Source organism: Coenobita brevimanus, chromosome 7 (genome assembly GCF_032717465.1).
Source record: "Coenobita brevimanus isolate Jiangsu-jjx chromosome 7, ASM3271746v2, whole genome shotgun sequence".
Taxonomy (NCBI): Eukaryota; Metazoa; Arthropoda; class Malacostraca; order Decapoda; family Coenobitidae; genus Coenobita; species Coenobita brevimanus.
The window spans coordinates 37651235-37795413 of record NC_136960.1 but is presented as its reverse complement, the minus strand read 5'-3'; the positions used below and the strand labels follow the sequence as shown (position 1 = coordinate 37795413).

General features: G+C 42.6%; 2 protein-coding genes across 2 annotated transcripts; one reads left to right on the top strand and one right to left on the bottom strand.

Moving 5' to 3' along the window:
• The first annotated feature begins 1256 nt into the window (after positions 1-1256).
• LOC145404398 (uncharacterized) lies at positions 1257-2381 on the top strand. The gene is made up of 2 exons (XM_080275915.1): positions 1257-1838; positions 1926-2381. Exons 1-2 carry the CDS (start codon positions 1257-1259, stop codon positions 2379-2381), a joined length of 1038 nt encoding a protein of 345 aa, XP_080132041.1.
• A 27492-nt stretch (positions 2382-29873) lies between these two features.
• LOC145405309 (DCC-interacting protein 13-alpha-like) lies at positions 29874-90026 on the bottom strand. The gene is made up of 14 exons (XM_080276731.1): positions 89967-90026; positions 86456-86614; positions 85251-85325; positions 83017-83133; positions 77440-77562; positions 75422-75600; positions 71220-71384; positions 68060-68245; positions 67433-67574; positions 62278-62462; positions 59762-59865; positions 38917-39112; positions 30708-30888; positions 29874-30163 (listed from the first exon to the last, which is right to left on the bottom strand). Exons 1-14 carry the CDS (start codon positions 90024-90026, stop codon positions 29948-29950), a joined length of 2088 nt encoding a protein of 695 aa, XP_080132857.1. The 3' UTR covers positions 29874-29947.
• Positions 90027-144179: the final 54153 nt, after the last annotated feature.

Below are 144179 nucleotides of genomic sequence, written 5' to 3'. Positions count from 1 at the left end.
ACATTTCAAGGACTATTGGTATTATAATGACAGAGTCAAAGAGCTAAACCATCGAGCTAACAGTGCCAGAAAAATATACAAAGTCCACCCCACCCCCCAAAGCAGACAATATCTTAAGGCAGTCGTCCAGCATACAATAAAAAAAAAAATAAAAAAAAAATAAGAGAAAAGAAATGGCTGGAGTGGTGCAGATCCTTAAGCGCCAACATCAACCTAGGCCACATTTGGAAAACACTCAGAGCCGTCTTAAACCCCCACAACCCCGTCCCACAAAACATCCCAACCCTCAGGAAGAGGCCGAAAGAATAGTGTCACTTTTCGTCCATCAAATCTCTCCGTTCTGCACCCTACGACACATACAAAACCGCCTCAACACCCTACACGCCGAGTGCGATGCAAGAATACACCTCGCTAAAAACACCCCTGCCCAAACAGACCAAACCTTTACTATCCAAGAATTCCATCGTTCACTCAAAACCAGCAGCGACACAGCCCCCGGTATTGACCAAATCACCTACTCCATGCTATCTCACGCTGGACCGAATGCCACCACTGCCATTCTCAACCTCGTAAATCACTTCTGGACTTTAGCCAAACTTCCCTCTGCAAAGGAAAAGGCTGCCATTCAACCAATCCCTAAACCCAAAGACCTTGGTAACTACAGACCTATATCCTTCCTCATCTGCCTCGGAAAAACCATGGAAAGGATGGTCCACCAACGTCTGCAACGGAACACACCCACGCCACACCAATATCTGTTTGCATACACCAGAGGAAGGGGGACAGCAGAATGCCTCACCACATTCATGGCAGAAGTACGCAACGGGAAGAGTCTAGTCATCTTTCTCGATCTCGATAAAGTCTTCGAGCTCGCCTGTCCCGAGGCAACCCTCTCTACCTTTGCCAGCAAGAGAATTGGGGGTCGCGTCCTCGGCTGGCTCGAGGACTTCTTCAGAGATCGAGAAGCTCTCGCACCCTTCCAAGGACGCTCTTCCACTTTCCACAGACACATTAACGGCACTCCACAGGGCAGTATAATCAGCCCAACTCTCTACAACACCCTCATGGACAGTCTCCTACAAACAAACATCGGCCCAGACATATGCGTCCTCTGCTATGCCGACGATCTAGCTCTAATAGTAAACCGAGGTCCCCTCTATGACAAAGCTCAATGAACCCTTTCCCAACTCCACCAAGGATGTATAGATCTCGGTCTATCTATAAACACCCAAAACACCCAAGCACTAGCACTAGGCATGCAACCCCCCTCCTCACGTCCTCTACATCTCGGCTACAACCCGATCGAATATGTAAACTCTCACCTTTATCTCGGAGTGTGGATCGACTCCAATTTATCCTTCAGAACCGAAATCAGTTTCCTAAAAGAGAGAACAAACCTTAGACTCAGCACCCTCAGATCCCTTACAGACAAGAGCAATGGGGCCTCATATAAAGTCCTCAGACTATTTGACATCCAAGCTATTCGCTCCGTCATCGACTATTGTGCCCCTATACCCGTCGGCGCAAACCCCACCCTAATCCAAAAACTCGAAACCACCCAAAACGAGGCACTCCTTATCATGACCAACTCACCCAGATGGACTCGCCTCTGCAATCTCCGCATGGAGTGCAAGATCGAAGCCATTCAACACCGAATAAAAGCTAGAGCTGCAGGAATCATAGCGAAAATAACTCACAGTGCGACACCTCTCCCACCCCTAACACGAGTCCCAGCCAGCATCAACCTTCACCCTGATCTGCTGAAACAAAGTTGGACCCATTGCACTGTGAAAGCCATCCGACTTTTCAACCTCGACACCGTCATACAACAAGAACCAGTTGCTCCCGACCCAGAATACCGGCAGCCACCCCCCCCTGAGCTTCACCCCCTTTCAAACTAATAACTCCACACTCCTCCGCCAAAGCCAACACCCCCACTCAGCCTAGAATTCATCGCTCACCTCACTCCCCCCAACTTCATCACATACTACACCGACGGATCTGTTAATCCACCCAAAGCAGGAGCCGCCTTCATCTGCGGGACCAAGACAGCAGCCTGGCGAATCACAGACGGAGCATCAACCCTCCTCACTGAACTCGTAGCTATCCGTGAAGCCCTAATAGACGCCAAAAACACCACTGTATCGCCAGCCATCATTATACACACTGACTCCCTCTCTGCAATACAAGTACTACGCCAACCAGACCGCTACGACAATATCAACATCTGCAGCACCATTGTCAACACGGCATACCAAATATTAGCAAGAAAAACTATAATCATACACGTAGGCATAAGCGGAAATGAAAGAGCAGACAACGCCGCCAAACAAGCCACAAACTGCCCCCACAGCGATATCGAAGTCACACTTAGCCACTGACAAATCAAAAAGAAAATATTAAACAAAGCATCAGCCCACAACCAAGCATATCCCAGACAAGAAAACAACTACACTCATTCACTGATGAGAAGGTTACAGCTAAGACATCGCCCCCTTCCCAATATAATCGACGAACAATACCAAAACTGCAAACACTGTAAAGCAAACTTTCCTTTTCCCCTACTACATTATCTACTAAAATGCCCTGCAACCGAACTACTCAGAGCGGCAGAATCTACCCCAACCCAAACATCCCACCCACTGAACCCTCGCCCCCCCCCCCTTCATGTCCTAGATGCTGCAGGAGCTGCCCCAATTAGACAAAACCCACCCAACACCCTCATCCGCCTCGTGCAAACCGCCACTCCACCCAAATAACGCTCTCTCTCTCTCTCTCTCTCTCTCTCTCTCTCTCTCTCATCAGTGCCACCACGAGAAGGCGTGTCTATAGTGTTTGTGGTAAAAGTTTACGGACATACCAGCCACGGTTCAGAGGAAAAGTCTACGGATGAAGCGACCTAAGTTTCACTGCCGAAATTTTTCTCTGAGGAGTGTCAGACTCGGGGGGTGGGGGAGTATGGGGCTGCTTGTTTGGGTGTATTAGGTGTATGTATGGAGAGTACCTGGGTTGTGTTTGGGGTGTGTGTGTTTGGGGTGTGTATGGAGTGAATCTGGGATGTATAGTCTACACCCCAAGTACACCTCAAATACACCCCCAAAACACCCCAAACACATCCCAAACACACTCCAAACACACCTCAAACACACCCAAAATACACCCAAAATACACCCCAAAAGACTCAAAATATACCCCAAACACACCCCATTCAAACCCCATACACACCCTAAAAAAAAAACACACACAACCCCTCAAAACACTCCCTAAACACACCCCAAACAGAACCTACAGAATCCCCAAAAACAAACCCCCAAAACACCCCAAAGACACCCCAAACAGAACCCACACAACCTACCAAACACACCCCAAACAGAACCCACACAACCTACCAAACACACCCCAAACAGAAACCACACAACCTCCCAAACACACCCCAAACAGAAACCACACAACCCCCCCAAACACACAACAAACATACCTCAAACAGAACCCACACAACCCACCAAACACACCCCAACCAGAACTCACACAGCTCGTCAGGACACACCCCAACCACACTCGAAACAGAACCCACACACCCGAAACACACCCCAAATCTCCCCCCCCATTCTCTCTCTCTCTCTCTCTCTCTCTCTCTCTCTCTCTCTCTCTCTCTCTCTCTCTCTCTCATCAGTGCCACCACGTGAAGGCGTGTCAATAGTGTTAGTGGTAAAAATATACGGACATCCCAGCTAAGGTTCATGAGAAAAGTCTACGGGTAAAGCCACCCAAGTTTCACTACCGAAATATTATTCAAAGGGGTGTGTCGGACTCAGGGGAGGGGGGGGTATTGGGCTGTTTATTATGTGTATTAGGTGTATGTATGGAGTGTATCTGGGGTGTGTTTGGTATGTGTGTATGGGGCGTGTATGGAGTGTATATGGGTTGTGTCTGGGGTGTGTGTTTGGTGTGTCTATGGAGTGTATCTGGGATGTATAGAGTACATACTATATAAACCTCAAATACACCTCCCTAAACACACCCCAAAAAGAACCCACATGACCTCCCAAAACACATCCCAAAAAGAACCCACATGACCTCCCAAAACACACCCCAAAAACACCCCAAACAGAACCCACACAACTCCCCCAAACACACCCAAAACAGAACCAACACAACTCCCCCAAACAAAACCCACACAACTCCCCCAAACACACCCAAAACAGAACCCACACAACTCCCCCAAACAACCCCCAAAACAGAACCCACACAATCCATCCAAACACACCCCAAACAGAACCCACACAATTCCCCAAATACATCCCAGAAAGAACCCACAGAACCTCCCCAAACACACAACAAAAAGAACCCACATGACCTCCCAAAACACACCCCGAAAACACCCCAAACAGAACCCATACAAACCCCCCAAACACACCACAGGTAGAACTCAAACAACCCCCCCAAACACACCCCAAACAGAACCCACAAAACCCCAGCAAACACACCAGAAACAAAACCCACACAACCCCTCAAAACACACCCCAGATAGAACCAATGCAACCCCCCAAACACACCCCAAACACACATCAAACACACGCCAAACAGAACCCACATAATCCCCCAAAACACATCCGAAACAAACTACAAACAGAACCCACAAAGCCCCCCAAACACACCATAAAAAGAACCCACACAACCCCCCTCAAACACACCCAAACACACGCTAAACAAAACCCACAGAACCCCCCAGACACACCCCAAACAGAACCCACACAACCCCCGGAACACACCCCAAACAGAACCCACACAACCCCCAAAACACACTCCAAACAGAACCCACACAACCCCCAAAACACACTCCAAACAGAACCCACACAACCCCCAAAACACACCCCAAACAGAACCCACACAACCCCCAAAACACACTCCAAACAGAACCCACACAACCCCCAAAACACACTCCAAACAGAACCCACACAACCCCCCCAAACGCACCCCAAAAAGAACCCGCACAACCCCCCAAACACACCCTAAAAAGAGCCCGCACAACCCCCCAAACACACCCCAAAACGAACCCACACAACACCCTCAAACACACCCCAAACAGAACCCACACAACCCCCCAAACACACCCCAAACAGAACCCACACAACCCCCCAAACACACCCCAAACTGAGCCCACACAAACCCATAACACCAGCAGGGTCTTCTGTGTCGTACTCCACTGCATGTGACTGGAAACTTCGTGGCGACGTGGCTGTGTGTGTGGGACGGGGGTGTATTGGTGTGGCTGGGTGTGTGGACATGTGGCTGTGTGTGAATGCTAGACTGGCTACGTCACTGTGTGTTTATAGATAGATAGATAGATAGATAGATTGATAGATAGATAGATATAGATGTGTGTGTGTGTGTGTGTGTGTGTGCGTGTGTGTTTTCATGAAGCCTATCCTCGTGTATGGATGTGTAAATGAATGACTATGTATGTACCGTATATATATCGCTTTATCTACATGTATAAAAATTGATGATTGTCTGAGTACATACGGTATGTATGTAAAAATGCCTTCGTCTGATTGCGTACGAAAAATACACTTACGTCAGACTGCGTAGCAAAAATACCTTCGTCAGACTGCGTCAGAAACACACTTACGTCAGATTGCGTAGGAAAAATTCTTACGTCAGGTTGCGTCGGAAAAATACATTTACGTCAGATTTTGTCAGAGAAATACGTCAGTTTGCGTCGGAATAATAAACTTAAGTCAATTTCGTCGGAAAAATACACTTACGTCAGATTGTGTCGGAAAAACACTTACGTCAGATTGCGTCAGAATAATACCTTTGTCAGATTGCGTGGGAAAAATACACTTACGTCAGATTGCGTAGGAAAAAAAACCTTCGTCAGATTGCATCGGAATAATAAACTTACGTCAGACTGCGTCGGAAAAATACACTTACGTCAGATTGCATCGGAAAAATACCTTCGTCAGGTTGCGTCGGAATAATAAACTTAAGTCAGATTGCGTCGGAAAAATTCCTACGTCAGACTGTGTCAGAAAAATACACTTACGTCAGATTTCGTCGGAGAATTTCGTCAGTTTGCCTCAGAATAATACACTTACGTCAGATTCAGTAGGAATAATAAACTTTCGTCAGACTGTGTAGGAAATATAAACTTACGTCAGATTGCCCTATTCTAGTCGGGGACTGAATATCTTACTTAGGCTTTTTTGGCTGTTTCTCTTCTCTCTCTCTCTCTCTCCCAAAAAATAAAATATGGAATGCAGGATACATCGCTAGAGAACAGGCGTAATGAAGCCTTTCAGTAGAGGTCATGTTGGCAATACGAGTGGTTTTAGCTTGGCTGGTGCAGTGAGTCTGTCTTACCATGGCAACCCCCCCACCTCACCACATCATAGCAGACATACACATATTTCCCTGCACTAGGCCCCATAACAGAATTAGTGTGTGTGTGTGTGTGTGTGTGTGTGTGTGTGTGTGTGTGCGTGGGAGGGTGGGTGGATGTGTTGTGTGTGTGAGTGGGTGGGTGGGTGGATGAGAGGGTGGGTGGATGTGTTGTGTGTGCTGGGGGGTGGGGAGATGGGGAATGTATGGTTTGATGTGGTTGCCGTGTGTGTGTGTGTGTGTGTGTGTGTGTGTGTGTATGTGTGTGTGTGTGTGTGTGTGTGTGTGTGTGTGTGTGTGTGTGTGTGTGTGTGTGTGTGTGTGTGTGTGTGTGTGTGTGTGTGTGTGTGTGTGTGTTAGCTCACAACTTGTCAAAGGACCTCGATCATACATAAGAAGATATGCTATTAAAGTTAGGGCACAAATATATTGTAATGTACTATGAAGTCAGCTACTCTCATTAATACGCCACGCTTCTTCCCGCCTCTCCTGCCTCCTTAACCTTCGTCTATCTGTCTTCTATATGTCTGTCTCACTGTCTGCCTGTCCCTCTGTTGTAAGCGACAATCACCTCTCATCCTTCCACAACGTCCTAGATTATCATACCATCATGCAGTATACAAATTTTCTCATCTTAACTTGGCCCAGATTTTCCTCATTTTGCCGCTTAATTCACATGGGTCATTGCCAGAAAAGGACAACGCTGCGGCTACCTTTCCACAGCCCTTTCTTGTGACTTATATATTCTTGTATTAATCTATTGCTACATCTCAACATTCAGATTGGAGAGATGGAATTTGGGCCAAGTTAGAGTAAAACGAGTACAGAAGTAGTAAAAGCCAAATGGCATACCTTTTGAGGGTGCAGCGGGAAACAAGGTGAGATCACAGGCAAGAGGACAATGGCGGGAAAATCCAGCAAAATCTAACCACCAGCTTATGAAGTGACGCCAACAACACCCGTGCCTCACAATCGGGTCAAACACCAGTCCACTTTATCACTAAACACCTCTGATGTTAGAGTATGGTAACAGAAAATTAAATAATCGTGTAGACGTGATGTACCGACGCACTCTCTCCACGGAGTCTACCTCTGACCTACTGTTTATTGCAGGTTCGTCACAATGCTTCGAAACTGATGAGTCTCTGTCTCGGACAAGATGGGTGGCCGAATCTTTATCCTTGTAGCTCTGACCTTTTACTGAATGCTGTAAATATCGATTTACTTCATCCTAACCTAATTCAAAGTGTAATGACAGTGATGATCTGCTCGCATGACTTCCCCGCGCACCTTTTGTGACGCCACGGACTAAGTCGGGGTGGGCTTTCTGTTCAGAGAAAAGCAGTAAAATGGATGGGTAACTGCGAAAAATTAGTCACTGTCCGCTGACTCTTCCTGCTTGGCTTCCAACGACAACGTTCCCCAGATTGTAAGGGCTTGTTCGGAATGGCTTATTCAAAACCTAAATAAAAAAATAGGATAATCTGCTAACTTTTTCCTATAATCTTGCTAACAGACAGGCAAGAAGACAAAGGCAGACGGATAGGCAGGCAGACAGGGAGACAGACTGATAGACAGATATATAAACCTGGCCAAACACATAGCTTCATCGGGCCTTGTCCGTTGGCTGTAATTGTAGAAAAACACGATTATTTTTTCAAGTCGTTTTTCTCATAACACATTTTGTTTTCAGCCATACTCGTACCAGATCACGTCATTCAACAATGATGTGCGTATTTGGGGATTAATAAAGCTTTAGTTTCATTTTCTATATGAGAGAAAAAGGCAGTGAAAACATCGATAGTACCCCCAACAGTCTGATACAACAGCCTTCTCCCGTTCGCCTCTGCCTGGATTTTTCCCTTTAACCATTATTTCCCCTAATGGAGAGTTGTGGCAGACTCCTGTATTCCATAAACTAACATTTTATTCATTTGACGTACAGTGTTATTAAACGTGAACTGATTTTGTCCTATTGTGCGATAACATTGCACTTCATTGGCCACGAGCCTTTAGGTAAGGAGATTTTGGAGTTATATATGTGCTGGGATCCCTCTGTATCTTGACTGCTTTTGGGCTGGGAATTTATTATTATTATTATTTTCATCATCATCACTAGTAGTAGTAGTAGTAGTAGAACCATTAGTTTGAGGGATCAGCATTCCAGATTAAATTGACGAATACAGTGGATAGCGCTGTCCGGTGGAGTTAGGGCATCTGGGCAGTGTCTCACTTGATCAATTTCTTTTAATGCAATAGACGACATTTTGAGCATTATTTCAGCTCTTGGTATCTCTGCACTTCTAAGTTTTCAAAGTTTTCCAACCAGATTTTCATATAGTAGTTTGTCTTCAGGGTACTACTGAGCCTCCATGACTAACACAGATAGTGGAGTACCAACATATCCAGTACTCCAATGCTAGGGAGGCCATGTGGGGTGCTTTTGGTCATGCCTGAGTTCGCTGGCTTTTCTTTGGTTTGTTCTTAAATTCTGGCGTCCTTAATTAACCCATTATGAACTCAGAGCATTTTTACAGAATGCATACTTAATTATGCTTGTTATTTACGGCTAATATTTAAGCCTGTTAACATTTCAAAAGGGTAATTACACAAGATACCAGTTATTTATTTGATGACATGCTCAGGTTAGGAGAGAAACTCAGACATAATTGTATTTCACGTTTATTTGTATCAACATCTAAGAGTATGCATGCTAGTTTGTGTGTGTGTGTGTGTGCTGTGAGGGTACTGAATTAATAAGTGCCAATATACGCGCGTGTGATGATTAACTCCATATTTAATTAATAGGTATACATGCTTATTTCCTCTGTCTCTCATTTCAGCACGCTCACTGCCATCCCCACGCCCAAACCAGCAGCCTTAGCCGTCTCCGCAAAACACAGGGACCTACAGGTGAGTTGGCAGTCTATTAAAGGCACACACCTAATTCATTTCCTAATCCTGCAGCATCACAAACACTCCATCACTTCATTCCTCAAAAACGCAAGAATTTTTACTCTTTCCTACATACACTTCCAGATTTCGTCTCTCTCTCTCTCTCTCTCTCTCTCACACACACACACACACACACACACACACACACACACACACACACACACACACACACACACACACACACACACACACACACACACACACACACACACACACACACACACACATTAACCCATGGGGATGACGTAAGGACCAGACGGAAAGAATATTTTGAAAGCCTGATGAATGGGAATTGAGAGAGCTGAGCCACTGTAAACATGATTGGTTTTGGGGATGTGCAGAGAAGGAAAGCAGTGCCAGGCAACGTGACACTCGCACAGGTGAAGAACGCTGTGAAGTGGCTGAAAAATGGGAATGCAGCTGAGGCCGATGAGATGTACGCAGAGGTGCCTAAGCGTAGTGGAGAGAGTGGAATGAAGTGCTTGGTGGAGATATGTAAGAAGGCATGGATGAGTGAAACTGTGCAAGCAGTGGAAAAAGGCAGTGAGTGTACCGCGGTACAAATATAAAAGTGGGGAAAGTGTGTGCAAGAATTATCATGGCATACGATTATTCAATGTGTAGGGATGGTATATGGAAGAATTATTGCAGAGAAAGTAAGACAGATATCATATGTCCTAGTGACTGAAGAACAGGGTAGCTTTAGGAGTGGCAGAGGATGTACCGGTATGGATAAAATATTTGCAGTAAGACAGATAGTGGAAAAGGCTTGTGAGAAGTACTATAAGGTGTTTATGGCACTCATGGATCTGGCAAAAGCATACAAAAAAGTAGACAGAGAAGGATGGTGGAAGGTTTCGTGCATGTATGGTGTAGGTGGTAAGCTGCTAGGTGCTGTCAAGAGTTTTTATGATGGTAGTGAAGCATGTGTAAGGGTAAATGGGCATCTATATGAATGGTTCATGATCGGTGTGGGCAAGGTTGTGTGATGTCCCCAAGGTTGTTCAATATATATATAGATGGAGTGCAAAGAAAAGTAAAAACACGAGTAATGGAGAGAGAGATGACATTGGTAATGAATGGTGATGGATGAAATATCTCAAATATGTTGTACGTTGATGATGTAGTACTACTTGCAGATACTGGACAAGAACTTGGTAGACTAGTGCAGAGTTTTGCTGATATGTGAGCATCGTGCCCTAAGAGTAAATGTAGAAAAGAGTAAAGTGGTGGTTATTGAGAGAGAGAAGGTGGCTCCCAGTGTGATGTTACAGTGAATGGAGAGAGACTGGAATTGGTGAGAGAGTTCAAATACCTGGGTAAAGTGACAGAAAAGAGAGGAAAATGTGCAAAAGACGTGGAAAGTAGAGTGACACAAGGAGGGAACGTAGCTGGTGCTATAAAGGCCTTGATAAGAAACTGAGGCTTGAGTGTTGCAGCTGCACGAGGCTTACATGAAGGAGTGTTAGTGCCAAGTTTATCATATAGATGTGAGACAATATTGTGGCATGAAAATGAAAAGTCAAGAGTGAGAGCAGTGGAGATGAGACTGCTAAGGAATGTATGTGTAGTACAGAGAGTGGATAGGATGTGGAATGAGGAAGTCTGTGGACATCAGAATTGAAGAGAGTGTACTGAGATGGTATGGTCATGTGGAGAGAATGGATAACAACAGAGTGGTGAAAAAGGTATGTGTAAATGAATCCGAATGAGGAAGGAGGCGAGATAGGCCAAAGAGACGGTGGAGGGATATTGTGGGTGAGTGTGAGGAAGAGAGGTCTGGAAGTCGGTGAGGCTGGGGGACTGACGAGATCAAGCTGGCTGGATGAATGTTGTGAGAAGTGAATGATCTGGGATTTGGCACCCTTTTTTAACGTGATAGCGTCTGGATTTACACTATCGGATACGTTTATAAGAAGCTACAGAATTTTAATATTCTTATGTAAGAAGGAACCAAAGGCTAGGAGCCCGCAAACAATTCCTTCCAAGAAAAAACAAAAACAATACAAAAGAGAGCCAAATTCAAGATCTGTTAATTTCGAGACGCCTGGACACACTACATTTGAAAGACTGGAGATCCTAGGAAGTAGGAAATACAGAGGGAGACAGTTCCAGAGTTGACCTGTTGCATAAATGAAGGACTGGGAGTAACAGTTAACTCTTGCATTAGAAAGCTGGACACAAAAGGGATGAGAGTTTATTGCTAGACGGGTGTTTCGCGTCCGTCGTAGAGGTGGAGGGATGCAAGCAGACAGTTTAGAGAAGCATTGACCGTGGAAGTAGCGATAGAAAAGAGATAAAGAGGCAACTGTGCAACAAAGAGACAGAGGTTGTAGGGAGCCAATAAGGGGAGGAGAGTCAATGAGACGAAAAGCCTTTGACTTCACCCTATTGAGAAGAGCCGTATGTGGGGAGTCTCCCCACACGAGTTGTACTCTACACAGGGGCGAATAAAGCTCGTGATAAAGTCAACAACTGTGCAGGGGTAAAGAAGGTACGGAGTCGGTTTAGCACACCTAATCTCTTGGAGGCTGATTTTGCAAGAGATGTAATATGATCTTTCCAAGATAAATCCTGAGTGAATGAAACCCCAAGCATGTTCAAGGATGATGCAGGCTTGAGCTGGATATTATTAAACATTAGTGGGTACTCCTGTGGAAGATTCTGTCGGGTTGATGGGTGTAAAACCTGAGTCTTTGACACATTAAAAACAAGATTATTTTTACCCCAGTCAGAGATGTGAACCAAGTCAGACATAGGTGTGCAATAGCCTCATCCCTTGTTTGTTAAAGTAACTGCTGGGATGGACGTTGTGGGTACCGAATGGAAAGGTGAAGGGTGGAGTCATCAGCGTATGAGTGGATAGGGTTAGATGTACAGCTTAAAGGTCATTGATGAATAAAAGGATCGAAGAGAGTTGGTGATAGGAGAGAGCCCTGAGGAACACCACTGTTGATCGATCTAGAAGAACGATGGCCGTCTACAACAGCGGCTGTAGAATGACCCGAAAGGAAGCTGTAGATGAGGGCACAGATAGAAGGACAGAAACCGTAAGAGGGCAGGGGTGAACGTTTTTGGCGTATCAGACAGAGCCAGGATTCTCGGGGTTTGACTGATGAGTGAATAGAAGCGTGGCCCGGCGTCTGGACGTTGCCACTCCTCACCCTACCCTATGGTGGAAAAGGAGGTCCAGATGATGATGATGATGATGATGATGAATGATAATTCATATCAATAAGTTCAATATTTCCACAAAACAGCATGATTAGAGCACTGCCTCAATTTACAACCTTACCCACCCACTGACCTGGGGAGCAAACTTAAATCATGTGTTAGCTGTTCTTGCCTGCCCAACTGAATAATCACTATGGCCATGTCCAAAACAAATGTTTGATGGCATGGGGAAGTGCAGGCAGGTTTTGCATTACAGTTATCCATAAGAGTGGCCTCACTGGACATGGCCAGGTGTGGGCAGGAATTCTGCATCATTGCAACCATCAAAGTGTCCCCACTGGATGTGGGTGGATGTGGGAGGGAGCTTTGCACAACTGTAACCTATACAGGTGGCCCCAATGGACAAGAGCAGGTACAGACAATAACTTCTATGAGTAACAGTGTTGGAGAACTCTCGCCCATGCCAGCAAGCATTTGACATGGATGTGGTTTGAGGAAGAGGCCCTTAGGACATTCTCAAAGCCCCATTGAATATGATTCATACTGCTGTCTTAATTCATCAGACAACATGCCATCAACTGTAAAGTAAGGTACAAGGAAACAGTCAATCTCATATCACCCAGTCGTTGTTACCCAAGGCTACGATAGCCAACTTTGTCCAGAATATTTGAGGACAGATAACCAGGCACTTCCCTTGGTGGCATTACACAACCAAAAATCCTTCAATCACCTCCAGAGGATCAAACTTGTGCAAGGCCATCACTCCAAAAGGGGCATTTTAACCCACTAGACTACCAGGCACCACCTCAGTTGTATAATATAATATTTGTGACCCCCCAAAACTTAGAAAGTCAAGGGTTGCTGTTGTGGCCCCAGGATCATCTGGATGTGAACCCAGTCAAATGCAGGCTGAAGCCACCCTTCTCTTGCAGTCCACCATCCTTCTTTTGGTGGATAGGGAGAGATTTGAAGGACATTTGTTTTACCAGGCAGTGGTGCTGCCCTGCTACATCAGTGCCACCATGTAAAGGTGTTCCTCTCCATCAAAAGACTCACTGGTAAATATGTTTTTGAATCCCAAACATCGACTGTTAAGTTTATCACACTCTAGCTCACAAGTCAGTTTGTTTTCATTTGACAAAGATCCCTAGCACCCTTTCAATTCAGCTGATGGCAAGGTATAGCCAGATTGGAGGGCTGATTTGACTGTTAACCAAGAAGACTCGTTCCTACCCCATAAACTAAAGTTCACAGAATTTCATGCAACTGCAGCATTGTATTCAAGCTGTGAGAGAGACCCAGTTCTGTCCCAGAAAAACAAACCAACAATACCAAAGGCCATAATAGTCTGCAAAAAGAAGTTAGATGAAGCATAGTTCAACAGATCTTAAGCATGTCTGTTCAAACCTGACAAAGACCTCTAACCCTTTTCAGATCAGTTGATGATAAGTTTAGTCAGACTGGAGGATCACTCCCCCTGAAGTTCTTTCCCCTAAACTTACCATCATTTTTCCTTTGCAGCTTAGTTCACAATGTACCATGGTAGAAAAAGACAATGCTATTTTCCATAATACCTGTTTGTGAATAGCATCTTAATCTAATGTTAATCTATTCTTAGAACTATGCATTCAAGATCAAGAGATGGCAACTTCAGGACAAATTAAAATAAAAAGAGTATAGTAACCAAGAATTCATACCTCACAATTAGTGTAAAATGAGCATGGCATTGTGATCAAGGAAAATCATTCCCAACACATAATTAACGGTCACAAATTTGATGCAACTCTGACACAGTATTTAAGGTGCAGGACTGGCCTGGTTGTGTCAGGTTAAAACAAACACTGCTATAATATCATTGCCATTTCCCAAAACTGCAACTAATAATGCAAACACAGCAACATATTACACATTATATTATCTTCACAACTACTGAACATAAGTTAAGGTGTGTGTGTGTGTGTGTGTGTGTGTGTGTGTGTGTGTGTATTATGTACCCTCGACAGAAAAAGTATCGGCACCCTGGGGTCGGATAATATGTGAAATGCTACGTCTCTGGTTCCATCGGTTGTGTTGGCTTGCCTGTTTAGTTCACAAAAATGGTTGAGTTGCCATGTAATACAATGTTACTATAACGAATCCAGCTATAAATCTGTAAAATATAAGATAACAACAAAAATGAAGGATACAAAGTGACATAACTGTGTCATTTCCTGTAAATCATAGCCCGCGTATCATACTGTCTCACGCTGAAATGGTGCTGATACTTTTTTTATCAAGGGTACAGTCATATCTTCTAAGATGCACATAATTGGTATGTGCACATCAAACAAATTGCAGATCTTAAAAATAATGTAACTTATGAGAAAAATTATAATTGGTTCTGGGTTTAACAGTCCTAGGCAGCTCTTTCTTCCATACTCGTAAATTTTCACCCGCAAAACAAGTATGTAACATTAAATGATATCCATCCATCCATCCATCATCCAATCTTACATTGCCCCATGAGGAGCGTAGGAGCCCAGGGCGAGGCAGTTGGTCCCGACATTTAAGGTGAGTGACCAGCCTCACTCATCCCTGAGTGGCATTACATGAGCAATCAACCCCAACCTTCCCTTGGATATAAACCTTCACCAGTTTAATCCGATTGGAGCGCAATAATTACCCACTAAACCACCAGGCGCCAAAGTTTGGTTATGTGGTTACCACCTGGGAAACCATTTGGCTTGTCACTCAGTGTAGAGTCACCCACAGGCAGAAGGAAGAGGAAAGAATGAAGGAAAGAAAGACGAAGAGGGAGTGTAAAGTCACCCATAGGCAGAAGGACAAGGAAAGAATGAAGGAAAGAAAGACAGAGGAGGATGGAAGGAAATAAGGATGGAGGAGAGGAAACGGCTGACACCCGACAGCAGCACTATATCGAGTGAGTGGATGGTGAGGGGCCCCCACCTATGATATATATATATATATATATATATATATATATATATATATATATATATATATATATATATATATATATTATTTACTTAATGTTACATGCTTGTCTTACATGTTTATTTTAAATGAAAATGAAACAAACTAGTTTTAATTAATTCACCCAAAATAAATGGTTGAAAATGCTGGGTCTCAGAGGCTATATGATGGCTGAGGAGGGTTCTAAACATCACACGGTCACTCACTTCCACTGCTGCCACCACCATCATTCAGGATTGCCTCATCATCAAATCCTTCAAAGTCCATAGTGGAAACAGTTGACATAACAGCATCTACTTCATCATCCACTTCATAGTCTGTCTCTGGCTGACATCGGAAATAATCTACAGTAGCTTTTTTTTTTTTTCAATATTATTGTCATTTATTAAAGTCAAGCCCGTCAGGTATTCCAGCCTTTTCTATTACATAAACTCCAAATTAGGGGGGTCTTCTCTATGATATTTCCTTCATTAATGTGACTTAGGTTAGGGGTTAAGTTTGATTATGTTAGGTCAGGTCAGGTTAGGTTAGATTGTTTATCTAATAGAAAAAAAAAGTTTTTTGGAAGAAATTGTCTTAAAATAATTCAAAATATGGGTAAATCCTTCCTCTAATGAAAAAATGAAAAAAGAAAAATGCATATTTCAGTCGATTTCGAAGATTTTATTTCATATTTGACATCAACCTCAAATAGGGGTTAGGGATCATTTGCGGTGGAAATTAATTTCTAAATCATTCGAAATAGGAATAAATCCTACCCCTAGTGAAAGAAAAAAATTAAAATACCCCAACTTTAATAAGTGACAAAAATTCCCCCTTTTTCTAGCTACTGTGCAAACGTAAATGCATTTTTCTTGGCTTTCGCTCCTCCCTTGGGTCATAAGAGGTCTGTTGCAGAGCTTGTTCAGGGGCCTGGGGGCAGTTATAGCGCTGTGAAAAAAGCACAGCCAACGTGTAAGGAATGTGATGCAAGACTGAGGGGTACTGTGATGAACTAGGAATAAGCTCCACGCATGAGAAATGAGCTCTAGTGCTCAACCAGTGAGAAACAAGCTAACAAATGAGTTGTAATGCTCCACCACTGAGAAATTAGTCAATAAGAAACGAGCTCCAGCACTCCACAAATGAGAAACGAACTAATAAGAAACTACTTCCACCATTGAGAAACGAGTTTTATCGTGTAGCCAATGATGATGTCAAACAGTGAGGGGCACGAAGCGTTTCTTTTTTTTTCTTTTTTTTTTTCGGTGGTTAGTCCATGAATTACGAAATTTGATGCGTGAAATATGATAGTCCGCCACTTATTGAGCTTTTTAGAAACGTGCAGCATAGAATTGCGTATCTTAAAATATATGACTGTACTATCGCTCAAAAAAGGATCCCTACTCATGTGAACGCAGGACTCTACAACGAGTAGAGCGATTAGAACTGTGTCGGTATTCCATATTTCATCGTCCATTGTGTCAAAATGACGAGAGTCACTTTAGTAAGGATACTTTTTGGGCTGACAATACAGCATAGACAAAAGAATATATAAATAAATAACACTGAGGCATGTACAGTCAGCTGAGAAAACTTACTTGCACTTCTTTCAAGACCGTTCTAGGCTCATTTGATCATACACCCAGCAGATTGCAGACTGAAACTGACCTTTCCAGCAGTCCAAAATCCTCCTTTCTAGGGATAGGGAGAGCTAAGGGACATTTGTATAACCAGGCAGTGGTGCCAACCAGTTGCATCGGTACCACAAATGAAGGCATCCCTCTCTCACACCAACTCTTCCTTCAAGCAATCAGTGGGTCAGTCAAATGCTGCCAAGCTTCTTTAGGAATCCCCATTATTATGTTGCCCATGGAACAGCTGATGTTTTCTAGAGACTGGAAGCTATACCATTTGCCAAAACCAGCTAATTACTTCCCCGGGTAGGCCGCCCAGTCCTGGCATTTAGGGCAAGGGTGACCAGCCTCAACTATCCCTCAAGTGATATTATGTGGGCAATAAACACCAAAAATCCCTTATATAGAAACCCTTACAGGCTCCATCCTGGTGGAGCATCTTTACCTGTTAGACCACCAGACTTAACAGTTACTGAAAATAAAAAATCTTGAGGTGTATGAAAAGATATGTAACAATATAAGAATTTTAACTTGGACTTTGATTACTGTGGGTGTTTCCTGTCTAAAAGTGAAGACTGTGTGACAAGTGAATAACTCTGCCTGTTCTACCTTTGTAATATCTTCTGTACCTTTGAGATATAGAGTGGTTCATATATAATGCCCTGCTTTTATTCCACTGGCCATTTTCTCGTGTGTTACTGGGATAGCTCAATCAGCATTCTCAGTGCCTATCCTGCATCATTATTTCCTACTCTCACTGCCACATCCCCATCAAAAAAGCTGTCCCCGCAACACGTTAGACACCACCAGGTGAGTTTCTAGAGGTGTGCTATTTATGGACCACCCTGCATTTTTATGACCAGCACAGATGGCGTAAGAAAAAAAAAAAAAAGTATTAACCAGCTGCATGCAAGTGTACATAGTAATGCGGTGTTGGAAAAGGATGCCTTCATGTGGTGGCACCAATATCATTGGGAAGGGCTTTACTGCCTGGTCAATACAAATGTCTCAACTATCTCTCTACCCCCCCAAGAGGAGGGTGGTGCACTGCAAGACAAGGGCAATTTCAGCCTGCCTCCCTATACTCTGAATGGAGGATGGTAGACTGTAGGGCACATTCAGCCTGCAGTCCACTGGGTTTCCATTTACACAAGCTGGGGCCACAACAACAACAACTAGTAAGGAAGAAAGGACCGGAAGTCTACTTGGCTGACAAGACTTCTGGGTGTGAATGAACAGGTATATAAGTTCCTTCAATCCAATGATATTTTTAATTTACAGAATTTTATTTTTGTTTAAATACATTCATTTTAACTATACTATTTTTACTTTAACTTGTCATAACACTGCCATCTATCATGACTGTTGAGTTGAAACAGTAGATTACCACGAGAATACAGTGTGATGCTAGTTATGAGGATGTGCTATGGAAAGAATGTACAGTAGAACCATAATATCTTTTTCTGCCACTGAGGTACATGAAATAAGGTACAAAAACACACAAATCTGGGCCAAGTTGGAGTAAAACTGTATAGCTGGACATTTTTGTCCTTTTGCAGCTTCGTTTCTCAGAATGAGACAGTACTATTGTTATACATCCTTTCCATAGAACTTCTTCATGACTAGCACCATGTTCTTGAGTTCATCTCTTGCTACAGCTCTGCATTCAATATGGAGAGATGGCAGGTTTGTATCTGGTTGAAGTGAACATGGTATAGTTTGAGACAATTTTATTCACCTTAGGATACATGATAAATAGGAGGGGTTATAGTTCTTTTACCTTAACTTGGCCCAGAATTTTTGTTCTTTTTTTAAGCTTATTTCACACAGTTCTGAGGCAGAAAAATAAAGACAATACTATGTTTCTGAATAATTTCTTTAGCACTTCTTCATGACTAGCACCACAATCCAGTGTTAATCTGTTGTTACAACTCAGCATTTAAATTGGAAAGATGGCAATTTTAGGCCAAGTTAGAGTCCCACGGGTACAGATACAGTCTTCATTAACCCCTTCACTACCACAAGGATCTCCTAAATTTAATAATATCATCTGGGATATTCAGTCTACTTTCATATGACAGAGATCCCTAACCACTTCTGGCTCAGTTGATGGCCAGGTATAGTCAGATTGGAAGGTGAATTTGACACACAACCAAGGAGACTCTTTCCTACATCAATACCACAACCATGACTGAGTATTCCAGCTGTGAGAGTAGTCCAAATCCTTCAGATGAAAATAAACCAACTACAGCAGCAAGAAAAAAAGTTAAAAACATATCATCAGAGTGAAAGAGTTAAACAACAAAATTCAATATCTATAATATCACCAGAGAAAATAAAAGTCCTATTGTGTTCCTATACATAGCAATAAAAGCAACAACAGCCAACCCCATATTTTACCTGCTTTGAGGTGTAGGGTCTGAGGCTAGGCTAATGCAGTGCAATACATTTATGGGCAAATGGTCTGCCAACTTTCCTTAACGGCATCACATCTGAGAGAGAGAGAGAGAGACTAAAGAGATGAGAATAGTGAGATGGATGTGTAGTGCATCCTTGAATGACAGGCCTGGAGGGTAAGAACTGTGAATGTGACATGAATACATTAGCGTTGTGATGAGAATGGGTAGATTGAGATGGTTTGGGTATGCGGAGAGGACGGGGGATGACAACTAGGGTGTGGAGGGTGAGAGGTGTGAAAGTTAAGGACAGAAATGCAAGAGGTACTCTGAGAATTGAAACATAATCACAGTGTGTGACTTCAAGGATGAGGACTGAAAAAAGGCTGCTAGAGATAAGCAGAGTGAAGAGTCACCATTAGGGGACCATAGCTGACACAAGCAAGTATGATGGGGCCTTTATAAATGAACACCTTACAATGTCTCTTGGGGATCAAACTTATGCACAGCTGTAGCTTCAACTACAACCTATTTGATCTGATCTGAGAGATGAGCCTTAATCTTTTGAACACTGGCAGCTGACTGGTTGTCCGAGTGCATTCATGGATTGCGAGCCACAGCTCAGGCCGTGCTGGGCATGCATCACCGTAAACAACTCGACCCCAACGCAAACTTATGCATGGAGCTACGCAGAGACGGAGAGAGAGAGAGAGATTTTTTTCTTTTCACCAAATGATGCCCAGGATGTTTATCATCAAGTTTATAAAAAAAAAAAAAATGATTTTTTTTTCACTACCGTGTGTAAACTTACGCATGGCCCTATGCAAAGACGGAGAGAAAGATATTTTTTTCTTTTCACCAGATGATGCCCTGGATGTTTATCTTCAAGTTTATAATAAACAAAACAAAAAAAAGTAGTTTCTGATTTATATTTTCATTTTTTCACTACTCCCATATGTAAACTTATGCATGGCCCTACACAATGATGGATAAAGATTTTTTTCTTTTCACCAGATGATGCCCTGGATGTTTATCTTCATGTTTATAATAAACAAAAACTAAAAGAAAAAAAAATCCTTCATTTTTTGCACACCACGGCGTGGGATAAAAAAGGTAGTTGCACAATCCATGGGTTAGTGACGTATTTTAAATTATTTTTTATATGTGAGTTTCAATAACCGTTTGATGATATGAATGCCCAAACAAAATATTATATATAGTTACTTGCATACATTAATTTAAAAATGGGGCCTTACTAAGTTTATCAGTAGGCCTAGATGTTCTGGTGCCGGACATCATTTCCATAATGAGTTGGAGTCTCACTAATTTTACATATTACATACAGAAATGTTTATTCATAATTAAAGAGTGTGTAGTATAGTGTGAAGATAATCAACCAAACACAACTACACTGTATGTGTGGCATGGGAATAGGATGGGCACCCAGACCTGCAAAGCCAGCATTTTTCTGACGTAAACAATGAAGGTGAAGGAAGGCGGTAGAAGTATATGAAAGTGCGTATGTTTAAGTCTTGGGGAAACATATATCTATACTAATGTATCTAATGTACTTGAGCCTGCCTTATTGAGATGTATAATGTGCATGGTAGGGTGTAATACACACCTACTCATGTATATTCTCTCGTTGTCTTGAGAGAGATATGGCATCTCTAAATATGCTGACTTAAACCCGCTCCCAGTGTGGAGGGGTAGATTGGAAGCAGCAGATTACACTCAGCCTTCATAAGAGAGAGACGTACTACTCTGAAAATACTCTCTTGTCGCAGTTGTATCTTTCTGTGGCGAATAAATGAGATTAAAAACATCTGCTCCAGTTTCTGTTCACCTGCACACTACCATTCTTCTTATTACAGGATCTACACCAATATTCCCGTCACCTGCTGTAACAGAGAGACATTGCGGGCAGTGCCAGCTGGGAAGTGACTTCCATACCAGCCGGAACATAATATAAATTATTGGCCTGCTGTGGAACTAAGTGGAGTCATGCCCAAGTGGAACACAGATACATGTGAAATTTTGAATTTTAGGGACAAAACAAAACAAGTCCATGTAAAGATTCATGAGTACCTTGATTTTTTTCCCCCATGTTCAGGCAAATTAAGCTAAATTATGTCACTACTGCAGCATTACGTAAAATCTAACCTAGTAAAACATCAGAATTCCAGTGAAAAATTACTGGTAAATATGGGTGAAGAAGCTGTATATCACTGTCACTTTTAAATATCCCACAGCCCACAACTTGTCACAGCTCTGTTGTATGTTGCAACTAGATATTTGAAACTAAAAAGACAGAAAACTTACTGATGATCTAAATGTAAAGAGCATAATGCAAACTGATGCGATAGCAATACACTCTCAAGTAAATATGAATATTCATCTGCTTAATAAAGTGTGACACCCTATGGCGGTCCACCCTATTCCCTCTTGTCTATCATTCATCAAAATTCAGGGAATACCGTATTTGCCAGTGTATGGGGTGACTCATGAACCTCTTTAAAAAAATGCCAAAAATCGGAGGTCGTCCTAAACACTGGGTATAAAATACTAACCCCTACATCCTGTGGTTATGGAATCCATAGGTGTGATAGTGATCATTGCCAAACACTCATCTTGACCCTTGTTTCCCTGAATATAGTACATATACTGTCAAAAACTGCTAAAATTACTAACATCATCATCAACAACTTGTTTTCTATACGAAGGCAAATTTTTATATTACAAAAATATCTCCAAGGATATGGCCATGAGGACATAAAAAAAGATGGGTAACCTGCTGAGCCCATGCCATGAACACCATCGTGTGTCTCAGCAGCGACTGGCTGGGTTGTTTACAACTTACCACCAAGTGCAGGGTTGCCAGATCTGAAGCAGGGCTCATTATCAAGTGATAAACAACAGTGACATTGCTGCTAATCCCAGTGGATTAGCTTCAGCCCTACAACCACTTGATGTCTGTCTTAATAGACCATTCAAAGACCACATCCTTGAGCAACGGAATGAGTGGATGATCAATAGTAAAAAGTCGTATACAAGTGGTGGGAATATGTGTGCTCCAGGTCTGGGAGCGTTGCGTGATTTTATTATCAAGGCATGGAATGATATTTGTGTGGAAACAGTCATCAACTCTTTCGAGAAATGTGGAATATCCAATTCAGCGGATGGCATAGAAGATGACATTTTGTGGGCAGATAAGGAAGACGAAGCAGCTGCCGAAGCTATACCTTTGAATTCAGAGTCTGATCCTTACGACGAAAAACTGCAAACTTTAACCCAAAATAAAGATGATGAACTGATGTCAGATGTGGGTGATACTGATGTTGAAAGTTTTTAATCACTGACAGTTGATGTGGTGACTTTAATAAAATGTAACTTTCCTTTAACCTATTGTATAAAATTCACGGTAACATGATTTTAAGTTTTTAATACAGTATGAATTTATACTCGAGTATTAAGAGTATAATCCATTTTGATATTGGAGGTGGCACGTGCAGCCTAGTTAGCCTGTAAAACCCATAGAAGAAGCTGGTTTAAAGTAAAACCTAACCAAAGGCTGTGCTGCTTAGTAACATGTTATTAGTATCACTTCAGTGGTCAGTGGGAAGAGTGATAAAGGACTGTGGTTACTGGGGTCGCAGGATGCCAGTGTCTAAAGAGCTGGGACTTGTCTTATGCACAGATTGTACCTCTAAACCCACATTTTGTAAGAAAATATTGGGAGTAGTCTTATACACAGGTCAGCCTAATACACCGGCAAATATGATATGTTATAGTTCACTCCAATTCCAATGTTTTACTAGGTTATATTTTGCAAACTATCACAGTAATGACAATTTACCTTAATCTGCCTCAACATGAGAAAAAAAAATCATGGTACTCAAAAATCTATACCTGGACGTGTTGTGATCTGTTAACGCGTTAACTGCGCATGGCGGTTTTTTGGAGGTGTCCGTGGTGCGTAGACATAGGGTTAAAAATTAAATTTCTCAAAGGCCAAATTTTGTGTCAGGAATTGAAAGAACACATGCTAAAGTATATAATAATGAAGTATTAGCTCAATATTTACCTTGGTAAAGCCATGGATGGACATCGAAGTGTCTCATTCCCTACTGGAATGTATGATTTTCATTTTCTTTTTCTTTTTTGGTTTCGGTTTTGAAGGCTCAAACATGCTTACATGGGTCAGCCTTGGTCACCATGGCACTATATTCGAAATTCACCTGCGCAGCCAGGGCTGTATTGAGCAGTCGCACTCGGAACAGCCCAGGCTGTATAGAGCAGTTAACAGGTTAAGAGAATTCAAAATTTCACACATATCTAGGCCATCTGAAAAACTTTGCAAGGCCCCATTTTTAAATTAATGCATGCAAATAACTATATACAATATTTTATTTGGGCAGTCTTATCGTTGAAACCCACATAATAAAAATAATTTTAAATGCGTCGTTAATAATGAATACACTCGGACAACTGATCAGCTACCAGCTTTCAAAAGCTTAAGGCTCTTATCAGATCAAATAGGCTACAGGCAGTCAAACCACTACACCATAACAACAGGTATGTCACAGTATTATGCATCCTCCTGACATTCTCCTGCGAGTCATCATCATCATCATCATCAGGCAGACCTCCTTTCCCACCTTAGGGTAGGGTGAGGAGTAGCAGTGTCCACACAGTCCAAATTTGCCCAATCCAATGGGCTCACCATTCAAGCCCCCGGAATCCTGGCTCTATCTGATATGTCGAAAACATTCACAATATTCTGTAGCTTCACATAAATGTATCCGATAGTCACCTGGGAGTAAAGTAGCTTATTACAGGTTGATGATGGTTTTTTTTTTTTTTTTTTTTTTGCCTTACATTCTGCCTAATACTCTATTTAACCCCTTAACCGCGGGGCGTCACTTTCGTGACGCTCGGGCGCAATGGATCATACCACGGGGCGTCACTTTTGTGATTATGTGTTATTTTGAATTATCCCGGGCTTTCAAGTGGTGGCTTGTATCATCTATCAGTACTGCCAGTGTCCAACACTAGTCAGCACTCCAAATCTCATCTGTACTCCCATCCATTGTTGACATTTTAGCGATTTTCCCCCGTTCCTGACTCCCCTCCCTACCTCCCCTCCATTACCCTGTACTCTCACCTCCCGGCCGCGCTGCGCTAAGCAAATCTCCCCCGGATTTTTCCACAGATTTCATCCATTGAAATAAGCCCTATGCCCTATACTTATACAAAATAATATATACCAAAAAAAATAAGGTAAGTGATAGTGTTATTCACCAGGAATTGGCTAATTATCACCTGACAACACCTCACATGCATTCATTCGCTACATTACCACGGTAATTTCCCCTTTGAATTATGCCTTGTAATTTATGTCTGTAATAAAAATATATATCAGACAGGAAGGGAGAAGCCTAAGTGACACTTACATTCACCTGGAACTACCTATTTCTTTATGTATTGCCGAGATTTTCTACCAATAATTTATTAGCATGTAAGTTAGCAGCTGTCAGCCCCATTGTCACTGTCAACCCTTGCCTTCTCAGATAAGCCGCAGCATTTAGTTCCTTGTCCTCCTCTGTGGTCAAAGCATGTTGCACTCGCACCCCGCCATTTCTGCCGCTTCTGCGCCCATTGCAAAGGGCCCCGTGACCTCTACACCCAGAAAAACTCGTGGGGGAAGCAGGATAGGACTAAGTGACTCTGCAGTGGAACGTGCACTGGCGGAATTATCAATGGTGATGATGGATAGTGATTTTGACCCTTCGGGGGATTCGTGTGATGAGCCGGGTGAGGAAATCGTGCCAGAAACTACTAGTACGAGTGCTTCAGTGTCCCAAGTTATCCCTAGCTCCAAGGGAAAGGAGCTGTTAGTGCAGCAAGGGAAGGAATTTGGGAAGGGAGTGAAAAGGCGGCGGGTTAGCCCCGAAACAATGGCACCGTGTGACCCAGCCCGCCATGAGTCCCGAGTTGATTCACCTCCCTGTTCCCCAAGCCCCACTTCACTCATTTCTTCCTCTTCTGCTGAATTATCTCCAGAGTCTTCGTCGTCAGAGTCACCACCAGCATCAACAGTGAAGGCAGGCCGTAGAGGAAGAGGTAAATCCCTGACCCGTAAAAGTGGAGTTGCTAGTAGAGTGAGGGCTGCTAGTGCTGTACGGCAACCCAGGGTCAGTGCGAGTGACCTTGAACGTGATAAATCTGCCCCACAGCCACCCTCCACCATCACCCACCCTACACCGCCACGACAGGGAATCCTGGACACCTTCGCGTGGACGGAAGGGTCCGATTTTGTCCCTGAACATCTCGATTTTGACGTGAGTTCCTCAGGAGTACAGCCTGCCTTCACTCTTGACGAGGATGCTGAGTGTGTGGACTTCCTTTTGGCTTTCCTCAATGACAAAGTCATGCAGCACATATGTGATGAGACCAACAGGTATGAATCACAACGTGCTGCAAGTGGTACAGGTGCAGCCAAGATGCAACAGTGGTCCATGCTGGGAGTGCAGGAGCTGTATGTGTTCTTTGCCCTCATGCTTCTCATGCCACACTCCAAGAAGCATGAGTTGGAAGAATACTGGTCCATGGACCCCTTACTACCCTCACCCACCTTTAATAAGTACATGGCCAGAGATCGCTTCCGGAACATCATGGGAAACCTGCACTTTGCCGACAACGATGTACCTTCCCAAACCGACCCACTCTGGAAGATCCGGGAGATTCTGAGCAGAATGAAGGATAAGTTTATGACATTCTTCCACCCCTTTCAGAAGGTTGTCATTGACGAATCCTTGGTTTTGTTCAGAGGACGTCTTAGGTTTCTGCAGTACATTCCAAGCAAACGCCATCGCTTTGGAATCAAGTTCTTTGTACTGTGCGACTGTAAGACGGGGTACATCCTTGACTTCGTCATTTATTCAGCCACCACTGTCGATCTGGATAAAACACACCCCCTTGGCTTCTCAGGCTGTGTAGTGAAAGTGCTCCTTGAAAGGTATTTTGGTGGGAATCATGTGCTGTATACAGACAACTATTATACAGCACCGAAACTTGCCAAATACCTTTCAGAGCACGGCATCGGCTCCTGCGGCACTGTGAAGAGTAATCGTGCCCACTTCCCTAAATTCCAAGAGGCATGAACCTCGCAGCGAGGAGACGTGCACCTACGCAAGTCTGAGAAGATGCTGGCAATACGGTGGCATGACAAGGGGGTCGTGCACATGCTCACCACCGTACAGAAGGGGGAAATGACAGACAGTGGGAAGGTCGACCGTAGGACAGGCGAACCTGTGAGGAAACCTGATGCTGTCATAGACTACAACATCAACATGCGGCTGGTGGACAAGTCCGACATGATGATTGGAGAGATCGACTGCCTCAGGAAGAATACTAGGTGGTACAGGAAAGTTTTTCTGCATCTCATAGACATGACGATGCTGAACGCCTTCATCCTGTACAAGATGAAGGTCAAGCCACCCAAGTCCTTCTCCCTGAGGTTGTTCGCCAGGACTTGTGTTCAGCAGCTGCTTGAAAGATATGGTAGGGTGACAGCAGCAACTCCAAGGCGCCATCCAGTAACACTTCTCGACAGACTTGAGCAGAGGGCGTACATGGATCGGCACAGACTAGTGCAAATGCCTGCCACAGGCAAGAGGAAGGCTGCGATCCGCAGGTGTCAGGTGTGTGCACATACCACCCGACACACACCTGAGCACAAACGCACCTCTTGGCAGTGTGCTGAGTGCCAGGTTCCCCTCTGTGTTACCTGCTTCTTTGATTACCACAGCCAGAAGCAGTTCTAAAAGTGCAAGTGGGAAAGGAAAGTAATGTGAAAATAATGTGTAAATAATGTGTAAATAGCAAGTGAAAGCAATGGATGTACAGTACATATGACTGAACAGTGTAATATAGTTTTATGTTACTGAAAGTGACAGTGAATAACATAGTGTAAGTAAAAGTGTAAATATTGAAAATACAATAGAAATGTAAGTAATTAGTAACATAAGAATATGAGTACAAATACTTGATGTTATAACAGTGTAAGTGAATCAGTGGCTCTCTACGTATTTTACTGAATGAAAAATTGAATGACTTCAGTGACAATAAACTAATACTACTGAAGGAAACTTATGGATACAGACTCCAGATATATATAAGTGTTATATAGTAATAGAAATATAAAGTGTGAGGGGTTTTATGAATAATAAATGACAGAATACCAACAGCGAACTAGCGCAAGTGGGATGGTCATACGTGCTTGTAATTTTCATTGCTTTCACAATGGGATTTTTTTGGAGTATGGATCCCAAACTACTTGATAATCATAGAGTAGTGTTTATAGTGTTAATATCTGGCTGTGGTAATCATATTATGGGTTGTCGGGAAGTGTAAAGTGGAGACTTCGTTACCCAACTTCAGAGGTCTCCACAAGTCCTACGGTAATCGACGAAGGCTCAACAAACATCCCAGGAGAAAGCTGAAGGTATGTGCCATATGCATATGTAATTTTAATATTCTAGGACTAATAACTGATTTTTGGCAAATATTTTTTGAGAGTCTGTCGGAGCCCAAATAACCCTGCGGGACACGCAAAACATTGGGAAACATGCCCACGGTGTAAGGGTTAATAGTAATGAAAGCTACAGTCTCTGGATCCAATGCCTCACTGCCTGACTTAGACATGGCAATTCATTTCACCTTAACTTAGCCTAGCTTTTTCTCCTTTTCCACTTAATTTCATGTACCATAGTTTAATGGCAGAATAAGGCAACTCTATGGCTCCACACCCTTTCTACAGCAGTTCTTCATGACTAGCATCGCATTCTAGTGTTAAGCTCTTGTTAAAACTTGGCACTGAAGATGGAGAGATGGCAATTTTCAGCCAAGTTAAAGTAAAACGAGTAAATGCACTGGTTCCCTCCCAGCCATGCAATGTTCTCATTGATGTTCTGCAATGTTCTCACTGATAATTATACAGTAACAAGATTGGTCATGGGGTAATAAAGGACTGGCTGTTCAGATTTCGGCACAGCCAGATCTGATGTGGTATCGAAGAAGTGTGTGGAGAAGTATAATGGTGAGAGAGAAGACAGAGGAAAGGGAGTGCTTGAGAGAAGAGGAACATGAGTGTTTTGGTGAAAAGGAAAAGGAAGATGAGGTTTGAGTGAAACAAGTATGAAATAAATGAGTGGAGCAGCATACTGGTCAGTGAAAAGAAAAAGGAAGAGGAGTCTTTGAAAAGGAAAAGACAAACGAGTGTCTGAGAGATGATGAAGAGGAAGAAGAGGTTTGAATGAGTGACAGAGGCATGGAAGAAGAAAGCAGAGAAGTATATTGGTGTGAGAAAAGGAAAAGGAGTATCTCAGAGAAGGACAGACATGGAAGAAGAGAGTGGAGCAACATGATTGTGAGACAAGAGGAAGAGGTGAGATAAGAAGAGAGGTGTTTGAGAGAGTGATGGTATGGAAGAGAGTGCAGCAGTATATCAGTGTGACAGGACGAAGTGGAAGAGGAAAAAACTGTGTGTGTGTGTGTGTGTGTGTGTGTGTGTGTGTGTGTGTGTGTGTGTGTGTGTGTGTGTGTGTGTGTGTGTGTGTGTGTGTGTGTGTGTGTGTGTGTGTGTGTGTGTGTGTGTGTGTGTGTGTGTGTGTGTGTGTGTGTGTGTGTGTGTGTGTGTGTGTGTGTGTGTGTGTGTGTGTGTGTGTGTGTGTGTGTGTGTGTGTGTGTGTGTGTGTGTGTGTGTGTGTGTGTGTGTGTGTGTGTGTGTGTGTGTGTGTGTGTGTGTGTGTGTGTGTGTGTGTGTGTGTGTGTGTGTGTGTGTGTGTGTGTGTGTGTGTGTGTGTGTGTGTGTGTGTGTGTGTGTGTGTGTGTGTGTGTGTGTGTGTGTGTGTGTGTGTGTGTGTGTGTGTGTGTGTGTGTGTGTGTGTGTGTGTGTGTGTGTGTGTGTGTGTGTGTGTGTGTGTGTGTGTGTGTGTGTGTGTGTGTGTGTGTGTGTGTGTGTGTGTGTGTGTGTGTGTGTGTGTGTGTGTGTGTGTGTGTGTGTGTGTGTGTGTGTGTGTGTGTGTGTGTGTGTGTGTGTGTGTGTGTGTGTGTGTGTGTGTGTGTGTGTGTGTGTGTGTGTGTGTGTGTGTGTGTGTGTGTGTGTGTGTGTGTGTGTGTGTGTGTGTGTGTGTGTGTGTGTGTGTGTGTGTGTGTGTGTGTGTGTGTGTGTGTGTGTGTGTGTGTGTGTGTGTGTGTGTGTGTGTGTGTGTGTGTGTGTGTGTGTGTGTGTGTGTGTGTGTGTGTGTGTGTGTGAGAGAGAGAGAGAGAGAGAGAGAGAGAGAGAGAGAGAGATTCATTAATAATGCAACAGGCGATTTTGTAATGGGCATCTCCTGTCTGTGGGTTCCCAGCGGTGAGCTGGGGTTTGGAGATGATGAGAATGATTCAAGCTTCACTCTCTGGATCCACACCCTCACTCTTATCTTCAGATTTGGGTACATCAGGCGGAGGTTCTCGGCTCACGGTGCGATGCTGGGGAGGGGTGCTGTGTGGGGAGGAGCCAGGAATCTCCCCATCCAGCACCAGGAACTGTCCATCGGCGCTAACTTGCGGAGGATCGTCCTTGTCTGGCAGCTGGGCAATGTTTTGTAGCAGCAGCGTCTGTCATGGAAGGATAAGTATTGATAAATGTTCAATAAATCCTTACATGTTTCAAAATTACTTATTCAATGTTCATTAAATCTTTACTAAATGTTCGCTATAAGCTCACTGTACTGTGTGTATTTCACTTTAACTGAGTCTAAACTACCAACTCTTCCTCTTGAATGCCACGCTGTAACAACAGTTTGGTACTACAATATGATGCTTGTCATGAAAAAGTGCTAAGGAAAAGATGTACAGCCATAACATTATATTGTTCTGCCAATGAGACTGAATACAAAATGAGACAAGAAAGGACATGGATGTGGTCCAAGTTAAGGTGTAACAACAGATTAACACTAGAATATGATGCTTGTCATGAAGAAATGTTATGGAAAAGATGCTAAGATACAGCATTATCTTATTCTGCCATTTAGCTACTCTACATGAAAGAAGCTGTAAAAGAATGCAAATCTGGCCCTAGTTAAGGCGAAAGAGTTCTAGATATTTATGAAATGTTCACAAAAAGAAATAACTGTAGAAAATGAACCACAATGTCCCTAACTGTCTCCTGTTTTCTCTTCTTTTCCATTGTTTTCTTCTCCAAAATTTGTTCATAGGCCATCTTCGCAGCTGCACCCAAAGCACCGCACACCTCCATCCCGCTGCTGTCAGCCTCATACACAAAGCAGGAAAAGCCAGGGTTTTCTCCACTGTCACTCTGACGTACAATGTAGCCCACCAGTCTGTAAGACAGGTTAGCTTGTATTAGGATGGGTTGAGTTGGGTTTGTAGGTGATAAATGACTTCTCTATTAATCCTTCTCATGGTGAAAACAACTCTGGTACTGTATTCTGTTCCAGGTCCTCCACTTACATCTGCCAACAAAAAACGACAGCTTATACATGGCAACTTATATGTTGTATCACTTATGCTGCCCAGTCTCTGGCAGCCTCCTTATTCAGTCTCTTATCCCTGAGATCACACTCTATGGACTCATCCAAAGTCTTTTTTGGTCCACCCTTCACAACCCTACTCCTGACATCCACATCTCTGTCCCAATTTCTGTCCACTCCACATTTCCAAACCATCTCAATCAGTCCATCCTTATCATAACACCAATACACTTCAGTCTCATCCATCCTCTCAACCCTTCAGCTGTAAACCTAGCCCACCCAGATCTCGCATTCAAGGATGCACTACATATCCATCTAATATTTTGTCATTTTGTATGTTTCAGCCTACGAATACCCTCTCCTAGTATATACTGCCCAGGTCTCACTACAAGATGGTCCTTATATAATGCTCCTCTTTCATTCCACTGGCCATTCTTGTGTGTTGTGGGGATGGCTCAGTCAGGCATTATCTGCGTCTACCCTGCAGTTATCCATTTCCTACTCACACTGCCAAACTTACATTGACACCAGAAGAATGAGCCGTACCCACAACACACTACCGCCAGGTGAGTTTCAGATGGAGTGCTACTTATGGACCTCCCTGCACATCCACTCATCATCCAATCCAGTACTATCCCATCATGAGTGTAAGGACCCTAGGCTAGGTTACTAAGTACAGACACTGAAAGAGAGTTACCAGCTGCTTGACTCTAAGCAGCATTACATGATCAATAAACCCCAACCACCCCTTGGAAGCAGACCTCATGAGCTATATCCAACTCTAGGGTCTTAAGTTATGCCCTCCATTCCCATAACAACCTGTGATGTGCTTCATATTCAGCTGGGCTCAGTATGAAGAATAACTTTTTAATGTGTTACTGGTAGCGTTACAATAACAGCAGAGATTCGGGAGACAAGCCCAGAAAGAACCCGTAACGTTACAGTTAGGACAATAAGATTCTATACATTCCCTCTGTGCCCTTATTCCTCCCTGGACTACCACAAATCACTGTTCCACACACTAAGGTTCCAAAACACAAAGATAACTTTCTAACTTTAATATTAGTACTGTGTACACAGTATCAAACAGGTTATTACAGGTCTACCAGGTACTTAGCATATGGGACTACCCCCTGGGGGTAGGGGGTTTTTCAAGAATACTCCCCCAGTATCCCTGCTTGTCGTAAAAGGCGACTAAAAGGGTTGGCGGAGGGTTAGTGCCCCTCCCCGGAAAACAACTAACTAAAAAAACAAACAAGAAGCCTCGGACAAGGACTGACCAAACGATGACGACCCAGGACCGGACAAAGGACTTGGTAATGAGTACATGGAATGTAAGAGGAGCGAATGATGAGGTGAAAGAGAGAGAGATTGTCCAGGTGCTTGAGGGTGCGAAAGTGGATGTATGTGGAATAACTGAAACAAAATGGAGAGGAGAAAGTGTGAGAGAATGGGAGTATGGATGGGGTATATGTGCAGGAGTAGATGAGAATGAGAGGGCAAAGGAAGGAGTGTGTATAGTTGTGAGTAAAAGATGGAAGAAGAGCATAAGACAGTATGGATCAGTTGGGTCAAGGATTGTGTGGGTAAAGTTGAAAGTTGGAATACAAATGTGGGCGATTGTGTGTGTGTATGCGCCAACGCAAGATCGTGCTAGAAGAGTGAGAGAAGAGTTCTGGACAAATGTGGAAATGTGCATGGAAAAGTTTGGAAGGAATGAGAGATTGTTTTTGATTGGTGATATGAATGGTAAAGTTGGTAATGTGAAGGTGGATCGAAAAGTTGGTGAGTGGGGTGTGCCTGCCGAGATAGATGAGAATGGGAGTGCGTTAGTGGACATTTGTGCTGGGAGGGGGTTGGTGATAGCCAATACCCTCTTCAGGCATAAAATGATCCACAGGTATACATGGCGAGTGATGAGAAGGGTGGGTGGTGAACTGAATGAAAGGAAGGCAATGATTGATTATGTGTGTGTGGATGAAAGGATGCGAAGATGTGTAAAGGATGCAAGAGTGTATAGAGGTTGGGGGAGTGGACTTTCTGACCACTACTTGGTGGTGGCCAGAATTAGGATGCAAGTGAGATGGAGGAATAGAAGAAGGGAAAGACGAGAGGAAGGAGTAGTTGCAAGGAGAGTGGAAAGGTTACAAGAGGATGAGAAAAAGGCAGAGTATAAGAGAGAAGTGGAGGAACGATTGGGCAAATATGAATTGGAGCAGATGGGAGACGTGGAAGGTGTGTGTAAGATATTTACAGAAGAAATATGTGCAGCATGTGATGTGGTGTGTGGAAGGAAGAGAAGGCGGAGGGAGGTGCAAGGAACAGCGTGGTGGACTGAAGAGGTGAAACAGGCTGTGGCACAGAAGAAGAAAGCATACAATGAATGGGTGAGAAATAGGGGCGTGGAAGAAGTTGAGAGGCGGAAGAGAGAGTTATATGTGGAAAAGGAAGAGAGAGGTGAAAAGATTAGTAAGAGAGAGTAAGAAGAGAGTGGATGAGGAATTTGGAAGGAATTTGAGTGTAAAGTGGAGGGACTGTAAGAAAATGTTCTGGAGAGAAGCGAAAAGAGCAAGACAGGGTGGAAGTGAAGTTAGCAGAGGAGTGAAAGATAAAAATGGTGGATTACTAGTGGAGAAGGGAGAAAAAGTGAGCAGATGGAGAGAACACTTTAAGGAATTGTTGAACGTAGAGGATGGAAGTAATGCAAGTATAAGTGGCTGGGGAATGGCTGGGAGAAGGAGGGAGGTGAGAAGACAGGAAGAAATCAGTAGGATAGAAGTTGTGGAAGCAATGAAGAAAGTTAAATCAGGGAAAGCCCCAGGAATTGATGGAATGTGTGGTGAAATGCTGAAGCATGGGGGAGAGATAGTAGTAGAATGGATGTGGAAGATGTGCAGATTGGCCTGGGAGGAAGGTAGAGTCCCGGAGGATTGGAAGTCAGGTATAATTATTCCCTTGTACAAAGGAAACGGGGAAAAAGAAGTGTGTGGTAATCATAGGGGCATTTGTCTTCTTAGTATAATAGGAAAAGTGTATGGTAGGATACTTATAGACAGAGTTAGAGAAAGAACAGAGAAATTAGTTGGAGAAGAACAGGGAGGCTTTAGGAAGGGAAGAGGTTGTGTAGATCAGATATTCATTCTTAGATCTTTAGTGGAAAAGTTTCTAGAGAAGGGAAAGAAGTTGTATGCGGCTTTCATGGATTTGGAGAAAGCATATGACAGGGTGGATAGACAAGGATTGTGGAAAGTGTTAAGAATATATGGAGTAGATGGGAAGTTGTTGAATGCTGTGAAGAGTATGTACGATGGTGCAAAGGCTGCAGTGAGTGTGGATGGTGAACTATGTGAATTTTTCTCTTTGAAAGTTGGTTTGAAACAGGGATGTGTCATGTCTCCATGGTTGTTCAATCTGTACATGGATGGGGTAATAAAAGAGGTACAAGGTAGGGTAGTGGATGTTGGAGTGGCCCTGGTGAGAGAGGATAGTGTTTGGAAACTCCCTGTACTGTTGTTTGCAGATGATACTGTGTTGTTGAGTGAAGACAAAGGGGAGCTGCAAGGCTTGGTGGATGAGTTTGAGAGAGTGTGTAAGAAACGGAACCTAAAGGTGAATGTAGGGAAGAGTAAAGTGATGGTCTTTGAGAGAGGTGAAGTAAGTGAATGTACAGCGAGGTTAGATGGTGAGGAATTGGAAAATGTGAGTACGTTTAAGTATTTGGGTAGTGTGATGAGTAAGGATGGAGGTTTGGAGGGTGAAGCGCTTGAAAGGGTACAGCAGGGAAGAAAGGTTGCTGGTTCCTTGAAAGCAGTGATAAGAAACAGGGAAGTGAGCATGGAAGTGAAAAAGTTACTACATGACAGTATTGTGATACCAACTCTAACGTACGGAAGTGAAGCTTGGACATTGTTGGAGGGACACAAGTCAAGAGTGAGAGCAGTGGAAATGAGTTATTTAAGAGGAGCCTGTGGAGTCACGTGGAGAGACAGGCTGACGAATGAGAATATAAAGGAGCGTTGTGGTGTGGATGTGGATGTGATAGGAAGCGTTTTATGAGGAACACACTGAGGTGGTTTGGCCATGTGGAGAGGATGGAGGATGAAAGACTGACGAAGAGAGTGTATGTGAGTGAGGTGGAGGGGGGAAGAGGGAGGGGGAGGCCGAGGATGAGATGGAGGGATGGGGTGGAGAGGTATATGAGAGAGGGGGGTGTGAGTTGGGAGCAGGGCAGTGAAATGGCGGGGGACAGGGTGACTTGGAGGCGATTTGTTTGTGGCCACCCCAAACGGGATTGAGGCGTCTGGCAATAGATAGATAGATAGATAGAATTCGACACAAAGAGGTTTCATTTTCATTTTTGTTTTTGAAGGCTCTAAAATGCTTGCATGCGTCAGCCTTGGTCACCTAATCGAGGTTCTCCATGCTGCTCGATCTCTGGCAGCTTCCCTATTTAGTCCCTTAACCCTGAGGTCATACTCAATGACCTCATCCCGGGTCTTTATCGGTCTACCTCTCACTACCCTATCCCCAACATTTACACTTCTCACTTTCTGCTCCCAATTATCATCCCCAATCCTTTCCACATGCCAAACCATCTCAATCTACCTCTCCTCATCACAACACCAATACACTCCAGTCCCATCCTACCTCTCAACTCTTCCATTATAAACCTAACCCCCCAGGCCTTGCACTCAAGGATGTACTGGACATCCATCTATTATTAACCCCTTAACCATAGGGCGTCACTTTTGTGACGCTTGGGAACAAGGGATCATACCACGGGGCGTCACTTTTGTGATTGTGTGTTATTTTGAATTATCCCGGGCTTTCAAGTGGTGGCTTGTATCATCTATCAGTACTGCCAGTGTCCAACACTAGTCAGCACTCCTAATCTCATCTGTACTCCCATCCATTGTTGACAATTTAGCCATTTCTCCCCGTTCTTGACTCCCCTCCCTACCCCCCCTCCATTACCATACCCTCTCACCTGCCCGGCCGTGCTACGCTATGTAAATCTTCCCTGGAATTTTTCACTGATTTCATCCATTGAAATAAGCCCTATGCCCTATTCTTATACCAAATAATATATACAAAAAGAAATGAGGTAAGTGAGAGTGCCATACACCTAGAATTGGCTAATTATCACCTGACCACACCTCATGTGCACTTGTTCGTTAATTTTCGCTGTTTATTTCCCCTTGAAATATGCTGTATAATCTATTTTCGTAATAAAAATATATATATAAGAAAGGAAGGGAGAAGCCTAAGTGATATTTACATTCACCTGGAACTACCTAATTATTGCAGGCCACCACACTGTATTCTACACTAAGTAAATCTTCCCTGGAATTTTCCACTGATTTCATCCATTGAAATAAGCCCTAGGCCCTATTCTTATACCAAATAATATATACAAAAAAGAAATAAGGTAAGTGATAGTGCCATACACCTCGAATTGGCTAATTATCACCTGACAACACCTCACGTGCACTAGTTCGCTAATTTTCGCTGTTTATTTCCCCTTGAAATATGCCGTATAATCTATTTTCGTAATAAATATACATATAAGGAGGGAAGGGAGAAGCGTCGGGCTATACATAGATAGATAGATAGCTTGGCTTCTTCAGTTTCATTCCCTGTTTTCCTGTTACTCTCCAATCCCATAAAAAAAGATCTTCTTTGTCAATTTTATCTACTCCCACCATGGTCCTGAACACTGCAATCATGTCTCCCCTCTTTCTCTTTTCTTCTAAGGAAGGCAAATCCAGATTTTCCAGCCTCTCTCTGTATGACAGATCTGCCAGACTGGGGACCATTTTGGTTGCTGTTCTTTGTATTCTCTCAATCTTGTTTATATCTTTCTTTTTGTGTGGGAACCACACTACTGCTGCATATTCTAACCTGGGGCGAATCATGGCCACTATCAATTTTTTCATCATCTCATCCATATAATGAAAAGCAACTCTGATATTAGTCAGGAGTTTATATGTCTCTCTAACTGTCTTGTTAATGTGTTTTTCAGGTGACAAACTGTTCTGGACCAGCACTCCCAAATCTTTCTCTTCTCTTGCTTTTGTGATTGGTTCATTACCCATCAAATAATTCAATGATGGCCTCTTGGTACTTTTACCCATTTCCAATACTTTACATTTCTTTGCATTGAATTTAATTTCCCACATCTGGCTCCAATCGTGTATCCTATCCAGATCCTCCTGCAGCATTTTACAATCCTCCTCAACCTCTACCTTTATCAAGATCTTTGCATCATCAGAAAACAGACTTGCATAACTGTTCACTCCATCTACCATATCATTGACATAAATCAGGAACATTACTGGCGCCAACACTGAGCCTTGAGGGACTCCACTTGTTACTTCCTTCCATCCAGACATCCTATCCTTTAGTACTGTCCTCATTTGTCTGTCTTTCAAAAAGTCTCTCATCCATTCCAGGAGTTTCCCCTTCAATCTTCCTATATATTCTAGTTTCCACATTAGTCTCTTATGAGGTACCTTGTCGAAGGCCTTCTCTATGTACACACAATCCACCCAACCATCTCTCTCCAGTACCAAGTCAATTGCTCTTGAGTAAAAGCTCAACAAGTTGGAAACACATGACCTTCCACTTCTGAATCCAAACTGACATTAAGCCAAAATAATCATCTCTTCTAGATATTTTATCCATCTGTTTTTCAGGATTCTCTCACACAATTTTGCGACCATGCTGGTTAGAGACACTGGTCTATAATTCAGGGGTTCTTCTCTGTTTCCTCCCTTATAAACTGGTACCACATTTGCCCTCTTCCATTCTTGTGGCACTTTCCCCTCTTCCAGAGAACACACAATTAAACTGTGAATTTTATCCGCCAGTTGTTCTCTGCATTCCTTCAGTAACCAATTAGATATTCCATCAGGTCCTGGGGGTTTCTTATATCTTGAGTTTCCAGTAATTTATACACTTCCTGTACCTCCACTTTTAGCCTATATCTTTTATCACAGGTACATTTCTAATCACTCCTTCCCCTTCCACAAACTCTTCATTGGTGAAAACTGATTGGAAACATTTGTTCATTATTTCAGCTTGCCTTGCTGCATCTTTATAGACCTCTCCTTTTACTTTCAGTTTGGTGATTCCTACTACTACTACTGCTGCACTACTACTGCACAGTAGAAAGGCTCAGCACTGATCTCCTTCCATGCATCAGACAACTGTCACACAAAGGGGAAAGTACCCAAGTGTGACTGGAGCCTGGAACAAATGACAAAACAGAGAAAAACAACATATTTATGATTCTTACTCTTAGCAGCATAGTACACCAGCTAATCCTAAGTCACCCCTTCCCCTCTCCCCTCCCACTTCAATCATACACACTCTCCTGGTCATTCTCTCAATCTCCATTCTCTCCACAAAGACACATCAACTCAGGGTACTTTTCCTAACACTTCCAAGCACATGCATATCAACACCACACTGCCCCTTAACTTCCTCATTTATCTGTTTGTCTCTCCTCATAACTCCATATTTTCCTCTCAAGTAACTCACTTCCACTCCTCTCACTCTTGAGTCATCACCCAGGCTTTCAGAGCTAACAGCTAAGATCTAGGTTGAGTGGAAACTCAGATGACATTTGCCCTGCTTATAAAATCAGAACCATAACATAACACACATAATGAAGCGGTGCACAACACAAGCCACACTAAGACACAGACATACCATCAACATCATAGGGAACCTACAGAATGACCCAATAGGGACAGTTGCTTTCTTGCAGTCAAAGGGTCTGTTGGGCATGGCATGACTAAGGGTGGGTAAAAACAACTCACATGATTTGAGTTCTTTAGGCAAACAAAAACGAGAGAGAGAGAGAGAGAGACCTACTTGTGATTCTCACTGTGTGCAGCCCAGTATGCCACATCACGAAGGTTATGCTTCAGTCTGACGGCCCTGGTGATGGGGTCAGACAGTATGAGGTGTGAGGTGGTGGTCGAGAGGCTGAGTTCCATTGTTGAGAAAACATTGTGTATTGCACGGGCCGCCAGGATCCGTCGCATGACTTCACACACCAAATGCTGACCTGTTTATAAGATTTTATGAGATCTGATGAGGTTTTATGAGGTGCTAGTGAGGGATGCCTTCAAGTGGCGGCACTGGCATTGACCCCCTCCTTAACCACCAATAGGATAGAGGTCGGCTGCAAGAGGAAGGGCAACTTCAGCCTGCAGTCTACCATGCTCACATTCAGTTGGGCCTGGGACAACAATAACAAATATTAGTGTTTCATAATGTCCATCAAAATTTAGTGGCTTGTCAACCCAAGTCACCTTTTAGGTTTTAACCCTTTCAGTCTGATGATGAATTATTTACTTTATTCTTGCTTCCCCCCACCCCCCTTTGGGCTGAACTTCTAGCAGGGCAGGGGTTAATGAAGGCTATCTTTAACTGCTGTATTTTTTTGAAAAGTCTTTTCCCCATCTGAACAGAAATGGTCTCTTTAATTAGGCAAAGTAGAGGAAACTAAAGGGCAGAAACCCAAGACAAGTTTCCCTATGTGAAAAAAGTAGATAAAAGAGACTCAAATTCAAGATCAGTTCATTTCAAGATGCCTGGACAAATTGCATTTTAAAGACTGGAGGTCACAGTCAGAAGGAAATACATACAGACAGAGGAAGACAGTTCAAAAACTGACCTGCTGCATCATCACTGACTTGGCGTATCAGTTAACTCTTAGATTACAGAATCTGAAGGCAGTACAAGTAAAATGCAATTCATGCCACTGGACTGAGGGAGTTATGCAATAATTTAAATAATTTAATGGACATGCTCTGTTTTCATCAAGAAATTTGTATACAGTACACTTATTATACACATATGTTTCAGGCCTTGATGCACTAACTTTTAGGGGTTATTCTTAAGGTCCTACTACAACCTAAATATGTATCAGATTTTCATAGGTTATGAAGTAAAGGGTACAGCCATGAGTAAAAGTTTGCTGACAATCCTCAGTTAACATTATGTCCTGCCTTCCATATTCTCATTTCTGCTCAAATGATAAAGCATTCTTCCTTTTCATTCTTTCTTGCTGTGTGCTGCACATCACTATAACAGGCGACCCCCACTTTACTAACGATCACGCAATGAAAATTCACTTTAACAAAGATCACGTTTTACTACCCCTCGCTCTCCTAACGAGTGCCAAAATTCGCTTTAACAAATTTTTTTCCAAAGGCAATTTTAAACCAAGCACACTCTTAGGCAGCTGATTCCATCACAGCACCACTAACAGAGAAAATGCACATCATTAACTCTCGCCTTATCATTAAAAACAGTACAGTACTGTACCTCGCTGCCACACGTGCGACATTTATTTCGCCATCATGCAGCCCAAACGCCCTGCTACAAGCCCTGGCAAACAAGTCACCAAGTCCACCAGGGAGAGCCCTACTCTTGAAATGAAATCAGGCATAATGAGGCACAGGAGCAGTAAGACGACAAACAACATGGTTCGACACCAAGTTACTTATGTTTTTTATTGGCCAGTTGCATGTTAAATTGTACATGTAGTTGCAGATTCAGGGTTAGGGAGTTATAAAATACACAAATATTGATTCAGACTGAGCATCATGGGGTTAATACAGGTGGATGGGGGAAAAATCGGGGTCCTGGAACCAAATTCCATTTAACCCATTATAATGGGTTCGCACAACAAAATATCACTTTGCAAACGGTTTTTCAGGAACGTAACCCGTTCGTAAAATGGGGGCCTCCTGTACAGTATATACAAGTATTTCATGTAAAAGCTTCATTTGCCAAAGCCAGCAGAGAAGCACCAGCAAAGGTTTGCTCATGGCTGTATAATTACAAACATACAGAGCAACCCACAAGATTTTTGTGAGCTTCAGGAGATTATTCTTTGCATTCTTTTGTGTATGAAATACTATATCAATATGGGTCCAATTCTCAACTGCTGTGGAGCAGAAATAGCCTCCCACCTACAGCAAATCTCTTGTTTTTGGGACACACTGCAGTAGTGGCAGAACAGCCCCAGTTTGTCTGGCTGAGCACACTCATCCACCAATTGCAAGCTATTGCCTTTGCAGGGCCGTCACATGCAGTGAACTGATGTTCCCTTGGGGAAGACAGCATCTTGCCACAGCAAGACACAGGGAAGAGTGTAGAGATTTGGTTCCTACATGGGTGCTGTATTTGCATCTCTCCACCCAGTTAACAGGGGCACTATAGTCGGCTCCACATCACCCCAATATTTGGTATTATGGTTACACCCAGTGTTGTCAATGGTTTCCTGGTTACAGGAAAGCACTACATAAAATGAGTGGATGATGGTTGCCACACCCTACCACACATTGTACAATATACCTTATTCTTAACAATTACGGAGTAGAGGAAACATTATACACACTATCAGATTCAAGGGCTATTTTAAGCTCTGTGGCTAGGGTAAGGGTACGGAGACATTGGAAGAAGCTCTGGGAGCTGTGTATAAGGAGCTCTGTGGGGTTACAGTAAGTTCAAATGTGCCAAATTTGATCAACAAAATGCAGGTCAATGAATTTCTTACCAAAAGTGCCTTTGGAGTTCCACCATGGTGCAGCATCAATAAAAACAATATGAGGCACTCCATGGAGGAACTCTGCAGGCACCCTGTGTTCAAAATTCCATATTCTATCATCCACATTCTCTATTCTGATTTTGGAACATTCAGAGTTATTACACAGAGCTCCTCATATTATACATGCTGGAGAAGGATATTGTAAAGCACTCCACAGGGTTCTCATTTCAAAAGAACTCTTGGCAATTAATCAGACTGCTATGGTTTAGACATGTTGAGACGAGAGGAGGAGGACTGGCTAAGGTGGGCCACAGATATGAATGTGGAAGAATAAATGCCTATATAGTCACTACTCGTTATACGTTGATCCGGTATACGATAATTCGTTACAACGATAATAGAAAAGTTTTACCCCAAAATCTGATTTACGATGAATTTCCCCCTATAACGATATTGCCCTTGGAAAATTTCATACGAAGCACCAGGCACACGCAAGGCGACCGTTGCTTGTCTCACACAAGATGGTGGCCCCAGCGTGCACAGCACTGTTTTGGTTCAGTTGCGGTCCTGCCACCCATTCAAAGCCCTGTCTTTTCCACTCGTTCACGTGTGCCCCCCCAGCTATTGTCACCTCTCAGCCAAGCATCGCACTGCAGTAGGCCTATACATCGTGTAGCACCACATATTAATATATAATAGTCTAAAAATGAGCATGTTTTATGATGTGATCACAATTCTTATAAATACCCGTCACAGTTGATTCACTGACGTTGTGTTTCTTCCCCACACTTCGCTTGGTCTCACCATTCTCTATAAGTTTCACATTTCCAGTTTATCTGCATAACTTAGGTTCTTCCTCTTCTTTATTTCCCTGCCAGGTGCCACAGCATTATGTTGGGTGATGGTAGGGGGATGGGGAGGGGGTACATTGGCCATGGTCATATCATAAAAAAGGTTATTGTTCTCGTTATCACTGTTCACGGTCTGAAGGCGCGCACTTCAATGGTTTGGCGGGCAGGAGCCTCGGTCGGGCGGCCAATCAGCACTCGGCTGGCGCTGATGTCACATGACCAATCACGGAGTGAAGCTTTTGTTGGCTGGGTGGAGCACTGGAGCCTGGCCTTTTTTAAATTTTCGAACATTTGCGTTGCACAATAGCAGGCATTTAGTGCATGATAAAGGTATTTGGGTAGTTTTTTATATACGCGTGATAGCAAGATACGCTATAGCGGAACCCGTGATAGCCGAGGGTTGAGTGTACATGAATTCCTAGTACGCAACGTCCTCTGCCACCCATATAGGCGCGTACTAGGGGGATGTACTGTATATATATTATATATATATATATATATATATATATACAGTATACAGCATAAATATACATATACAGTACTGTATATATATAAACAGTATATATACAGCTACCGCAAACAGACATAGGACCTCCCCCCCACAAGGTATTAAAAAACACAGAAATCATAGTATATCACAATGTTTGTTCATGAAATGCCATTCATTAATATGAAATCATGCTTCCCTTGTTTTTCAGAACCAGTTGGATGCGTTTGGGCATGGAATCACTTAGATCTCTAAAGCAATCTAAGGACATTTCTTTGCACCAAACATTTGTCAGTTCAGTCTTGAAGTTGTCCAGATTGGTTGTCTTCTTCTTTGGAGTCAGCCTGACAAAAAACCCAGTAAGGTAAGGAGTACTGCTACCTGTATTGAGTATTTTAAACCTCAGGTCAGCGATTTCTCTATGAATTTTCGATTTCTCTATGAATTTTCGATGTTTCTCACCAAAAGCGGAGGTCTGAGCCAAAAAAACTTTTTCCAAAATTGGTTGGGATTGAGGGGAGTCAGTGGTGGAAAATCGGTCGGGACGGGGCGGGTTAACAAAGGTATGTGACGATGATAACAACAGCAACAATGAAGGTGTTCTAAATGCGACCATAAAAAGTTTGAGATTTACTTACATTTTCACTCCCACAGGTTTTCAAATGCAGCCAATATTACTCAAAATGAGCCCCAAAATAACCTCTTGATCCCTGGCGCAAGTCTTCTGGTGTGCTCTGCATACAAGCAGGGCTCTATGATTACTGTCATGGTACTGATTATGCCTTTTGTAACATATCACTCATATCGCCTAAAAAGGCTCCAACATGCCTGCATGCGTCAGCCTTGGTAACCTAATGGTGGCTCTCTGCGTTGCTTGATCCATGGTAGCCCGCTTATTCAGTCCCTTATCCCTTAGGTCACACTCTATGCCCTTGCCCCAGGTCTTTTTGGGTCTGGTCCTACCCCTTGACGTTCACACCTCTCACCCTCTGCACCCAACTGTCATCCTCCATCCTCTCAACAAGCCCAAACCATCTCGAATTACCCCTCCTCATCACAACATCAATACATTCCAGTCCCATCCTTCCCCTCAACTCTTCAACCACAATCCTAGTTCCCCCAGGTCTCCAATTCAAGGATGCACTTCACATCCATCTGACCACTGTCATTTCTGTAAGTCTGAGCCTACAAAAATCCTCTTCAATTATTCCCCAGGTCTCACTACCATATGGCATTAAACTCTTAACACATACTGAATACCAAGATCCCTTAGCACAGAGGGAGAGCCCTCTCATTTTTGGAAGCGGCAGCAACTCTCTGAAATGTCTCCAACCACTCCTTACTGTAGCCATAGGGCTAGCTCCAGCCCCACCTCAGCACATAGCATGTCCCCCAAATAAAAAAACTCCTCCACACACTCAAAGAGACTCCAGCAAGATCAATCCTTTCATGCCTGACAATCTCTACATGCTCTCCTCAATACACTGCAACACACATCTACCTCTAATACCACTATATCTCTTATGCACCCACTTATCAAAAACACTGCACAAGATGGAGTTATTTCCCACACTCTTGTGGCAAATCACACATGGCCATACCCCTCTGCTATAATCTACTGAATCTGATGACTTATTTCATTGGTTTACACCCCAATCAGATTGAGCCAGTGCAGGTTTATATCCAAAGGGATGGTTGGGGTTTACTGCTCACATAATGCCACTCAGGTATGAATGAGGCTGGTCACTCTCATCTTAAATGTTTGGAGCAACTTGCCTAGTCCCAGGCTCCTATGCTCCTCATGGGGCAACACAGGATTGGATGATGGATGGATGGATTCCTCTTTCTACTTCCAGATGATTTTATTCAAGTTAAGAAGGACATCTAGGACTAAATGAGTTAATAAAAGCTACATCTAACTCCTTCATTTTAAAAAGTCTGCCTGAATGTGATTAAAATCGTCTGTGGGTAATAAGACTACACAAGGAAAAGCATCATGATGTTTCATTTCATTCATTCATCATCCAATCCTGTGTTACCCCATGAGGAGCACAGGAACTGGAGACTAGGCAAGTTGGTCCTGACATTTAAGATAAGCATGACCAGCCTCACTCATCCCTGAGTAGCATTACATGAGCAACAAACCCCAACCACCCCTTGGATAATTATAAACATGCACAGGCTCAATCCAACTGAAGCCTCTTAATTACTCATTAGACCACCAAGCACCATAAGTTGGTTATATGGTTACCACCCAGCACTGTAAATGGTTTCCTGTTATTGAAACGGTTAAAAGCAGGTGACATACATGTTATTCCTGTTGCTACTAGATGACTTTATTCTGCTTTGAAGAGACTGTTCAAACTATACAAGTCAGATGTAACTTTCACTAACCCCTTTGCTACTAGACATCTTTCCCAAGTTGAGTTGTTACTGTTGCTGCTTAATCCTGATCTGACAGGCTGGGCAGTTCCATCAACCACAAATAAACAACTGCTTCTGTGGGACAGTCCTACAGGTACAGTGCAGTGCATACACCATGCATGGATCCAGCAAGTCCTTGTGACAGACAGCGCCTCACCACGGTTGGACCAAGGTCCTTCCCATGGTGAGGTGCAGGGAAAATGAGGAGGTTTGGCTCCTACATGGATGCCGCAGCTGCTTCACCAAGGGTGTACAGTGTCACCAGGAGTAGGTCCTGTGTCCATGACACAATCTGGAAGTAGCAAGAATAAACTGGTGCTACAGAAGGATGCCTTCATGCGGTGGCACCAATATACCAAGTCATGGAGATGCTTGGGTACACAAACATCCCTCAACACCCTCCCTATCCTCTGATGGGAGAATGAAGAACTGCAAGAGAGGGGTAATTTCAGCCTGTAGTCCACTGGGTTCACATTCATATGAGCCTACAGTCATGATGAAACAACAGCAACAAGCACCACAATTACTTATGGGGAAAATGCTAACTTACTCAGGGAAAATGCAAATAAAATGCCAAACTACACATACTGCTATCATTAACCCATTGAGTCCAAGTGATGTCCTTTATGGAGTCCTTTCGCCTTAACTAGGTCTTGAATTTCCTCTTTCTGTAGCTTATTTCACACAGCTCAGTGACAGAAAAGAAAATAATACTGCCCCACATCTTTTCCATGGCACTTCTTCATGACTGGCAGTATGGTCTTGTTGAATCTCTTGTTACAGCTCGGCATTCAAGATGGAGAGATGGTAATTTTAGGCCAATTAATAGTAAGAAGAATATAGCTTACTCCTGCCAGGCTTTGGAGAGTACCCAAGAAGTGGAGGTTATTGAAAGTCATATGCAGAATTCCACTGTGTAATTGCAAATGTGCCAAATTCAACAAACTGTAATAATAGAAGTTAGATAACGAACAGTTTTCACCCAAGGCACCTTTGGAGTTCCTCCATGGAGCAGTGCCACAAAAACAGTAAGTGCCACTCCACTGAGGAAATCTGAAGGCAGCATGTGTCAAAAATTCCATATTCCAGCCTCTATTTCCTCAATTATAATTTTGGGGCATTCAAAGTTACTCCATATACCTCCTCACATTTAACCCCTCCCATTCAAAAAGTCTCCCCTAAGCTGAATAAAATCACCAAATGGCAAAAATAAAGTTAAAAAGACATCTGCTCACTCAATGGGTAAATGCAAACACAATCAGTCCTCACTTAAACTCTACAATGTGTGCAAAACAATACTTTAACATTAGGGGTAGGGTTGCAAGTGGCAGACCAAAAAAGACCTGGGACGAGGTCGCTGAGTATGACCTCAGGGATAAGGGAATGAATAGGAAAGCTGCTAGAGACCGAGTCGCATGGAAAGCCGCCATTAGGTGCCCAAGGCCGATGCATGCACGCTTATTGGAGCCTGTAAAAACCAAACAAAATTATGTGCATGTGGTTGAAAGGATTAGGAAAAATACTCTGAGATGGATTAGCCAAATGGAAAGGATAGAGAGACTGGCTAGGTTGTAGGTCAGTGAGGTGGACAGGAAGGGGGAGGGGGGAGACCAAAGATGAGATGGACAGATGGGATAAAGAGGCTGGAGAATGAGTGTCTAACTAGACAAGTGTATGTGAGTGAGGTGGAAGGGAGGGGGGAGGGGAGACCAAGGATGATAGATGGATGAAACAGAGATTTATGAGAGAAGGGGGTGTGAGATGGAGGGAAGGCAGCCTAATGGCAGAGGACAGCATATTATAGAGGTGATATGTGTGTCCACTCCTTGCAAGCTTTGGGCATCTACAGCCAGAGGCATTAATCCAGGATGGAGTGGCCACAAAATGCCTCCATGTTACCCTGCACTCCATCATCAGCTGCCATCCCTCCAACCAACACCATTCTCACTCATACTGTATACCTCTCCACCCCAAGAACAGTGTTAATACTGTAGTTGCAACCCCAGGCTCATCTGAACATGAACTCTGATGTACTGCAGGCTGAAGCAGTCCTCCTCCTGCAGCCCACCATCTGCCTTTTAAAACAGGGACTAAGAGGGTACTGAGGGATATCTATACAACTGGGTAGCTCCACTGCTCAGTTATATCAGTGCCACCATGTAAAGGTACCCTTCTCCAGCATGCACCCCAAGAAAAAATACAAAAACATATCAGGCTGCCCTCCCTCCAACTCATACCACTCAATGACTTAAAAAAAAAATTATGGGACTAAAGAGGTTAACTGAGGACTGACATTACGGCCATCAACAAATGCAAAATACACAATGCTAAATGTAAAGCAAACAAGATTTACATTTTGACTCACCCTCTACAGATTTAGTCATAACTTACCATCAATGAAAGTAACAACTGAAAGGAAGGTGACAGAGTTATGATATACATGTGTGTTTATATAATCTATCATTGCCTGGTAGTCTATATTTTTTCACCTCAACTTGATCTACATTTTCATCCTTTTGCAACTTACATTGCTCAGAGGCAGAATAAGACAAATCCTAGGCTCTAAAATCTTTCCAGAGAACTTTTTCATTACTAGCATAATTTTGCAGGCTATTTCAAGTAGCTCTGAGGCACAGTAGTTTAATATCACAGCTCTAAAGTCTTTTCACAGCACTTCCTTATGACAAGCATAATTTTCTTGTGATAAGGCAGAAATCTCTGCACAGACTTTCTCCTCCAATTCTACCTTAGACGATTCCAGTGCAGTTCCGCCATCACATCCCTCCTCTGACTTCATTATGGATGACATAAAAATGTCTTCAATTGATGTATATTCTGCCATCACTGGCCTCAACACTAAAAAGGAATATAGGCCTCATGGGGTCACTCCTGTTGTCCTCAAGAACTGTGCCTCTGTGCTTATACCCTGCCTAGACAAACTCTTTCACCTTTGTCTGCCAACTTGCACCTTTCCTTCTTGCTGGAAGTTTGCTCTCATTCAGCCTGTGCCAAAGAAGGGTGACCATTCCCAACCCTCTATCGCCCAACTGTTTTAACATCTTTTCAAGTTTTCACGTCTATTCTTAACAAAAATTTTTAAAAGTATCTTTCCTATCTTCACCTTCTTTCTGATCGTCATTATGGGTTCCACCAAGGACTCTCCACTGGCGACCTTCACACCTACCTTTCAGACTCCTGGTCATCCTCCTTTTGGGACTTTGACAAAAGCTTTGTCACTGCACCTGTCACCTAAATGGCTTTCAATTGAGTCTGATATAAATCTTTAATTTCCAAACTGCCCTCTTACAGTTTCTATCCTTCTATCTGTGCCTTCATCTATAGCTTCCTTTCTGGTCGTTCTATAATTGCTGTTGTAGACAGCCACTATTCTTCACCATGAGCTATCAACAGTGATGTCCCTCAGAGCTCTGTCCTAACACAAACTCTCTTCCTATTATTCATCAATGACCCTTTAAGGCTAAGCTGTACATCTAACCCTATCCACTCCTACGACGATGGTGCCATCCTTTACCTTTCCACTAGCATCCCGCAGCGTCCATCTCAGCAGTTACTTCAACAAACAAGGGATGAGGCTATGGCACACCTAATGTCTGACTTAGCTCATATCTTTGATTGGGGTAAAAATAATCTTGTTGTTTTTAATGCATCATAAACTCAGTTCTTACATCTATCAACCCGACAAAATCTTCCACAGGAGTATTCTCTAATTTTTAACAATCTCCAACTCAATCCTGCAACATCTTTAAAATACTTGGGGTTTCAATGTCTCAGGATTTATCTTGTAAACATCATATTACCCCCCTGTATGATCTGCTCTAAAGAGACTGGGTGTACTAGGTCGACTCAATGCCTTCTTTACTCCTGCACAGTTGCTGACTTTTTACACAGGCTTTATTTGCCCCTGTGTAGAGTACAACTCTCATGTGTGGGAAGGCTCCCCACATACAGTTCCACTCAACAAGGTGGAGTCAAAGGCTTCTGTCTCATTAACTCTCCTCTTACTGGCTCCCTTCAACCTCTGCCTCTTCGCCACACTGCTGCATCTTTATCTCTTTTCTATCACTACTTCAATGGTCACTGCTCCTCTGAACCGTCTGCTTGTATCCCTCAACCACTACAGCGGACATATAGCACCAGTCTGGCAACAACTCTCATCCTTTTTCTGTCCAACTCTCTAAAGCAAGAGTTAACCATTACTCCCAGTCTTTCATGTATGCAACAGGTCAACTTTGGAACTGTCTCCCTCTGTCTGTATTTCCTACTGACTATGATCTCCAGTCTTCCAGCTGCAGTGTGTCCAACAATCTTGAAATGAACAGATCTTGAATTTGACTTTCTGTTACCTTGTTTTTTTTTCCTGGAGGGAACAATTTGGAACAATTTGTGGGCTCCTGGCATTTGGGTCCTTGTTCTTTGAATAATATATATCCATCCATCCATCATCCAATCCTATGTCACCCCATGAGGAGCCTAAGAACCCAGGGCTAAGCAAGTTTGTCCTGACCAGCCTCATTCATCCCTAAGTGGCATTATGTGAGCAATAAACCCCAAAAACCCCTTGGATATAAACCTACACCGGCTCAATTCGATTGGAGCGCCTTAATTACCCACTAAACCACCAGGCGCCATAATCTGGTTATATGGTTACCACAGAGTGTGGTAAATGGTTTCCTGGTGTACAGAAAACCATTTGGTTTGCCACTCAGTGTAGAGTCACCCATAGGCAGAAGGAAGATGAAAGACTGAAGTAAAGGAAGACAGAAGAGGGAGAGTAAAGTCAACTGCAGGCTGAACGAAGTGGAAGGAATGAAGGAAAGAAAGACAGAAGAAGAAGGAGGGAAGAGAAGATATATATACAGTACTGTACATCCCCACAGTTGGCCACCCCGCTTCTGGGATACATGGCATCTGGCAATGAATGAAAAAAATGAAAAAACATCCCCACAGTACGCGATCCCCCTTGTACGCGAGGACCTTTTTTTTTTTTTTTTTTTTTTTTTTTTTTAAGTAAACGAATTGAACTCCTTGTAGGCGAGATGGGGGCCAAAGAGTGGCCCAAATCCGGGGTTACCCCGAGTACATGACATTGCCCCCCCAAGAAGCTATAATGGTTACTTATGCTCCACCCACCTTTTGACGTTGATGCTGCTCACTCGTCACGTGATGCCCATATGCGTCGCTTGGAGGGTGGTGATGTGAGAGTCCCAGCAGAGGAAACACACGTGCACAGAGGGTACACTCACTGTTCCAGGTACGCCCCCATGTACTCAGAGGCTATTTTTTCTGTGAGCCAAGATGTCTGCCCCTTCCTCCAGGAAGAAGAAGTGCATCACCCATGCCATGATGATGCAAGTAATTAGGAAGGAGAGTGGGATGGGTAACACGGCCATTGGCAAGGAACTAGGCTTGGCAGAATCGTCCGTGCGAACTATATGGGCTAACAGGGAGGCCATAAAGAAGACTATGAAAACATATGGGACGACGGCATTGGACAGAAGAAGCAGGCTGACCAACCAGGCTATAATTCTTATGGAGCAGTACCTGGCTACATTTATCCTGAGGAAGGAGAAGCAAGGAATTCCACTGAATGGGCACTACATCAGGGACCAGGCCAAGATCTTCTACAAAGCTGCAGCTTTGATGCTTGCCATTAAGAAACCATTTAAAGCCTCCGTGGGATGGCTTTGCCGCTTTCTGAAGAGGAAGGAGCTACGTCACATTCGGCTCACAGGGAAGCATGCATCAGCAGATGAAATGGCGGCCAGGGATTATCCAGCCATCCTAAAGGGGATAATCGACGAGGGCGGCTACAGCAGGGACCAAATTTATAACACTGATGAAACAGCCCTATACTACAAGGCTATGCCAAAGTGTACTTATATTATTATGCACCAGCGCCAGGCCAGGGTCAGACAAGAATCTGGATGACAGCGGGGTATACTGGTACAGCAACTCCAATGGTTGGATGACAAGCAGCATCATTTCCGAGTGGCTGCTGCAGCATTTCATCCCTGATGCCAAGGCAAAATCCCGGGAACTTAGCATCCCCTTCAAGGTGCTGCTCATCCTTGATAATGCCCCAAGTCATCCAACCTGGCTAGCAGACCTTAGCAAGGAATGCAAGATCATTTTTCTGCCCCCAAGAATGACCTCTCTCATCCAACCACTAGACCAGGAGTTGATTGCAACGGTCAAGCAGCTATACCACCAACGCCTGTATGATCACCTCCGCAGCAAGACCGACAACTGTGAGGAACTGCAGGCAATTCTTGACCTGAACACAGTTGAGAAGATGTGATGGACGCCGAGGATGGTTTGGACTTGCCACCCGCTTCACCTTCACCACCCACAGCACCCGCACAACCAACTTCAACTCCCGAGACGACTATTATGGCTATTTGGTGGTCATTCAACCTCAAGGATGCCATCACTCTCTTGTTGTCCTCTTGGGCAGATATAACCACTGCAACAATGAACCATGCTTGGCGCCTCCTTGTACCGCACCTGTGTGAAATCGCACCGGGACGCGGCATTCAGTCCCTGGCCGCTGCCGAGGCAGCCACTCTCACAAGTGCACAAGCTGTGCCCGGGTTTCAGGCCGTCTCACTGGAGGAGATAAGAGGTTTACATTCGGCAGCAGCAGAGCGGGATCCCCAGGAAGTCGTGCAGCGAGTGGACGAGGACGACGCAGAGCAGGAGATCGCAGCAAAGCCAGCAACACCAGTGATAGAGAGTAAAGATCTGTCCATGATGGAGATCAGCAGGGTACTGTGTGTCCCTGATAAATTCAAGGAAGAATTCCAGGACATCGAACGCTCTCAGTTGCGAGTGGAGGAAGTGATGTCTTCATTGGACAAAACCTTCCACTTCTACATTGACAAGTACAACCAGGAAGTAAACAGACGCAAGGAATCACTCATCACCCGTTACCTTCGGCTTGAACAAAGTAAGGAACCGCTCCCTTCAACATCAGAAGAGCCATATACTGAGGAGGATCAGGAGACTGATTCGATGTCTGAGGTGTCAGAAATAGACTTCAAAGAGTTTATGAACGAAGTGAGTGCATTTGCTGGTGCAAGTGTCGAAAGTGCCGGTGACGAAAGTGGTGAGGATGGTGGTGTGTCGGGTGGTGCGGTGGGAGATGCAGGAGATGCACGCTAGGTGCCTCATCCTGCCTCGGATCCCCTTCTTACCTCCATCATGCCTGTTGTCCTCTTGGGTAAAGGTAAACAGCCATATTCTTGTTGGTTAAGCCACATCCTTGTTGATTTACCTAGTAAAGCCATAATCTTGTTGGTTTACTTTATCTTAGGTAATATGTCTTAAATAGTTTCCCTGTATAGTACAATACTTAGGTCTCAAAGGGGTCTCAAGGGTTGCCCATGAAGGGGGGTGCCGCCCATATGTAATTTTTCCCATAGGTTTATGTATTCACAGTACGCGAATTCCTAGTACGAGACGTCCTCTGCCGCCCATATACTCACGTACTGTGGGGATGTACTGTACATATATATATTCATTTCATTTGTTTCATTTTTGAAGATTCCAACATGCCCGCAGGCGTCGGCCTTGGTCACCTAATGGCAGCTCTCCATGCTGCATGATCCATGGCAGCCTCCCTGCTCAATCCCTTGACCCTGAGGTCACACTTAATGACCTCGGCCCACATCTTTCTCAGTCTACACCTCGCAACCCCATCCTCAACATTAAAACTTCTCACCTTCTGCACCTAATTATCATCATATATATATATATATATATATATAGAACTATAGAACTATCGAAAGTATCTATCATCCACTCCTTCACTGTCCTATCAGGGTATAGAAGCCCAAAGCAGGGCTACTCAATACAGATTATTATGACAACAGTAACCTGTCTGCCTCTGAGTGTTATTATGTGAGCAATATACCCCAACCTTCCCTCTGATGCAAACCCTTAGGAGCCACACCCAGCTGAAGTGCCATAACCCACTAGACTACCAGGCAGGCATCTATTTGGTTATATGCTTACCAACAATGTAGTAAACTATTTCCTAGACTTAAAAATAAACTTATATACATATTCATACATATATCATCAATTGCACATATATATATATATATATATATATATATATATATATAAATATATCATCATTTGCACCTCTTACATTCCATGTAAGGGGTGAAAATGATGAGGTAAAAGAGAGAGAGATTGTCCACGTGCTTGAGGGTGCAAAAGTGGATGTATGTGGATTAAGTGAAACTAAATGGAGAGGTGAGAGTGTGGGAGAATGGGAGTATGGATGGGGTATATGCGTGGGAATGGATGAGAATGAAAGGGCAAAAGAAGGAGTGTGTATTGTTGTGTGCCAGAGCTGGATGGAGAATATAAGAGAGTATGGATCAGTTGGATCAAGAATTGTGTGGATAAGATTGACAATTGGAATACAAATGTGGGTCTGTGTGTGTGTATGCGCCAATGCAAGATCGTGCAAGCAGAGTGAAAGAAGAGTTATGGATAAGTGTGGAAGCATGCATGGAAAAGTTTGAAAGGAATAAAAGAGTGTTTTTGATTGGAGATATGAATGGAAAAGTAGCAAAGGTGAAGGTGGATAGAGTACCTGATGAGTGGGGTGTGCCTGCAGAAATGGATGAGAATGGCAGTCTTCTAGTGGACATTTGTGCCGGAAGGGGTTGGTGATAGCCAATACCCTCTTCAGACACAAAATGATCCAAAGGTATACATGGCAAGTGATGAGAAGGGTGCGTGGTGAACTGAATGAACAGAAGGCAATGATTGATTATGTGTGTGTGGACGATACGATGAAAAGGTGTGTTATGGATGCAAGAGCATATAGAGGCTGGGGGAGTGGACTTTCTGACCACCACTTGGTGGTAAATGGAGGAACAGAAGAAGGGAAGGACAGGAGGAAGTAGTTCATATAAGCTGGGTGGAAAGGTTACAAAAGGATGGAAAAAAGACAGAATATAAGAAATACGTGGAGGAGCGATTGGGTAACTATGGATTGGAGCAGATGGGGGACGTGGAAGGTGTGTGCAAGATACCCACAGAAGAAATCTCTGCAGCATGTGAGGTGGTCTGTGGGGTGAAGAGAAGACAAAAGGGGGTGCATGGAACAGCATGGTGGAATGAAGAGGTGAGACAGGCTGTGGCACAAAAGAAAAAAATATATAGTGAGTGGATGAGAAACAGGGATGTGGATGAAACTGAGAGACAGAAGAGAGAGCTATTTGTAGAGAGAAAGAGAGAGGTGAAAAGACAAGTAATAGAGAGTAAGAGGAGAGTGGATGAGGAATTAGGAAGGCATCTGAGTGTAAAGTGGAGGGAATGTAAGAAAATGTTCTGGAATGAGGTAAAGAGAGTTAGACAGGATGTCAAAGAAGTTAGCCAGGGAGTGACAGGTAAAAATGGTAGATTACTAGTGGAGAAGGGAAAAAAGTGAGCAGATGGAGAGAACACTTCAAGGAATTGCTGAACACAGAGAATGAGAGTAATGTGAGTATATGTGGCTGGGGAATAGCTGGGAGATGGAGGGATGTGAGAAGAGGAAGAAATCAGTAGGATGGAATGTATGAAATTTCTAGGATAGAGGGTCGAGACAGACAGCTTAGGGTAGTGACACATGATCCAGCTCAACGCCGAATGGGGGTACCTATGCAATACCCATCATTCTGCAATATCTGGCAGAGGATCCTGCTGAATTATGCCCGCTAACTGAGATTTTACTGTACTCTGCATGTTACAGCTCATTATCCTCTTGTATATTACTGATGCAATGTACAGTATGTCATTAATATCAGTGAATAAATAACACAAAGGAGAGTCTTAGTGTGCAATATGCTGTTATTACTGCCAACCCATCTCTCTGGCTGACCAGATCCATCAACCACAGGTAAGCAACTGCTTCTGTGCGGCCATCCTACAGGTACAGCACAGTACATACACTGTGTAGGTATCTGGCACCCTTTTGTGGCAGACAGTGCCTCACCAGAGCTGGGCCAGGATCCTTCCTCATGGTTAGGTGCAGGGAAATATACGGAATTCTGGCTCTAAAGTGGATGCCACAGCTGCTCCACCCAGGGAGCACAGTGCCACCAAGTGTAAGGTCCTTGTCAGCACCTCCTAACCCTGAGTAAACTCATATGGTGTTAGCAAGAATAATGGAAACCCATCACCTAATTCAAGGGTCAACTCACCACGGGGTGCTGGAGAGGGCTGTCTTCATGTGGTAGCACCAATGTAACCACAGTCTCATCAATTTGGATATCTCAGTAAGCCACGCCCCCTTTCCCCGGCATCTAAGTTATCACATGGCTGGCTGGGCTTAAGGCTATCACTTACCGTCTGACCACAGAGCTGCAAACATCTCATAACAACATTGATCATGTGATATAAGAATGTTTTAATACCTGTAAATTTGCAGTTATTTGAACTAAATTATTTTCCCTTACACCACTATACTTGTGAAACTTTTGTCAATGGATATTAATTTCCAAAAGGTACAGAGCAGTTACAATACTAAAATCAGAGCGAGAACAAGTAGAAGAACGGTTGAAAAATGTTTATACCACTTTTTACTTATCGCTGATTTTTACAGCAATTACTGAACTAATTAGAATAAAATAAGAATTCTAAGAGAGAAAATTATCTTGATTATCATGGTCACTTTAAATTTTATGAAAAAATATGGCAGAGCTGAGGCAGATAATTTTTTTATGTAGCCTCTCTTTACCTTTTGGAAATTAATCTCCATAGACAAAACAGTCACGAATATAGTGGTATAGTGTTGCCACTCCTTGGGTTTTTCTACTAGATCTTGGGTTTTTTGCTTCGACCTTGGAGTCTTGGAGTTTTTTCCTAAGAATCCAATAAATCTTGGAGTTTTTGTTATGTGTATCAAAACAAAATATTTTGATGTGAATACTGTAATAATATAGTGCTGTATATCATTAAACGTAAAAATTTGTATGCTTAATCAATTGGAAACGAAAACAATTATGTTCGGTGACGATAAATATGAGTCATGGACTTGTTTTTCATCACTGAAGTTCAACGAGGTATGGCCGGGAGTGGACACGTACACACGACTGTACTGACTCTGGACAGGTTCAGTTCGCGGCCAGTATCTGGGCAACACTGCATTTTTAACGACAGCCGTTCAGTTTGCTGTAGATCGCGGAGGTGTATACAAGTCGCATGGTAAGGATCAAGCCAATTGAAGAACAATGAGTGACTCGGAGAATCCTAGCTGCAGTGGTGATAAAACTCCACCAAAAAAGAGAAGAAAGTTGTGGTACCACCAACCATTTAATAGTGAGTGGTTAACTGACCCTGAGTTAAAAGACTGGATTAAGCAGGATCCAAATGATAAATATGTAGTACATTGCAAGGTTTGTGATTCGAAGTTGAAGAATTGCAACAGAACTGGGTTAATGAACCACAAAGCTACATCTAAGCATGTGAAAAACTATGAATCAAAGAAAAAATGTGTGAATACTCAACAATTCATGAAGAAACCAGTGGAAGATTCGCAGAATAAAGTGCATAATGCAGAGTTATTGTTGTCTGCATATATGGCAGAACATGGAATGGCATTTTCCCAAGCAGATCATCTAATTGAGGTAATGAAAAGGATGTTTCCCGAATGTGACACTGCCAAGAAAATGACTATGAAAAAAACAAAGGCCTCATATGTGATGCAGGATGGACTAGCATGGGAAGAACGCAAAGAAATTGCAGAAATCTGCAAGAAGAATAAGTTTTCTTTAATCATTGACGAAAGCACCGACGTATCAGTGGCCCAGATCCTTGCAGTCATGGTAAGATACTTTGACAAAAACAAGTGCAAAGTGACAGATGCGTTATTAGACATTCTGGAAGTTGAAGATGCCAGTGCAGAGGGTCTGTACAAGGCTGTAAAAAAACTGTTTCACAGCAAAGACATACCACTTACAAACATTATTGGTTTTGCCAGCGATAATTGCTCTACAAAGATGGGTGTACGCAATGGATTTCAGGCACTTTTGAAGAGAGATATACCATCTGTATTCATTCTTGGTTGTGTATGCCATTCTTTCGCACTGTGTGCTAACCATGCATGTGCGCATTTGCCGTCCTTCCTTGAAACCTTCCTCAAGGACGTTTGCTGTTACTTTTCATGAAGTAGTAAGCGTCAGCATCAATTTGAACTGATTCAAGAGGTCGTTCAGAGTCCCAAGCATAAGATGATAAAACTTTCACAGACTTGGTGGTTATCAAGAGGTCAAGTAATATCACGAGTGCTGGAGCAGTGGGATGCCCTTCTGCTATTTTTTCAATCGGAATCTACTTCAGATCAAGTTGATGGGGCATCACAAATATATAAAACTATGGCAAATCGGGGAACTAGACACATGTTGTTATTCCTGAACTACATTCTTGGAAAAGTGGATAAAATGAACAAAGAATTCCAAGCAGAATACTTTAGGCTTAGCACACTGTACTCTTCGATTGCTGATGAATATCGAAGCATCCTTAGTATGTTTGTTAACCATGAAGTGTTAGAGAGTCAAAAGCTGTCTGTGATTAACCCTCATGATGTATCAATATACCTTGACATGGACAGTATAAATCTTGGTGGAAGATGTCAATCTTTGCTACTGAAAGAACCACTTGGTGAAAGTAAAAAAAGGTTCCTTGTTGACTGTCAGAAAGTTTTAGTAGAACTGTGTGCGCAGATAAAGAAGAGATTTCCCCTAGAAGAAGATGGTGTCCTAGCACAGCTTACTATTATTGATCCAAAAGTTGCTCTATCTCCGCTGCAAAATGCTAAATCAATTGTACAATTGGCTGTTCATTTCCCCACACCCGTGAAAGAGCCAGACCTTGATGACTTACAGGAGCAGTGGCAAGATCTGTTGCATGCCAAGGCTAGTCTTCAAAATTTGAACCTGTCACCAACCTCTTTTTGGCAAGAATTACTTGAAGTAAAAGATGGAAACAATGAAGCAAAGTTTTCTACTATTGCAACATTCATGCGAGATTTATTGGCCTTGCCACATTCATCTGCCGCAGTTGAGCGGATGTTTTCTAAGATAAACATTGTTAAAACCAAGAATTCTAACAGGTTATTAACCGAAACTGTTGCAAACCGTATGCTTGCAAAGCAAGCAGTCGCTCGGCAGGGAGGGTCTTGCTGCAATTGGAATCCATCTAAATCTCTACTAAGTGACATGAAAAGTGGAAAATGTCACCAGCGCTATACAGAGAGGTGTTCCAAGTCAGAAGTGGCAACTCTGCACCCAGAAGATGCCAGCAGTGATTCGGAAGAACTTCCACTACAAGTATACGTGCATTAAATACGTACTGTATAAATCCCAGGTAAGACGTTGAAAGTATATACATATTTTCGAGACTTTAACACAAGGTAAATGTTCGGGTACGGTGAAAATGAACATCGGGTTTTTTAGGTCAATCTTGGAGTTTTCTGAGGTGCAATCTTGGATCTTTTTAAATTCTGGAGTGGCAACACTGGTGGTATAAGGGAAAATAATGTAGTACAAATAACTGCAAATCTATAGGTATTAAAACATTCTTATATTGCACGATCAATGCTGTTATGTAAACAGCTCTGTGGTCAGATGGTACGTGATGGCCTTCAGCCCAGTCAGCCGTACGATAACTTAAGTGCCAGGGAAAGGAGGTGTGGCTTACTGAGATATCTTGATTGAAAAGACTGTAGACAGCTCCACCATCTGGTTAAAATGACGTTCCTCATATCTCTTCCTATCTCTCAAAATGAGAAAGGTGGACTAAAGGAGAAGGACAATATCAGATTGCAGTCCACTGGATTCATGTATAGATAAGGCTGGGGTAAAACCAACAACTCATGTTGATTCACGTTGACTTCCAGTTTGAATATTCTCATCTTACATCAAAAAAATTACCAGATGCTAGCAAGAATCTGGATATAAACCCTGTTAACTACAGGCTGATGCTGCCTTTTCCTCAGTCCACATTCACCATCCTCTTTTCAGGGGATGGGGAGGGAACTCAGAGACACTTCTGTAAGTAAGCAGTGGAGTCACCCACTTATATCAATACCACTGCATGAATGAATCCCTCTCAAGCACCAACCAGGAAAACAATTATAAATACAGGCTGATTTATATACATAATGCTCTCTTCTGCTCTGGCAGGTGATTTCTTCTCTGTTGCAGAGATGCATCATCAATATCTATCCAGCATCATTTATTCATTTCCTACTCCCACACCCACACCAGCAGACTGAACCATTCTGCAACAAACAAGACCCTGCCAGGAGAGTTTCTAGTGGAGTTTTATTTACAGACCAACTTAAATGTTATAAGATTCAAAGCTCCATCTTACCTTGGTCCGTATTTACTCCCATTGAGCCAAGAAAACGAACATTAAAGCTGCTCCCCACTTCACTATTGTCTGGCACTGTGTCTTCATCTCCCTTGTCTCCACCTCTGCAAATCATCATCATCATCATTCCAATCTTAATTCCCATCCACAACATGGGGAGAGGTAATATCAACATCATCATCATCATCATCATCATCATCATCATCATCATCCCAAGCTCTTTTCCTACCCAAGAATGAGGTGAGGTTGGGTCCTGAAAAACATATATATATATATATATATATACACAGAAGTCAAGAGCAGTGGAAATGAGTTATTTAAGAGGAGCCTGTGGAGTCACATGGAGAGACAGGCTGACAAATGAGGATATAAAGGTGCGTTGTGGTGTGGATGTGGATGTCATAGGAAGCGTTAGGAGGAACACACTGAGGTGGTTTGGCCATGTGGAGAGGATGGAGGGTGAAAGACTGATGAAGAGAGTGTATGTGAGTGAGGTGGAGGGGGGAAGAGGGAGGGGGAGGCCGAGGATGAGATGAAGGGATGGGGTGGAGAGGTATATGAGAGAGGGGGGTGTGAGTTGGGAGCAGGGCAGTGAAATGGCGGGGGACAGGGCGACATGGAGGCGATTTGTTTGTGGCCACCCCGAACAGGATTGAGGCGTCTGGCAATAGATAGATAGATAGATAGATATTCTATTGCCAGACGCCTCAATCCCGTTTGGGGTGGCCACAAACAAATCGCCTTATAAAACCCTTTTATAGCGAACTTTGGATATTACGACCCACCATTTCCAGAGCGAACTTCCGCTGAATATAGCGACCTTTGGTCCTATGTCCGGCGGAAGTTCACTATCTGGCATGGTAAGTGTACTGTAACAGTACTACATTACATTATAGGCATTGTATTTATATGTACAACTTCATACAGGATAGTATTTACCATATATGTACTGTATAACTACATAAAACATTGAATTCTCCATGAGAAACTTCATAGAGTAAGTTGTGGTTGCACACACAGGACTGAACGACTCCACGGATATAGCGACCTTGGGTCGGTAATCCCTCGGTTAATAACGACCATCAGATATGGCAAACTTTCAGATATGACAACTCCCCCTACCCCCAATTAGTTTGTTATATTGAGGGTTTACTATATATATATATATATATATATATATATATATATATACAGTAATCCCTCCAATATCCGATGTAATAGAGCCATAGGCAGGTCCGGATAGTGGTCCTGTCCGGATAGTGGGCCCCAGCTTATGGACTTGTACTTATGGACCCTAACTCAGAAAAACACCTATACAACTCCCTCTGGACATGCATAGCACCTATTTAAGACCCAAATCACACCAATAAGGCACATAAAAGACTGAAATAAAGGCAAAAGAAGCATAAAATGAGGTTTTTGAGGTAGGTTCATACAATATTCAACATTCTGGGTACTTACAAGTCCCTGGCTCCTGGACTGGTAGTTATTAACCCTAACCTAGCCTAACTCAGAAAAATACCTTCCTACTGCACATGCATAGCACCTAAGAAACAGCATATTCACACTAATAAGGGACATAAAAGAGTGAAATGAGGTGTTTGAGGTAAGTCTATCTATCTATCTATCTATTGCCAGACGTCTCAATCCCGTTTGGGGTGGCCACAAACAAATCGCCTCCACGTCGTCCTGTCCTTCGCCATTTCACTGCCCTGCTCCCAACTCACACCCCCCCTCTCTCATATACCTCTCCATCCCATCCCTCCATCTCATCCTCAGCCTCCCCCTCCCTCTTCCCCCCTCCACCTCACTCACATACACTCTCTTCGTCAGTCTTTCACCCTCCATCCTCTCCACATGGCCAAACCACCTCAGTGTGTTCCTCATAACACTTCCTATCACATCCACATCCACACCACAACGCTCCTTTATATCCTCATTCGTCAGCCTGTCTCTCCATATGACTCCACAGGCTCCTCTTAAATAACTCATTTCCACTGGTCTCACTCTTGACTTTGGGGTGAGTGGAAAATAAAATAATAACCAAGAGAGTGAGTGTATAAATGTGAGGTGGAAGGGAATGGTGAGACAAAGGATGATATGGAGGGATAAATTGAAGATCTGAGAGAGGGTGGTGTGAGTCTGAGAGACTGCCAACTACTTTCTTCTAATGTGATAAGGTCAAATTTCATGGGTATACCTGAAGATATAGTTGCTTCCATGGATGTACAGGTGCCTGATATGGTGGTTGGTTAAATCAGGTTAATTTAGGCTAACATGAGAGGGGATGAAATAAGTTTGGTTTGCCTAGTTCAGGCCAGGCCAGGCCAGGCCAGGCTAGGCTAGGCTAGGCTAGACTAGACTAGACTAGCCTAGACAAGACTAGGTTAGGTTAGATTATGTTAGGACAGGATAGTACCATATGGAATTGGACAGGATAAGTTTGGTAAGGTAAGATTAGTTTAGGAGCAGAGGAGCTAAGCCAATGTTATGCATATCTCTTTCCCAGCACTGACTTTTCTTGACTGCTTTCCTCTCTTGATGTCAGAAGGTCAAACACAATAGGTGCATCAGGGGAAATGGCCGCCTCTAGAGACGTGTGTGTGGTGGAGGTGGTGGATGTGGTGGTGGGAGGAGCGGCTGTGGTTGGAGTGGAGGGAGTTGAACCCATGGCTGCAGATGCTGCATGGAATTTGTCTGCCTGAAAAAGGAAAATTATCATCATCAGCACTGTAACTGATGTTGTCATCATCATCATCATCATCCTGCTTTTTTTTTCTCCACCTGCAGAAGGAGTGAGCTGGCACACAGAGAACCAGGAGAAGGAAAGAATACAACAGTGGGAAAACTAATCATCAGCATGCCCAATGAAATGGGCTACACATACATTCATTTACCATTCAAGCCCCCAGAATCCTGGATCCATCTGCTTCATTCATTCCTTCACTTATATGGATCTTCTCCACGTGATGTCATGAGTCATGTGACTTTTGTTTACAGCGCCAAATAGGACAGCAAATTGTCGGACGTCTAGAGAGAGAGAACTGCAGAATCCACAATCGTATTCCACTGTTGTGCATTCAGCTGTAAGACAAGGCACAAAACTGGAAGTGGGGTAAGCTTCTACCGGTTTCTAGACTATGAGGAAAGGCGAGAGAAGTGGATAGCTGCCATGAAGAGGGAGAATTGGCAGCCGACAGCCTACTCCCGGCTCTGTTGCAAGCATTTCATATCAGGTGAGCCGATGATTTGCTAGGAGATACGAGCACATTTACCATTCTTAGCAACTGCAGGTGTCGTGGGCTATCCTAATTGTGTTAATGTCAGAGCACAAGACCCACACGGCCATGAGTGTGGGTGGGAAAAGAAGGGGAGGGTTCATGTCACAGGCCTTGTTTTGATATTATTCCAGAGTTTCACCTAAACAAAATCTGACATAGCAGTGATGATTAAGAATGTTAGATGCGTAAGTAAAACCTATTAAATTACAGGTTAGGTCATACTTGAAGTTAGGTTAGGTTAGGTAAGGAGGTTAAGTTATGTTTGGTTAGGTTAAAGCTTATATTTTTACTTTTTCGATGTTTTTCACTGCGATTCATTTGAAACTGATATTGTATTTGTGTCATGGTGGATGATTTTAATAACAGTGCAGTACAGGAATACTGTTTAAGACTTCAGTACAAAACTTATCTACCACTGTTACCATGTGTGCTAAACAATGTTGCAATTAAAACAGAAGCAATATTACTATAATAGTACTACTATTTATAATTTTCTATTTTACTCAGAAAAGAATGTTGCTCCACAGAAAGCAAAACTGTCAATACATGCTCCAATTAAATGTACACTTTCCACTTAGTACAAAAATACAGTACAATACCTTTATCATTCTTTTTCTGTGCCTGCCCTCCTCTCTTCCTATTTCTCCCATCTTTCCTGTCACTTCATATTGCTTTTCTTTCCCTTACAGGTGGCTTTACATCTAGTGACAAGCCAAATGGTTTCATGTAAGCCAAGAAACCATTTACAATGCTGGGTGGTAACCATATAACCAAACCATACGTGCTCCCTACGTGTCAACAAGTGGGTTGGTGGAGGGTTAGTGCCCCTCCCCGTAAAACCAATAACTCAAAGTCAAATGACCATCCCTTATGGGATTATGGCATCTGGCAATAGATAGATAGATAGACTTTAATTGCAAATAAGAGAATAAATAATGTACTTATATCAACAGCCCCCTATATTTTTCTTTTATGAGGTATGTTGCTACTAAGATATTTTTTTTTTTTTTTTTTAAATAAAATGTAAAATCGTAAAAACTATGTTGTTGGTCTTTTAGTTTTATGTTGTAAGTTTTATGTTGTACTCATCAGCATGAAATAAATGCTGCAAGGACACAAGTCAGACCAGCGGATATAAGTTATTTAAGAGGAGCCTGTGGAGTCACATGGAGAGACAGGCTGACAAATGAGGATATAAAGGAGCGTTGTGGCGTGGAAGTGGATGTGATAGGAAGCGTTAGGAGGAATATACTGAGGTGGTTTGGCCATGCGAAGAGGATGGAGGGTGAAAGACTGACGAAGAGACTGTATGTGAGTGAGGTGGAGGGGGGAAGAGGGAAGGGGAGGCAGAGGATGAGATGGAAGGATGGGGTGGAGAGGTATATGAGAGAGGGGGGTGTGAGTTGGAAGCGGGGCAGTGAAATGGCAGGGGACAGGGCGACTTGGAGGAGATTTGTTTGAGGCCACCCCGAACGGGATTGAGGCGTATGGCAATAGATAGATAGATAGACAGACTGCTTGGGATGGTAGTGTCAGGTCATGTAAACATGTGACCTTCGTTCCCTTCTCATTGTTGTTCAGTTTTTTATAGCTTGCAATAACTGCACTGTCATCCTCCCCAGGCAGTACATTCTCCAAACCCTGGGCATGTTGAATAAGGGAGGACAAGAATAATGTTATCAGAGTCTGATGACGTGCATTATCTCTGGTGTTGAAAAGGTCCTTGTAACCATTCAGAAGTTTATCCACCATGCATGTGTTCATTCGCAGCTGGGGCTTGCGAAACTCTCAGTAAAATCACTGAGGAACATTCCAAAATACAACACTGAAATCAATTTGTGAGGTGAGGGTGGGTGACAGACCGTCAGCGCGGGCGAGTTTGTATCAAGTGACACCGACGCACTGAGTCACTGCCAATCCACATGCAATACACTGTTAGCTATTCCTCCAATTTCTCAACGTCTATTAAGTATGTATGGCTTGCACTATATTATGCTGTAATTTGATGGCTTTATGTCCATTAACAACTATGTACTGAATGGTTTTGTGATCATGACCTTTATACTCTGTCGCACTTGGAAAACAGGTGTTTTCTCTTGCACTAATTGGTTTATCTGAAATCTGTTGATATATTCATAATCTGCATCCTTTCCTCTTTACTATGGTTTTTCAACAGAGTCTCTAGCATTATTAATGACAGAGTTATACTTCGTTGAAGTTGTATACTAAAAATCACTGATTTTTTTGCATTTTGAGAAAAACAAAAATTTCATATATTTGCATATATTATTTTCAATGACTAACAATATGGGCATATTCGGCATACCTTACTCTTCATTTTGGTCTTCGAATGAAGTCTCTAGCTTTAAAAACAATGGAGTTATGATCGTTTCAATATTCGCAAAAGTTTAAACACAATTTCTGGCTTTCTAAAAAAATGTTGCTTGGTACAAACTCGCATGTGCGGCCTCATATATATATATATATATATATATATATATATATATATATATATATATAAATATATATATATATATATATATATATATATGTACAGTATAACCTCGTTTTAACGGACTTCAGTACAGCGGAATTAGCTTTTATCGGACTCGAGGAGCCAACTGGACAAATTTCTTATGCATCAGAAAAACTCTGACAAAGCCAGAAGCAGTCTGCCTCTTGGAATAATGAATAAACAAACGAACGGAGGAGATACCATAACATCGTCCCTCCTCTCTCTCTCCTCCTCCAATTCTTCTCTTCCTCCCTGAGATGAGAGAGAGAGAGAGAGAGAGAGAGAGAGAGAGAGAGAGAGGTGAAGGTGAAATTGAAAATGAAAATTAAAGTAATTGTGGAAATGAGTGTAAAGGTGAAGGTGAAAAAGCATGGAAGTGAATGTGAATGTCAGTCAACAGAGAGAGAGAGAGAGAGAGAGAGAGAGAGAGAGAGGGAATAAATACGGGAATGACAAGTGGCGTCCCCTTTCCCATAAACAAATGAGGGAGATAGGCATAACATTGGTCCCACCTCTCTCTCTCTCTCTCTCTCTCTCTCTCTCTCTCTCTCTTCAGGAGAGAGGCGAAAGTGAAATTATAAATGAAGGTCAGTGAAGGTAGTGTGAAGGTGAAAGAAAAAGTGAATATGAAAATGGTGAAGGTGAAGGTGAAAGTGAAGATGAAAATGAAGTCAAAAGTGAAAGTGAAGGTGGAAGGGGAAAGTGATTGTGAAAGTGAAGGTGAAAGTGAAATCAAAGTGAAAGTGAAGGTGAGGTGAAAGTGTGGGTGAAAATGAAGGTGAAAGTGAAGTGTGGGTGAAAATGAAGGTGAAAGTGAAGGTGAATGTGAAAGTGATGGTTAAGATGAAAGTGAAGGTGAAAATGAATGTAAAAGTGAAGGTGAAAGTGAAAGTGAAGATGAAGGTGAAAGTGAAGGTGAAGGTGAAAGAGGTGAAAATGAAAGTGAAGGTGAAAGTGAAGGTGAAGGTGGAAGTGAAGGTGAAGGTGAAAGAGGTGAAAATGAAAGTGAAGGTGAAAGTGAAGGTGAAGGTGAAAGTGAAGGTGAAGGTGAAAGAGGTGAAAATGAAAGTGAAGGTGAAGGTGAAAGTGAAGGTGAAAGTGAAGGTGAAGGTGAAAGTGAAGGTGAAAGTGAAGGTGAAGGTGGAAGTGAAGGTGAAGGTGAAATAAGTGAAAATGAAAGTGAAGGTGAAGGTGAGTAAAGGTGAAGGGGAATGTGAAAGTAAAAGGGAGAGTGAAAGTGAAGGTGAGTGAAAGTAATTCTAAAGGTAAACATGAAAGTAATATTGCAAGTGAAGGTGAAATGGAAATTCAAAATGAGTGATAGTGAAAGTGTTAAGATGATGGTGAAAGTGAGCAAGGAACTGAATATCAAAGTAAATGTGAACGTCAAAGTGAACTGAAAACAAAGACTAAATGAATGGGAAGGTGAAGATGAAGGTGACGAGGAAGACAAAAAATATGTGAAGTAAAATGGAGAGAGAGAGAGAGAGAGAGAGAGAGAGAGAGAGAGAGAGAGAGACTGTAGAATAAATGCATGAATGACAAGGGCTTCTCTTTGCGTAAGGAGGAGGAAGTCCAGGGAGGAGTCCAGATGTCACTTTTATCGGACTTTCGCTTTTTTCGGACTGGCTTGTGCCCCAATTAGTCTGATATAGTGAGGTTTTACTGTATATATATATATATATATATATATATATATATATATATATATATATATATATATATATATATATATATATATATATATATATATATATATATATATATATATATATATATATATATATATATATATATATATATATATATATATATATACATATATATATATATATATATATATATATATATATATATATATATTCGTATACTTACAAAGAATTGGCCAACTCCTGAGAGCAATGAAGGCTGCGTGGCTTTTTGATCCTTGACGTAGCCACCATCACGAGCGATGCTGTTCACCGTCAACATCCATTCGTCTCGTTCTCGGTCATTCAGTGCTTGCAGAGTCACTGATCTTAAGGAGAATCATCATCATCATCTTCATCAACTTCATTGTCATCATCACTATTATTATCATTATTAGCATTAAGATTAATATCATCATTCCTCTTTAATCCTTCACTTCTTTCCTTCTCTGCTCCTCTCTTTCCTCAATCCCTTTGATGCAAGAGAAGACATCTTCACACAGTGGCACCAACACAACTGGGTGGCTCTGCTGCCTAGTTATACAATCATTTTCATTTCCCTCCACTTCCCACCTCCAAAGAGGATGATAATTTCAACCTGCAGTCCACTGGGTTCACAATCAGATGAGCCTGGGGTTGCAGCTATCACTACAACTCTTTCTCTTTCATTCATTCATCTTTTCTTCCACTCTGTCTTCCTTCCCCATCTCCCACCTTCAATCATTCTTCTTTCTCCATATTGTTCTTCTTACCATACAATACTACTTCTTGTTGGTCCCCCCCCCCTCTCTCCCTCTCTCTCTCGTTCACTTACTTCTTGCTTGTGGCCACTTGGAAGACATGAAAACGATCATCCGTATCTGTTGCATGCACCAGCGTCGTTGGGTCTAGTTCAAGCAGCAGGGATCCAGCTGCCTCCCCCTTCACCACACCCATCAAGTTCCCACCTTCCAGGAAAACAAACTGCCTCTCCCAGGAGCTCATCACACCCATGTACTTCCTGTGGTGAGGAGAGACCCATCACCTTCATCATCATCATCATCATATCCATGTACAGTACATCTTATGGCTGGAAGAGAAACATCATCTTCAACATCATCATTATTATTAACATCATTATCCTCATCACACCATGTACTTCCTGCAGTAAAAAGAGAATACCAATAATAATCATCATTAGCATATCATTATCACTATTGCTATTATCATCATCATCATGATCACCATCATCATTATTGAAGTAATACGTTCATCACTATTAACATTATCATCATCATCATCTGACACCCTGCCAACAAACACATTACACCCATGTACTTCCTGAGGTAAAAAGAAAATCATCATCATCATCATCATCATCACCTTTGACATTTTCCTCCCTCCTACAAAATCCCTTACAGGAGATGGTCATAACAGAATGGGGAACTTTTGGTGAGATGTGTCATCCCCAACTCAGTCCTACACCAGTCCTTTTGCTGGTTACCATTTTTTTTTTTTTTTTTTTAATGCAAGGCAGAAGGAATCAAAGGCCAGGAGCCCACACACTGTTCCTTCCAAGAACAAACACAAAAACAATACAAAAGAGAGCAAAATTCAAGATACCTTCATTTCGAGATGCCTGAACACACTGCATTTGAAAGACTGGAGATAATAGAAGGTAGGAAATACAGACAGAGGGAGACAGTTCCAGAGTTTACCTGTTGTATATATGAAGGACTGGGAGTAATGGTTAACTCTTGCATTAGAGAGCTGGACAGAAAAGTGATGACAGTTTGCTGCTAGACAGGTGCTATGCGCCCGTCGTAGAGGTGGAGGGATGCAAGCAGACAGTTCAAAGGAGCACTGACCATTTAAGTAGCAATAAAAAGAGATAAAGATGCAACAGTGCTGCGAAGAGACAGAGGTTGAAGGGAGCCACTAAGAAGAGGAGAGTTAATGAGATGGAAAGCCTTTGACTCCACCCTATTGAGAAGAGCTGTATGTGGGGAGCCTCCCCACATATGAGAGTTGTACTCCACACAGGGGTGGATAAAAATCCGTGCATAGTGTCAACAACTGTGCAGGTATAAAAAAGAAACGGAGTTGGCTTAGCACACCTAATCTCTTGGAAGCTGGTTTTACAAGAGATGTAACATGATCTTTCCAAGATAAGTCCCGAGTGAATAAAACCCCAAGCATGTTCAAGGATGATGCAGGATTAAGCTGATTATTATTAAACATTAGTGGGTACACCAGTGGAAGATTTTGTCAGGTTGATAGGTGTAAGAACTGAGTCTTTGATGCATTAAAAACAACAAGATTATTTTTACCCCAGTCAGAGATACGAGCCAAGTCAGACATTAGGTGTGCCATAGCCTCATCCCTTGTTTGTTGAAGTACCTGCTGAGATGAATGTTACAGGAACCGAAAGGAAAGGAGAAGGGTGGAGTCATCAGTGTATGAGTGGATAGGTTAGATGTACAGCTTAGAAGGTCATTGATGAATAGAAGGAAGAGAGTTGGTGATAGGATAGAACCCTCAGGAACACCACTGTTGACAGATCTAGAAGAAGAACGATGGCCGTCTACAACAGTGGCTATAGAACGACAAGAAAGGAAGTTATAGATGAAGGCACAGAGAGAAGGATAGAAACCATAAGAGGGCAATTTGGAAATTAATGAATGTGTGTGTGTCTGTATTTATCTAACTGTATTCACCTAGTTGTAATACAGTATACAGGAACTGAACTATGGTCGTAGGGTCCCATCTCTGTTTCTCAATATGTCAAATTTGGCTTTGAACTCATTTAAGTTTTTAGACTGGACAATCTCTTTGTCCAGGCTATTCCACAGGTCTATGCATCTACAGTATATGGAAAACTATACTTCTTGATATCCTTCAAGCAACTTGGCTTTTTTAGTTTCATTTCCATGTCTTCTTGTTACTCTCCCATCCCATACAAACATATATTCTCTGTCAATATTTTTTACTCCCATCCTGGCTCTGCCTTCTAAGGAAGGCAGGTCTAGTTTTTCCAGCCTTCCTGTGTGTGTGTGTGTGTGTGTGTGTGTGTGTGTGTGTGTGTGTGTGTGTGTGTGTGTGTGTGTGTGTGTGTGTGTGTGTGTGTGTGTGTGTGTGACTCACAAATTCATGCCAGTCTGCAACAGCTCTAAGACAGAAGACTGCTTTCTAGGTATTTGTGTTGAACTTCATTTCTAACTACAGTGATATCATATTATGGTCCAAATATTTTGTATGTTGGGTCTGGTTAGTACTTGGATGGGTGACCGCCTGGGAACACCAGATGCTGTTGGCATAACGTTCTCCCTACGTGTGAAGTGGGGTTGGTGGAGGATTAGTGCCCCTCCCTGTATAACAATTAACTCTAAGCCCTTGGCCACCCCGTTTGGGATACATGGCATCTGGCAATGAATGAATGAGTTCAAGCATTTTACCATTGAAAAATGACAGTCAATAGAATGTGGGATATGGCGATCTCAAAAAATCTATCTCTATCTATCTATTGCCTGACGCCTCAATCCCGTTTGGGGTGGCCACAAACAAATCGCCTCCAAGTCGCCCTGTCCCCCGCCATTTCACTGCCCTGCTCCCAACTCACACCCCCCTCTCTCATATACCTCTCCACCCCATCCCTCCATCTCATCCTCGGTCTCCCCCTCCCTCTTCCACCCTCCACCTCACTCACATACACTCTCTTTGTCAGTCTTTCACCCTCCATCCTCTCCACATGGCCAAACCACCATTATGACATTAGTTCACCTCTAAAATGGTAGAGAAATAAGTGCTAGAGTCAAGCATCATTGGTTAGAACAAACATTTATTTTTCTTCGTTACTCAGCCAATTCCGATATGATTCTGATTATCGGATAATTTTCCCCTTCTAATACTGATACCGATATTAGTCAGCTTTTGCTTGCCGATTTACAGCACTAAATATAAAGAAAACTGATTGACAGATGGATAAAATAACTTACTTCTGGACATTGAGGTATCCACTCTTGGTAGCAATGGTGGTGTCTGGGGGGAGGCTGGCAATTTCTGATGGTGGTTCTGCATAGTACATGAGCTGACTTTGTGTTATGATTGAGTCAATAAGTTCAAGGCTGTCCTCCCTTTCCTTCACCAGGTCATCATGGACACTGAAAGCAATTATTTTTTCATCCCTCAATCTACAGATACATTCTTGCTGGATTATTGAACACTGACACATGCATCAACACACGCACACACACACACACACACACACACACACACACACACACACACACACACACAATGATGACAGCTGTGAGGAATTGCAAAATTTTTTGGATAAGTTGGAAAGTTCGAGCCAGCCTTGGAAAATGGTATTTAATGCCAAAAAATCTCATAGGTAACCTTAAAATATTGTGTGTCAGACAGGCAACAGTGGGGAAATGACTCAGCATGGCCAGCTGAGGCAACAACTATTCAACCTTATTTACACTGTTTCAGTCATTCATACATTGCACGTTCCTAGTTTGTGATGCAAAGTGTTGACCATATTCTCACAGAGTGGGTGACTGTTCTGTATATTGGAAAAAAAAAAAAAAAGTGACTTACAACATGGACTTACCCATATCACTTTGTATCATTTATAAAGGCTCCAATATGCTTGCATGCGTCAGCCTTAATCATCTAATGGTGGCTCTCTACGCTGCTCGATCTGTGGAAGCCTCCCCATTCAGTTCCTTATACCTGAGGTCACAATCTATGCTGTTTTGCAGTCGGTCTCTTGCAATCCTACCCCCAGTGTTCGCACTTGTCACCTCACGCACCTGTCGTCCCCCATTCTCTCAACATGCCCAAACCATCTCAATTTCCCCCTCATCAACACAGTACCAATGCATTCCAGTGCCATCCTTCCTCCCAACTCTTCAACTCATACTACACAAAAATAAGTGACAAAAAACACTGCTGACAGCATAATCAAACTTAACCTACCTCAGTCAGATCAAACATAACTTAGCCTACTTTAACCTAACCAAACCTTACTAAATGTAACCTTACCAAACCTAACTTACTTAACCTAAACTAACCTAACTGAATTAAACCTTACCTACCCCATCCCTACCTAACCAAAACTAACCTATCCTAAGCATACCTAACCAAACCTAACCTAACTTAATCCTACCTAACCAAAGCTAACATATCCCTACCTAACTTAGCCTAAATTAACATCATCCACCCTAACCTAACTCAACCCATTAATTCTTTACCAAGCAGGTGCAGCCTTTCCATATTTTCAATTGAAATGAGTCTTTCACAGCTTACTTGTTATTATTCCTGGATTACCACAGCTACTGGACATTTTTATACGCTTACCTCTGAAAGCTGAAAATGAGGATTTAGAATGTATTCTGTCAACTTCTGCCAGAAGCTGGCCATATTTAGCATTCCAAAAACACATTTTTAAATTTGAAAGCTGCCTTTTAAATGCAAGTGAGGTTAGGCTTGATTTGGTTTGGTATGGTTAGGTAAGGTCTGGTTTAATCATTCAGTTTCCTATTGTTTTGAAACGGGATACACCAATGTGTCCAGTCAGAGGGTTGGTTGGTAAACGATGCGGCCAGTTGGAGAGACTGTCAGCAAACAATGCTGTGGGTGACCTGGCCTCTTAATTAAATACTGTACCCCAAAATAAGTATATTTTGTCTTTTTCCAATCACTTCTTGTGGTCACAGTTCAACAGTTAAGTGTCTGTGTTGTATTATTTTTTTTTTAATGCGAAGAAGGAACCAAAGGCCACGAGCCCGCAATTATTGTTCCTTCCAAGAGAAAAACAAAATATAGGAGAGAGCCAAATTCAAGATCCAATCATTTTGAGATGCCTGGACACAATGAGTTTGAAAGACTGGAGACCATAGGAAGCAGGAAACACAGATGGAGGGAGACAGTTTCAGAGTTGACCTGTTGCATAAATGAAGAACTGGGAGTAACGGTTAACTCTTGCATTAGAGAGTTGGACAGAAAAGGGATGAGAGTTTGCTGCTAGACAGGTGCTACGCGCCCGTCGTAAGGGTCAAGGAATGCATGCAGACAGTTCAGAGGAGCAGTGACCTCTGAAGTAGCGATAGAAAAGAGATAAAGATGCAACAGTGCAATGAAGAGACAGAGGTTGCAGGGAGTCAGTAAGAAGAGGAGAGTAAATGAGACGAAAAGCCTTTGACTCCACCCTATTGAGAAGAGCTGTATGTGGAGAGCCTTCCCACACATGAGAGTTGTACTCCACACAGGGGCGGATAAAACCCCTGTATAGAGTCAACAATTGTGCAGGGGTAAAGAAGGAATGGAGTTGGCTTAGCACACCTAATCTTTTGGAAGCAGATTTACAAGAGATGTAAAATGATCTCTCCAAGATAAGTCCCGAGTAAATGAAACCCCAAGCATGTTCAAGGATGATGCAGGATTAAGCTGAATATTATTAAACATTAGTGGGTATACCTGTGGAAGATTTTGTCAGGTTGATAGGTGTAAGAACTGAGTCTTTGATGCATTAAAAACAACAAGATTATTTTTACCCCAGTCAGAGATACGAGCCAAGTCAGACATTAGGTGTGCCATAGCCTCATCCCTTCTTTGCTGAAGTAACTGCTGAGATGGACATTGCGGAAACCGAATGGAAAGATGAAGGGTGGAGTCATCAGCATATGAGTGGATAGGGTTAGATTTACAGCTTAGAAGGTCATTGATGAATAAAAGGAAGAGAGTTGGTGATAGGACAGAACCCTGAGGAACACCACTGTTGATAGATCTGGGAGAAGAACAATGGCCGTCTACAACAGCGGCTACAGAACAACCAGAAAGGAAGCTAGAGATGAAGGCACAGATAGAAGGATGGAAACCGTAAGAGGGCAGTTTGGAAATAAAAGACTTATGCCAGACTCAATCGAAAGCCTTTGAGATGTCAAGTGCAATGGCAAAGCTTTTGCCAAAGTCCCGAAAGGAGGATGACCAGGAGACTGAAAGGTAGGTGAGAAGATCGCCAGTGGAGCGTCCCTGACGGAACCCATACTGACGATCAGAAAGATGGTTGTGACAGGAAAGATGCTTTAAAATTTTTCTATTAAGAAATGATCTGAAAACTTTTGAGATACAGGATGTTAAAGCAACTGGGCGATAGTTAGAGGGTTGGGAATGGTCACCCTTCTTTGGGACTGGCTGAATGAGAGTAAACTTCCAGCAAGATGGAAAGGTACAAGTTGATAGACAAAGGCGAAAGAGTTTGCCTAGGCAGGGTGTAAGCACAGAAGCACAGTTCTTGAGAACAACAGAAGGGACTCCATCAGGCCCATATGCTTTGTTAGTATTGAGGCCAGTGATGGCAGAAAATACATCAGCTGAAGAAATTTTAATGTCAGCCATGCTCAGAGGGGGGAAAGTGATGGAGGAACAACACCGGAATCATCTAAGGTGGAATTGGAGGAGAAAGTCTGAACGAAGAGATCTGCTTTATCAGTAGAACAAATAGCTACAGAGCCATCAGAGTAGAAAAGAGGAGGGAAGGATGATGAGATAAAGTTGTTAGAAAGGTTTTTGGCGAGGTGCCAGAAAGAACAGGAAGAATTCGAGTTGGAGAGCTGAGTGCATTTAATATGGATGAAATTATTTTTAGCAGAGCGAAGAACAGACTTAGCACGATTCCGGGCAGAAACGTATAAAAGATGCGATTCAGGGGTAGGTTGGCTCCAGTACCTTTTACAGGTCCTCTTCTTGTTACGGATAGCCTTAGAACAAGCGTGATTAAACCAAGGCTTTCTTGCATTAGTCAAAGGATATGAGAAAAGAATGTATGCTTCCACGCCCGAGAGAATAACCTCCACTATGCGCAAGGCACACTCAAATGGCTCCCGGCCATGGAAGCAATAATCATTCCAGGGAAAATTAAAGAGTGAAGAGAATTCAGAAGAATCAAGTTCAGGAACATGAGAGCAAGATAAGTCGTTGCGTATATATATACACAACAGCCATCTTTGGCTTTGAAAAGAGTATGTACCAAAATTGCTTACCTTCAGAAATTTGTTACAATATACACTAGGTAGAATCGCCGTACCTATTTAGTAAAGAATTACCCTCAATCCTACATAACCTAAACCTACCATAACACAACCCTACCTAACCAAAACTAAATTGAACGGGCATAGAAAACACCACTGACCTCTTGGCACAGACACTGATGTTGGAAAAGAAGTCAGTGAGGTCCTGGGCAACGAGAGTTTCATGTGCCAAAGAGTGGTGTGTGCGTGTGGCCATTATCATCCCCAGCACAGGCTCCAGCAAGGCCGACTTGCGAGCGTACTGCATCAGGTTCAGCTTGGAATAGTAGTGTAGTGCCATCTAATGGAAAAATATGTCTACAGTTCTTCCTCTCCATCAACATTTTTTTTTTTTTAATGCCCTTCAATCCAGTGAATTGTTTTTGTTTGAGTTATTTTACTTTTTTTTTTTTTTTTAAATCTGCTTGAATCTGAAGGTGGGACGAGACATAGTAAGCCGAGAAGAAAGTGGACAGATATAGTATATGAGTGGGAGGCATGGCAGGCCAAAAAGGTGAATAGATACAGCAAATGAGTATGTCTGAAAGCATGGTATGATGAATGACAAGGCTTAGGAACTGAAAACTGATTGTGCTGGTTAGAAGAATTTTATATGGAAGAGTTGCAAAAAATTTTCATTATAATTTACTGTGTATGTTGTGGCTGGGTTTAACTAGAGTGTAATAAATGTAAATTTCATAAGCAAATATGGTAACACTGGAATACTGAGATCTGTGCTGGAGTATCATATTGTATCATTCATAAAGATTCCAGCATGTTTGCATGTGTCAGTCTTGGTCACCTAATGGTGGCTCTTCATGACATTGCCCGATCTCTGGCAGCCTCACGAATCAGCTCCTTATCTTTGAGGTGTGTTGTACGTTATATCAAAGCCTAATCCTTTTCTGCACGACCTTCCCCACTTAACAATGAACATTGGAGTGGTATCTGATGTATTCCTATGTTGATTAAACAACTTTAGTGTGAAAAACATGTTAAGTGGAAGCATGTTACATGAGGAAGTGGACGAGGTATGGTCCTGAGAGCAAGAAGAGCCTGATAAAAGGAGAAAACAACCAAAATCCACCCAACTAAATGGCTGCACTCTCATTCACCAACCATCTTAACCTGTGGATTGGGAGCCACAGCTCAGGCTGGGTAGCGTCACGTTGCGAGCCACAGCTCAGGTTGTGCTGGCCATGCATCACCGCTAACCACTCCACCCCTACGCAAAATTACACATGGCGCTATGCAAAGATGGAGACAGAGATTTTTTTTTTTTTTTCACCAGATGATGCCCTGTATGTTTATCATCAAGTTTAAATAAACAAAAACAAAAAATTTTTGTTTTTTCATTTTTTCACAACTCCCCTACAAAAAAATTACACATGGCCCTACACAGAGAAGAGAGAGAGAGAGAGAGAGAGTATAATTTTTTTTTTTACCAGATGATGCCCTGGATGGTTATCTTTAAGTTTATAATAAAAAAAAAAAAAAAAAAAAAATCATTTTTTGTGGGATAAAAAAAGATAATTGTGCAATCCATGGGTTAAGCTCCAGAATCCTGACTCCACTCCTAGCACTTTAAAAGCAAAAACTATCCAAAGTCTGTCTAAATGAATGGGTCACACTCTCCTTCACTCACCATTTAGGCCCCCAGAATCCAGACGCTACTTTCATTTTCTTTCAGTTATAAAGGCTTCATCATGCATGCATGCCTCTGCCTTGGTCACCTAATAGTAGCTCTCCATGCTGTTCAATCTCTAGCAGCTTCTCTGTTCAGTCCTTTACCCCTGAGGCCACACTCTTTGACCTCAACCCAGGTCTTTTTTGGCCTGCCTCTCAAAACTCCACCCTCAATATTCACACCTCTCACCCTCTGCACCCAACTGTCATCCTTTACCGTCTGCAGATGCCCAAACCATCTCAATTTACTCCTTCTAACCACAACACTAATACATTCAAGTCCTAAACTTCATCTCAACTCTTCATTCACAATCTTAAACCCCCCAGGCCTGTCATTCAAGGATGCACTACATATACATCTAATCATTCTCATTTCTGTACATTTAAGCCTATGAATATCCTCCTCCTAATACTAAAAACTTAGGACTTCCCAAAATCACTGGGTTAAAATTACCTGATGAAACTTCTTCCTGGAGACATAAACATCTTCATTTGCTTCTCTGCGTTCGTGCTCCGGGTCCTTTCGACGGCATCGGCTGTAGCGCGTTACGGCTCTCTCGAGGTCACTGCCTGCATTCTGTTTATGTTCAAGAAGAAATGGACAGAATTATACCACAGCTGGATGGCTTTCATCTAAAAAACTGGGCCACTTTCACAACTCGAATACAGTCTACTGTTTTGTACAATGCCATGGCTGCAGGAATTATGATGAGCCATGGTTGACGTAGGAATGAGTCTGCTTGGTTAAAAACAACCTTCTAGTAGGATTACACTTGGTCATCATCTGAGCTGAAAGAGGTTAGAGATCTTTATCAAATGAAAACAAACTGACTAGCGTGAGTTAGATGCTCCAGGCGGATGTGGCCCATGTGGGTCTACTTCCGATGGGTGGTTGGGGTATATTGCCCACATACTGCTGCTAAGGAGTGAGCTCTACTTCCTTCCTTCTATCCCCCATTCTCCCATCCCACCTCCTTTCCCTCTCTCCTGCAGCTAGACCTTCTAACACTGTAATTTTTTTTTTTTTCTCTCTCTCTCTCCCCCCCCCCTAAAATGTCTGGATTCAATGATGGATGGAAAGGGTTATACAGCAGAACCTACCACGTCCAGAATTTTGCTACTCAGAGTTATTTATGAAATGAAAAATTTCATGAGCAACATAAGAAAAAAAAAAATTATCATCATCAAATCCACTGTTGTCCTACAAATAGAGAAGGGGTCTAGGGACAGGGTACTCAGCTCAGACATTTAGATGAGTGACCAGTTCCTTTTCCCTGAGCAGCAATGTGTGAGCAATTTACCCAAAAACCCATCAGGAGATCCATACTGACAACATCCAGTTAAAGCACCTAAAAAAGTGTACAGTATAAGCAAATGGATATTTTTAAAAAATGAAAAACACAGAAATCCTAGATCACTTATGTAGCTATGGGACACATGACAGACTTAAGAGTTAATGAAAGGTATTTTTAACCGGCCCCGTCCCAGTCGATTTTCCACCACTGACTCCCTCCAATCCCAACCGATGTTGGAAAAAAATTTTTTTGGCTCAAACCTCTGCTTTTGGTGAGAAACACCGAAAATTCATAGAGAAATCGCTCACCTGAGGCTTACAGTAAAATACTCGACAGAGGTAGCAGTACTCCTTACCTTACTGGGTTTTCTATCAGGCTGGCTTCAAAGAAAACGAGTTCTATGGGAGGGTAACTATTCCACACCACTCATAAACGGTATTTATTTATTTATTTGGTAGGAATTTATGTGTAGTACAAGAGTATATTTGTTTTCAAACAGTAATACAGGCAATATAAGCATTGTTTCACTCACTAACACATCAACATACCTGACCTTTTTTGACGACATTACCTGATCATCATTTCTGACTGTATCTTCCTCAAATGCTACATAAACTTTGTCCTCCACACTGACATAGATTGGGGAATCATTCTGGCCCTGAATGTCTTTATTGGCCAGATCACTGGTAACAGGTGAATTGCCGAGACAATGTCGTGCGGAAGGGGGGGGAGGTCATGCGGGGTAAGGCGTTGTCCCTGCCTGGCATCTTGTAGAGGAAGGTGTCCTGTGTATATGTACCAAAAATCACGCGCGAAAATTGAAAATTGTGCAAATTATGAACTTTGCCATTGTGTGACGTATCAGTACGTCTACGGGTCTAGCGAAAACGTGCTAAGGTTAGCAGGTATTTCTACTTTAGATCGCCAACATGCCTTGACAGACTTCTGTTTTGCACAGATACTGATTTAAAGTGCAAATAAGTGCATTTGTATGTTAAATTAATAATTATACAAGGCAGAATTCTGCCAAGGCAAGGAGAAACACTTCCGCTAATTTTAGCATGTTTTCGCTGTGAATCCAGATTTTTTAAAAGGTAAAATTAAATACAAAAATTTGACCAGATTTCGAATAATTAGGTAAGTATGAACCTCTATGGTGATAAAATCTATAACACTTACCAATTAAAAAGTGCCAATTCGGTGTTCATTCGGGAAATGACCGCCGATTCGGCATTTTGCCACACGCCCCTGAAGTACTGTAGTTGAGTCACTAACTGTTTTTTTTCTTCAGAAAACTAATAATGAAGAGGTCAAATATTAAATATGAGCATAATACCATCATAAACTCATACAACTGATACTGTACGGCATACATTTAACACTTTCCACCTCATGAGGTACGAGCACCGCTCGGGAATGGTGTAGCTGTAAGCTACTTCTGGTCGATTTCACCACAATTTACTTACCTAACAGGTACCACCCATTTACACCATGAAAAATATTCCTTCACAACATACCTGAAAGGGGTAGTTTGGATCTACGGTGGCCATGTAGGTACAACTATCATTTTTGTTACTGGTAAAGTACTGTGTGATGGATTGGAGCGTCCTCTGCAGTGTGAATGCTGACGTCATCGCCAACATGGCGGCTCCTTCCCTCCAGCCGCAAAGAATTAAAGTTATCTCGTCTTGTTCAGTGCAAATGATAAATTAAATTAAGAGATACATATACCGAAAGTTTTTAAGTACGTGGCAGAGTGCACTGGCCATGTTTACCCAGAACCGACAACTCGTCTATTCTGGTGTCCACCAACTTCCTCACTCCACATCTTTCACGAATCACATTATTTCGTATCCTATCAACCTTTTGTTATCCACATACATTCCTCAGCAGTCCCATCTCCACCGCTCTCACTCTTGCCTTTTCATTTTCATGCCATATCATAGTCTCACATCCATATGTTAAAGTTGGCACTAACACTCCTTCCTGTAAGCCTCGTGCAGCTGCAACACTCAAGCCTCTGTTTCTTCTCAAGGCCTTCATTGCACCAGCTACTTTTCATCCTTGTGTCACTCTACTTTCAACTTCTTTTGCACATTTTCCTCTCTTTTCTATCACTGTACCCAAGTATTTGAACTCTCTCACCAATTCCAGTCTCTCTCCATTCACTGCAACATCCCACTGGGAGTCACCTTCTCTCTCAATAACCATCACTTTACTCTTTTCTACATTTACTCTCAGGGCACGACACTCACAGACATCAACGAAACTCTGCACTAGCCTACCAAGTTCTTGTCCAGTATTTGCAAGCAGTACTGCATCATCAGCATACAACAAATTTGAGATATTCCATCCTTCACCATTCATTACCAACGCCATCCCTCTCTCCATTACTGTACTTGTATTTTTACTTCTCTCATCAACCCATCCATGTATATACTGAACAACCATGGGGACAACAAACAACCTTGTCGCATGCCCACACTGATCGTGAACCATTCACTTAGATGTCCATTAACCCTTACAAATGCTTCACTACCATCATAAAAACTCTTGACGGCACCTAGCAGCTTACCCTCTACACCGTACATACGCAAAACTTTCCACAATCCTTCTCTGTCCACTTTGTCATATGCTTTTTCCAGATCCATGAATACCATAAACACCTTATGGTCCTTCTCACAAGCCTTCTCTACTATCTGTCTCACTGTAAATATGTGATCCACATATCCTCTGCCACTCCTAAAGCCACCCTGTTCATCACTCACTAGGACTTCTGATATCTCTCTTACTTTCTCTAAAATAATTCTTCCATATACCTTCCCTACCACACTCAATAAATTTATGCCTCATCACACTCCCCTGCACCCCCTCTAAAGTCACTGAACGACTGGTACAACAACTAGTCACACCTCACATTCCCCTAACCCAATCACAACATGGCTTCAGGCCACTACACTCCACAAATACCCTACTTACAGACCTTACACAGAGAGTTTCCGATGGCATGAATTCAGCTAGGCCACCACACAGAACACTCCTAGTCACACTAGACATCAACAAAGCTTTTGATGCCATCCCCCACCACAACCTCACAAACAAAATACTCAACACAAACATGCACAATAACACAAAAAGATGGCTGGCAAACTACTTAGCAGGCAGATGTGCAAACGTAACATTTGCCGGTCAGTCTTCGAACATCAGAAACTTCACAAATGGCATCCCCCAAGGATCTGTTTTGTCCCCTACACTCTTTAACCTATACATGCACGACATACCCACACCCTACACACTACAGATACAATCGTTTCCTATTCAGATGATATAACACTTACATGTATGCACCAAAATGCAAACACAGATGCACACAACCTCTAACCTTACCTCAACACACTACACGAATGGTTCATCACAAACAGGCTCAAAATAGCCCCAGCTGAATCTACAGTGGCCCTTCTCACACTCTGGACAGAACACAGTAACATCCCACACCTCACCATAAACAACACTTCCCTACCACACACATACACACTCAAAATCCTTGGTGTAACATACATCAATGTCATTCAATCAACACATCACAAACAATAAAAATAAAATAACACCAAGACTCAATGCCTTGAGGTCGCTTGCCCATACAACATTCGGACACAACAAAGAAACCACCACCACAGTATACAAACAATACATACATTCAGTGATGAATTATGCAAGCCTTGCCTGGGCTCCTAACCTCACCAAAACACACTACAACACTCTACAGACCATACAGAACAAGGCCCTAAAAATAATCACAGGCTGCACAACTACTATACTCACAGACCACCCACATCAAGAAACCAAAGTCCTCAAAGTCAAGGATCACCTAGACATGAGAGGCACCCAGTTTCTTGCTGCAGCCTCCACAAACCCATGGCATCCACTACATTACATGGCAGCACATCCACACACACAAAGGAATATCAAAACAACACCCAGCACACGATACCATACACAAATACTGTCATCTCTCCCCCCTCGCCCACCTCAGACCAGCTTCCAGAAGCATATCCACACTCAAATCACTCACCGCTCCATTCAGTCACTTAAAGACAGCACACAGCTGCATGCACAGTCTCCTGACATCCACCCTTCTGAATCCCATCTCCCTCGTAAGGACAGGGTACACCTGGCCAGGCTGAGATGTGGACACCATCCAGCCCTCTTAAGCTACCAGAAGAGGCTGGATGACTCCGTCGCTGATGCCTGCCCAGGATGTAACACAGCACCCCATACTATTAAGCACATTATGGAAGACTGCATTACACACAATCACCTATGCAAACAACACAACATACACTCTTTGAGAGCTCTGTGGGAAAGCCAGGTTTTGGCCATGGCCTTCCTAAGGGGATCGAGGCTGTTCGGCCAGACTGCCTAGGGAACAACTACTACTAGTACTACTACTTATGCCATGATAATTCTTGCACTCATTTCACTCACCTTTATTTTTGTACAGGGGTACAATCACAACCTTTTTCCACTCTGCAGGCACAGTTTCACTCATCCATGCCTTCTTACGTATCTCCAACAAGCACTTCATTCCACTCTTTCCACTACACTTAAGCATCTCTGCATACAACTCATCAACTGCAGCTGCTTTCTCATTTTTCAGCCACTTCACAGCACTCTTCACCTGTGCGAGTGTCACGTCTCCTGGTACTGCAATAATAATAATACTGTACTGTACTCACATGGTACAAATTTGCCATGGTGTCAAGGTCATGCAGCTCCGTATCAATGAATCTTGACAAAGGATACACAGCACCATCAGCAATCTGTGTGGCAACGATGTGTTCCCATGTACTCATCTGAAAACACCAGCATTAATACAAAGAATATGATACAGCTGGAATACAGTAGAATGAATACAGAAATAATATGGCAGGAAGAAGAATGAATGGGAAAAAAATACAGTACAACAGAATGAATACAGAAAGAATCCAGAATGCATACTACTGTATACTGAAGAAATACAGAAGGATACAGACATAATATGGAAGAACAAAGAATGAATACATCAGAATAAGTGGGAAAAGAATACAGCAGAATGAATACAGAAAGAATACAGCAAATGAACACAAATATGACAGAATAAAATATTAAGAGAACAGAATCTGTCATAATGATCCGATCTTTGTATGTTTGTTTGTTACCGTAAGGCCCCTGTCACACACAAACGACCTTAGGGCCGACCGCGGTGCGACTCAAGGTCGTAACGCATTTTTTCATCGATCGTCCCTTGATTTGCCGACAAAGTCCGCACTCTTTAGGGCGCTCGTGAGCCGCTGGGATGACTCGACGGGCCTCACAACTTGCCATAAGTCATGTCACAGTTGCGTTGCAGTCAGGAGTGTCGTACATTGGTCATGACACAGTCTTAGCTCAACTGGATGCGTCGTGATGCGGTCATTGCGTGTCGTAATGCTGTCGCCGATAAAAACAAACATTATGACTGCGTGTCCCTCATCAACTGACTAGACACAGGAGAGGTCCATGGTGATACGCTGGGTGTCACTGCTGGTCTAGGTGTGATGCCCTGTCCCACACTGAGTGTCACTGGTGGTTCAGGTGTGATGCCCCGCCTCATGCTGGGCATCAGTGGTGGTTCAGTTGTGATGCCCCGCCCCACGCTGGGTGTCATTGGTGGTCCATGTGTGATGCCCCGTCCCATGGGTCAGTCGTGGGGATGTCGCGAAGGGGTCGAGGTGCATTCCCGAAATGCATCACGCAGTCATCTTGCATTCGTGGGCGGTTGTGTCACGGTCGTGGCTGACAAAAATTAGCTAAATTTCAAATCTGAAGACTCGTAGCTCCGTCGTCTCACGGTCGCTGCGTGATCTTGTCGCGTTCTTGAGGACATCACGGCCGGTCATGAGGCAGTCCTAATGCGGTCGTTACGCAGTCATGAGCAAAGCAGATTTGGGGCCAGTCGGGAGGTGCAGGAGCCAAGTAGGACACGACCTCGAGTCGCGCCACGGTTGGCCCTTGAGTCGCGTATCTGTGACAGGGGCTTAACACACCAAAAACCAGCGCATGTATCAATATTTTTATTAGAGCAAGGTACCGTTAAAATGCTCTAACTTGAAGACTAAAACAATTTACAGTCCAACTGGTTCCCGAGTTATGGCTCATTTCTAACTGAATATAGGAAGTGACTTTACATCAAGTGGAAGCCGCTAATGGCAGCCTTTAAGCAGGTGAATACAAAAATATGGCAGAATGATGAAAGAACACAGCAGGAATATAAAAATACAGAAGAAGGAATAGATAATATGGCAGAATAATACAAAAAGAATACAACATAAATACAGAAAGAATACATGAGAATGAAGAACGAATACAACTGATATGTAGTTCTGTATATGTAAATCTTAAGAGGATATACATCAGAGTGAAGGCATTAAGATTAAAGTACAGTTACATTTTTTCTTTCTGCAACTTATTTTGCATAATTCAATGGCAGTACACAGAAATGTTATAGTTCTACAGTCTTTCCAAATAACTTCTTCATGATTGACAACATTTCCTAGTGTTAATCTACTGGGGCACATTAGTATTCACAACAAGCATGGCAATTTTAGCTCATGCTAAAGGAAACTAGTTACAGTATTGTTACTTAACCTTGATCTGTCTGTCCAAGCAGGCCTAACAACTACATGTAACTGCTTCTGTGGGTCCCTCCTACAGGTACAGTATAGTACATACACTGTGCAGGGATCAGGGACCCACTTATGGCAGATACCAGATACTGCCTTCCCAGGGTAAGTCCAGGGTCCTTCCCACAACATGGTAAAGGGAAATATGAGTGTCTGGCTCCCAGAAGGACACGGCATCTGTTTTGCTTCACCAAAGTTGCATAGCACCATCACATGTTGGCTTCTCGCCAGGGCCCATGAAAAAAGTGTAGCAGAGTAATATCCCTCACCTCTGATATCTGTGATGCAAACTTGTCCAGGGTTGAGACGACAATTCCTTCTTTATCATTATCAACGGAGAATCTCTAAAAAGAAAAAAAAAAAAAATCAACATTACCACATTTAATAACCAGCATCAACACCACCATTATCGTCATCATCACCATCATCATCTGGACCTCCTTTTCCCATCAAAGAATGAGGTGAGGTCCACAATGCAAAGAAGGAGAGGTGCTGGAGAGGGAAGCCTTCACACGGTGGTGCTGATATAACCAGTGTGTTGGTGCCCAGTTATACAAAAGCCCCTCAACCCTCCCTATCTCTTGAAAGGAGGACTGTGGACTGCAATAGAAAGGCAACTTCAGCCTGTGGTCCACTGGGATCACATCCACGTCTGAACCCACACAATGACTCCATACCTCTGCCTATTACTCAGTCTCCTCTTCCACCTCAATCACACTCTCCTGGTCAGTCTTTCATTCTCCCCATATGACCAAATCACCTCAAGGTAATTTCTCCAACACTTACAAGAACATTCATATCAACAACACAGTGCTATATAACTTTATTATCGTTCCCCCTCCCCCCTCTCTCTCTCTCCAGAACTGCATACGGTATATTTTTCTCAAATAGCATACCTCACTTTCCCTCCTCACATCTCTCTCCACAACTGTGCATAATTTTCCTAAATAACTCATTTCCCCTCCCCTCATCTCTCTCTCTCTCCAGAACTACACATAATTTTTGAAAATAACTCATTTCCCCTCCTCCCATCTCTCTCTCTCCACATAACTGTACATACTTCTCTCACATAACTAATTTGAAATGGGTTATCTATGTTGCAGCCTCAGGTTTATCTGGACATGATCCCAGTGGACTGCAGGCTTGACCCTTGCTAAGCTACAGACCTCATATGAGGTACAATGAAGGTCTGCATGGGTCACGCTGCAAGCCTCATAAGAGGTACAATTTACACTGGTTATGAAACAGTGATTCAGGGGAGGCAAGCTACCTTTACAAAGACTCAGCATGGCATGGGTTAAGCTTTTTTTTTTTTTTTTTTTTCCCAGAGCCCATTATTCTCCTCTCAGGGGACAGGGAGGGAGTTAAGAAACATCAGCATAATTGGGCAATGGATCCATCTGGTTATTTCAGTGCCACCAAATGAAGGCATTCCTCTCTAGCATCAAAATGAAAATGGAAAAAAAGAACTTACAATATTCTTATAGGCTTTGAGGTGCTTTGCCAAATCCTGGTAGGAAGATGTCAGTTGATTGTGTGCAGCAACAAGTTTGGATGATAACTGGTGCAAGGTCGCAACATACTCCCTCAATGCCTGTGAGTCTCCACTGAATACTCCCACCAAGGTCCTAACCTGAAAATTTATAACAATAATATTCTGTGGTAGACGGGGGGCGCTCACCATCCACTCACTCAATGATGTGCTGCTTTGGGTGTCTGTCCTTTCCTCTCTTCCTTCCTTCCTTCTTTTTCTATCTTTCTTTCCCTCATTCTTTCCTCTTCCTTCTGCCGATGGGTGACTCCACACTGAGTGACATGCCAAATTGTTTCCCGTACACCAGGAAACCATTTACTGTACTATGCTGGGTGGTAACGATATAACTAAATTATGGCGCCTGGTAGTTTAGTGAGTAATTAAGGTGCTCCAATCAGATTGAATCGGAGCAGGTTTATATCCAAGAAGTAGCTGGGGTTCACTTGTCACATAATGCGACTCCGGGATGAGTGAGGCTGGTCACTCTCAACTTAAATGTCGGGACCAACTTGCCTTGCCCTGGGCTCCTATGTTCCTCATGGGACAATGTAGGATTGGATGATGGATGGATGGATAATAACAATAACAACAACAATAATAATAATAATAATAATAGCAATAATAATAATTATAATAAATAATAATAATAACAATAATAATAATAATAATAATAATAACAATATTCATTCATATTGTATACAAAGGCACTTACATGCTTACATGCATTGGCCTTGGTCACCTAACAGCAGCTCTCCACACTACTCAATTTCTGGCAGCCTTCGTACTCAGCCCCTTATTCATGAGGTCCTATTGTATGACCTTGTCCAAGGTCTTTTTTTGGTCTGCCTCTCACAACCCTACCCCCGATGTTCACACTTCCCACTTTCCGCATCCAATCGTCATCCTCCATCCACTCCACGTGCCAAAAAAAAACTCAATTTATCCCTTTTCATCACACAACCAATACAGCATACAGTACTGGGCTCCAGTCTCATCCTTCCTCTCAACTCTTCAGTCACAATCTTAACCCCCCCCCAGGGCCTCGCATTCAAGGACGCAATACACATCCATTTAACCATTGTCATTTTTGTACGTCTGAGCCTACGAATATTCTCTTCCTTTACTGCCGAGGTCTCACTACCATACACCATTACATTGCTGAGGTCTCACTACATACACCATTACACTAGCGAGGTCTCACTACCATTCACCATTACAGTGCCAAGGTCTCACTACCATACACCATTACACTGTCAAAGTCTAACTACCATACACCATTACACGGCCAAGGTCTCACTACCATACACCATTACACTGCTGAGGTCTCACTACCATATACCATTACACTGCCAAGGTCTCACTACCATACACCATTACACTGCCAAGGTCTCACTACCATACACCATTACACTGCTGAGGTCTCACTACCATACACCATTACACTGCCAAGGTCTCACTACCATACACCATTACACTGCCAAAGTCTCACTACCATACACCATTACACTGCTGAGGTCTCACTACCATATACCATTACACTGCCAAGGTCTCACTACCATACACCATTACACTGCTGAGGTCTCACTACCATACACCATTACACTGCTGAGGTCTCACTACCATACACCATTACACTGCTGAGGTCTCACTACCATACACCATTACACTGCTGAGGTCTCACTACCATACACCATTACACTGCTGAGGTCTCACTACCATACACCAGTATACTGCTAAGGTCTCACTACCACACACCAGTATACTGCTGGGGGAGGAGGTGGTTCAATCGGTACAGAGGTGGCCCACGGGCCTACCGACCCAGGTTCAAATCCCCGCTGGGGCAGGGAACAGTTCAAGGATTTGAATTTCATACAAAGCGGACTTTACCGTTCTACCAGAAGACCCGCTGACATGTAAAAATACCCCCGCAAATACCAATACACCAGTCCTATATGAGACAGCCTTAGCATGTATTCAATATGGACGGTGGGTGTTAGTGCCGAAGTGGTGGAATGTAGAGGTGTATGGTGTGTAGGGGGACTACTGAGCCTCGGGAGCAGGCTGTGAAGCCTATGCCCAGAGTCGAGCGCATAAAAAAAAAAAAAATACACCACTACACTGCCAAGGTCTCACTACCATACACCATTACACTGCCAAGGTCTCACTACCATACACCATTACACTGCCAAGGTCTCACTACCATACACCAGTATATGCCAAGGTCTCACTGTCATATATCATTACACTCCTAACACACGGTGTATACAAAAATCGCTTACCACAGATGGGATTATTTTAAGGCATGTAGCTACTGCATGTTATATGGTATTAATTACCTGTACTATATTAATTTCATGATTATTATTACCAGTTCCAGTATTATTATTATAACCATCATCATTATCATGATAAATATGATGATGATGATTAATATCACTACGTTATCTATCTATCTATTGCCAGATGCCCCAATCCTACAAGGGATGGCCACAAAAAAAATCGCTTAAATGTCGTCCTGTCCCCTGCCATTTCACTGTCCTGCTCCCAGCTCACATCCCCCTCTCTCATATACCTCTCCACTTCATCCCTCCTTATCATCCTTGGTCTCCCCCTCCCTCTCCCCCCTTCCACATCACTCACATACACTCTCCTCATCAGTCTCTTGCATTCCATCCTGTTCACATGGCCAAACCACCTCAGTGTGTTTCTCCTAACACTTCCTACCACATCCACATCCACACCACAACTCTCCTTCACTTTCTCATTTGTCTCTCCACGTGACTCCACGTGCTCCTCTCAAATAACTCATTTCCACTGTTCTCACTCTTGACTTCTGTCCCTCCAACAAGGTCCAAGCTTCACTTCCATATGTTAGAGTTGGTATCACAATACTGTCATGCTGTAACTTTTTCATTTCCATGCTCACTTCCCTGTTTCTTATCACTGCTTTCAATGAACAAGCAACCTTTCTTCCTTGTTGTACTCTTTTAAGCACTTCACCCTCTAAACTTCCATCTTTACTTATCACACTACCCCAGTACTTAAATGCACTCACATTTTCCATTTCCTCACCATCTAACCTCACTGTATGGTCAGTGACTTCATGTCTCTTAAAGACCATAACTTTACTCTTCCCTACATTCCCCTTTGGATTCCATTTCTTCTTCTAATAATTATTATCATTTGGAGATGAGTGAGTTTGGGTCCCAACTGACCCATTGCCCTCACACCACCACTGATGTCAATACACCTAACACTGTGCTCTTGTGGAACATGTTAAGGTATAATAGCATAATTTGTGTATACAATCTTAAGTAACATAAACTATATATCTGCTGAATGTGGGTGTAATACATAAATTCAAAATCATAAAAGATAGTCACTGTCTTAATATTTCATCATTTGTTAACATTAGCTTTCCTGCAGTTTGTCCTAAATATGTTACTCTTACCTGAGGGGAATCTTCCAAAGCATTTTCCAGGGGAAGTTTATCAAAGATTTGTGAGGCCATTGGGCTAAAATCTGACTAATACAGCTAACGAAGGGTATCAATTTTTTAAAAAAGAAAAAAAAATAATTAGTATGAGTGGGGGGCAGGCGCAGTACAGTATGTCTTTGTTCTTGTGGCCACTCTTAAATCGTCTGGTAGAGAATAAATTATACTGGAAATCAATTTGACTAAACAAACGACAGAAATTATCACAAACAGGGGGCAGCGCAGATAATTTGTTATTGTTGTGGCCACTCCTTACTCGTAAGCAAGTCTGGCAGCACCAAGAATAAAATGATCACGCTTTCCGCCGCCGTCAAAATATTGAGGCCGTTCAGACCCACGTTGGAATTATATATCCTTCGCCTGTACGCAAACTGATGACAGAAAAAAAAAGTCAAAGCTCGATTTTCGAGTTTCCGTCTGCTTTGTTGACAACTGCAGCCGCCATAACTAGGGTTACCAATCTACTGTCACAAATACGCTAAATTTCCGCTCGAAAAACAATAAGCTAAAAGTAACGGTGGGTAGAGTCCTGTGGGAAATATATATCATGTGATGCTTAGCCGTGAGACCTCCGTAATTCAGGTCTTTGATCCTGGAGCGGGATATTCACTCAATATCCTGAGATACAAGGCCTGTGCGTGAGAGTTTCAAAAATATACTTTCTGCCTACCAACCCGTGAAGTGTGAATGGACACATTAGTGATTTCTGACCGCTTCTAACCAATAACTATATACAGATGATGTGAAAGCTACAAAGGACCTTTAATCCTAACTGGAACCGCTGAGTACGACAGTGCTGCGTAATGAATGTAGGCGGCGTTGGCAACAAAATTTATCGTCTGCGATGCGATGATGAGAGGGATAGCCTCTGCGACGGCCACTCTTGTTGTACCTCTTTTTTTTTTTTTTCCAATTTATTCGTTCCCGAGCTGCTTGATTTTTTTCTCTCTCTCTTTCCACCACTTGTGTATGAATTGTTTTATTCTTTCAAAGTCTTCCACTTCAAATAATAGCTGGTCTAAAATGACCTCTTGTATGGCTGTTGTGGTTATAGTACAGTAGTTTTTCTTCCCTGTATTCCTGACATTCTATGTAAAGTGTTCTCTATCTTCATTCTCATGTCCACACATTACGCACTTTGTTTCTTCTTGCGAGTTCCTTTTTTTATCATATCAGTGAATTGGTGCGGCACTTGAAGAAAGTGATATGTTTCATATCTTCCCCACCCATTTCCGTTTTCTATTTCCCTGTATATTCTTAGTGTACTTTTTATTTCCATTAATATTCACACTTTTGTGTCCCAGTCATATAGTCTTAATGTTATTTCATCTTTGCTGATGTTTTTAGTTTGTCAAAATTTATGTTCAATTCTTTTAGGCCCTTCCAACATTCTTTCAACCACCTGTTCTTGCCTCCTTTTATTATTTCTGTTATTTCATAAGCCAGACTGTTTTCTCTTTTCAGGATACTCTGCATGTAATTTAGTTTCATTTTCATTTTAGTTTTCATTAGGGATGCTCCCATTTCTCCTCTTAAGCCAGTTTCTGCTTTATACAGTATTTTGCTGCCTCTTAAAATAGTTTTATATACCGAGTTTTCAATTTTTTGTAGCTTGTTTATTTCTTCTTGCCGATATGTTATAATTCTCACTCCACACAGGGTGCTAGGTAATGCAAGGCTCTTCCAGAATGTCATCTATGAGTAGCTTATTGCAACTTTTTGCTATCACTGAGTAACTTGTATTGGCTAGTTTCAGGGTTTTGTTTGTCATGTTTTGTCTGTGTTTTTTAAAACAGTCCTTTGAGTTTGTTCCTTTTACTCCCAGTTATGTTATAGATGTAACTACTTCTATATCTTCAGTTTTTTCTGGTTGCCGATCCATATTAAATAAATTTGCTTTTTGCTTTATTTCAAGTCCACATTCCCTGCCTACATTTATTAACCTTCTTACGTTTGCCTTGGCTTCTGTCATTGACTGTGAAAGTTGTAGGCCATCATCTGCATAAAATAGGGTATTTATCTTTATACTGTCATCTTTGTAGCCAAGGCCTGAACTTTCAAGTTCTTGGATTATTTTTAATGTTACAAGTTTAAAAAGGGTGGTTGATCCTGTGCAGCCCTGCCTTATACCGCCTTCTATTTCCAGTTCTACATTTTGGTTTAATTTTATCATGGTTTTATCTCTGCGATATATCTCACATAATGTCAATTAGGCTTTCATGGGTTTTCAAACTTTTTAGGGCTTTTATAATTTCTTCCCGTTTTATAGAGTCACACTTTTGAAAAATCCATATTTGCTACTATCAATGCTAATTTATTTCTATAACTTTGCTCTACACAGTATTCAAGAATTAATAAATTGTCCTCCATTCTTCTACCTGTCATGAAGCCTGCTTGTACGTCATTATTTAGTTTGTTTTGGTTTATCTGATTCTCCAATTTTTCTTTTAATATAGACATGAACAGTTTGTATGCTATGTTTACTAATTGTTTAGTAGGGCAATAGATCTTAAATCTTTGGCTGTTGGTCTCATTTTCTTCGGTATCATTTTTGTTCTTGAGATTTTCCAGTTCTCTGGCATTCTTCCGCTTGCTAGTACTGTATTTGATTAAAGCAGTTTGTTACAGTTTTTATATATATACTACTCTTTGCCATTGCTTTGTAGCACTCTGGCTTTACCTCGTCTGGTCCTGCAGCTTTATTGTTTTGTAAATTTAATGTGTTTTATCATTTCTTCCTCTGTTATTACTGGTGGTATCATTGGGCTAATTCCAGCGTTTGTGCTAATTGCCATGTCCATGTGTTCCATTATTAGGTCTGCTATATTATATTGGCTGCTGGTGTCTGAATTATGGCTATTTACAGCTTCTTTTTCTCTTTTATATGACTCTCTTTCTTTCTCATTCCACACATTATTTATCAGGTTTTGGTGTTTTTGGTATACCGCCTTCCAATAACCTATGAGTTCCTCTGTTGCTGCTTCTGGGTCTAGCCTATCTCCCTCTGTGTTGTATAATTCTATCTCTTTATTCTTTTTTGGCTCAGTTCCCTTTAATTTATTAATTAATTCCCATATCTTTCAGTTAAATCGGGGAAAGCCCCAGGAATTGATGGAGTGTGTGGTGAAATGCTGAAGCATGGGGGAGAGATAGTAGTAGAATGGATGTGGAAGATGTGCAGATTGGCCTGGGAGGAAGGTAGAGTCCTGGAGGATTGGAAGTCAGGTATAATTATTCCCTTGTACAAAGAAAAAGGGGAAAAAGAAGTGTGTGGTAATCACAGGGGCATTTGTCTTCTTAGTATAATAGGAAAAGTGTATGGTGGGATACTTATAGACAGAGTCAGAGAAAGAACAGAGAAATTAGTTGGAGAAGAACAGAGAGGCTTCAGGAGGGGAAGAGGTTGTGTAGATCAGATATTCATTCTTAGATCTTTAGTGGAAAAGTTTCTAGAGAAGGGAAAGAAGTTGTATGCGGCTTTCATGGATTTGGAGAAAGCATATGACAGGGTGGATAGACAAGGATTGTGGAAAGTGTTAAGAATATATGGAGTAGATGGGAAGTTGTTGAATGCTGTGAAGAGTATGTACGATGGTGCGAAGGCTGCAGTGCGTGTGGATGGTGAACTAAGTGAATTTTTCTCTTTGAAAGTTGGTTTGAAACAGGGATGTGTCATGTCTCCATGGTTGTTCAATCTGTACATGGATGGGGTAATAAAAGAGGTACAAGGTAGGGCAGTGGATGTTGGAGTGGCCCTGGAGAGAGAGGATAGTGTTTGGAAACTCCCTGTACTGTTGTTTGCAGATGATACTGTGTTGTTGAGTGAAGACAAAGGGGAGCTGCAAGGCTTGGTGGATGAGTTTGGGAGAGTGTTTAAGAAACGGCATCTAAAGGTGAATGTAGGGAAGAGTAAAGTGATGGTCTTCGAGAGAGGTGAAGTCAGTGAATGTACAGCGAGGTTGGATGGTGAGGAATTGGAAAATGTGAGTAGGTTTAAGTACTTGGGTAGTGTGATAAGTAAGGATGGAGGTTTGGAGGGTGAAGTGCTTGAAAGGGTACAGCAGGGAAGAAAGGTTGCTGGTTCTTTGAAAGCAGTGATAAGAAACAGGGAAGTGAGCATGGAAGTGAAAAAGTTACTACATGACAGTATTGTGATACCAACTCTAACGTACGGAAGTGAAGCTTGGACATTGTTGGAAGGACACAAGTCAAGAGTGAGAGCAGTGGAAATGAGTTATTTAAGAGGAGCCTGTAGAGTCACAGGGAGAGACAGGCTGACGAATGAGGATAAAAAGGAGCATTGTGGTGTTGATGTGGATGTGATAGGAAGCATTATGAGGAGCACACTGAGGTGGTTTGGCCATGTGGAGTGGATGGAGGATGAAAGACTGACGAAGAGAGTTTATGTGAGTGAGGTGGAGGGAGGAAGAGGGAGGAGGAGGCCGAGGATGAGATGGAGGGATGGGGTGGAGAGGTATATGAGAGAGGGGGGTGTGAGTTGGGAGCAGGGCAGTGAAATGGCGGGGGACAGGGCGACTTGGAGGCGATTGGTTTGTGGCCACCCCAAACGGGATTGAGGCGTCTGGCAATAGATAGACAGATATAATATATATATATATATATATATATATATATATATATATATATATATATATATATATATATATATATATATATATATATATATATATATATATATATATATAGTATTTTGTTTTTGAAGGTTCCAACATGCTTGCACGCATCAGCCTTGGTCACCTAATGGCGGCTCTCCTTGCTGCTCGATCTCTGGTGGCTTTCCTATTTAGTCCCTTAACCCAGAGGTCACACTCAGTGACCTCATCCCAGGTTTTTTTAAGTCTGCCTCTCGCTACCCTACCCCCAACATTAACACTTCTCGCTTTCTGCACCCAATTATCATGCCCCATCCTCTCCACATACCCAAAGCATCTCAATCTACCTCTCCTCATCACAACACCAATACACTCCAGTCCCATCCTACCTCTCAACTCTTCCACCATAAGCGTAGCCCCCCCAGGCTTTGCACTCAAGGACGCACTGCACATCCACTTAATCATTACCATTTCTGTACATTTGAGCCTGCAAATATCCTCTTCCTTTACTGCCCGGGTCTCACTGCCATAGAGCATTACACTCCTAACATATGCTACATACAGAGATCCCTTAGCACAGAGGGAGAGCCCTCTCAATGTCAGGAGAGGCAATGTTAAGGCACTAAAATATAACACACTACCAGTTAGAGACATTAATGTGCTGTTAATATGTAATATAGAGCTTTGAGGAAAGTCGTGCATAAATTCGAGAGAGCTGGAGGAAACAGCAGCAGAAATTCTAGTTAGGGAATGCTGCACACAGCACAACATGACGTCATGGAAAAGCCACACAACACACCTGACTGAAATCACCACAGACTCATATATGTGCCCATACACATGACCCAACCAGTCATATATGGAAGAAATTAAAAAGACTAGTCAGAAGGGGTTGGGACGCAATAGAGAGAGAAAAGGCACAGTGGAAAAGGCAGAAGTAGAGGGCACAGTGTCAGCTGGCATAAACCACATTCACCTTAGCACTGCTCTTATCAAGATAACTCCCTTTTGAGAATTAAACTGCAATCAAACCCGAGATTCATCTTTATCTTTCTCCTGCTATCCATGACAAGACCAACCTGAAAATTCTCTCAAACTACAACCCTATATAATCTAATATTATTGGAAATACCTCGGCTACAACTACGAGATTTTTTGAATTGATATAATGTGTATATGCATTTACACCATGGTAATATAATGGCAGTACTATGACAAGTCTATATTAGTCAACCTTACATATATACACAGTGATAGACAAACACTGCTCAAATCATATAAAACATGCTTTATAATTACAACTGGAATTATCATATTTACAACAATCAAACCAAGTAACAATTAAGATAGAGTTACTGAAAAAAAACAGGGTTAGGAGGAAATAAGCAAACAGACCGTGAGAACAATGTTTTGATATTACGACCTGAGTTTGCACAACTGACCCCACCACCCTCCATCACCCACCACAGGCTATGTTACTCTTTACTCTACCCTTTATTCTTTACTACATTTTACTCTTTCTAGTAGTTTAACAATATCATTTCTTTTATATAAGAACTTATACACATAAACCTACTTCAATTATCTATGTTGAGTCAATCGCTAAGTACTTGCACCAACAATACAATTCGATAATATATATATATATATATATATATATATATATATATATATATATATATATATATATATATATATATATATATATATATATATATATATATTCTTTATAATCACCATACCTTAATACATGAAGTAATACACAATTATACATTTAGCACATACATACATGTGTTTCATGAATACAACTAGGCAATACTCATTATCATTCTATATCATTCTATTTCCCTATCATAAAATTTTCATTCCATCTACACAGTGACAAATAGTAAATACCATCATATTAACACAGTGACCAATTAAGAGAACTGTAAAAAGTGGTCATTAGTTAAAGTTATCTAGTGGGACCAAATTAAATTACAAGGAAAAGCCAGTAAATATGGCCAACACAAGTGACGCTAGCATCAGCGTACTACCTCTTTCACACAATCGTGAGGACAAAGACCTCACAAATATCCACACAGTGCTGACACATACATTGTCCACCATTGCTACAAACAACCACTATGCCATACTCAATCACACACATAAGTTCTTTCAACCTTTACTATATGAGTTCACAGCCTTGGAAGAACTATAGTGTTAAGTGATGTGTGGCACAAATGAAATCCAAGTGAGTATATATTGTTAATGACGTATTGTACCTATTGTATATATATTTTTATATAGAATACAAAATATGGGGTGACATAATATCATTGTCAATAATAACTGTGCAACATAACTAAGCCTATACATATTGTGTAATAATATTACAACAGCAAGTGTTACATATGGCTAATTCATAATACAACTGACTTCTGTAGCTTGCCATTGTGTTGATGTAATGGGATGTATAAAAGCCCGCACTGCTTGGGGGCACAGTGGGGATCGGCAAAGTGGGGATCCCCTCTTTGGCTCAGATGTAATATGCACGCCTATGAAGTGAGGGAGACTGAGGTCGAATCTTGGCCAGGACAGTGTGATTTCTTTGTTAAGTTTCACTTCGGTCATTACATTTGGTTGGCAGCAGTGTGGGATGTGAGACGAGGCTCAGAGGGCAATGATGTTGTTGTTGACAGCATCCTAGGCCTTACATCCTGGGGGTAAGCTGTCTGGTGTGGTCCGCAGCGCCCCCAATGGTGGTCTCCAATGCGCTATGCTACCAAGTGGGTTCAAAACTGACCAAATTAATCACCAAGGGGAGAAAAGAGTGATGTAATGGGGTGTATAAGAGCCCGCATTGCTTAGAGGCAAAGCGGGGATCCTCTCTTTGGCTCGGTGGTAACATGTGTGCCTATGAAGCACGGGGGCCTGAGATTGAATCTCAGCCAGGACAGTGTGATTAATCTGTTAAGTTTTAGTTCGGTCACTGCATTACTATTGTGTACTTATGTGCATGTGCACACACTTAAGTCACAACTTCCAATGTAACTACACTTACTACAATTAACTACAGCAGTGGCTCAATCGGTAGAGAGGTGGCCTGCAGTTCTACCGAACCCAGGTTCAAATCCCCGCTGGGGCGGGGAACAGTTTAAGTATTTGAATTTCATAAAAGCAGACTTTACTGATATACCTGACGACCCGCCGACATGTCGTAAAAATACCCCCACTAATACTAGTACACCAGTCCTGTATGAGACAGCCCTAGCATGTATTCAATATGGACAGTGGGTGTTAGTGCCAAAGTGGTGACATGTAGAGGTGTATGGTATATAGGAGGATTACTGGGCCTTGCGTGCAGGCTGTGAAGCCTATGCCCAGAGTCGGACACATAAAAAAAAAAAAAAAAAAAAAATGTAACAATTACATTCCTACAATGTAACTACAATGTTCCTACAATTCTGTGTTACCAAAATTATGTTTTCTCTTAATCATCAGACAAGGACTGTAATGTGAGGATATTAGGCATTACTATAGTCACAACACAGTGTGTAATGTAATGACCTAGCAACATTACCATTGCATATGTCTGTTGTACATACATATTTGAGCTACAGTATCACTACAATACAATGTTCTGTGTTCAGTTTTTACTATCATGTATTTACTCCATAAAATATATTGTTATGATATGTTTCTACAGTATTGTTGTGTCTATACTATATTGTGATGAATACCACGTACAGTATTAATATGTTATGACAGAATATGTAATTTGTTACTACATGCTATCGTAGGTACAACAGCTTGGCGTGACTGAGTGATGTCAAGGCACTAAAATATCATAACAAACTACATAACATTTGGAGACATTAATGTGCTGTTAATATGTAAATTAGAGGTTTGAGGAAAGTCGTGCCTGAATTCTAGATAGCTGGAAGAAATAGCAGTGGAAATTCTAGCTTCATTTTTTTTCTGTAGCCATCCACGGATATTCAAAACCGTGAATGTTAAGGGATGACTGTATATATATATATATATATATATATATATATATATATTAGTGGTAGGTGGTTGCGACCATCATCCACTCACTTGATGTAGTGCTGCCTACTTCTTCCTTAGCCTTTACCATTCTTTTCCTGTGCCTGCCCTCCTCTCTTCCTATTTCTCCCATCTTTCCTGTCACTTCTTATTGCTTTTCTTTCCTCTACAGGTGGCTTTACATTGAGTGACAAGCCAAATGGTTTCCTGTAAGCCAAGAAACCATTTACAACACTGGGTGGTAACCAAATAACCAAATCATACGTGCTCCCTACGTGTCAACAAGTGGTTTGATGGAGGGTTAGTGCCCTCCCTGTAAAACAAATAACTCAAGGTCAAACGGTCACCCCTTACAGGATTACTGCATCTGGCAGTATATAAATATATATCTATTTCTATCTATCTACACACACACATACATATATATATATACACAGTTATCCCTCATTTATCCGGACATAACACGGCCAAAGGCATGTCCAGTTAGTTGCAATATCCAGATAATGAACACTATTTCCCTACCATAACCCTACCTATACTCACCTCCAACCTATACCTAACTTATTTGTACAGAACCTATGCTTAATTTGGCAGTGTTTTCCGGTCATTCAGGCATATTTAGACATCAAAACACACATAGGAGTATCCAAAGTAATGCTAAGCACCAAGAAAACCATGCAGAAAAAACAATGAAAACCAAAAAACACCCTACCTAAACACTACTGTATGTACAGTACCCCTCCTTATTTTGGCAGTGTTTTCCGGTCATTCTGCCATATTTTGACATCACAACATATACAGGATTATCCAAAATAATTTTCAACACCAAGAAAACCATGAAAAAAAAAAGAAAAAAAAGAAAACCAAACACCCAACCTATATACCCCTGTATGTTCAGTACCCCTCCTAATTTTGTCAATGTTTTCAGGTCAATCTGCCATATTTAGACATCAAAACACACTTGATTATCCATATTAATGCTAAATGTCATGAAAACAATGCATAAGCAACAAAAATTCACAAAAAACTGACGATGGTTTGAAAATCTGTTTCCGCTATGAGTGATTGCTCGCGGGGCTCAAAAAAAATTCCATGGCCAAATATGCCACCGTAAATTGGTTATATTGGTGTAAATTGTATATCATCATCTTTGCTGGTGTTTATACTATAAGTTAAGCTAATATAAACACATAAAACTGACAAGGAAAAGTATTAAATTCATACAGAAACAAAGTGTTCATGAGTAAAATTTACCTTCATATAACTTCCCACTATCCTTGTTCAAAATTCTCCCAGTACCTTCCAAGAGTCAAGCATATGTCTAGATGCAGAAGTTGATGAGCTTTCTCATGGATTTTGTGGAATTTTGAAACGACCAACAGTAGTCAAATAAATCACACAAAAAGAATAAAAATAAAATAAAACTCACGAGTCAGTGTTATCACCACAAAGGAGGGCAGGGACTGAGGGAGTGAGGGGGGAGCCAGGAGGGTTTGGAGGAGGGACAGGAGGGAGGGAGAAGCAAGGCTGTGGGCAGGATTCTCCCCCTTCTGTCAACAGGCAGATGGGCTCTTTTGCCATACATTTACTCATGGCTTGCAGTCTGTTAGATGCCCAGTGAACATGCGGAAACATAACTCACCATGACTGGGGGATTTTCAACCTTCGGTAGAGAGAAGGAGGGCTGCAGTCACCAAACATGTACTTGTGGCTTGTGGTCTGTGTTCGATTGAGGTGGTGGTTGGGAAAGCCTTAGCCCCTGTGGCCTCGCGATATTAGATATTCAGTGGGGAATGCGCATGGACATTTTGACGCTGCCTGCGGGCTACAGTCGTATTACTCGGGTGCTGGAGGTTCATTGGGAGTGATAAGATGAGCACGCTACTCTGACCATTCAGTACAGGGTCAGACAGGCATTTTAGCTCTGGTTGTGGGTTACGGACTACTTTCTGCTCATGGCTCGAGCCCAGCGCCATGAAACCGAATGTTTGGAAATGTCGACTGGCTGGTCGAAGTTCTCGGGGACTTTTACGTCCAGATAATAGCAAGTAAATTAGGATAATGGTTTAATAGAGCCAAGGCCCAGCACCCAGATAATGAAAACGTCCAGACGCTCAGTGTCTGGATAAATCACGGACAACTGTACTATGTCTTTCTTTGTGATATGAAGCCAATCCACCAGGTAGTTTCTGAGATACAGGCCTGGACAGAATGGCAGACGGACAAACAGACGAGCAGACAGGGACAATTCCTATATCCCCACCACGTGGAATAAGGGTGAGGATAATAAAGGTGTGGTACAATCACTTCGATAATGGCCAAATGGCAGTCGAGAGCGTTCCACGTCCTAGGAGGTCATCAACAAGCAGGAGTGCTGAAAATGTAAAGTAAGTCTGCGATGTGGTTATGGAAAATCATTGGCTGTCTGTCAGAGAAACTGCTAATGAAGTTGGAATCAGATATGGAACAGCACACAAAATTTTAATAGGTAATTCGAGCATGCATAGAGTAGCCGCCAAGTTCATTCCAAAGCTCCTTTCACACGAACAACAAGTTCTGCTAATGAACGTTGCTCAAGACATGCCGGAATGTGCAAATCAAGGTCCAGACTTTCTGAAGACCATTATCACTGGAGATGAGACTTGGGTGTATCGGTACAACCCAGAAACCACAGTGGAAACATGTAGGGTTGCCTCAGCCAAAAAAAACACGACAGGTCCACAGCAAGGTGAAATGCTCTCACATGTTGACATTTTTTTCGACTGCTGTGGTGTTGTGCATCATGAATACACACCAGGTCAGACTGTCAACAAACATTACCACCTTGATGTTATCTGTCATCTTCATGACGCAGTCCAGCAGAAGAGACCAGACCTTTGAAAAGCAGCAAGTTGGAAGCTGCACCATGTCGATGCCCCTGCCCACTCTTCTCAACCAGAACAGTAATTTATGGCCAAGCACAATATCTCACAGGTCTGGCAGGCTGCTCCCTACTCGCCAGACATGGCTTTGTGTGACTTTTGGTTATTCTCCAAGCTCTAAACTCTGCTGAAGGGTACCCGATTTGAGACGAGAGAAGCGATAATGTCGAGTGTGATGAAGCACCTGCAGGAGATACCAAAAACTGACTTTGAAAAATGTTTCATGCAGTGGAAAGAATGCTGGGCCAAATGTGTCAAGTTAGAAGGAGCCTACTTTGAGGGGGATTAGTGCCCTAGCTCAATAGGTTAACTATTAATTTTTTTAGAGCCTAAGGTTGGATACTTTCTTGGCAGACCTCATAATGTAAAACTCAATTTGGACACTGACTCTGTTTACTTGTGGCTGAATTTCCAGCCCAAAAGTAATGACTATGTGGCTGGGAACTAAGCTTGTAGTCACATTTCACTCTCATGGCATTACTTCCCAGGGTCAGTGGTAGCAATTTTTACTGCTTAACTAAAATATTACAATACAGTATGTGAAACAACTTTGAGACATGGTTACATCTCATGTCTAAAGGTTAAAAGCACTGAAAAACACTCATTTATGAACTCAAGAGGTTTACAGGAAAACGTAGTTCTAAACTTCACCTGAAAGTTAATAACGAAAAAGCTTTGATTTCATTATCATCATCATTATCTATACCACTGTTGCCCACTGAGGAGCGTAGGAGCCCAGGGCAAGGCAAGTTGGTCCTGACATTTAAGATGAGAGTGACCAGCCTCATCCATTCCTGAGTGGCATTTCATAAGCAATAAACCACAACCACCCTTTGAATATAAACCTGCACTGGCTCAATCCAATTGAAGCGCCATAATTTCCCACTAAACCACTAGGCACCATAATTTGGTTATATGGTTGCCATCCAGCATAGCAAATGGTTTCTTGGTGTACAGGAAACCATCTGCTTTGTCACTCAATGTAGAATCACCCTCAGACAGAAGGATGAGGAAAGAATTAAAGAAGGAAAGACAGAAGAGGAAGGAAGGAAAGAAGGAAGAGAGGAAAGGGCAGACACCCAAGAGCAGAGCTACATCAAGTGAGTGGATGGTGAGCATCCCCACCTACCACTCTGATTTACTATGATTAAATAAAATCTAACATTAATTCTTCTACCGTTAACACTTAGGTACTGCCATGAGACAGGAATGTAGCTACAAACTTGGTAATGAATCACACAATCATTGCTTTCAGGCAGGAAACCCAGGCAAAAGTAAATACAGTCCAAGCTGAAATACTGACATTCTAACAAACCACATTAAACATCTCATATATACTTTTCACAACAATTGGTGGAGGCTGTTGGCAAGCAATTATAGTTGGTTCATTTTCATCTGACAAAGATCTGCAGCCTTAAGACAAACATCTGTGGTCCCTTTTAGCTCAGCTGATTGCCAGGTATAATCAGTTTGGAGGAAAAATCTGACTTAGCAACCAAAGAGACCCATTCCTACCTCAGAACCATGGCTCATCGAATTTCATACAACCACAGCTCAGGACTTAAGTTTTTGGAGTGGCCCAGTTCTGTCAGACAAAAACAAACCAACTATAACTGGTTTTGGCATTAGGTTTGCTGCCAGTCTTTAAAAAACTTTAGCTATACAATACCATGGCTAACCTCAATATAGGGATGCCTTATGGAGAAGCACGACATCCTCTGATCAGATTCTTTACACTTTATTTGGACCCATACGAACTTCACCTGCATAGATACATGGTCTTAATTCTGCTACACCCAAGCAGTAAAAATATCTCATATTACCAGACCACCCTGCTCTAGATGTCATTCTATGCAGTGTGAACTTCAAGGGTCTCTGTAAATCAGTTTTACTGGTTATTCTCTGGATTAATCTACTTTCCAGGCTCCTGTGGTTATGCCTTCGGCCTGACCTCCCTGGTGTTTCCTCCCCTCTTTTCCTTTTCCTAGTGAGGGTATACTTAAAGGATTTACAGTCTGAGAGGATGAGCTTCCTCAGGTCCATTCTCTCAGGGTGTGAAAGGTTCAAGATATCCTCAACCTCATTAAGCTTCTGAAACAAGACCATGACTGATCCAGTGCCATCATCAACTGTCATCTCAGCATGGATGTTGATCATAGGCTTTGGGGGGGCCTGGCACCCTACATATGAACATACACCACCCTCCATCTCAGAGTCGCAGAAGGTGCAAACTGGCTTCACAAGAACCTTCATGATCTGAGTAACAGTAGCATAAGAGGTGAAAGAGTCATTACCAATACTGGAATTGCTCAGGAGCTGAACAGGGGGAGTGAAGGGTACAGGACTTCCTTGTACCTGGGGCTGGGGCATGGTAACGGGTATCACTCGGGTAATCACTGATCCATGCAGGTAGACGTTCCCAGTCTCCCTCGCCACCCTGCGTCTGCAACTTGTCACCAGAACTTTCATACCTGGTACCACACCCTTGGTATACTCCAAGATAAAGCTGCCGGCTACCCCACGTAGGTACACCCAAACTTCCTTCCCCTGGTCCTCCTGATCCATAAGCAACAAACTGACACATTTGTTGCCTGGTACGCCAATGTCATATTTGCTGCTGAGATCAACATCGAGACTGCCAATCTCAGAAGCAAACTCTGGGGTTGTGAACCTTTTGCTCTTAACAATGCCAACTACACAGATAAGGCCCTTGCATCGACCAGGCCCGGCTAATATTTCCCGGACCTCAATCTTGCAATGTTGGAAACTAGAAGATGAAATTCTGTTTACTACTGTGTCCTCGGGCAGGTAAACACATCCCAGTGACTCAATATGGCCAGAAAGATAGGACAGGAAGGAATTATAGCAGGTCCTCTTCAATACCTGGGCAATATCTGCACAGTGAAGCATTATTAAGTCTCCTTCTTGAATGGCAGAACACAGATCAGCCAACTCTCCCCTAAATCTAATGAATCTCTCCCATCTCTCAATTTCTACATCACTGTCATCTGTTCTCAGAATCTCAGCCCGGACCATGAAAAACTTCTCCTGCATAAGACTGTCCACTGCAGGCCTATTCATCTGTGTTTTAGGACATGTATATATGAAAGAGGACTTTAACAATATTCTAATTCTGTATTCTGATGATAATGCCTGTGGTCCATCAATATTTGCTGGTTTTAATATGCTTATATGTTCAGCCATAATATAATTTTTATGTACAGTGTGAGTGTTGTTGCCTTCCTTAATTTTGAACTCTTCATCAAGATATTTACAGCCAAACAATGCAACCACAGAGCCTATCTGGATATCACTAGTACCTGACTGCAAGAGAATGATGTCCACACACTCACCCTCCTGTTGTAACTGGAGGCAAGCATTCTCTCCCTTTGTCAGTTTTCCTATTACAACTTGGGACATAATAGCTTCAGATGTGATATCACAGCGCCAAATCGGTTCCTCGTGCTGGACATTCTCACTGTCCCCACCACCACAGCATTCAGCCTTGCTCTGACTAGGCATCTCCTTCACTTCCTCCATGGGGGAGTGTTTCAAGGAGGTTATGGTCCCCAGCTCAAATTTTGGCTCAAAAGTCTGAAAGAGGACAACATAAACACCACCATCATCATCATCATCACAAACTCAACCACCACCACCACCACCACCACCTCCACCATCATCACCATCATCATTGTCATCACTCACACTAGAACTCAATCTTTACTCATAACTAGAACTGCCTGTGACCTAATGGGCACAAAATGGCAGTGATATTTATAAATATTAAGAGAAAAAAAGAAGGACACAAGTCAAGAGTGACAGCAGTGGAAATGTGTTATTTGAGAGGAGCATGTGCAGTTACATGGAGAGATACACTGACACATAGGGAAGTGAAGAAGTGCTGTGGTGTGAAGGTGGATGTGACAGAAAGTGTTTGGAGAAATACAATGAAGTGGTTTGGCCATGTGAAGAGGATGGAGAGTGAGAGAATGACGAGGAGAGTGTATGCGAGTGAGGTGGAGGAGAGGAGAAGAGGGGGGAAGCCGAGGATGAGATGGAGGGATGGAGTGGAGAGGTATATGAGAAGGGGGGGTCTGAGCTGGGAGCAAGGCAGTGAAGTGGCATTGGACTTGGGCGATATGAAGGCGATTTGTTTGTGGCCACCCCTTAAGGGATTGAGGCATCTGGCAACAGACAGACTGATAGAAGAGAGAAAAAGATAGAGAAACCCCTATACTCTTTTCACTTTAACTTGGCCCAAAACTATTACCTCTCCATCTTGAATGCTGAGTTGTAACAACACATGAACACTAGAATATGATGCTAGTCAAGAAATGCTATGGAAAGGATGTACAGCTGTATCACTGTCTTTCACTTCAATAAAGCTACAGAAGGACAAAAATCTCTGCCAGGTTAAGGTGAATGAACTATAGGTTAGGATGTACAGCTGTTAGATTGTCTTTTGCTACCACTAAGCTATGTATTACAGTGTTTGTTTTTCCTTCACCTATCCATCTTCTGTATTAGAAAAAGAAAGAAAAAAGAAAAAGTGAAATAAGCTACAAAAGTACAAAAATCTCTGCCACAGTAGGGTAAAAGAACTATATGTCAACTTGCCCTGGTGACGGGACAGGTGTGCTCAGGCATGAGGAACTCTTGCATCAAGAAACGACGATGTTTTGCCAGAAGTATGCGGTCCTCAGCTACTTGAAGAAATTGCATTAATATGCCATCATCATCCCCTTCCTTGCTCCTGTGGATAACAACACATTAGCATCCACCTACTGTATGGTGCATTTAATCTAACCAGACAAAGATTCCTAATCCCTTTCATTTCAACTGATGGCCAAGTGTAATGAGATTGGAGGGGTGATTTGACTCTACCTCTTTCACCATAATTTTGCCCAGATTTTCATCTTTTTGGACCCTATTTCATGTAGTTCACTGGCAGACTAAGACAATACTAAAGCTCTATGTCCTTTCCATGGCACTTTCTTATGACTAACATCATATTCTGGTGTTAATCTCGTTACTACTCGGCATTCAAGATGGTGGGATGGCAATTATTGGTCAAGATAGGGTAAAATGAGAATAGCAACTGAGCACTCTTTTCTGTGACCATGAATATGGCTCGCTGAATTTCATGAAACTAAAACTTAGTATTCATGTTGCAGGAGTGGCCCACCTGTTAGGTGAAAACAAGCCAAGAATAGTCTCCACCTAGTACATATTCTATATGGATGATGGATATCAGTGCCAAAGTGGTGGTGTGTCAAGATGTGTGGCACAGAGGAGAGCTGCTGGGCCTCGAGGAATGGATGATCAATGTCTGCGTTCAGAGCCAGACATTATCATCCTCCAGAATTCCTTTCCCACCATGAGGTAGTGTGAGGGTAGGGTCCAAAGGGCCAGAAAAAAAATGACAGAAAGAGATACTAACCAAAGCCCAGTTGAATGAGTCAAACTCCCATTCACTCATCATTCAAGCCCCCAGAATCTTGGCTCCATCTGGTGGGTCAAAAAACATTCTGCACATAGCTTCACACTCACCTATCTGACAGAGTTACTCTGAAAACTATGAAGCGAAAATGGGGTGCCACACCCTGGTCATACACTCCTCTGCACACAATTCATCCAGCCAGCTCGATCACTTGCCTCATAAGCTCCTATACCAATCTTTCTCACACATTCGTATACTGTACCATACCTATCTACCTTTGAGGCCTACAACATCTTCTACCTTCAAATTCACTTATTTATGCCCTTTTCACCACCCTGCTCACTCTCATTCTCTCCACATGCCCATACCATCTAAGCACACTCTCTTAACTCAGTCTGACACACACACACACACACACACACACACACACACACACACACACACACACACACACACACACACACACACACATGCACGCACACAAGCACGCACGCACTCATGCACACACACAAACACACACACACACATGCACGCACACACGCATGCATGCCAAGAACTGGTTGAAATGGAGACTCACAACAAACTGGTTGAACGTGTACACAGGTTAGAGATGGCTTTTCAAAATGAGATTGATGAAATTAAGAAACTGATGCACTTGCAAAAGGAAGAAATAGAAAAATTAGGAAAGAATGTCAACAAGAAAGACACAACCATAAATGAGCTAACAGTTGAAGTGGGTACACTTAGAAGGAAAATTAGTGAAATGGCAAGTACAGTAGTCAACCACGAGAGTATTATGGACGAGTTCAAAAATGATACAGAGACAATTAGGCAAGTAAGCAGTCTGATAGATCAGAGCAGTGATATTAAGGAGAAGATAACACAGGTGAATGAAGCTGTGCAAAGCTACAAAAATGATGTAGAAACCACGTATGCTGAAATGGTGAAAGTAAAGAAAGACTTGGAAACAATGGTGGAAGAAAAAAGCATTAAAAAGGAAGTGAAAAGAATAATCCAAAACAATCCTAAGTTAGTCAGAGATTCAGTAGATATCAACAAATCTATCGTAATCACTGGTATAGAAGAGGAAGAAGTAAAAAACAAGATCTCAAGAGACAAAAAGGAGATGGTAAATGTAATGGGCATATTGAAAGAAGTATCAGAGGAAATCTGTAGTAAAGACATAGAGGAACACAAAAGGTTAGGGAAATACGAGAAAAGCAAGTCAAGACCCCTAAAGATAACCTTCCGGAGTGTAAACACCGTGGAGGAGATATTAAAAAATGCAAAGAATCTTATGGAAAAAGAGGAGTTCAAAAATGTATAGATAAAAAGATGCCTAACAGAAGAGGAACTGGAATTACTGAAAGAGAAGAGGGAGGAAGCAAAAACAAAAAATGAGGGACGATCAGAGGAGGAGAAGAATACATTTTTTTACAAAGTAATTGGATTGCAGGTACAAAAGTGGTACATAAACAGGAGGGAATATAAAGGAGGAAGGTAGTAGAACCAAATCATGACAAGTATATAAACAGGATGATTAAGTTGATGTACTCAAATGTGGATGGAATGGTATCTAAATTATTAGAGATGAATGATTATGTCAGAGAAAATGAACCACATATAATATGCCTACCTGAAACAAAATTAACACCAAGGATATTGAATGACATCCTAAACTTAGAAGAATATAATATATGGAGAAGAGACAGGAACTTAAAAAAAGGAAGAGGAATTATAATATTAACTAAGAAAAATCTAAATGTCAGAGAAATAGAATTAGATATACCCTCACAAGTAGAACTGATTGCAGTAGAGATCAATACATCTGAAGGGAAAGTAATTGTAGCCAATTTGTACATGCCACCCAGATCAAACACATGGGAAAGAGACGAATATGAGGACCTGGCAGAGAGTACAATTCAGAGTTTAAGAGCATTACTACATAAAATGGAAGAGAAATCAAAAAGAATTATACTAACTGGAGATTTTAATACAAATATAAATTGGAATACTCTAGATATAATAAGCCAAGAAAGCTGTTGGGACCAAAAGCTCCTGGATCTTGTGCAAGAGTTTTTCCTAACGCAACATGTGAGGGAAACCACCAGAAAAAAGGACTTGATGTGCCCTCAATGCTAGATCTCATATTTACTAGGCAAGAAAATGATACTGACAGTTTAATATATCACCCATTCGGCAAAAGCGACCATGCAGTACTAAACTGCAATTTCAGGATTGCATATGACATAGATAACAGCAATGAAAGTTACAAAAAAACCTAAACTATAAAAAGGGAAAGTATCATGACCAAAAGAAGTACTTCTTAGAAATTGATTGGGAAAATAAGTTTAGAGGACAAGATTTAAATGCTGCATATGAAAAATTCTGTGAACTTTATGAAATAGGAGTCGAGAAGTACATCCCACGGCACAAAGAAGCAGAAAAGAAAATAATGAAATGGTTCAATACAGAATGTAAAAAATCAATAGAAAAAAGGGATTTGTTGTGGAATAGATACAAAAGACACAATAGTGAAAGGGCGTATAATAATTACAAACAGGCAAGAAACGACTATACAAGAATAAGGAGGGAAGCCCAAAATCAGTCTGAGGAGGATATCATAAATAAATGTAGTGATCAACCAAAGCTATTTTACAGCTACACCAGAAGCAAAACCAAAGTAAAAGATATAATACAATCTAATACGGACGATGGAATCACCTATACACAAGAGAAGGATATTTGTGAAGCACTAAACAAAAATTTCCAATCAGTTTTTACAGAGGAAAAAAATTTTGAGAGGGATTATGTGGAACACGCATGTCCACACATACTACCAGATATACAAATAGCAGACAAAGTAATACAGGAGGAGTTAAGTAAATTAGACAAAGGAAAAGCAAATGGTCTTGATGAAATTTCATGTTGGGTGCTACGTGAATGTGCAAAGGAGTTAAGTAAACCATTATTTTTAATTTTCAAGATATCTTTGAGTCAAGGTAAACTACCTGATATTTGGAACAAAGCAAACATTGTTCCCTTATTCAAGAAAGGGAATAGACAAAATCCACTCAACTACCCACCAGTATCACAAACCAGTGTTGTAAGCAAGATATTAGAAAAGCTTATAAGAAAAGTTTGGGTAAATCACCTAGAAGAACACAGTATGATAACAGAAAGACAGTTTGGTTTCAGAAAAGGAAAATCATGTGTTACTAATCTGTTGAGCTGCTATGACAGAGTAACAGACACATTACAGGAAAGAGAAGGATGGGTGGACAGTATCTATTTAGATTTCAAGAAAGCATTTGACACAGTACCACACCAAAGACTTTTATGGACACTGTACCATCAAGGAGGAATTCGAGGCAAACTGTATTGTTGGATGCAAGATTTTCTCATGAAAAGAAAAATGAAAACAGTACTAAGGGGAAATTACTCATCATGGAAAGAAGTGACTAGTGGAGTACCACAGGGCTCAGTGCTGGCACCAATCATGTTTTTAGTGTATATAAATGATACAGACAGTAACACTAGAAATGAAAGCTACCTAGATATGTTTGAAGATGATGCAAAAATACAAAGGAGAAATACTAACACAGACTATTGTAAAGAGCTACAAGAAGAATTAAATAAACTTCATGAATGGAGTAATACATGGCAAATGGAATTCAATGTGGACAAGTGTCATGTAATCAAGTTTGGTAAAAGTGGAAAAAGACCTGATTGAGATTATACATTAGGAAATAAAACCCTACACACATCAGAAAGAGAGAAGGACCTAGGTGTGATTGTCAATAACAGACTATCTCCGGCTGACCACATCAGTGAGAAGGTACGGAACATGTATACACTGCTTGCCAATATGAGAATAGCATTCACACACATAAATGAAGACATGCTAAGAAGGATAATAACATCATTCATCAGACCAACCCTGGAATATGCATCAGTAGTCTGGAGTCCTCACCTCAAAAAACACACTGACAAGATTGAAAAAGTTCAAAGGGCCGCTACGAGATGGGTACCAAGCTTAAGGGATCTAAGCTACAATGAAAAACTAAATAAACTGAATCTGCCAACACTACAGGAGAGAAGGAAAAGAGGTGACATGATTATGCTATATAAATGCATATCAGGGAAGGAGAAAATAGACATAAATGATTACTTAACGTATGGGGAAGCATCAGCAAGAGGACACTGCAAAAAACTGCTTAAAAAGAGAGGTGATAAAGATGTAAGGAAATTTAGTTTCCCAAATAGAGCAATTGATCAGTGGAATGCACTACCAAATGAAATAGTGTGTGCCAAAACAATTCACAAATTTATGGATATGTACGATAAATATGGTTTACGACACGGGACAATACGAGCTTGACTCATTCCTGTAAAGATACAATTAGGTAAGAATACACACACACACAAACTGCCAAACAGCATCATTCATGAACCCCAACCCTACATTTACCCCACAGAAATTGTCCTACCCAGAGAGATACAAAAGCACTTGGCCATACTGTATTACAATATGGCCTACACCATTCTTGACTGGCTTCAGTACTGCCATAAAATACTATATCACTCTGTAATGCAGACTCCATAACACAATGGTGATGATGATGAATTCTGGAGATTTGTAATGCAGTACTTAGTGTACAATTTGAACTAAGAATATACTTGGTGTGAGGGATGATAACGATGATGATTATGTTAAAGCAATATTTATTTATAAACTGAACTTGACCCCTTCGGTACCATGACGTAAATACAACGTCATGATCCATCCGGTCAGCAGGGCCATGACGTTTCCCCAACGTCAAATTATTGTGATGAGTCTGGGAAGTACAGAGCAGCTGGCCCAGGCTTCCAGGCATTGATACAGAATGCGGGACACACCTATTAGTCCAGTTTTGGCTCTTCCCCTTTCGGTCTCGTTCAATCACAGGGAACTCTTGGTTAGGGACTCTGTGACGTCTATGCTCTATCAGCAAGCCAGCTCAACCAATCAGTTGCCTACTGTGGTCAGTCAGGGGGGTTGAGCTGTTTTTTTCGCTGTTTTTTCTGTCGTTTTTTTCTCAACATGGCGGAGGAGCTCAGTGATAGTTCTGGTGAAGAATTTATACCAGATGATAGTGGATCTGAGTGTGATGACGACCTCTCAAGCAGTGAAATAAGTGACGAAACGAGTGATATTGAGGAACGTGTCGTGGAGGGAGGCTGCTGTGCCACTGCTTGAGGGCTCTGTACTGTACTGTTCATTAACTTCTTTGTCAACGTCTCCTTGTTCAGCCACCACTCTACTTATCTCACTATAGAAGGCATCCTTTACTGCTTTATTTTTCAACTTACATATTTTCCTCCTAGATGCATAGGTCCTCTTATTTTATTATTATTATTAATTATTATTATTACTGATGGGTTAACAATTATACTCAGTTTTTTTTATTGAGGCAAAGATGCACCTCACAGGTTGGTGATGATTGGCTGAATGCAACATGTCCAAATAACATTTACTAATCCAAATTTCCCCTTCAGATATATGTTCTCCATTAACAATGCTAATTAGTAAAGAGATTATGAAGTAAAGTTAAATCCAGCTGATCATCACCAACCTGTCAAGTGCATCTTTGCCTCAATGAAAAACACTGAGTATCCTTACTTGGTAACCTGGGCTTCTGAGAGGATACCAGGGGAGACAGATTGGAGGGCTGTAGACTGCAGAGAGATAAGCCACTCAGTGCCAGCGATGCCAAGGCTGTATGTGTCTATGGCATGATTTAGCCAATGCCTGACGTTCTTTGACCGTCTAAATAATCTATGGCTGTGGAAGAAATCACTGTTCATTTACTCTGGATATGGAAGAAGTCATCATTAACCTATCATTCTGTCTTTAATTTGTCATCCTTATCTAAGATTACTGAGTTGGCTATACTTCATTAACTTCTACCAATGCTTGAACAAAGCAGTTGTTCCTCCTGTTCATTTGCCGTATAGGAAATATCACTTGATTGAAAGTGCATTTTCAAAGATTCATAAAGACTTGGTAGCAAAACCTCTAGTGGGATGCCCCCCTCCTGGTTCTGTTAGATCCGTCTGTGGCTTTTGACTCAGTGGATCAAGAACTATTGCTGGATGATCTGCATCATTATGGCATCCACAATGCTGCCCTTTTGCTCCTAAAGCCATACCTGACTGACGGAACTCAGAGTGTGGTAGGTGACCATGCTTGCTCAGACTCAGTTCCCCTTCTATTTCAAGTCCCCTAAGGATCTCTTTTAGGTCCAGTTCTATTTACAGTATACATCATCATCATCATCATCATCATCCAGGCCTCCTTTCCCACCCTAAGGCCCAGTGAGGAGTAGCAACATCCGCCAAAGTTTGCCCAGTTCAATGGACCATGCTTCCATTTATTCATCATTCAAGCCCTCGAAATCCTGGCTCCATCAGATAAGCCAAAAATTTCACCACATTCTTTAGCTTTACATAAACATATCAGATAGAGTCAATTCAGACGCTGTCACATTAAAAAGGGGTGCCGAATCTCTGATCATGCGCTTCTCCTCACAATATTCATCCAGCCAGCCCGATCTCTTGTCAGTCCCTTAGCTTCACCGACTTCCAAACCTCTGTTCCTCACACACTCATCCACCATATCCCTCCACCTTCTCCTTGACCTTCCTCGCTTCCTCCTTACTTCAAATACACTCAGATATACCTTTTTCACCACTCTTTTGTTATCCATTATCTCCACATGACCATATCATCTCAGTCCACTCCTTTTGATTCTAGTGTCCACAGACTTCCTCACTCTGCATCCTTCATGAATCACAGTATTTCATATCCTATCCACTCTCTGTACTCCAAATACATTACTCAGCAATCCCATCTCCACAGCTCCCACTTTTGATTTTTCATTTTCATGCCACACCTTAGTCTCACATCCATATGTTAAAGTTGGCAATAACACTCCATCATGTAAACCTCATGCAGGTGCAGCACTCAAGCTTCCGTTTCTTATCAAAGGCCTTCATTGCACCAGCTACTTTCCTTCCTTGTGACACTCTACTTTCCACTTCTTTTGCACATTTTCCTCTCTTTTCTATCACTGTACCCAGGTATTTGAACTCTCACGAATTCCAGTCTTTCTCCCTTCACTGTGACATCACACTGGGAGTCACCTTCTCTTTCAATAACCATCACTTTACTCTTTTCTACATTTACTCTCAAGGCATGATGCTCACAGACATCTGACAGACATCAGGAAAACTCTGCACTAGTCTATCAAGTTCCTGTCCGATATTTGCAAGTAGTACTGCATCATCAGCATACAACAAATTTGAGGGATGAAGTGCTTGAAAGGGTACAGCAGGGAAGGAAGGTTGTTGGTTCACTGAAATCAGTGATGAGAAATAGGGAGGTGAGTATGGAAGTTAAGGAGTCACTGCATGATAGTACTGTGATCCCGACCCTGATGTATGGAGGTAAGGCATGGACCTTGCTAGAGGGGAACAAGTCATGAATGAGAGCAGTGGAAATGAGTTACTTGAAAGGAGCATGTGGAGTGACATAGAGGGACAGGTTGACGAATGAAGAAGTGAAGGAACGTTGTGGGGTGGATGTGGATGTGGTTGAGAAGATTAGGAGAAATACACTGAGGTGGTCTGGACATGTGGAGAGAATGGAGAATGAAAGACTGCCTAAGATGGTGTATGTAGGTAAGGTGGAGGGAGGGAGAGGGAGGGGCAGACCAAGGATGAGGTGAAGGGATGGAGTTGAGAGGTATATGAGGGAGGGAGGAATGAGTTGGGGGGAGGGTAGTCAAATGGCGGGTGACAGAGCGACTTGGAGGTGTTTTGTCTGCAGCCACCCTTTGCAGGATTAGGGCATCAGGCTATAGACAGATTTACTTCTCTCATCTCCCCATCCTTATATAAAACAACCATGGGGACATCACACAACCTTGTCGCACGCACACAACGATTGTGAACCATTCGCTTAGATGCCCATTTACCCTAACACATGCTTCACTACCATCATAAATACTCTTGACGGCACCTAGTAGCTTACCATCTACACCATACATGCGCAAAACCTCCCATAATCCTTCTCTGTCTACTTTGTCATACGCTTTTTCCAGATCCACGACTGCCATAAACACCTTCTAGTCCTTCTCACAAGCCTTCTCCACTATCCGTCTTACTGGAAATATTTTATCCACACATCCTCTGCCACTCCTATAAGCAACCCTGTTCAATACTCATCAGGACTTCTGATATCTCTCTTACTTTCTCTATAATTCTTCCATATACCTTCCCTACTACACCCAATAAACATATCCCATGATAATTCTTGCACTCACTTCTCACCTTTATTTTTGTACAGGGGTACAATCACAGACTTTTCCCACTCTGCTGGCACAGTTTCACTCATCCATGCCTTCTTACATATCTCCAACATGCACTTCATTCCGCTCTCTCTCCACTACACTTAATCATCTCTACATTCAACTCATCTACCTCAGCTGCTTTCCCATTTTTTCAGCCACTTCACAGCACTCTTCACCTGTACAAGTGTCACGTTTCCTGGCACTGCATTCCTTCTCTGCACACCTCCAAAACCAATCATGTTTACCGTGGCTCATTCCCATTCATCAGGTTTTCAAAATATTCTTTCCTTCTGTTCCTTGCTTCATCCTCATGGGTTAATAATCTACCACTTATATCCTTCACACCATCACATTTCTTTCCGCTGTCACTTCTACATTTCCGCACCTCTTTCCAGAATAACTTCCTATTTTCAGAGTAGTTTGTATTAATTTTTCTTCCTAGATCATCATTTACCTCTTTCCTTTTCCTCTTCACTAGTCTCTTTACGTGCTTCTTGCCCTCAGTATATTCAGTTCTTATTTCAACTGAACCCCTGTCCTGTAACCACTCTAGTCACTTCTTCCTCTTTTCCTCCACTGCTCTCTTAACCTCTTCATCCCACCATGCCATAACTTTCTTCTTTGTTGTTATTCTTGTCACACCACACACTGCTTTAGCATTCCTAAGCAATCCCTATATGCATTCCACAGGCTGCCCAGATTCATTTCATTCCAATTCACTGATTCTAACCTCCCCTACTATGGTCCGGTATTCATCTGCCATTTCTTTGATCCTCAGCTTCTCAACTTTTAGTCTTTCTTCCTGACTGCTCCTTTCTCTCCTGATCCACCTCACTCCTCTCAGTTTAATCTTGCATACCACAATCATGTGATCTGACAGACCTCCACATCGTCCTCTCACGGCCCACGTATCAGAAACCATTTCCAGCACCGACCTCTCTACGAGCACGTAATCAATCAGACTCCTTTCAACAGAATCCCCGTTCCCTCTATACCATGTATATTTATGTGCATCTTTGTGTTTGAAATATGAGTTACAAATGCACAACCTCCTTTCCTGACACATATTCTTCAGTTGCTTCCCATTATCATTTTCTCCTGGTACTCCATTACAACCCATTATGTTATCCTCAGGACCAGTGCCTATTCTTACATTCACATTGCCCATTAAGATCACTGTATATCTCCTGGGCATTTCTCCCACTGCTTCATCCAGCTCATCCCACAACCTGTTTTTCTCTCTCTCACTCCTGCCACCACACGGTGCATATTCTATGATCACAGCCACTTTCACCTTCTCAAACTTGAACTTTACCTACATATATCTCAAGTTGATACATTTGTAATCTCTCATTCCATTCTGCCATACTTCATTTATCAACAAAGCAACTCCTTCCTTACATCTTCTTCGCCCATTCATGCCCGACCTTACACACTTTTTGTTATCATTATTATTATTATTCCTTCATTCTTTCCTCTCCCTTCTGCGTGTGGGTGACTCTACACTGAGTGACAAGCCAAATGGTTTCCTGTACACCAGGAAACCATTTACTACGCTGGGTGGTAACCATATAACCAAATTTTGGCGCCTGGTGGTTTAGTGGGTAATTATCGTGCTCCAATCGGATTGAGCTGGTGAAGGTTTATATCCAAGGGGTGATTGGGGTTTATTGCTCATGTAATGCCACTCAGGGATGAGTGAGGCTGGTCACTCTCATCTTAAATGTCAGGACCAACTGCCTAGCCCCGGGCTTCTACGCTCCTCATGGGGCAACGTAAGATTGGATGATGGATGGATTATTATCATCATTATTATAATTATATGTTTTTGTTTTCGTTTTTGAAGGCGCCAACCTGCTTGCATGCGTCGCCCTATCACCTAATGGCAGCACTCCATGCTGCTCGATCTCTGGCAGCTTCCCTATTTAGTCCCCTAACCTTAAGGTCACACTCAATGACCTCATCCCAGATCTTTTTTGGTCTACCTCTCACTACCCTACCCCAGCATTAACATTTCTCTCTTTCTGCACCCAAATATCATCCCCTATCCTCTCCACATGCCCAAACCATTTCAATCTAACTCTCCTCTCCACAAAACCAATGCAATCCAGTCCCATCCTATCTCTTGACTCTTCCACCGTAAGAGTAGCCCCCCAGGCCTTGCACTCAAGGATGCACTGCACATCCATCTAATCATTGCCATTCCTGCGAATATCCCCTTCCTTTATTGCCCAGGTCTCACTACCATACATCATTACACTCCTAACACATGCCACATACAAAGATCCTTAAGCACAGAGGAAGAGCACTCTCAATGTCTGGAGAGGGAACAGATCCCTGAACTTCTTCCACTCACTCCTCACTCTAGCCACAGAGATAGCTCCTGCCCTATCTCCAGCACATATGTCTCCCATATAAAAAAAACTCTTCCACACACTCAAGAGACTCAGCAGCAAGTTGAATCATTTCTCACCCGGCAATATTCACACGCTCTCCCCGACACACTGCACGCATAAAATCAGCATTATCTCGCAGTCTGCCTCTAATACCACTACATCTCCTATGCACCCACTAATCACAAACACTGCACAAGATGGAATTACTTCCCACACCCATGTGACAAACTGCACATGGCCACTCTCCCTCTTCTTTGACAGTACCACCCCCAGCCCTAGGTACCATCACTTTGTTTTATCTGCATTTACTGTTAAGCCATTGTGCCCCATACCATCTCTCCACTTCCTAAATCTTTCCTCTGTCTCTCTTTCATTCTCTGCAACGAACACCAAATCATCAGCATGCAACATCTCTCACAGGAGTCCATTTCTGAAGTCACGTGAAAGGGCTTCAAGTACCATGATAAACAAGGGACTCAAGGCTGACCCCTGATGCACACTAACATTCACGGAAAACTCATTACTCAAATCTCCAATCACCCTTACCTGGGTGTGAGAACCCACATACATAGCCATAACGACCCTAACAAGCTACTCCTCGATCCCAAGCTTTCTTGTTGCCCACCTCACCACCTCCCTAAGGACTCTATCAAAGGTCTTCTCCAAATCAACAAAAACAAAGTACAGTTCCCTTTTCTTTCCTATATATTTTTCCTGAAGCTGTTGCACAATGAAATATAGCATCAGCTGTCCCTTTGCCTGACATAAACCCAAACTGCATCTCATCAATATTCACTCTTTCTCTAATCATATGGAACCTTCTAGAACACACTTCTTTACCTTCATTGTCTTCTGTATTTCTTTCCTTTACTCTTTCCTCCTCCTTCTGCCTATGGGTGTCTCTACAATGAATGACAAGCCAAATGGTTTCCTGTAAAACCATTTACAATGCTGGGTGGTAACAATAGAACCAAATTATGGCACCTGGTGGTTTGGTGAGTAATTATGGCGCTCCAAGTGGATTGAGCTGGTGCAGGTTTATATCCAAGGGATGGTTGGGGTTTATTGCTCACATAATGCCACTCAGGGATTAGTGAGGCTGGTCACTGTCATCTTAAATATCAGGACCAACTTGCCTAGCCCCTGGCTCCTATGCTGGGCAACACTGGAATGGAAGATGGATGGATGGAAGGTTATTATTACGGTATTATAATGCTGGTGGGGGCACTCACCATCCACTCACTGGGTATAGTGCTGCTCTCGGGTGCCTGCCTTTTTCTATCTTCCTTCTTTCTGTCTTTCCTCTTCAGTCTTTCTTTAATTCATTTATTCCTCTTCCTTCTGTCTATGGGTGATGCTACACTGAGTAACAAACCAAATGGTTTCCTGTACACCAGGAAACCATTTACTATGCTGGGTGGTAACAATATACTGTAACCAAATTATGGCACCTGGAGGTTTAGTGGGCAATTAAGGTGCTGCAATTGGACTGAGCTGGTGGGGGTTTATATCCAAGGGACGGTTGGGGTTTATTGCTCACATAATGCCACTCAAGCGCTCATCTTAAATGCCAGGACCAACTTCCTTAGTCCCGAGCTCCTCCACTCCTCATGGGGCAACACTGGATTAGATGATGAATGAATGAAATGATTATGGAGAGAGGGATGGCATTTGTAATGAATGAAGATGGATATCTCAAATCTGCTGCTTGATGATGATGCAGTGCTACTTGCAAATACTGGACAAGAGCTTGGTAGACTAGTGCAGAACTTTGTAGATGTCTGTGAGTGTCGTGCCTTATGAGTAAATGTAGAAAAGAGTAAAGTGATGGTTACTGAGAGAGAAAGTGACTCCCAGTGTGATGTTATAGTGAATGGAGACAGACTGGAACTGGTGAGAGTTCAAATACCTGGGTACAGTGATAGAAAAGAGAGGAAAATGTGCAAAAGAAGTGGAAAGTAGAGCAATACAAGGAAGGAATGTAGCTGGTGCCATGAAGGTCTTGATAAGAAACAGGTTTGAATGTTGCACCTGTGTGAGGCTTACATAATGGAGTGTTAGTGCCAACTTTAACATACAGATGTGAGACTATGGTGTGGCATGAAAATGAGAAGTCAAGAGTAACAGCAGTGGAGATGCGACTGCTGAAAAATGTATGTGGAGTAGAGAGAGGGGATATGATACGGAATAATGTGATTCATGAAAGATGCAGAGCAAGGATGTCTATGGACACCAGAATTGAAGAGAGTGTACTGAGATGGTTTGGTCATGGGAAGAGAATGGATGACAATAAAGTGGTAAAAAGGGTATATCTGAGCAAATCTGAAGGAAGGAGGTGAGGTAGGCCAAGAAAAAGGTGGAGGGATTTGGTGGATGAGTGTGTGAGGAAGAGAGGTATCGAAGTTGGTGAGGCTAAGGAACTGACAAGAGACCGAGCTGGCTCGATGGATTTTGTGTGAAGAAGCACATAACCAGGGATTTGGCACCCCTTTTTAATGTGACAGTGCTCTAATTGACTATTAGATAGGTATATGTGAAGCTGCAGAACATGGTGAAATTTTTTTTGCCCTATCTGATGGAGCCAGGGTTTCGAGGGCTTGAATGATGAGTGAATGGAAGTGTGGCCCACTGAACTGGGCAAACTTAGGCTTTCTGCACATTGCTACTCCTCACCCTGCCCAAGGGTGGGAAAGGAGGTCTGGATGATGATGATCATCATCATGAGGAGGAGGAGGAGGAGGAGGAGGAGGAGGGTTGATATTATTATTATTATTACCCGTATCATTATTAGGCTACCTGTGGTTGATAACAAGCGAACGCCCACAGCATATCAACTGCGGGTGGCCATCTTGCCTCCTTGGATGTGCGCAAAACACCTCCACCTGGTCACCCTCCTGCAGGCAGCTTTCCACAAAAATTACCCTATCTTGGGGTGATGCACGGTCACCAAGTTTATGAAGAAGTGCAGAATAAGCTTCTTCATCCACAGCCACCTGTGCCTCTCCACCACCTGCCTCCCTCACCACCCGCATTGACCCACTACTCAGTTCAGCTGCGACATCCTTGATGTAGGTGGTTATCAGGCGGATTTTGTTGTCCAGTTCGTAGATCCCTGCATCCATATCAATTATTTTCTTCACTTGGCCCTGTAAACAAAAGTACCATTATCATCATCATCATCATCACCATCATCATTATTATTATATGGTATTATTATTATTATCATTAACAATATCATCATCATCTTAATCATCATTATAGTATTATCACTGTCATGATCATTTTATCAATATCATCAACAATACTGTATAATAATCAACATCATCATCTTCATCACCATCACTCATCATCTTCATTATCACAATTTCTACCACAACCACCACCACCATCACTCATCATCGTCATTAGCAACATTTCTACCACCACCACCACCATCATATTTCTTTTCTCACGTAACAATGAGGTGAAGCAGGGTTTAGGAAACTGTCAGTGAGAAAGCATGATTAAAGAGGGAGAGAGAGAGAGAGAGAGAGAGAACTATTACAGCAAGTACAGTGCAGTAAAACTGAGAGAGAGAGAGAGAAACTATTACAGCAAGTACAGTACAGAAAAATCACCTAAACAATCATCATATCATCATCATCATCATCATTATCATCCTCATATCATCATCATCATCATATCATCATCAGATCATCATCATCATCATCAACCTGACCTCTTTGTTTCCACCTCAGGATAAGGTGAGGTAGAGTCCAAAAGTGAAGAAAGAAACAAGCCTTATAGATGGTGAACTATCAACAAAAAGCCCAGTGAAATAGGTTATGCACACTCATTCACTTACCACCTATGATAGTAGTCTGAATCTGAGAATAGCAATATGGTAACATCATTATCTATACCTCTTTTCTCATTTGTGGATGATGTGAGGTAGGATTATATATATATTTATATATACAGTGCTCGTCAGAAGTATGGAGCGCCCTGCGTCCCTTCTGAGAAACAAACCTTTCAACATTGAAAAAACATATAAATAATGCATTTTATTTACCTTTAGTGCTTCGTAGGGTAGCCTTTACGTTTCTTCAAGGACCTGAGACGTCTTGGAAGTGAAAGGGCGAGGCTCCTGAGGTGCTGGAGCGGTATTTTGTCCCAGGAGTCACGAATGGCGGCTTCCAGCTTAGGCAGAGAGCTCACGTCCTTCCCTTGGAGACTCTTCTTTACGAGGTACCAGAGGTTTTCAATCGGGTTGAAGTCTGGGCTATTTCCTGGCCAGTCTGTCATGAATGATACCTCGCAGTCACGAAGCCAATTGGTGACCGATTTGGCCTTGTGAGCAGGTGCACCATCCTGCTGAAACACTCATGCACCTGTTAGCTCAAAGGAGTCTGGTAAATGATCACACAGAAGCTCCAGGTAAACATCCTGATTCACTCTGAGGTTCTTGGGAAGTACAACAAGCTTCCCCAAACCCTTCCCTGAGAAACAACCCCATACCATGTGTGAATCAGGATGTTTAACTGTGCTTTCTACATACCGTGGGTCAAGTGAGTCACTACCTTTGCGTGCTCCTCTGTTACAGGTAACACTAAACGTTGCCTCATCAGACCACAACACTGACAACCATTGCTCCTCACCCCAGTTTAGATATTTATTAGCAAAGGCAAGCCTACGAATTCTCTGGCTGCTAGAGAGAAGAGGCTTTTTCACAGGCCTGTGACTTGTGTAACCAAGCTCATGCACCCTACGAGACACTGTTCTCACTGACACCTCACCAAACACTTCTGGGTTGCTCTCCTTAATTTTCCTTGCACTCACACGAGGATTAAACTCCACTGCACGTTTTAAAACATTAACAGACCTTGGGGAAGTTTTCCTAGGCCTACCAGACCTCGGTTTCTTTGTGGGAACTTCACCACTGTTTTCCCCCCGAAACCGCGCACACCAACGACGCACTGTCGATCGTGCCACACAGACCAATTCACTAATTTCCTTTGTCTGGTGGCCTGCCTCCTTTAGAGCAATGATCTGGGATATGATTTCACTCGATAGTTCACGGGTAGGTGCCATAACAAAGTTTTAAAGGCCAAAACACTGCGGGACACTCGGTAAAAAATGGCGCAATTTGAGAGGGACACCCGGCGGAGTTCCTCTCTCTCAGGCAGCCCGTGGGCGACTGAGGCGGGAACCAACCAGCATGTTGGAAGGCCTCAGGCTACCGTGACGTCATGCTCAGAGCTCAAACTTGTGGCTCAATTCTTACCCCCAAAAATGGGTGATTCTTTTTGGGCCATAAGTATTGCGCGCCCGGCGGACAACGCTGAATACTTCTGACGAGTACTGTATATATATATATATATATATATATATCTGTAATTTTTATTTCCTTTTTCAAGGCTCCAACATGCTTTCATGTGTCGGCCCTGGTCACCTAATGGGTGGCTCTCCATGGTCCTTGATCTATGGCAGCCTCCCTGTTCAGTCCCCTAACTCTGAGGTCACACTTAATGACCTCGTCCCACATCTTTTCGGTCTACCCCTCGCAACCCCACCCCCAATATTAATGCTTCTCACCATCTGCACCTAATTATCATCCCCCATCCTCTCCACATGCCAAAACCATCTCAAAATACCTCTCCTCATTACAACACCAATACACTCCAGTCCCATCCTACCTCTCAACTTTTCTGTTGTAAACCCAGCCCCCCCAGGCCTTGCAATAAGGGATGCATTGCACATCCACCTAATCACTGTTATTTCTGTACATCTGAGCCTACGAATATCCTATTCCTTTACTGCCCAGGTCTCACTACCATACTCACTACCACTCTTAACCCACTTATCACAAACACTGCACAAGATGCAATTACTTCACATGCCCTTGTGGCAAATTGCACATGGCCACTCTCCCTCTTCTTTGACAATACTGCCACCAACCCTAGACATCATCACTTTTGTTTTATCTGCATTTACTCTTATGTCCTTGTGCCTCATACCATCTCTCCACTTCCTAATTCTTTCCTGCGCCTCCCTTTCATTCTCTGCAATCACCACCAAATCATCAGCATACAACATCTCCCATGAGAGTCCATTTCTGAAGTCACATGAGAGGGCTTCAAGTACCATGATGAACAAGAAGGGACTCAAAACTGACCTCTGACGCACACCAACATTCACGAAAAACTCATCATTCAAATCTCCATTCACCCTTACCTGGGTGTGAGCACCCACATACATGGCCATAACCACCCTAAACAGCCACTCCTTTGATCCCAAGCTTTCTTATTGCCCACTTCACCACCTCTCTACTGATTCTGTCAAAGGCCTTCTCCAAATAAAAAAAAAGTAAAGATCCCTTTTGTTTACTATATTAATTTCCTGAAGCTGTCGAACAATGAATATGGCATCAGTGGTCCCTTTGCCTGGCATAAACCCAAACTGCATCTCATCAATATTGACACTTTCTCTAATCATGTGATCATACCTTCTAAAACTCTCACCATTACCTTCATTATCTGGTCCAAAAGCTTTATGCCTCTATAATTTCCTCTTTCCAGGGCATCACCCTTCCCCTTTTACACATTTACAGTTACACTCTTCAGCCAATCATCTGGGACAACACACGTATATAATCATATTTATCATGTCAGTGACTCACCCAACTCTTATATCTCCTGAGGCTTTCAACATATATTAGCGTCAACCCGGACACACCTGCTGCCTTCCCCATCTCAAGAACTGTGCTTCTGTGCTTACACCCTGCCTAGGCAAACTCTTTCGTCCTTGTCTGTCAACTTGTACCTTTCCTTCTTGCTGGAAGTTTGCTCTCATTCAGCCAGTCCCAAAGAAGGGTGACCACTCCCAACCCTCCAACTATCGTCCAATTGCTTTAACGTCCTGTATTTCAAAAGTTTTCGAGTCAATTCTTGATAGAAAAATTTTAAGGCATCTTTCCTATCACAACCTTCTTTCCGATCGTCAGTATGGGTTCCGTCAGGGACGCTCCACTGGCGATCTTCTCACCTACCTTTCAGACTCCTGGTCATCCTCCTTTCGGGACTTTGGCGAAAGCTTTGCCATTGCACTTGACATCTCAAAGGCTTTCGATCGAGTCTGGCATAAATCTTTAATTTCCAAACTGCCCTCCTACGGTTTCTATCCTTCTATCTGTGCCTTCATCGCTAGCTTCCTTTCTGGTCGTTCTATAGCCGCTGTTGTAGACGGCCATCGTTCTTCTCCTACATCTATCATCAGTGGTGTTCCTCAGGGCTCTATCCTATCACCAACTCTCTTCCTTTTATTCATCAATGATCTTCTAAGCTGTACATCTAACCCTATCCACTCATACGCTGATGACTCCACCCTTCACCTTTCCATTCGGTTCCTGCAACGCCCATCTCAACAGTTACTTCAACAAACAAGGGATGAGGCTATGGCACACCTAATGTCTGACTTGGCTCGTATCTCTGACTGGGGTAAAAATAATATGGTTGTCTTTAATGCATCTAAGACTCAGTTCTTACACCTATCAACCTGACAAAATCTTCCACACGTATACCCACTAATGTTTAATAATATTCAGCTTAATCCTGCATCATCCTTGAACATGCTTGGGGTTTCATTTACTCGGGACTTATCTTGGAAAGATCATATTACATCTCTTGTAAAATCTGCTTCCAAGAGATTGGGTGTGCTTAGCCGACTCCGCTCTTTCTTTACCCCTGCGCAAATTGTTGACTCTATACAGGGGTTTTATCCGCCCCTGTGTGGAGTACAACTCTCATGTGTGGGGAGGCTCCCCACATACAGCTCTTCTCAATAGGGTGGAGTCAAAGGCTTTTCGTCTCATTAACTCTCCTCCTCTTACTGACTCCCTTCAACCTCTGTCTCTTCGCCGCACTGTTGCATCTTTATCTCTTTTCTATTGCTATTTTAATGGTCACTGCTCCTCTGAACTGTCTGCTTGCATTCCTCCACCTCTACGACGGACGCGTAGCACCCGTCTGGCAGCAAACTCTCATCCTTTTTCTGTCCAACTCTCTAATGCAAGAGTTAACCGTTACTCCCAGTCTTTCATTTATGCAACAGGTCAGCTCTGGAACTGTCTCCCTCTGTCTGTATTTCCTGCTGCCTATGATCTCCAGTCTTTCAAACGCAGTGTGTCCAGGCATCTCAAAATGATCGAATCTTGAATTTGGCTCTATATTGTATTTTGTTTTTCTCTTGGAGGGAACTGTTACTGCGGGCTCATGGCCTTTGGTTCCTTCTTTCTCGCATAAAAAAAAAAAAAAAAAAATCTGCATCCTGCCTATTGCCTTGCTCATATTAACAGTGCCAATCAAAGACCAAGGGCCAAACACTGGCTTTGCTGGCTTCAAACTTTCCCTGTCACAGTCAAACTCCTCATTCAACAACCGGTTGTAATGCTCTCTTCAGAGAGATAGACAATAAAGAATGAAATATCATCTGCTTTTACCTTGTAGCTTACAAGCCCAGCAGGTGATGGAGGAAGGTTATATGCCTCATCAGTTATTTCTTGCAGCTTGGAACGATAGCTTGTGAGGAGCACCGGCACCTCATGGCTTCCCTGCAATAATAATAATAATAATAATAATAATAATAATAACAATAATAATCAATCAATCTATCTATAGCCTGATGCCCTAATCCTGCAAAGGGTGGCCGCAGACAAAACGCCTCCAAGTCGCTCTGTCACCCACAATTTGACTACCCTCCCCCCAACTCACTCCCCCCTCTCTCAGATACCTCTCAACTCCAACCCTCCACCTCATCCTCGGTCTACCCCTCCCCCTCCCTCCCTCAACCTCACCTACATACACCCTCTTAGTCTGTCTCTCATTCTCCGTTCTCTCCACATGTCCAAACCACCTCAGTGTATTTCTCCTAATCTTCTCAACCATGTCCACATCCACACCACAACATTCCTTCACTTCTTTCATCAACCTGTCCCTCCATGTCACTTCACATGCTGCTCTCAAGTAGCTCATTTCCACTGCTCTCACTCTTGACTTGTTCCCTTCTTGCAAGGTCCATGCCTCGCTTCCATACGTCAGGGTAGGGATCACAATACTATCATGCAGTGACTTCTTAACTTCCATACTCATCTCCCTATTTCTCATCACTGCTTTCAGAGAACCAACAACCTTCGCTCCCTGCTGTACCCTTTCAAGCATTTCATCCCCCAGCGTTCCATCCTTACTCATCACACTACCCAAGTACTTGAATGCACTCACGTTCTCCATATCCTCGCCATCCAACCTCACCGTGCATTCTGTGACTTCATTCCTCTCAAACACCATAACTTTACTCCTGTTTACATTAACTTTCAGATTTCTCTTCCTACACACTGTCCCAAATTCACCAAACTTTGCAACTCCCATTCATCTTCACTCATCAATACTGTATCATCAGCAAACAACAACACTGGAATCTTCCGAATCCCACACTCATTCATTAGAGCCAACCCCACATCCACTGCCCTAACTTGCACCTCCTTTACAACCCCATCTATGTATATATTAAACAGCCATGGAGACATCACACAACCCTGTTTCAGTCCCACACTGAGATCAAAGAACTCACTCAGCTCATCATCCACTTGCACTGTAGCCCTAGCTCCTTCGTACATACTCTTCACAGCACTCAACAATTTCCCCTCCACTCCATATATTCTCAGTACCTTCCACATACCTTGTCTATCTACTCTGTCATAAGCTTTCTCCAAGTCCATGAAGGCAATATACACTTTCTTTCCCTTCTCTAGATACTTCTCCACTAAACATCTTAGAACAAATATCTGATCTACACACCCTTTTCCCTTCCTAAATCCCCCTTGTTCTTCTCCAACTAGCTCCTCTGTCATATGCCTAACTCTATCAATATGTATTCTACCATATATTTTTCCAGACATACTAAGAAGGCAAATATCCCTATGGTTACCACATACTTCTCTCTCTCCTTTTCCTTTGTATAAAGGAACAATTATACCTGATTTCTAGTCCTCCGGAACCCTTCCCTCTTCCCAAGCCAATCTACATAACTTCCATATCCACTCCACTACAATCTCACCCCCATACCTCAACATTTCACCACACACTCCATCAATTCCTGGGGCCTTTCCCATCTTGATCTTCTTCATTGCTTCCACTATTTCTGCCCTACTGATCTCTTCCTCCCTCCTCTCATCTCTCCTTCTCCCAACCATTCCCCAACCACTTATACTCGCACTGCTCTCACTCTTTACATTCAACAAATCCTCAGCGTGCTCCTTCCATCTCCTCAATTTCTCTCTCTTCACCAACAATCTATTATTCCTATCTTTCACTCCCCTACTATTTCCCCTTTCACACTGCCTTACTTTCTTTACCTCCTTCCGAAACAATTTCTTACTCTCCCTCCATTTCACACACAGATTCCTCCCATATTCTTCATCCACATTCTTCTTACTCTCCTTCACCAATCTCTTCCCCTCCCTTCTCCTGCTCACATATACCTCTCTCTTCTCTCCCTCATCTTCTCCCCTACCTCTACTTGCTAGCCATTCACTATATGCCTTCTTCATTTGTTCCTCAGCTCGTTTCACCTCATCATTCCACCATGCTGTCCCTTGTACACCCTTGCATTTCCTCCTCACTCCACAGCCCAACTCACATGCTGCACCTATCTCTTCCGTGAATATCTTACATACGTCTTCCACCCCTTCCATCTGCTCTAACTCATACCTTCCCAATCTTTTTTCCACTATGCTCTTATACTCTGCCATTCTCTCACTGTCTTGCAATTTCTTCACTCTTCTCACAGGAGCTGTTTCCTCCTGTCTTCCCCTTCATCTCTTCAACCGTTTTCTTTGCAGCCTTACCTTTCCCATCACTAAGTGATGGTCTGAGACTCCATTCCCCCACCCTCTCCACACTCTTGCATCCAACACTTGTCTTCTCATTCACTCATCCACACACACATAGTCTATCATTGCCTTTCGTTCAACAAGTTCACCATCCATCCTCCTCATTACCCTCCATGTATACCTGTGGATCATCTTATGCCGAAAGTTGGTGTTAGCTATTGCTAACTCCTTACCAGCACAGATGTCCAACAAAGCACTACCATTCCCATCTACTTCAGCTGGCACACCCCACTGATCAACCACTCCATCCATTCGTACATTTCCGACTTTGCCATTCCTGTCTCCAATCAAAAACACTCTTACTCCTCTCAAACTTGTCCATACATGCTTCTTCACTCACCCAAAACTCATCTTTCACTCTTGCCACTCAGTCCTCTGTCGGAGCATACGCACACACAATCGCCCACGCTTGTATACCTACTTTTATCCTTACGCATACAGTCCTTGCACCCATTGTTCCATACTCTCTTATATTCTCCTTCCACTTCTTGCTTATCATCAGACATACTCCCTCTCTTGCTCTCTCATTCTCATTAACTCCTGCATGTATCCCTAAACTGTATTCCCATTCTCTCACCCTTTCACCTTTCCATTTAGTTTCAGTCAATCCACATATATCCACTCTTGCATCCTCAAGTACCTGCACAATCTCTCTCTCTTTCACTTCATCATTCACTCCTCTCACATTCCACGTCCCCACCCTCAGAATGTCCTTTGTCCGTTCCTTAGTCGTCAACGTATGGTCCGTCCTAGTCCGAGGCGCTTTATTTGCTTGTTTAGTTAAGTTCTTTTTACGGGGTGGGGCACTAATCCACCACCAACCCTATTAGTGGCCTCATACGACAAGCAGAGATACTGGGGGAGTATTTTTGAAACCCCCCTACCCCCAGGGGGTATTATAATAATAATAATAATAATAATAATAATAATAATAATAATAATAATAATAATAATAATAATCCATCCATCCATCATCCAGTCCTACATTGCCCCATGAGGAGCATAGGAGCCCGGGGCTAGGCAGTTGGTCCCAACATTTAAGATGAGAGTGAAATAATAATAATAATAATAATAATAATAATAATCCATCCATCCATCATCCAATCCTACATTGCCCCATGAGGAGCATAGAAGCCCAGGGCTAGGCAGCTGGTTTCAACATTTAAGATGAGAGTGACTACCCTTACTCATCCCTGAGTGGCTTTACATGAGCAATCAACTCCAACCATCCTTCGGATATAAACCTTGACCAGCTCAATCCGACTGGAGCGCAATAATTACCCACTAAACCACCAGGTGCCAAAATTTGGCTATATGGTTACCACCCAACATAGTAAATGGTTTCCTGGTGTACAGGAAACCATTTGACTTGTCACTCAGTGTACAGTCACCCACAGGCAGAAAGAAAAGGAAAGAAAGACAGAAGAGGCAGTGTAAAGTCACCCATAGGCATAAGGACAAGGAAAGAATGAAGGAAAGAAAGACAGAAGAGGATGGAAGGAAAGATGGATGGAAGAGAGGAAACGGCAGACACCCGAGACCAGCACTACATCGAGTGAGTGGATGATGAGCGCCTCCACCTACGACATAATAATAATAATAGTAATAATAATAACAAGAAGCGGTGCCAAGGCACAGCAAACCTGTCCCCGGCAGTCATTTTAGTGCTGATGTATAAACACAACAGGATATCTAATCAAAGGTGTCATATCAAATTTGGAGTAAATCAGGTGAAAACTGATGATTTTATGCCCATCTGAAATTCCAGGCCAGACCCACCTGACATTGACTCCCCTACTGCTAACTGGGGGGTGCCCCCCCTGATGTAACGATGCATGTTATAGGATGTACTGTAGATTTGAAAATGCATGTTTAGGTTTTGGTTTCGTGTCTCTATGACGAATTTGAATGGAATTACAGTGAATACAGTGAAAAAACATTTCTTTTTTTCTTTTTTTACATATTTTAGGCCAATAGCCTGGGCCTTGGCACAATTTAGCCCCAAATTTAATCAGGTGATCAGAAGGTCATAGCCCATCATCCCTGTACCGTTAGTCAAAATCACACCAGTAGTTTTCGCATAAAGTCATTAACAGACAGTCAGACAGACAGACAAACAAACAAACAAGCAAACCATGTGAAAACAATACCCATCCCTGAGCCCATCTGGGGTTGGGATGGGTAATAATAATAATAATCTATCTATCGCTTTCTACTGCCAGACGCCTTAATCCCATATGGGGTGGCCACAAACAAATAGCCTTCACATCGCCCTGACCCCCGCCATTGCATTGCCCTGCTCCCAGCTAATAATAATAATAGTAATAGCAGTCATAGTAGTGGTGATAATAATAATAATAATAATAATAATAATAATAATAATAATAACAATACTATTTGATGGTGGCCAGAATAAGGATTCAAATAAGATGAAGGAATAGAAGAAGGGAAAGACGAGAGGAAGGAGTAGTTGCATGGAGAGTGGAAAGGTTACAAGAGGATGAGAAAAAGGCAGAGTATAAGAGAGAAGTGGAGGAACGATTAGGCAAACATGAATTGGAGCAGATGGGAGATGTGGAAGGTGTGTGTAGGATATTTACAGAAGAAATATGTGCACCATGTGATGTGGTGTGTGGAATGAAGAGAAGATGGAGGGGAGTGCAAGGAACAGCGTGGTGGACTGAAGAGGTGAGACAGGCTGTGGCACAAAAGAAGAAAGCATACAATGAATGGATGAGAAATAGGGGCGTGGAAGAAGTTGAGAGGCGGAAGAGAGAGTTATATGTAGAAAGAAAGAGAGAGGTGAAAAGATTAGTAAGAGAGAGTAAGAAGAGAGTGGATGAGGAATTTGGAAGGAATTTGAGTGTAAAGTGGAGGGACTGTAAGAAAATGTTCTGGAAAGAAATGACAAGAGTAAGACAGGGTGGAAGTGAAGTTAGCAGGGGAGTAAATGATAAAAATGGTAGATTACTAGTGGAGAAGGGAGAAAAAGTGAGCAGATGGAGAGAACACTTTAAGGAATTGTTGAACATAGAGGAGGGAAGTAATGCAAGTATAAATGGCTGGGGAATGGCTGGGAGAAGGAGGGAGGTGAGAAGACAAGAAGAAATCAGTAGGATAGAAGTTGTGGAAGCAATGAAGAAAGTTAAATAGGGGAAAGCCCCAGGAATTGATGGAGTGTGTGGTGAAATGCTGAAGCATGGGGGAGAGATAGTAGTAGAATGGATGTGGAAGATGTGCAGATTGGCCTGGGAGGAAGGTAGAGTCCCGGAGGACTGGAAGTCAGGTATAATTATTCCCTTGTACAAAGGAAAAGGGGAAAAAGAAGTGTGTGGTAATCATAGTGGGCATTTGTCTTCTTAGTATAATAGGAAAAGTGTATGGTAGGATACTTATTGACAGAGTTAGAGAAAGAACAGGGAAATTAGTTGGAGAAGAACAGGGAGGCTTTAGGAAGGAAAGAGGTTGTGTAGATCAGATATTCATTCTTAGATCTTTAGTGGAAAAGTTTCTAGAGAAGGGAAAGAAGTTGTATGCGGCTTTCATGGATTTGGAAAAAGCACATGACAGGGTGGATAGACAAGGATTGTGGAAAGTGTTAAGAATATATGGAGTAGATGGGAAGTTGTTGAATGCTGTGAAGAGTATGTACGATGGTGCGAAGGCTGCAGTGCGAGTGGATGGTGAACTAAGTGAATTTTTCTCTTTGAAAGTTGGTTTGAAACAAGGATGTGTCATGTCTCCATGGTTGTTCAATCTGTACATGGATGGGGTAATAAAAGAGGTACAAGGTAGGGTAGTGGATGTTGGAGTGGCCCTGGTGAGAAAGGATAGTGTTTGGAAACTCCCTGTACTGTTGTTTGCAGATGATACTGTGTTGTTGAATGAAGACGAAGGGGAGCTGCAAGGCTTGGTGGATGAGTTTGGGAGAGTGTGTAAGAAACGGAATCTAAAGGTGAATGTAGGGAAGAGTAAAGTGATGGTCTTTGAGAGAGGTGAAGTCAGTGAATGTACAGCGAGGTTGGATGGTGAGGAATTGGAAAATGTGAGTAGGTTTAAGTACTTGGGTAGTGTGATGAGTAAGGATGGAGGTTTGGAGGGTGAAGTACTTGAAAGGGTACAGCAGGGAAGAAAGGTTGCTGGTTCTTTGAAAGCAGTGATAAGAAACAGGGAAGTGGGCATGGAAGTGAAAAAGTTACTACATGACAGTATTGTGATACCAATTCTAACATATGGAAGTGAACCTTGGACGTTGTTGGAAGGACACAAGTCAAGAGTGAGAGCAGTGGAAATGAGTTATTTAAGAGGAGCCTGTGGAGTCACATGGAGAGACAGGCTGACGAATGAGGATATAAAGGAGCGTTGTAATGTGGATGTGGATGTGATAGGAAGCGTTATGAGGAACACACTGAGGTGGTTTGGCCATGTGGAGAGGATGGAGGGTGAAAGACAGATGAAGAGAGTGTATGTGAGTGAGATGGAGGGGGGAAGAGGGAGGGGGAGGCCAAGGATGAGATGGAGGGATGGAGTGGAGAGGTATATGAGAGAGGGGGGGTGTGAGTTGGGAGCAGAGCAGTGAAATGGCGGGGGACAGGGCGACTTGGAGGCGATTTGTTTGTGGCCACCCCAAACGGGATTGAGGCGTCTGGCAATAGATAGATAGACAGATAGATCATCATCATCATCATCAACATTTTTTTTTTTTTTCTTACACGTCCGACTCTGGGCAAAGGCTTTAGGGCCTGTCCCCAAGTCCCAGTAGTTCTCCTTGGGGCCCAATAGTCCTCCTACCTCTCCACATGTCACCATTTCAGCATTAACACCCACCATCCATACTGAATACATGCTAGGGCTGTCTCATACAGGACTGGTGTACTGGTATTAGCAGGGGTACTTTTATGACATGTCAGCTGGTCATCTAGTAGATCAGAAAAGTCTGCTTTTCATGAAATTCAAATCCTTAAACTGTTCCCTGCCCCAGCCGGGATTTGAACCTGGGCCCATTAGGACTGCAGGCTGCCTCTCTACTGATTCTGCTACCGCCTCCCCCAGTCATCATCATCATTATTATCATTATCATCATCACTCATACCTCCTAGGCTGCAGTGAGATATAGTATAAAAATAAAATAAAAGTAAGTCATGAGGCAGGGTCAACAGAAAAGAATGAAAAAAAAATGACAGGAGAAACTAACCACTGCTCAATCGAATGAACTGCACTCTCATTCACTCACCATGCAAGCCCCTGGAATCCTGACTCCATCTCACACCCATACATATATTGCAGAACAATTAACACAATTCCAGCACTCACCAGTGTCAGGACTCCTTTCATTAGCCGGGTAACTAAGTAACTGGCACCAATGTCGATGGCAGTGGGAAATACAACCATCTGCCATAGGTGATGCACCATAACTATGTGCCTGATGCCGCTGTTGCCCAGCAGTTCGATAAAAAGAACTTGGTGCCTGCAATACATAAACCCTTGCATCACATGAGGGATTTTTGCTTTATTTTTTATATGAATACATGGCATTATTCAGTTGAGCATTAGTGGAAGGATTATGAAAACTAATGTATATATTAAACCCTGCAATCAAACCTGCACACATCAGTGAGGAGCCTACGTGTACTGATGCTGTGCACCCTGAGTGGAGCAGCTGTGGTGCCCACTAGGGACCAAAAACCTCCTCATACTTCCCTACACCTCACTGTCGGAAGGACCCTAGTCCAACCCTGGTGAGGCAGTGTCTACCACAAGTGGACACTAGATCCCTACACCATACATATACTACACTGTACCTATAGGATGGCCCCACAGATACAATGGCTTACCGGTGATCAACAGGTCTACGCAACCAGAAAGACCAGGGTTGAAAAGCAACAACATACGATTCGTTTTGTTTTTGGAGGTTCCAACATGCTTGTATCCGTCGGCCTTGGTCACCTAATGGCGGCTCTTCATGCTGCTCGATCTCTGGCAGCTCCCCTATTTAGTCCCTTATCCCTAAGGTCACACTCAATGACCTAGTCTTTTTCAGTCTACCTCTCGCTACCCTACCCACAGCATTAACACTTCTGACATTCTACACCCAGTTATCACCCCTCATCCTCTCAATATGCCCAAACCAACTCTGTCTACCTCTCCTCATCACAACACCAATACATTCCAGTCCCATCCTACCTCTCAACTCTTCTATCATTTACCTAGCCCCCCCAAGCCTCGCACTCAGGAACACACTGCATGTCCACCTAATCACTGTCATTTATGTACGTCTGAGCCTGCAAATATCCTCTTCCTTTACTGCCCAGGTCTCACTACCATACATCATTACACTCCTAACACATGCTGCATACAAAGATCCCTTAGCACAGAGGGTTAGCCCTCTCCATGTCAGGAGAGGCAACAGCTCCCTGAACTTCTTCCAACCACTCCACTCTAGCCACAGAGCTAGCTCCAGCCTCACCTCCAGCACATAACAAGTCTCCCAAATAACACAACTCTTCCACACACTCAAGAGACTCACCAGCAAGTTCAGTCCTTTCACACCTGGCAATCTCCACATGTTCTCCCCGACACACCACACACATAAAATCAGCATCTTGCAGTCTACCGCTAGCACCACTACATCGCTTACGTTCCCACTTATCACAAACACTGCACAAGATGGAATTACTTCTCATGTCCTTGTGGCAAATAACACACAGCCACTCCCCCTCTTCTTTGACTGTGCTACCCCCAGCCCTACAGTATGTACAATCACTTTTTTTTAATCTGCATTTGCTCTTAAGCCCTTCTGCCCCACACCATCTCTCCACCTCCTAAATCTTTCCTCTGCCTCTCTTTCGTTCTCTGCAATCAATACCAAATCATCTGCATACCAGACATGGGGCCATAGCCGGCTTCGGCTTCATGATGCCATGGTTTTTAGGTCGCGGCTTCGGCCTTGGCTTTGTAACTTTCCAAGGGCTTCAACTTCGGCTTTGAAGCCAAGGGGCTGGCTTCAGCTCCAACTGCTGGCTAAAGCACCAAGACCAGAAATTTTGTTACAGGAACAATATGTTTACAACATGTGGGACAGTGGAAACAATGTTTCTTAATCCTGCTGTAAGAGGATCTTAATGTGAACAGGTCCAGAACGTAATGGGACCAGCCGTCTTTGTCTTTGTGAATGCTTACCTGGCTTTGGCTTTGATCTCAAGGGCACCAGTTTTGGCTTCGGCTTCATGACTTGGAGGGCCAAAGAGCTGGCTTCAGCCCCATGTCTGCAGCATACAACATCTCCCACAAGAGTCCATTGCTGAAGTCATGTGAGAGGACTTCAAGTACCATGGTAAACAACAAGGGGCTCAACACTGACCCCTGATGCACACGAACATTCATGAAATATCACTCAAATCTCCATTCACCCTTACCTGGGTGTGAGCACCCACATACATGGCCATAACCACCCTAATCTGCCACTCCTCAACCCCAAGCTTTCTCATTGCCCACTTCATCACCTCTCTAGGGACTCTGTCAAAGGCCTTCTCCTAATGAACAATAACAAAGTAAAGATCCCTTTTGTTTACTATATACTTTTCCTGAAGCTGTTGAACAATGAATAGGGTATCAGTGGTCCCTTTGCCTGGCATAAACCCAAACTGCATCTCTCAATATTCACTCTCTCTAATAATACCTTCTAGAACTCTCTCCATCACCTTCATTATCTGGTCTAAAAGCTTTACGCCTCTATAATTTCCTCTCTCTAGGGCATCATCCTACCCCTTGTACACATTTACGATTACACTCTTCAGCCAATCATCTGGGACAACACACATACATATAATCGTATTATCAAATCAGTGACCAGCCCCACTCCCATATCTATTGAGACTTTCAACATTTCAGAAGTCAACCTAGACACACCTGCTGCCTTCCCCACCTGCACCCTGCCTATTATCCTGCTCACAGTAGCAGCATCAAAGGCCAAGGGCCATACACTGGATTTGTTGGCTCCAAACTTTCCCTGTCCCAGTCAAACTCCTCATTCAGGAATTGGCTGTAGTGCTCTCTCCAGGCATCTTTAATATCCCCATGGTTTGCCACTACCTTTCCATCATTATTCTTCACACACTGCTCACCTATGATATCTCTATTCTCCCTCTTCATCTGATTTGCCACCTTAACCCGCCCCATCCTGGCAAATTTTTCACCAATGACCCCCCCAATCCCAGCAGATTTTAGAAATTTTTTGGGGGGGCTAAACCCTCCGCTTTTTATGAGAAACATCGAAAATTCAGAGAGAAAGTGCTCAGTTGAGTTTAGAAATACCAAATACAGGTAAAAGTACCCCTCACCTTGGTACTGTGTTCTCTCAGGCCAGGCTGCAGAGAAAATGTCTTCTTGGGAGGGGTAACAATTTCAAACCACTCATTATATGTAAATCTTTATTTGGTATGGAATTATATGTAGTACAAGAGTATATTGCTTTTCACACAATAAAATAGGCGATATAAGCACTGTTCACTCACCAAAAACATCAACATATGGCACCTTCCTTTACAATGTTACTGCCTCCTCACTTCTGCTTGTTTCTTCCTCTAGCTTCTTTTTTCCTTTGTCCTTCACCACGGGAATCACTTTTGCCTCCAATTTCGTCATTGGAAAGACCGTGGTGCAACATGTCTATCCTGGCCAGGTCACTGCTAACAGGTGAGTTGCCGAGAAAATGGCATGTGAGGGGGAGGAGGGGTCAGGTGGGGCCAGGCATTATCCCCATCTGGCACTGGGTAGAGGAATGTCTCCCACATATGTCTACCAAAAATCACCCGTGAAACTTGAAAAATGTGCAAATGATGGACCTTGCAATTGCAAATCATATGGATACGTTGTCGGGTGTCACCATGACAAAATGTGGCAGCATATCCATACGTCGTCGGGACGCCTCGGGTTAAATATCATATTCTTCCTTTCCACACTATTTAGGTTATCAATAACAAGTATGAGTCTCTAAGACTCAGACTGCCCTGTAAACCTCTCTTCTAACCCTATGCTTGGCAGCCAAGTATTCCTCTTTGTTACCACTCTTTTTCCATTCTTAGAAAAGCCTTTTTCCAAACATTACAAAACCAGTTACCACCCTTAACAGAATCATTAGAACCATCTGCAAAATCTCAAAACCCTAGTGATACCACCAGAAACTTAAGTCCCAACTTCTCCCCTAAAAAAAAAAAAAAAAAAAAAAAATCTAGAAACCTTGCACAACCTCCATGTCACTTTGTCTTCTGCCATTAGGCTGCCCTTCTTTCAATTCACACCCCTCTCTCTCATATATCTCTCCACCCCATCTCTACATCTTATCATTGGTCTCCCTCTTCTCCTCCTCCCCACCCTCCATGTCACTCACATAAACTCTTTTAGTCAGCCTTTCATTCTCCATCCTCTCCAAATGCCAAAGCATTTCAGTGTGTTGCTATAAAGGTATAATTTGTTTGTATTCATCTGCCAGAAGTGGGTCACTCCCACAACTTGAATATTATGACTGCAAAACAATTTTCAGCATACTCCCCACCAGCTCCATGTTTCAGATAAATCTGGAGCTGCTACTACTACTATTGCTGTTACTACCCAGTGCTGCTACTACTGTACTACTTCTATGACTGGTGGTGCTGCTGGGATGCCTCTTTATGGGGACACCACCTCCCAGGAGATCTCCTGGAAGCCAAATTGTCCCATCTATCCCATCCCATTGGAGTGTGGTGCTCCAGCACTGTTGTGGTCATGGGGCACCCCACCCATCAGTAGTGCAGCAGCCAGTGCACAAGTCTCTTCTAATCTCCGCACCAGAAAACCAGTGAGGGTGACTAATTTCAGCCACTGTTCCAGTGTTCTGCCTCAGTGACACTGCAAGCAACCCAACAACAACAACTATTATAACTACTACTCACTCAAAATACTCAGTCAAACAATAAGTAAACTAACCTCAGAGTGTGACTCATCGCAGTCACTCGACCCTCCACACTCACTAACTTATCTCTGCCTGAAGATTCCATAGTTACTCCATTTAAAAGTCACCTGAAAAAGAAAGTCATTTTACTCTATGATTCCTGGTGGTCCAATGGTTAGGATGTCCCAGTTACAAGGCCTTACATACATTCATTTCTCAAGAGGTGTTTTTCAATCACATAGGGCCACCTAGGGAAGTAGGATAATCATCTACTCTTAAATGACAGCTTAAGCTCACTATACTCTAACTTGGTCTAAAACTTCCATCTCTCCCATCTTCAGTGCTGAGTTATACCAAGAGATTAACACCAGAATACTGTATGACTCTAGTCATTAAGTGCAATGGAAAGGATGCAGAGCCATAGAATATTTTTGTGCCACTGAGCTATATGAAACAAGTTGCAAGAGGGCAAAAATCTGGGCAAATTTATGGTAAAAGTCCTACAATCCTAGTCCCACACACCTTGAATAGGTATTGTGGGAATCACTACTATCACTGCTACAATTTTTTCATGATAGCTTGGAGCTGCAGGAGGATGCCTTCATGTGGTCACACTGACAGAACCAAGCTGCTCCACTGCCCAGTAATATAAATGTCCCTCAACTATGTCTCTTCTCCCCAAAAAGGAGGATGGTGGACTGCTGGTGCATGATATCTGCAGCCTGCATTCCAGTGGGTTCACATTCAGTTGAGCCAAGGGTTGTTCATACGACTACTACAAATCATAGCACATTTTGTTCTTGTCTGATGAAGATCCCTAACCTCTTTTAGTTCAACTGATAGCAAAGTGTTGTCAGGCTGGAGGTGGACAGTGATGATATTAAAGATGCTTGGAGACAGCATTATAACCAACAGCTGAACAAGGAGTTTGAAAGGAACAAGGATGGTTTTGAGTTAGCAGATCCAGTGTAGTAGTAGCAGTAGTTGTTTCCTAGGGAGTCACAGCCCCGAATCCCTAAGGAAGGCCACAGCTGAGACCAGGCTTTCCCACAGAGCTCTCAAGGAGTATATGTTGTGTTGTTGGTGCAGGTGATTGTGTGCAATGCAGTCTTCCATAATGTGCTTGTATGGAGAGCTGTGTTGCATCCTGGACAGGCATCAGCAACGCTGTCATCCAGCCTCTACTGATAGCTCAAGAGGGCTGGATGATGCCCACATCTCATCCTGGCCACGTGGACCCTGTCCTCAAGACGGAGATCAGATTCAGAAGGGTGGAAATCAGGAGGCCGTGCATGCAGCTGTGTGTTGTCTTTAAGTGACTGAATGGAGCAGCAGGTGATTTGAGTATGGACATGTTTCTGGAAGCTGGTTTGGGATGGGCAAGAGGGGAGAGATGACAGTATTTGTGTATGATATTGTGTGCTGGGTATTGTTCTGATGTTCCTTGGTGTGTGTGGATATGCTGCCATGTAGTGTATTGGATGGAGTGGAATTGTGGAGGCTGCAGTGAGAATTTGTGTGTTTCTCATGTCTAGATGATCTTTGACTTTAAGGACTTTTGGTTTCTTGGTGTAGCTGGTCTGTAGATGTAATAGCTGTGCAGCCTGTGATTAATTTTAAGGCCTTGTTCTGTATGGTCTGTAGTGTTGTAGTGTGTTTTAGTGAGGTTAGAAGCCCAAGCACAGCTTGCATAATTCATCACTGAACATATACATTGTTTGTATACTGTGGTGGTGGTTTCTTTATTGTGTCCGAATGTTGTATGGGCAAGTGACCTTAAGGCACTGAGTCTTGGCATTAAATAATCTTTAATGTTTGTGATGTGTTGTTTAAATGACACTGATGTATTGTATGTTACACCAAAGATTTTGTGTGTGTGTGTGTGTGTGTGTGTGTGTGTGTGTGTGTGTTCTTACCTAATTGTATCTTTACAGGAATGAGTCAAGCTCGTACTGTCCCGTGTCTTAAACCATATTTATCGTACATATCCTTAAATTTGTGAAATGTTTTGGCACACACTATTCCATTCGGTAATGCATTCCACTGATCAATTGCTCTGTTTGGGAAACTGAATTTCCCTACATTCACCTTTAGATTCCGTTTCTTACACACTCTCCCAGACTCATCCACCAAGCCTTGCAGCTCCCCTTCGTCTTCACTCAACAACACAGTATCATCTGCATACAACAGTACAGGGAGTTTCTAAACACTATCCTCTCTCACCAGGGCCAAACAACAGTACAGGGAGTTTGCAGACACTGTCCTCTCTCACTAGGGCCACTCCAACATCCACTGCCCTACCTTGTATCTCTTTTATTACCCCATCCATGTACATATTGGACAACCATGGAGACAAGACGCATCCATGTTTCAACCCAACCTTCAAAGAGAAAAATTCACTCAGTTCACTATCCACACGCACTGCAGCCTTAGCACCATCGTACATACTCTTCACAGCATTCAACAGCTTCCCATCTACTCCATATAGTCGTAATACTTTCTACAATCCTTGTCTATCCATTCTGTCATATGCTTTCTCCAAATCCATGAAGGCCACATACAACTTCTTTCCCTTCTCTAGAAACTTTTCCACTAAAGATCTAAGAATGAATATCTGATCTACACAACCTCTTCCCTTCCTAAAGCCTCCCTGTTCTTCTCCAACTAATTCCTCTGTTATTTCCCTAACTCTGTCAATAAGTATACCTACCATACACTTTTCCTATTACACAAAAGCTTGTGATGTAAATTTTGTAACAAAAAAATGTACACAGAGCTCTCAAGGAGTATATATATATCTATCTATCTATCTATTGCCAGACGCCTCAATCCCATTTGGGGTGGCCACAAACAAATCGCCTCCAAGTCGCACTGTCCCCCGCCATTTCACTGCCCTGCTCCCAACTCACACCCCCCTCTCTCATATACCTCTCCACCTCATCCCTCCATCTCATCCTCGGCCTCCCCCTCCCTCATCCCCCCTCCACCTCACTCACATACACTCTCTTCGTCAGTCTTTCACCCTCCATCCTCTCCACATGGCCAAACCACCTCAGTGTGTTCCTCATAATGCATCCTATCACATCCACATCCACACCACAACGCTCCTTTATATCCTCATTTGTCAGCCTGTCTCTCCATGTGACTCCACAGGCTCCTCTTAAATAACTCATTTCCACTGCTCTCACTTTTGACTTGTGTCCTTCCAACAACGTCCAAGCTTCACTTCCGTACATTAGAGTTGGTATCACAATACTGTCATGTAGTAACTTTTTCACTTCCATGCTCACTTCCCTGTTTCTTATCACTGCTTTCAAAGAACCAGCAACCTTTCTTCCCTGCTGTACCCTTTCAAGCACTTCACCCTCCAAACCTCCATCCTTACTCATCACACTACCCAAGTACTTAAACCTACTCACATTTTCCAATTCCTCACCATCCAACCTCGCTGTACATTCACTGACTTCACCTCTTTCAAGGACCATCACTTTACTCTTCCCTACATTCACCTTTAGATTCCGTTTCTTACACACTCTCCCAAACTCATCCACCAAGCCTTGCAGCTCCCCTTCGTCTTCACTCAACAACACAGTATCATCTGCAAACAACAGTACAGGGAGTTTCCAAACACTATTCTCTCTCACCAGGGCCAATCCAGCATCCACTACCCTACCTTGTACCTCTTTTATTACCCCATCCATGTACAGATTGAACAACCATGGAGACATGACACATCCCTGTTTCAAACCAACTTTCAAAGAGAAAAATTCACTTAGTTCACCATCCACTCGCACTGCAGCCTTCGCACCATCGTACATACTCTTCACAGCATTCAACAACTTCCCATCTACTCCATATATTCTTAACACTTTCCACAATCCTTGTCTATCCACCCTGTCATATGCTTTCTCCAAATCCATGAAAGCCGCATACAACTTCTTTCCCTTCTCTAGAAACTTTTCCACTAAAGATCTAAGAATGAATATCTGATCTACACAACCTCTTCCCTTCCTAAAGCCTCCGTGTTCTTCTCCAACTAATTTCTCTGTTCTTTCTCTAACTCTGTCTGTAAGTATCCTACCATACACTTTTCCTATTATACTAAGAAGACAAATGCCCCTATGATTGCCACACACTTCTTTTTCCCCTTTTCCTTTGTACAAGGGAATAATTATACCTGACTTCCAATCCTCCGGGACTCTACCTTCCTCCCAGGCCAATCTGCACATCTTCCACATCCATTCTACTACTATCTCTCCCCCATGCTTCAGCATTTCACCACACACTCCATCAATTCCTGGGGCTTTCCCCGATTTAACTTTCTTCATTATTTCCACAACTTCTATCCTACTGATTTCTTCCTGTCTTCTCACCTCCCTCCTTCTCCCAGCCATTCACCAGCCACTTATACTCGCATTACTTCCATCCTCTACGTTCAAGAATTCCTTAAATTGTTCTCTCCATCTGCTCACTTTTTCTCCCTTCTCCACTAGTAAACTACCATTTTTATCTTTCACTCCTCTGTGGTACAGTGGTAGAGTGTGCGTTTTGTGTACGGGAGAACCAAGGTTCGCGCCCTGCCAGGGTAATAAACTTTGGGAGTGTTCACCCAGCCACGTACTGCATTGGCGGACACGAGGGGTGCTGTGGTTGAACCAGTGTCGCTTACTATAAAGAATGCTTGCACCCAGTCGGCTTGCGTGGGCCGATTACACTTGGTTCACAGATTACATACATATCCAAAGCCACTTCAACACTACAGTTACACTTACAAGCACTTCTCACCCTACATACAATCTCTACCAGACAGCCTAACCCACTTGGTAGAGATACATTGGCTGTATCGTCCCGACTGCGGTCAGGATAGGCCAGGCCTGCAGTGGATACTCAAAAGGCTGATGATGATTTTATATATATATATATATATATATATATATATATATATATATATATATAACAAAAATTCATCAGGCTAAGTATCTGGCCTGATTAGACTAATGTTTTAAAATACCATCAGTCATCCAATTCTTTTTTGTCCCACCAGGTCACTAGTGGCCCTGGGCTAGACTACTCTGGCATTTAAAGGAAGGGGCACATTCTTCCCTGAGATTAAGTGAGAAATGAACTCCAACCATTCCTTGGACGTAAACCCTTATATGTTTCCAATGGTTAACCCACTACACAACCAAGAAATGTCAACTGGTTGCAGGATTACCACCCACCTTAGCAACTGGTTTTCCGGATTACAAGAAATTACCTAATTAAAATATACCTCCATATATTCAAGGCTTCAGTTCTGGTTTCATCCTTATATCGACTCATTACCGAATTATTTTATTTTAATCCTGAAGGCGACATACCATAGGACCACCTCTTAAAAAAAAAAAAAAAAAAAAAAAAAAAAAAAAAGCTCTTTTACTTACCTTTGAATTGATTCAGTGACTTTGTCAAGGTGTACAGTAGTATTTTCAATTATGATGAGGGTTCATGGATAAATAAGGAAAATATTACAAAAGGGATAGGTT

Excerpts from the sequence above, each read along its gene's own strand:
- LOC145404398 (XM_080275915.1), top strand. The coding sequence starts at position 1,257 with ATGCAACCCCCCTCCTCACGTCCTCTACATCTCGGCTACAACCCGATC. Across the intron at positions 1,839-1,925 it reads CCGTCATACAACAAGAACCA|CCAACACCCCCACTCAGCCT; the intron begins GTTGCTCCCGAC and ends CCTCCGCCAAAG.
- LOC145405309 (XM_080276731.1), bottom strand. The coding sequence starts at position 90,026 with ATGGCCTCACAAATCTTTGATAAACTTCCCCTGGAAAATGCTTTGGAA. Across the intron at positions 68,246-71,219 it reads GGATACCTCAATGTCCAGAA|GAAGTACATGGGTGTGATGA; the intron begins GTAAGTTATTTT and ends TCCTCACCACAG. Across the intron at positions 67,575-68,059 it reads CAAGTGGCCACAAGCAAGAA|ATCAGTGACTCTGCAAGCAC; the intron begins GTAAGTGAACGA and ends ATTCTCCTTAAG.